Source organism: Microtus pennsylvanicus, chromosome 9 (genome assembly GCF_037038515.1).
Source record: "Microtus pennsylvanicus isolate mMicPen1 chromosome 9, mMicPen1.hap1, whole genome shotgun sequence".
NCBI classification, from domain to species: Eukaryota; Metazoa; Chordata; class Mammalia; order Rodentia; family Cricetidae; genus Microtus; species Microtus pennsylvanicus.
This window is the reverse complement of record NC_134587.1, coordinates 46034890-46140769: the sequence shown is the minus strand read 5'-3', so window position 1 is coordinate 46140769 and position 105880 is coordinate 46034890. Positions and strand designations below refer to the sequence as shown.

General features: G+C 50.6%; 2 protein-coding genes across 2 annotated transcripts; both read right to left on the bottom strand.

The window, feature by feature from the left end:
• Window positions 1–11271: 11271 nt before the first annotated feature.
• LOC142856812 (general transcription factor IIH subunit 5-like) lies at window positions 11272–11649 on the bottom strand. The gene has a single exon (XM_075984459.1). It carries the CDS (start codon window positions 11647–11649, stop codon window positions 11434–11436), a length of 216 nt encoding a protein of 71 aa, XP_075840574.1. The 3' UTR covers window positions 11272–11433.
• A 43160-nt stretch (window positions 11650–54809) lies between these two features.
• On the bottom strand, window positions 54810–103622 carry Ass1 (argininosuccinate synthase 1). The gene is made up of 16 exons (XM_075985771.1): window positions 103532–103622; window positions 98084–98149; window positions 96208–96317; window positions 94563–94631; window positions 92479–92667; window positions 87173–87229; window positions 85376–85450; window positions 82000–82070; window positions 81329–81359; window positions 76329–76419; window positions 73687–73771; window positions 73073–73137; window positions 65603–65734; window positions 60884–61040; window positions 56460–56525; window positions 54810–55096 (listed from the first exon to the last, which is right to left on the bottom strand). The coding sequence occupies exons 3-16, from the start codon at window positions 96310–96312 to the stop codon at window positions 55051–55053; spliced, it is 1239 nt and encodes a 412-aa protein (XP_075841886.1). The 5' UTR covers window positions 96313–96317; window positions 98084–98149; window positions 103532–103622; the 3' UTR covers window positions 54810–55050.
• Window positions 103623–105880: the final 2258 nt, after the last annotated feature.

Here is a 105880-nt window from a genome sequence, read left to right as displayed (position 1 = left end):
TGTGGAGTCTGAATGAGGAATGCCCCCATAGGCTCACATCTTTGAATGTCTGGTTCCCAGTTGGTGGACTATTCAGGAAGGAATAGGGGTATGGTTTTGTTGGAAGAAGTGCATCACTGGGGTGGGCTCTGAGGTTTCAAAAGCTCGTTACTGGCCTGTTCTGCCTGCAGATCTGGGTGTGAGCTCTCAGCTACTGCTTCAGCATCATGCCTGCCTGCATGCTACCGTGCTCTGCACCATGGTGATAATGGGCTAACTTTCTGAAACTATAAGCAAGCCCCCAATTAATTTTTTCTTTTATAACAGTTGCTGTGGTCATGAAGTCTCTTCACAGCAACAGAACAGTGACCAAGACCTGGAGACAGGAGGGTCTTCCTAGACAAAGTGGGGAGCATCAGTTCCAGTGAGATGTCCTATCTCAGGAAGATTAAAGGGGTGGTGGTGCACGCCTTTAATTCTGGCACTCAGGAAGGAGAGACAGGCAGATCTCCACGAATTCAAGGCCAGCCTGGTTTACAGAATAAGTTCCAGGACAGCCAAGGCAGTTACACAGAGAAACCCTGTCTTGAGAAAATAAAAATTAGGTGTACAGCAAATGAAGACATTCAACATTAACCTCTGGGTTTCACATGTGTTTCATGCACTCAGACAAACAACACACACATCCATATTTTAAGTAAATGAGCTATTTTTCTCTATCTTACTGATGACACTGAAATGTTTCATTCTTCTAGGTGTGATGGTGCACACCTCTAATCCCTGCAATCTGAAGGCAGAGGCAGGCAGATATATGAAAGTTCAGGCCAGCCTGCTCTACACAGTGTGTTCTAGGCTAGCCAGTGCCACAGAGTGAGATCCTGCAAGACGGCTCAGTGGGTAAAGACTCTTGCTGCCAGGTTTGATGACCTGCATCTGATCTTCAGTATCCACATAGCAGAATAAGAACTGACCCCTGGAAGCTGCCCTCTGCCCTCTACCCATGCACTGTGATATGTGTGTGTTCCCCTCACCCACAAATAATAATAACATGTAAATAAAGCCAGCCCAGAAGCTCATATACTAGGTTTAATTCCTGGAACCAACATGGTGGAAGTGAAAAAGTGAGCACCAACACCCGTGCATGTGAAATGTGAGCATACACACACACAGAAAGAGAGAGAGAGAGAGAGAGAGAGAGAAGAGAGAAGAGAGAGAGAGAGAGGAGAAAAGGAGAGGAGAGAGAGAAGGAGAGGAGAGAGAGAGCATTGGGGAGATGGCTCAGAGAGCTGTTGTGTAAGCATTAGGACCAGAGTTCAAAACCCTAATGCCTACATAAATGCCAGCTAGGCATGACAGCTCCCCTGTGATCTCATGGGAAACAGAATATGTGGATAGCTAAACTTGTTAAATTAGTGTGCTGCCTTGGCTTTGCTTGACAGAGGCAAATTGCTCTTCAGATTGTATAGTTTCTCCCAAGTGTGACATGCATCCTACTAGCTTTGGGCACGAGTTCTCACTGCAGGCCAAAGAGATGTTTAGGTGGGATTGGGGTGATAAACACACATGCTGAGCAAGCTTGAAGATCTGAGGCCAGTCCCAGAAAGCCATGGCAGTAAGAGAGAACTAACTCCCAAAAGTTGCCCTGAGAGCTCCTCATCCACACAGTGGCAAGTGCATTTCCCTGCTCATATATACACACGACACACAGTTTAAAAATAGGGCTTCTAGCCGGCAGTGGTGGCACACGCCTTTAATCCCAGCACTTGGGAGGCAGAGGCAGGAGGATCTCTGTGAGTTCGAGACCAGCCTGGTCTACAAGAGCTAGTTCCAGGACAGGCTCCAAAACCACAGAGAAACCCTGTCTCAAAAAACCAAAAAAAAAAAAAAAATAGGGCTTCTAGCCAGACGGTGATGGCACATGCCTTTAATCCCAGCACTCATGAGGCAGAGGCAGGCAGATCTCTGTGAGTTCGAGGCCAGCCTGGTCTACAAGAGCTAGCTCCAGGACAGGCTCCAAAGTTACAGAGAAACCCTGTCTTGAAAAACAAAAACAAAAACAAACAAACAAACAAAAAACAAATAGGGCAACTCTTTATCTTTGTGGCATTTGGTATTATACTCTTTTTTAACTTCTTATTTTTAATGTTTTTTATATTTATTTTATTCTGTATGTATGAATGTTTTGCTTGCATATTTGTGTGTGCACCATGTGTGTGCCTGGAGAGGTCAGAGGCAAGTATTGGATTCTCTGGAACTGAAGTTGAGGATGTTTGTGAGCCACCATGTGGTTGCTGAGAACCGAACCCAGATCCTCTGCAGAAGTAGTGAGGGCTTCTAATAGATGAGCCATCTCTCCAACCCCTTCCCAGCTCCGTCTTTAAGAGACGAGTCTCTCATCTTGGAGACAGTTTCTAATGGATACTCATGTCTCTGATCTTAACTGTGTCCCCAACCAAGGCTCCTGGCAGGTATGTAGAGTGCTTTTGGGAAGCTCCAGGACCGGTGACCAGGGTTCACATTGGTCAGGTCATCTGACCATGCTGCAGAACGTGGAACATGTGATTACTGCCCTGTGTATTGCCAGGTTCAAGTTCCGTGGTCACCGTGGTATCTCAAAGCAGAGGGGATTCACCTAGTTTAGTGCAGATGGTGTTGAGAACATGGTGCCTGGGAAGCAGCTCATCCCTGGTGGCCGTGGGGGCAAATCTATCCCTAGCTGAGGTCTCCTCCACAGATAGCAAGTCCGGCAGTCCTGTGCCGAGTCTGTGCTTTACCTATCGTGGTTCACTAATAACTTTCATCTCCAGCCTGCTAAATGGAAAACAGACAGAGTCTCCTGTAGCCAAGGCTGGCTTTAAACTCTCTGTGTAGCCATGGGTAACCCTGAACGTCTGGCCCTCTTGCCTTTGCCTCCCCAGTGTTAAGATCACAGGTGGTAATTACAATTCTGGACATCTAACCTGGGCATTGTGTGTGCTAGACATGAACTTAACCGATTGAGCTATGTCCCCAGCTCTAATACTTGTTATTATCAGAATTTAATGTTTTTAACGTAATGAAAATATGCTTAAAATTGAGTTTTATGTTGTGTATAGTATGTATAACATATAATTTGTTGTTTTAATAATTTTTTTCACTCACAGTTCAGGGACACTAAGAACATTCATGTTGCTGGGCAGTGGTGGCACATGCCTTTAATCTCAGCACTCAGGAGGCAGAGGCAGGAGGATCTCTATGAGTTCCAGGCCAGCCTGGTCTAAGGAGTTCCAGGACATCCAGGGCTACATGAAGAAATCCTGTCTTAAAACTCCCCACCCCCAAAAAGAACATTCAAGGTGTTGTCAGCCACCACCTCCACCTACCTCTAGAATTCTGCATCTCAGAAAACAGACACTGTATCTAGCAATAACTAGCTGCCTACTCTTCACCCAGAGCCACCACTCTCCTGCTTACCTTATGAATTTCACTACTTTGGGCCATCAGACAAAGTCAAGGTCATAATTGCTAGTACCCAGGTTATTTCATGTAGCATATTGCTTTCAAGGCTTGCTCATGTAACAGCAACGTGTGGTATAGGCTGGAATTCTCTTCCTTTTTAATTTAGTGTGTGTGTGTGTGTGTGTGTGTGTGTGTGTGTGTGTGTGTTTGTACTTGAGTGTTAAGGTTCGAGGAAAACTTGAGGGAGTTCTCTCCTTCTACCACATGAATCCAAGGTCATTAGGCTTGGGGACAAGTGCCTTTACCTACTGAGCCATCTTTCTGGCCTGCCTCTCTCTCTCTCTCTCTCTCTCTCTCTCTCTCTCTCTCTCTCTCTCTCTCTCTCTCTCTCTCTCTGTGTGTGTGTGTGTGTGTGTGTGTGTGGTGTGTATGGTGTTGTGGATTGAAACCAGGACCTTGCACATGCCAGGCAACCACTCAACCAACCACTGAGCGACATCCCTCATCCTTGTTTTGTTTGTTTGTTTGTTTTTGAGACAGAGTCTCGTTACGTAGCCTTGCCTGTCCTAAAACTCAAAACTCTGCCTGCTTCTGCCTCCCGATTGCTAGGATTAAAGGTGACTCCTGAGACAGTAGAGATGGCTCAGTGGTTAAAGCATTTGTTGCTCTTGCAGAGGACCCAGGCTAGATTCCGAGCACCAACTTGAAAAACTGTAGTTCTAAGGGGTCTCACGCTCTCTTCTGACCTCCGAAGGCATCAAGCACACACATGGTACACATACATAGATGCACACAAAGCAATCCATATACAAAATAATGCCCCCTTTTTTGAATTTCTAAGGTGAAAGGAGACTGCCATCAAACTAGCCCTTGTTTTTTCAAGACCTGGTATGACTATGTAGCTCAGACTGTCCTGAACTCACTATCTCCATGCCCCCACGGAGTGCTGGAATTACAGATACATACAAATATGACCAGCAAATTTATTTATTTCCTTTTGTAAATTTGTGTATGTGTGTGGTGCTTGTGTGTGTATACATTTGTAGGTGTGTGTGAACCGATGTATGCATGTGCATGTGGAGGTTCTAAGAAGACTTCAAGTGTCATTTTATGGCTTTGAGAGAGGGTTTTTGAGAGAGGGTTTTTTGAGACAGGGTTTCTCTGTGTAGTCCTGGCTGTCCTGGAACTTGCTCTGTAACCAGGCTGGTCTCGAACTTACAGAGATCTGCCTGCCTCTTCGGTGTGGCATTAAAGGTGTGCACCACCAGCAGCAACACCCCTTCTCCATTTTCTTAACTGAGGCAGAGTCGCTAGCTGAACTGGGCGATTCCTGCTAGTCTAGTTACCGGTTTTCCCAGGAACCCCCTGTGTACCTTCTGAATACAGAGACAAGTGGGCCGCCAAGCCTGCCGGGTCTTTACCTGGATACCGGGCATAAAGGCTTTTCCAAACTTAGGTCTCAGGTTTTCCTAGCAAGGACTTTACTTACAGAACCATCTCCCCAGCCCCTTTATTTATTTACTTTTGGTTAAGACTGAATAGTAATCCATCTATAGGCATTTAACATCTGTTTCCATTCATTGGCTGGTGGGCACTTGGATGGCTTCAGTTTGGGCTGCTGTGGATGTCACTACAATGAACACAGATTGCAGAATATGCTGGAGGCATTTTTTTTTATAGAACTGGATTTTGATTCATGCTCTCTCGCAGATGTACTAATCTCCAGAAAGATGATCCATGCTTATAATCCCACCACTGGGAAAGCTGAAGCAGGAGGATTGCTGTGAGTTCCAGGTCATCCTGGGGCCATAGTGTGAGACCCTATTCAAGAAACCCCGTATGCACTAGCTCTTTCTTTCTGCCCCAGCCAGGGCTCCTGGTGCATGCATCTGCATTCTTTTCCGACTCCACACTGACTTACTGACCCACTCCCTAATGGGACCCCACAGAGGCTACACTTAGCTGGGAACTGAAAAGTTTCTGTACCTCTCTGCTGCTGCAACAATCCAAACCAGACCAAATCAGAATTAGAAAAAGCCCAGGTTTAATAGATACAATGCTCCCAGATGATTTTCCAACCCCCAAGAGAGGAGATGGGAAAGGAAGGCCAGAAAACTACGCATCTGTTTTCTGGGGGCAATTTAAGTACCCTGTGGGAGTGGTCTTGAGCATCTCTGGGGGGGTGTCATCATTTGGTGGGCTTACTAAGATGCAGCAGGGTTTGGAGAGAGATGGGGCAGGAGGCTTAGGGTAGAGTTTCCACCAGAACATTCCAGACTCTGGGTATATGGATGCCAGGGGCTAGGGTGGAGCTTCCACCTGAACATTCCAGATTGTGGGTATATGGATGCCAGGGGCTGGGGTGGAGCTTCCACCTGAACATTCCAGACTCTGGGTATATGGATGCCAGGGGCTGGGGTAGAGCTTCCACCAGAACAGAAACGGCATCACTACTTTGCTCAGCAAACATCAGAGAGGCTTCTTGCAATAGATGGGAACTAACACAGAGACCAACGACTGGAAAATGTGCAGAGAGTGGGGGACTTTAGAGCACTCAGCACTAAATGGAGAGTCTTCGTCAAAGCACTCCCCCCAAAGCTTGGGGACCTATGTGGGAGAGGACAGAAAGACGGAAGAGTTGAAGGTGGAGAATGACCACAAGGAAACAGTCATCTAGACACAGCAGGACTGATGCACACGTGACTCAAGAGACTGTGGCAGCACACACAAGCCCTACACAGGCTCAAACCAGACAGAAGCCCAGCACTGGGAGAGGGAAGCGGACACAAAGTCCCACCTTTAACGAAGAAGCTGTGCAATTAATAACTGCTAGGAAAGTGGAAATCAGTTTTCTCCGAGTGTCAGTGGGTGTATCAGCCACACCCCAGGGCAGGCTCCACGCCCAGGAGTACCTGGCCAACACAAAACAGACTCAATGTGTGTGTGTGTGTCTCGTTTGCGTAGCTCTGGCTGTCCTGGAACTCAATCTGTAGACCAGGCTGGCCTCGAACTCACAGAGACCTGCCTGCCTCTGCCTCCTGAGTGCTGGAATTAAAGGCATGAGTCACCACCACCCTGTAGATTCAATGTTTTTTGTTTGTTTTGTTTTATTATTTTGGTTGCCATTGTTATGTTTTTTTTGTCTTGTTTTTGTTCCTTTTTTTCTTTTGTGGTTATGTAGTTGGACTTTCTTGTTGGACTTTCTCGGGACTGCCTGTCCCCAAATGATGACACTGAGACTTTTTTTTAAAATATCTTTGTGTAAACAATTATCCCACAACATAATTTGTTCTGTTTTGTTTGAGAGAGAAAGAATGTGATGCTCGGTGTGTGGGGGGGGGCACCCAGCACACACATTAGAGCCAGGCATGATGATGAAATGGCATGTCTGCCACCCCAGTGCTGAGGAGGTGGAGATGGGAGAATGCCAAATATAGCAAAAAATCCTACATTAAAAGACAAGGTGGGCCAGGCAGTGGTGGCACACGCCTTTAATACCAGCACTCAGCAGGTGGAGAGGCAGGTGGATCTCTGTGAGTTCGGGGCCCACCTGGTCTACAGAGAGAGTTCCAGCACAACTAGGGCAGCACAGTGAAACTCTGTCTCAAAGAAACAAACAAAACTCCAGAAAAACAACCAAAGGAAAGAAAGCAGGAGAAGGAAGACAGAGGGGTGGGGAGGAAGGCCTTAATTCAGCCAGGAGAGGCTCTGGTCCTTTCCTCCTCCTCCCTGCGGTTGCAGAGTTAGGATTTTCTTTGGAAGCTTTGCATTTTTCCTGCTTCATGGCACCCTTGTTCTGGTAAAGCATTCATTGTTCTTCTCCCTGATAGCAGGGCCGGGAGCAAGCCAAACACAACAGTCAGCTTGAGACCAGAAAACGGTGTTCCCAGGAGGCCCTGACCAGGCAGACCTAGAACCCCTGTGACCAGCCTCACTCACTGCAGATAGACTCACAGTATTGCACACACAGTGGGCCAGGGAGACGGCTCAGTGAGGAAGAGCACTTACCACGTGAAGCTGATGCCCTGGCTTCAATAAAACACAGTGGAAGGAGAGAACCGACTGCCAGACACTGTCCTCCGACCTCCGCACACACTGTGGCATGAGTATGCCTGCGTTCACACTCGTGTGTGCCACTATTTGGGCTTTGAGTCGTGTCTCACTTCCTATCTCTGCTGGCCTGGAACTCACCGTGTAGCTCAACCTCTGGCCCCAGGCCCTCCCCACAAGTGTGAACACTGTAGATGTGTGCCATGGTACCCCAAGTGTGAACACTGTAGATGTGTGCCATGGTACCCCAAGTGTGAACACTGTAGATGTGTGCCATGGTACCCCAAGTGTGAACACTGTAGATGTGTGCCAGGGTACCCCCCAAGTGTGAACACTGTAGATGTGTGCCACGGTATCCCAAGTGTGAACACTGTAGATGTGTGCCAGGGTACCCCCCAAGTGTGAACACTGTAGATGTGTGCCACGGTATTCCAAGTGTGAACACTGTAGATGTGTGCCTCAGTACCCCCAAGTGTGAACACTGTAGATATGTGCCACGGTACCCCCCAAGTGTGAACACTGTAGATGTGTGCCAGGGTACCCCCCAAGTGTGAACACTGTAGATGTGTGCCACGGTACCACAAGTGTGAACACTGTAGATGTGTGCCACGGTACCCCAAGTGTGAACACTGTAGATATGTGCCACGGTACCCCAAGTGTGAACACTGTAGATGTGTGCCACGGTACCCCTGACTGCCATTTATTCATCTTCTGCACAAATCAGTGGCTCAGGTGCCCCAAGGAGTAGACCCCCTGAGGTCTAGGTTTATGCTGACCTGGTGGCTCCTAACATATTGCCTGGCTGCAGGATATAATCATAGGTGACCTTTGTCATGCCTGGGTTGTTGTAACACGAGCCTTTCTGGTTTTTCTTGTTCATCACTTTTTACGAAGGACTCAGGGCTCAAAGCCTAGGCTCAGAAGGTTTCCTGAGCCATCTTCCAAAGTCTAAAGGAAAAATAGCCAGGCTGGATAGGTGGAGGAGAAGCACCACTTCCTCTTTCAGACCCTGAGGCTTGGGGGTGTTCAGACCCAGCGACTATGGCTTGTTTGCAAAGACAGAGTAAATAAGGACTAGGAAAGAAAGGATGAACCTCCAGATGTCAAGAGTCCCAGCAGACCAATAAGAAGTTAGTTAGCTGCAAGTACTCAATCTCTGAAAAACAAAAAGATTTGCTTTTACTTTGTGTGCACGAGTATGTGCATGCATGTATGTGGACCATGTGCACGCTTGGTGTTCAGGCAGGTCAGAAGAGGACAGTGTGGGTGCTGGGAACTGGGGGCTGCAGGTCTCTGCAAGAGCATCAGCTGCTCTTAGCCAGAGCTATCTCTCCAACCCCCCACAACCCCACCTTTTCTTTTCTAGTCCAGGTCTCATGTAGCCTAGCTTTGCCTTGAACACCATACGTAGCCAAGGATGACCTCAAGTTCCTCATCCTCCTGCCTCAATTTATCAAGTGTTCCCATTACAGGTGTGTAATGTGTGCTAGGCACAAGGGATGTTTTGTTTTGGCATGTATCTGCCAATCACTTGGTCCAGAGGACTGTCCCCCTCCTTCTTTTGACTCTGACAAGTATCAAACAAAAGATTTTTTTTAAAGCCAGAAGTAGTGGCTGGCACACGCCTTTAATCTCAGCACTTGGGAGACAGAGGCAAGTGGATCTCTCAGTTTGAGGCCATCTTGGTCTGTAGAACAAGTTCCAGGACAGTCAGGGATACACAGAGGTTCTGTTGACTTTTGTTTTGTTGAGAAAGGAACTTGCTATAAGCCCTGCCTTGTCTACCTGCTACATAGACCAGGCTGGCCTGGAGCTTGTGTTGACCCTCATGCCTTTGCCTCCTGAGGTCTGGGGTTATAGACTTGCATTGTTGTGTCTGGGAAAGGCTGTGCTACTGAGAAAACAGCAGTCTGTAGAATATTTGCTGTTCGATCCCTTTACATGCAACAAGCCAAGGGTGCACGCACCAACCTCAGGGGTCATTTCACAGTGTAGCTGGGTGGGCATTAAAATGAGTAGGAAACCCCACAACCAGTTCAGCAAAATGATAGCAGAGGAGCTGGCAAGATGGTTCAGTGGGTAAAGGCACTTGCCTCCAAGCCTGACAACCTGAGCTTGCCCTGGAGTTCACACCATGGAAGGAAGAATAGAACCCAGCAAGTTGTCTTCTAATCTCCCTATACAAGCTTAGAGTGTGCAGGGTGGCAGAAACATGAGGGAGAGACTGCCTCTAAAGGCAAAAAGAACTGACTCCAAAAAGCTGTCCTCTGATCTCCACTTGTGTGCCTGAAATAAAATAAAATAAACCAGGCTCTAGAGTGTATTGAAGATATCAAATTGAGAAAAGAATGTGACCCTGTTACCTGACCTCCTAAGGAGAAGGACACTGGCCATCTGGTGTTGCCATGACATTCTAGTTGGCTTTCCTGGTACTATGACAACACACTCGAACCAAAAAACAAAATGGATAGAAAAGGGTTTGAATTACACTTCTGGGCCACAATCCATCATTGAGGGATGTCAGGGCGGGAACTGAAGCAAATGCTGGGGAAGATTGTAGCATGAATAATAGAAAACCAGAGAGAGATAGAGGTTCAATCTGAAGATCAGACAAGCAAAGCAGTCAAACCACTGGAGAGCTCCTACCTCTACGGAATCTTCAGACTGAAAGAGGGTGAGTTCCTGTCTCATCCTGCTTTATATTCCTCTCTAGTGCTGGGATTAAAGTTGTGCACCACCACCACTTGGCCTCTATGGCTAACTAGCATGGCTGCTGATGTTAAAGGTGTGTGCCACCACTGCCTGGCCTCTGTGGCTGACTGGTGCAGCTGTTTTGCATTCTGGTCTTCAAGCAACCTTAATTTATTAAAATACAAATGAAACACCACTACATTTCCCCCTTTTTGTCTAAAACAAAAAAGAAGGCTATAACTAATATAAGAAAACTATATACAATAAGTATAATAACTGTATACAATATATAGAGGCAATAAATACGTCAACAATGTCTAGTCCATTTGCATTTGACAAGTTCAGAGAAAATACTCCATATCTCTTCTATCTTGGTGAGTCCAAAGTTTTGTACCTAATTTGCTTTCTGTCACAACTTGCATTATCATCCAAAACTATCTTTTGACATCTCTCAATCTTTTTTTTGTTTTGTTTTGTTTTTCAAGACAGGGTTTCTCTGTAATTTTGGAGCCTGTCCTGTCCTCTTGTAGACCAGGCTGGCCTTGAACTCACAGAGATCCACCTGCCTCTGCCTGCTGAGTGCTGAGATTAAAGGTGTGCACCACCACTGCCCAGCTTGAACCCATGTTATTAAAACATCTTAAATATTATATTACGTATATCTCTGAAGTGTTTGAAAATGACCTGGCTACTTAAAATATATCTTTGTTTAACCTTGAAGGCGTACTTAATGTGACTACAAGTTCTGTTATAATGGGTGATTAACTACTAACCTGCATTTCTTTATTATCCTAAGCAGTTGGTAATAATAATTTTCAAGGACTAGAAATTTGCATTACATTGTTTTTATTGATGTATTTAATTGGTATTTAAAAAGGTAGGGAAATCATTTATGATTATATCTGCTTACATTTGCTTGTCTGTGTGGGAAGGGGGCACATGCAGAGGTCAGGTGACAACCATAGAGGTCTTCCCTTCCATGGGATCAAATTCAGGCTGTCAGGCTTGGTGGCAAGGGCCTTTACAAACAACCAGCATGATTATGATTATTTTAATAAAGAATAATAAAAGCCAAATTGCAGCCAATTGTTAGTTCTTCTTTAAGATTTTTTTAAGGTCCAACAAATTCAGTTAGGGGCTTTTGTCTGAATAAATGATGCTGCAGCCTTTCCCACAAAATGCTCATAAAAAGTCTAAGTGTTGTATGAGACACAGAACAGGCCTCTTTTCCATGTCTGTGGTTTGTAGTTTCTGAGCGCTCAACATCTAGCATTTTCACTTCTGGGGAAGAGAAAAGGCATCCTGGTCCATCAGCTCCCCTACTCGTTCCTGGAGGGCATTAACCAGCTCCGCAATGACAAAGACATGTATGTCATCAATGTCTTGAATGATGAACTTCTTCCCCAAGGCATTGGACTCATCCGAGTACAGCAAGAACTGCTTCATGGCGGGATCGCATTTTATGAGCACTCCTTTCAAGACCTTGACCATCTTTTTCCAGGCAGACGGTGCAGATGACCTCAAGGATATGCTCCAAGCGGCTCAGAGCCTGCAGCCTTCCTCTGCCCAAAGGTACAGGAACCTTTATGGCGTCGCTCCTACTGTGCCTGCACTGTGCATGCCCGCATCATCGCGTCTGCCTCATTATATTGCTAAATGAGTTGTATAGGTACAATACCTTGAATAAGAGAAGAAATGTACGTACAGTATGTTCTAACAAAATTAATCTCAAATTTGTATCAATATACAAAATTTGTATGCAGTATACAAAAGTCCAATCTAATATAAAACATGCAGCTGCTTTTTAAAAGTAGACTAAATAAATAAACTTTTATCTTATTATATCTATGTTTATATCTATAGCCTCTATTTTTCTTTTCAGAGTAGATTCAATAATCTACCCTTTTATCCTATCATGGCTATATTTCCCTTTTTTTCTTTTCAAAACAAGAACCTTGAATCTAATTTCCTTTGTTTAACTTTTTTCCTTATCATTACCAATCCCCCTAAACAATGACAAATATCCATAGCCCATTGAAGGACCAAAACCCACCTCTTGGGAATGTGGGTGTTGTGTTCTTAAATTTACTGTCTGCTATCTGGGGCAACAGCATCTTTAGGGGATCTTATAAAAAAATTGGGACAATTGCCAGGTCTGAAGAGAGGTAGCTGTATCATTTGTTGTCCAGTCTCTGTGTAATGGGAAAGTGCAGGGTTTGTCTCAGGTTCTGGTAGAGTAGCCTGTTAGGCTGGATCATCTCAGCTAGCCACCTTGAAATTGTTCTGAGCATTTTGTAGTCCAAAACCAGTCTTTAGATGGTGTTTTCAGCTTAGTGGTGTTATCGTAGTCCTGGAGCAATCGTCATTGTGGAGTTCCATCCTCCTTTTGGAAACTTCAAAGGTTACTGTTAGACCTGTACATGGTTCAATGCAGAAAACTGATAGAAATGCAGAAAACTCAAACCCAAAATCATGTACAGGAAGGTAAGATTAACCCTTTTTCTAGAATTAGTTAGTACTCAGTATGACTATTAATATCATGACAAAAAGCTTAAACATATATATTAATCTTATAAAATTTATAGATTAAGAAAAGCTGTTAAAGAGTTAATTTAAAACCAAAGGATGATGATATTAGTGGCATTAAAATGGTCCTTAAATATTTGTTTTTCTTCTGTCCCATATCAGGTGGCTCTTCTGACATGGGAGAGAGATTTTGGATTTCACTTTAATAAGTAAGTTTGGGTTTAGAGAAGGAGAGAGCCACACTCCAACTCCAAAGTCAGCTTTAATTTTAAATTGGACTGGGACTACAAAAAGATCATTTATATTATATGTTTGTAGAGAACAGCATAAACAAACATTTGGGAAGATTTACCTGTTGGAAATGTGATATACCAAATAGGTCAATTTATTCTCTTTCTTTTCTTTTTTTTCTTTTTCTCTTTCTTTTTTTTTTTAATTTTTTAAGACAAGGTTTCTCTGTAGCTTTGGAGCCTGTCCTGGCCTCTTGTAGACCAGGCTGGCCTCAAACTCACCACTCAAATCCACCTACCTCTGCCTCCCAAATGCTGGGATTAAAGGCATGCACCACCACCGCCCCAATTTACTCTTTTCTTGAGACTTTTTTTCTGAATGATTTGTCCTTTTTCTTCAGATGTCTCACTTGTCCAGTGGTCTTCAGATTCCTTAGCTGGATACCTTTATTCTCCTGAAAAGACAGAAGCAAAACCCTTCCCCAACATTAATTTTGGGGAGACTCTCTTTTGGCAAGTTATAGCTGATCAAATGAAAAACATTTGTTAGTTTTGTATGTTAGTTAAGATTAAATGGCCATGCTGTTTGATGAATTATCATCTCTTCTAATTAAGAAATGTGTCTTGTTCAATAGATCTTTATCAATTTTTTTATGGTATCCATAGCTTTTCTTCTCCTGTGGAAACAAAAGCAAAACCCCTTCCCCAGTGTAATACATGTTCTGGTTTACATTCTGAGGTCAGTACATCCTTAAAGTATATTGGTTGATTTAATTCTGTAGATTTTTTTCTACTATCCAATATCTCTTCACAGCCATTGTTCCTTTCTCATTAGTATTTACAAAATTCAAAGTTAATAAAGCATTATGCCATCTATTTCTGGGGATACTTACCATCCCTTTCTGTATATTTACCATATCCTTTAGAGTTCAATGTGATCTTTTTATAACATCCAGCCCTGTAGGATTGTGTGGTACACCTATAATATGCTCTATATTACAATAAGTTAAAAAAAACTGTTTTATTTTCTTAGAAACACACTGGAGCACTGTCCGTCTTTATTTGTATAGGTGTAACTGTGATTGGCATAACTTCTAGCAAATGTGTGATTACCAAATCATCTTTGTCCAAACTCAAAGCAGTTGCCCATTGAAAACTTGAATAGGTATCAGTGGTGTGGTGTACACATTTTAGTTTTCCAAATTCTACAAAATGGAACACATACATCTGTCAGATTTCATTCCTTTGAGTACCCTTTGGGTTCCTTCCTACAGGTAGTGGTATTTGGTTGTATAAAGAACAAGTAGAACATCTCCTTATAATTTCCTTGCCTAATAATTGACAAAGTCTCGATTTTCCTTTTAGAATTAACTCAGAGACCTTTTTCACATGAGTTTTTAACCTTTTACTCTGTTTATGTGGTAAAAAGACCCAGTCTAAGATAATATCTTTCCTCTGCATTAAAATTCCTGTAGGGGAATGTTTGGAGAGTAATATGACCAGAATGCAGTTAAGATTCAGTCCCACATGATCCACATGTGCCTTCTGTAATTGCTCTTCAGTCAAAGCCAGTTCTCTCTCATCTTGAGCTGATAATTCCCTGGGACTATTTAAGTCATTATCACCATTAAGGTTTTGTTTAAATTAATCAGGCCATCAGGACCAATCCCAATAGTGGGTGGTAGATGAGAAATGTCTCTTAAAAATCTTTAGAAGTCATTAAGAGACTGCAATCGATATCTCCTAATTTGCTCCCCTTGGGGTCTAATTTTTTGTATACTTTTTTTTATAACCTAAATAATTAATAGAATTTCCTCTCTGCATTTTTTTCAGAAGCAATTTGTAATCCCCAACAAGGCAAAATTTTCTTTACTTCCTCAAACATTCTTTCTAAAGTATCTACATTTGAATCAGAAAGTAAAATGTCATCCATGAAATAGTAAACTATAGATTTAGGAAATTGTTTACATATCATTTCCAATGACTGACTTACAAAATATTGACACAGGGTGGAGCTATTTAACATTTGCTGTTGGAGAATCTTCCATTGATATCTCTTAGGCTGAGAGTTATTATAAACAGGCACAATGGAAACAATTTTTTCTCTGTCTTTTTCTTGTAAAGGCATAGTGAAGAAACAGTCTTTGTCAGGTGGTGTTGTATGCCTTTAATCCCAGCATTTAGGAGGCAGAGGCAGGTGGATCTCTTTGAGTTTGAGGCCAGTCTGGTCTACAAGAGCTAGTTCTAGGACAGGCTCCAAAGCTACAGAGAAACCCTGTCTCAAAAAACCAAAAAAGAAAAAAAAAGAAAGAAACAGTCTTTTAAATCAATAACTGTAAGAGGTCATCTTTTTAGGCAATAGAGAAGGCAAAGAAATTCCAGACTCTAGAGAGCCCATTGGATGAACCACCTTATAACAGCTCTTAGATCTGTTTCCATTCTCCATTTCCCAGATTTCTTTTTAACATCAAATATAGGGAAATTCCAAGGGCTGGTTGATTCTTCAATATGCTGAGCATCTAGTTGCTCCTGTACCAGCTGTTCTAGAGCCTGCAGGTTCTCTATTGTTAAAGACCATTGCTCAACCCATACAGGTTTGTCTGTCAACTATTTATTCTTTTCTTTTTTGTTTTTTTTTAAGACAGGGTTTCTCTGTGTAGCTTTGGAGCCTGTCCTGGCACTAGCTGTAATAGACCAGGCTCAAACTCACAGAGATCTGCCTGTTTCTGCCACCCGAGTGCTGGGATTAAAGGCATGCACCACCACCAGCCAGCGTTGTCAACTATTTTAAAAATAGCAACTGTTGTGCCCTGTTCTTGTACAACATGAATATTCCCTGACTGTTCTTCATAATATCTTGCAATATTTTTCCCAGAAAAAAATGTTAATTTGTGGTTTGTTTCTAAGATTGGGGGAATGTTAATCTGAGTATTCCATTGCTGTAACAAATCACATCCTTATAGATTCATTGCTATATTAGCCATCTATGGCTTTACTTTTCTCTGTTCTTCTGGTCCCATACACTTGACCCATCTTGTGTTCTGCTTCACCTAAGATAAAATTCCAATCCTTAAAAACTGAACATTTAAATTCTGAAGAGGTCAATTTAGATGCCAAGATTCTGATGAAATTATTGTTACATCCACACCCGTGTCTACCAGACCTAGAATGACAATGTAATTAATTCGTATTTTTAATTTTGGTCTTTGAGCTGGGCGGTGGTGGCGCACGCCTTTAATCCAGCACTCTGGAGGCAGAGGTAGGTGGATCTCTGTGAATTCAAGACCAGCCTGGTCTACAAGAGCTAGTTCCAGGACAGGCTCCAAAGCTACAGATGACTGGGCTAGCCTTGAACTCATAGAGATCCCCCTGCCTCTGCCTCCTGAGTGATGGGATTAAAGACGTGTGCCACCACCGCCCAGCAGAACCAGCCTAAATGACTTAGTGAGACTCCCTCTCAAAACAAAGTTTAAAAAAAGAAATTTGGGTTGGGGTTATATTTCAATGGTAGAGTATTATCTAGTGTATGTGAAGTGCAGGGTTCAATGCCCAACACTGGGAAATGTGTATAAACTGAAGTTTCCAGAAAAAAGGCCACCTGTGGTAAAGATTTGGCAAGGCTGATTAGAATGTCATGATTATGGAGAGTTGGAATATTGCAGGTCCAACGTCACATTTTTTGGGGGCTCTCTATAGACCCTTAGTAGTGATCCATTGGCCACCCCTATGCATGACCCAACATGGCTCTGATTATGGTTGTAAACACTTTTAGAATGTCCTAAAATCCCACTCTCACCACCAGCCCCAAAGCTGCGAATGCGCCTGAATCCTGCACCAGGGACTGGCCCGCTTTGCCGTAACCCACCTACTACTGGTGTCTTTGCTGACATCCTGGTTGTTGTAATAGGAGTGGCGGGCTGCGTCCTGCCACCCAGCTAGCTTTACCCGAAATAATTACATGGAAACTGTATTCTTTTAAACACTGTGTAGCCCATTAGCTCTAGCCTCTTATTGGCTAGCTCTTACATATTGATCTAACCCATTTCTAATAATCTGCGTAGCCCAACGAGGTGGTTTACCAGGGGAGATCTTAACCTGCGTCCATCTGGAGTGGGAGAGTCATGGCGACTCACTGACTGGGCTTTTTTCTCCCAACATTCTGTTCTGTCTACTCTGCCCACCTAAGGGTTGGCCTATCAAATGGGCCAAGGCAGTTTTTTTATTAAATGAAAGTAACTCCTCCATCACCTGGTTGCTTATATTTGACTATCTCTTATTCTCTTCTGTGAGAGCTGTGTTTTTTTTTTGAGGAGGTGGTGGTGTGGGTGCCTTGCACAGAAGCCCTGGGAAGAGGATCATTTATGCCAGCACCTGACTGGGGAGAAAAGGAAGGCTTGGGAGACATTTGGGAATTTACATGGTTAGCGAGTGGCTAAGAGTCCCTCAAGACTCCCTCAGAAAGACATATGAGGTCCTCTGGAGGACATAGCTCCATGGCAGAGCACTTGTCCCGAATGCATAAGGTCCTGGGTTCAATTCCCAATATTGGCAAAAAATAATAAAGGAAGCCGCATGAGAAAAGCATCTGGGTACCATGTGATGGAAAACAGAGGATCCAGGAAGACAGCGAACTGTTGTTACAGCATCCTCTGAGTTAGACACATTCAGAACACGTCCACAAATTCCCATGAAGAAGTGGGTCTCTTCCTTTCAGTCTGGATGGCTTGTGACTGCTTCTGCCCATACAGCAGGGAGGATGTGACATTTGTCCAACATGAGGACATAAGGACTTCCAGGGAGCCTTCCACAGCCCTTGTCCTTGGTGGGTGGCCAGGCCACATAAAGACGTCACAGAGGAATTTTAGTGAGCTACCTAGCTGAAATGACCCTTAGCCCCATCTCTGCTCAGTACAGGACATGCCATTCTAGAAGCCTCCATGTGACTCCTGTCCCTAGGTACTGGAGTTGTCCTGACCTTTGGCATATTGCCAGGTGGAGATGTAGACACCAAGGGTTAGACAAGCCTTTCCCTGTGGACTCCATTGGAATTTCTTTACCAAAATAATTTTTATTTAATAAATGGGCAGTGGTGGCATACATATTTAACTCCAGCTCTTGGGAGGCAGAAGTAAAAATTTGGTTTTTTTTTCAAGACAGGGTTTCTCTGTGTAGCCCTGGCTGTCCTGGAACTCACTTTGTAGACCAGGTTGGCCTCGAACTCACTGAGATTCACCTTCCTCTGCCTCCAGAGTGCTGGGATTAAAGGTGTGCGCCACCACCTTCTGGCCTCATGTCTAACTTTTTAAAAAATATTTTTATAGCCAGGCAGTGGTGGAGCACACCTTTAATCCCAGCACTTGGTAGGCAGAGGCAGGAGGATCTCTGTGAGTTTGAGGCTAGCCTGATCTACAAGAGCTAGTTCCAGGACAGGGTCCAAAGCTACAGAGAAATCCTGTCTCAAAAAATCAAAAAAACATTTATTTTTATATGTGTATGTCTATGTTCCTGTCTGTATGTACACCCATGTATACAGTGACTATGGAATTCAGAAGAGGGCATCAGATCTCCTGGAACTGAAGTTACAGGAGGTTGTGAGCCACCATATGGGCGCTGGGAATCGAACCCACATCCCTGGAAGAGCAGCCAGTGCTCTTCACCTCTGAGCCAGCTCTCCAGCCTCATACATGAAATTCAAAAACTTTAAAAAATTTGATTCAGAAATAAATGGGTGAGATTACTTATCTTCCTATGAAGAATGCTGTTTTGTGGATGAAATCGTACGATGTTTGGCGAGTGGTGTTGTTTGAATTTAGGGATGAGGACTTACTCAGCTAAACTCGAGGCCATCAAACCTTCCGGCCCTGAGCACTGTTGGCTGTGAACACCCTTCACCATGCTGCCTTTGACAATGCTGCTGTTAGGGAAAAATAAGCATTAGCTCTACCTGATGTGTAGAACGCTCTTTTTGACTCTCAGCCCCCTTAGACACTCATCCACATCCATCAGCCCCAGTCATCCAGCATCCCTTAAACATCTTTACCTTGATGTATTCTGTGTATGAGCGTGTGTGTGCACATGCATGTGTGTGTAAGTGTGTGTGCATGTGTGCGTGCATGCATGCGTGTGTGTGTGTGTATTTAAGAGAGAGAGACTGGACAACTCGCAGGAGCTGGTTCTCTCCTTCTACCTCATGTGGACCCAGATTGAACTCAGGTTATCAATCTTTGTGGCAAGATCTGACTCGGGTATTTATTTCCTTCCTGACTATTCTAGAGATCTCCTGCGGAGGGGCAACCTACAGCATGTCTGTCTGTGTATCTATACACATACACACATATACAACACTCACACCGTACACACCACATTCATACATCCTCCCACACCACACACACACCATATATACATACACACAGACATACATACACACCCCACATACACACCATACGTACACTATATACACCCCCCACACATATACACACCACACACACACCATATATACATGCACACACACATACACACCCCACATAGACACCATACATACACTATATATACACCACACATACACCATGTAAACACACACAGAGACATACAGACACATACACACTTCCCCCTCTCACACATACACATCTCACACCTACCCATACCCACAAACACACCACAACCCCCCCGACAGAACCTTGAAGCCTCTGGCCTCCACCAACACGCATACACCCTCCGTGCCCCCCATAATCTTACTATGTAGCCTAGGGTAGCCAACCTGTGGTTCTCCTGTCTCAGCCTCTCAATGCTGGGATTTCAGGGGTGAGTCCTGACACCCAACTCTATGCTTGACCTTTCTTGTTTCACTTGCCAACAAGTGTTCATGATCCAGCTGTTATTAGAACACCCCTTCTTTTGTAGCAGTTATCATGTGTATTTTATGCGTATGAGAGGGTTCTGGAAGGAATGCCTGTGTACCATGTGCATGCAGGGCTCACAGAGGCCAGACGAGGGCATCAGACACCCCCAGCCCTCAGGAACTGGAGTTGCAGGCAGTTGTGAGCCACCATGTGGGTGCTGGCAACCCAATCTGGATCTTTGGGCAGAGAAGCCAGTGTTCTCAATCACAGAGCCATCTCTCCATCCCCGTCCTTCCCCATTTAGGGCTGAGTAACCCATTGTCATCTAGGAGCGGTTGTTATATTCCTGCAATCCCAGCAGTCAGGAGGCTGAGGCACAGGGATCATCATAGGTTCCAGGACAGCCTGGGCTATACAATGAGAGACTATCTAAAAACACAAAACAGTTCAACACGGCATTGATTGCCAGGGATTTATCTATGCTAGCTGCTTCCACATTTGGTTGCTGAGAACTATGCTGTGTGCACATGGGTGTGTGAGCTTACAGAAGCTGACTTTGGAAGTCATTGTTATGGAGAGGACAAGCTACAACTTCCTCCAACTGCCCCCACGGGCCTCCTTTTCCCTTTCTTCCTTCTTTTCTCTCTTCTTCCCTTCTCTCCTTCCTTCCTCTTTAAAAAATGTATGTGTTTGCCTGCATGTATGTATGTATGCACATCACATGTGTGCAGTGCCCACTGAGGCCAGAAGAGGGCATCAGAGTCCTTGGAACTGGACTTACAGATGGCTGTGAGTCACGTGGGTGCTGGGAACTGAACCAGGTCCTCTGTAAGAGCAGCCAGTGCTCTTACCCATGAAGCCATCTCTCTAGCTCCTCTCTCTTGTTTTGAGACAGGGTCTTGTGTAGGACAGGCTGGTCTGGAGCTCTCAGTCCTTCTCTTGCCTCAGCTTCTTGTGTGCTGAGATTGCAAACGTGGGCTACCAGACCTGGCTGTCACTGGCTTCTTGTTGTGGGAAGTAGCTTTGGAGTAGCTCTGATTGGTAAAAATCTTATCACATCCTCTATAGATAAAGAAGTAAAGCTCAGAGAAGCTGAGCAGTGTACCTGAAGTCACACAGCTTGGGAATGGAGCAGTTAAGATTTGATCCCAGGACTGCTTCACAAAGCTCTGGGGTCCAGCCAGCCCAAGCCCCCTTTCCAGGGACACAGTTCGCAACTGCAGCCCTCATTGCGGCTCGCTTGGTCAGGGACTGGCCTGTCAGTGACCACAGCCATCCAGGAGACTTCAGTTCCTCAGTGTTGTGTGGCTGACTGGGAGAGACCAAGGACTACTTCATTCTCTGCGAATGAACAGCAGAGATGGGATTTGCAATGTTGGGCTTTGGCTACCAGCGTTGGGTGGAGCAGGGCCGCAGCGAGTGGTCACACCAAATATAACATATTATTTAGGAGTGATTGGAGGCAGACAGGCTGAAACATTGTGCAGGGCAAGGGCTCGCGCAATCTGCCCAAGTGCGGTGAAATCACTTTCCCCAGCTCGGCTGCGGATTCACATTTAGGGCAATTTCCCTCACGGTAGCTCGCCTCTGAGACTAGACTTGGCTTGTGCGTTGGCTGTTTCCCAGATGAACCAATTGCGGATGCAGAGCAGAGCTCAGCGTTCCGTGGGGGACCGGCTTCCTCTGCCTCTGTGCTGGCCACTGCAATGTTTTCCCAAAAGTGGCTCTGGGGCATTGGGGACTCATGAGAAAGGTGGGTCCAGCACCCATTGTGTAAGCAGGACACAGGCTCAGAGAGGTTCCGTGTGTACTCAGAGTCAGGGAGCACAGAGGTGTCAGGAAGGTATGGCTGTCCAGGGGGTGCAGGGCTGTGTGTCACTGAGGATCTGCAGAGGTCTACAGGAAGGAGGTAGTGGGGTGATGCAGAGGGTCCCTGTGGCAAGTGTCTCACGTCCTTTTGCATTATGACTGGAGGCCAGACTAGGTCTGCCACTGTAGAAGGAAGAAGGCCCCAGAGGCTGAGTGTCCCCAACAGAAGACTGACAAGAAACTCAGCTCCCAGAGTCTGGGGACTGGGATGGGAACTCTGAACAAAGGCAGACGCAGCTGTGCAGGGCTCCACCTGTGATTTTTCTTTCTTCTTTATGTATGTGTGTGTGTGCATGTGTACATGTGCATGCATGTACATGGAAGCCAGAGGACAACCTTAGATATAATTCTTCAGGTCCCAGCCATCCTTTTTTTGGGGGGGTGGGGTGGAGAGACAGTATTTCCTGTTGGCCTGAAACTAAATAAGTAGGCTAGATCAGGCTGGCCAGCAGGACTCAAGGATCCCCGTTTTCATCTCCCAGTGTTGAAATTTGCCACCATGCCCAGTTTAAAAATTTTGGGTGTTTGTGTGTGTTGTATCCTGGCACTCTCTGTAGACTAGGCTGGCCTCAAACTCAGAGATTCACCTGCCTCTGTCTCCTGAGTGCTGGGATTAAAGAGATGCACCACCCCACCTCTGTAATTTGTTTTTTTAATGTGGGTTCTAGGGATCAAATTAAGATTTGTAAGCCTGAAAGACAAGCTTTTAACCAGCTTAGCTCTCTTCCCACTTTCCAACCAGACACTTCTTGAGCAACCAGTGGGCGCGAGGTGTGAGGATAAATATTGCTGGACCACTGACAGGATTGAGAATCACCCAGAAGGCAAGCCTCTGGGTACGTCCCTGAGAGATTACGCAGATTAGGTCAACCAGCCTCTGAAGACCCACCCTAGCTGCAGTCTTCGGTCTCAGACCACGCACAAAGAGAAAGGTTAACCAAACACCAGTACTCATTTCTCTGCTTCCTGACTGTGGGTTCAGTGTGAGCAGCCACCATGACTTCCTTACCACGGTGGATGGTGTCTGAAAACAGGAACCAGAATGAACCTTGCCTTCTCCAGGTTGCTTTCGGCAGGTATCTTTGTTGCAGTCATAAGGCAAAGCGGGGCTCTGAAGCGGGGCTGCTGCTGTGTAAATCTGACAGTGTAGTTTGAAGGTTTTCGAAGCTGATCGGCAGATAAAATATGAAAGACTGGGGCACGAGCATGCTGCCAGCAGGGCTCCTGGACCGTCCTGTTGGAAGTTTGGAAGAGAGGAACGCTGAGAGCAATGTGTACAGGGATGTGCCCACACAGGGGACTTCAGAGCCTCCAAGGGGAAGGAAGACTATCGCAAGCAATGATGGCAAAGAGCCTGGCTGCATTCTACCCACGTCCTCCGAACCTGAGTGAGGCTGAATTGAAAAGCAATGGACTAATTTGTTTAGTAGAGGAAAACTCAAGATGAGCATGCATTTAGGCCAAGGACGGCTACTGTTCACTGCGTTTTGTCAGGATAAGGCAAAAATCAGCAAAAAGTTGAAGAGAAAGATGTTTTGAATTGTGCAGTTTGAGCCTGGTGGTGGTAGCCATGTGGTGGCACACGCCTTTAATCCCAGCATTTGGGGGGCAGAGGAAGGCGGATATTTGTGAGTGTGAGGCCAGTCTGGTCTACAGAGTGAGTTCCAGGACAGCTAGGGCTACACAGAGAAACCCTGTCTTGAAAAAGACAAAATAAAAGTCAGGGGTGGGGCTGCTATTCCAGGGGACCAAAGTTTGATTCCCAGCACCTGCATGGCGGCTCACAACTGTCTGTAATTCCAGTCCAGGGAACCTGACTCCTTCACACAGACATACATGCAGGCAAAACATCAATGTGCTGAAAAATTAATAAACATTTTTAAATGTGCAGTTTGGCAGAGAATGAGTAGTTGGTGCTGAAAGAAACTGAGTTTTATTTTTATTTTTTTTGAGACAGGGTCTTACTCTGTGGCTCTGTCTGTCCTGGAACTCACTATGTAGACCAGGCTGGCCTCAAACTCATAGAGATCCACTTGTCTCTGCTTCCTGAGTGCAGGGATTAAAGACATGCTCCACCACACCTGGTGAGGCAGTAGTTTGTTTTTAAATAGACTTTTATGTGGTCTTGTGAAAGAAAATGGGCGGCACTGCTAGCAGCTGTGGCCTTGTGGGAAGAAGTGTGTCACCGTGGGGATGGGCTTTGTGGTCTCATATGCTCAAGCTACATCCGCCCAGTGTCACAGACTCCTGCTGCTTGCAGATCAAGATGTAGAATTCTCAGCTCCCTCTCCAGCACATCTGCCTACACACTGACATGTGTCATGATGATAATGGACTAAAGCTCTGAAACTTTAAGCCAGCACCAATTAAATGCTTTCCTTTATAAGAATCACTGTGGCAGGGCAGTAGTGGTGCACACCTTTAATCCCAGCACTCAGGAGGCAGGGACAAATTGATCTCTGTGTTTGAAACCAACCTGGTCTATGTAGTGAGTTCCAATACAGGCTCCAAGAGTTGCTCTTCACAACAACAGAAACCCTAACTAAGACACTTTTAATTTTTAAAATCTTATTTATTCTTGTTCTCTGTACGTTGGTGTTTTACCTGTGTGCTTGTCTATGTGAGGGTGTTGGATCCCCTGGAGCTGGGGTTACAGACAGTTGTGAGCTGCCATGTGGGTGCTGGGAATTGAACTCGGGATCTATAATGATAAAAGTAAAATTGCTGCAGATCCCTGGCAGGCGCAGCAGGCAGTGGACCATGAGACCATGCCACAGGTCCCCAAAGTGCAGGCAGGCAGTGGGCAGGGGGTCCCTAGAGCAGCCAGTCCCAGGCAGGGATGGTGCACGAGACCACTGAAGGTCTCCAAAGGTGGCTGGTCCCGGGCAGAGAGCCACTCGGCGGGCAAGAGACAGACGAATAGGCATGCCATGCAGAGTGAGGTTGGATATTTATTTAGTGGGTTATAGAGGGGAAGGGGAGAAGAGCAGAGAGGCAAAGAGAGAGAGAGAGAGAGAAAAGACAGAAAGGGAAGGGGAGAAGTGGGGAGAGGCAGGAGCTGCCTCTTGGAGAGGGAGATGGAAAAGGAAGGGACTCCGGCTGGAACCTGAAGATCGGCTTGCCTCTGCAGAGGGGGGGAGTGGGCATGGCTCAGCCATCTCTCCAGCTAGAGACAGTAGATTTTTTTGTTGTTTGTTTTGTTTTTTTATAAACAGGGCTTCTCTGTGTAGCTCTAGATGTCCTGGAATTCACTCTGTAGACCAGTATGGCCTCAAACTCACAGAGATTTGCTTGCCTCTGCCTCCTGAGTGCTGGATTAAAGGCATGTGCCACCACCACTGGGCTGAACTTTAAAAAAATTTTAAAGTAGTTTTTAAAAGCAGTTTGTGTGTTATTAAAGGGAAAATCTCACACAATATCTGGAGTCTGTCATGTCCTGGAGATGAAGCTCTTGAAAAGGATGTCCTCATATTCCTTGCCTCAGCAACCCATCAGGCAGCACGAACCTTGACCTCCAGATGGAACAACACATCTACAAAAGGCATAGTGATGGGTGTGACGTCATAAGTCTGAAGAGGACTTGTGAGTGTCATCTTCTCTGGGAACATTGGCCAGATCTATGTGTTTTTTGTTTGTTTGTTTGTTTTTGTTTATCAAGACAGGGTTTCCTTATGTAGACCTGGCTGTCCTGGAATTTGTTTTGTAGACCAGTCTGCCCTCAAACTCACAGAGATCTGCCTGCCTCTGCCTCATGAGTGTTGGGATTATAGGTGTGTGGCTCCATGTCTAGCCCAGACCTCTGTCTTTAATTGTCTCCAATTTAGGAGGCAGTCACTGGCTAGATCTTAGCTGCACCCAAATAAAATAAAGCTTTGGCTTAAAGATTGTGGTAGTGGTCTTATTCTTCTTGCCTGGTGGAATTAACAGTCTTTCTATAGGCTTAACAGCATTGTCTCTAGCTGACCCTGGCTCTTCTCTTAGACTTTTTCATCAGGTATCTTGTCGGAGTGAAGAAAAGCTAACGAACACACAGAGTACAGCACACCCGCTGTTCAGCCCACAGTCTGTGGGAGAAATCATCCAGGTGAGGGATCTATCTGGAGTCTAGGGACTGAGGGGGTGGGGCAGGAAGTTTTAGGAGGCAAACCTAGATTTGGTGACACCACTTCCTCTTTGCATCCTATTGGTCAAAACAAATTACATGACCACACATGTAGGGCTATCTGGGAAATGTAGTTCTTTGGTGTTTGGGAGTACAAGAAGAATGTTGACTAAGATCCAGGGTTGGCACTGATGGGGAACGTTAGCCTTCCAGTGTCTCAGGTGAGGAACAGGTGTGACGCAATCAAGTTGAGAGCAGGGAAAGCTGGGGCTCAGGCCCTGTGCCTCTCAGGAAGCTGAGTGTCACGTTGGTCATGGAGGGGCAGAAACAGAATGGAGAGTGAACATTCCGGGTTCGGTTCCTGAGTCGGCCTCTTTCTAGTAGTGTGACTTAGGGCAGATCAGGTGATCGCTCTGGGCCTCAGTTTCCCTTCTGTCAAATAGGGACAGTCAGTGTCTGTCACCTAGAACAGTATTAGAGTCTTGAGTTAATTCATGTAGAACAGTAGGGTAGGAGGCCAGCAGATGGCGGGGAGTCACCCCCTAGATGATGTCATGCAGGAAGCTGGGAGGACCCCAGAAAGGGCGGCTCTGAGAGTCCAGTTCTCCAGTTTGCCACACTGGAACATCACGTGCAGATTCCATGAAGATAGCTCACGGACTGACTTTTCTAAGCTCTTCCCTTCCCCCTCCATGGACATTTAGAAAGGAAGACAGGACAATCCAGACAACCAAGCCACTCCCCGAGAACTAGGCTGGGCTCTGGAAGAAGAGGGGACCCAGCCCTGGCTCGTCCATGAGAGTTTTTGTTTAGTGATGGCATTCTCCTGTAACCCCTGTCCCAGTGCGATCTCATTAGCACCTAAAACCCCATCTCACAGCACTTTCCTCAGGCAGGGGCATGCCTGACTTCTCCAGCCAGACCTGAGCAGTTATTCTGTATGCTAGAGTGCTCCAAGAGGGTAGTTACCAGGGGCATGACAGGGAGAAGGGAGGAGTCAGGGGAAACGTGTGCGTGTGTGTGTGTGTGTGTGTGTGTGTGTGTGTGTGTGTGTGTGCGCGCGCTGAATAGTTTTAGGCTAACTTGACACTAGTTAGAATTGTGTTGGAAGAAGGAACCTCCACTGTGAAAATGCCTCCAACAAGTTGACCTGTGAGCAAGCCTGTGGTACATTTTCTTGATTGATGTAGGAGGGCCCAGCTCACTGTGGGCAGTGCTATCCCTGGGCAGGTGGTCCTGGGTGCTATAAGAAACCAGGCTGAGCAAGCCATAAGGAACAGGCCAGTATGCAGCGTTCATCTATGACCTCTGCATCCATCCCTGCCTTGAGTTCCTGCCGTGATGTTCCGTGATGATGAACTACAAGCTATAAGATGAAATAAACCCTTTCCTCCCCTGGTTGCTTTTGGTCACAGTGTTTTACTGCAGCAGAGACACCAAGTAAGACAGTGTATTATGTGTGTGCAGGCTCGTGCCATGGCCTGTGGAGCTCACAGGAATCGGTTCTCTCCTTCCACTGCGCGGAGATCCTCAGGGATAACCTGGAGTCATCAGGCTTGGTGGCAGACACTTTCAGCCCCTGAGTTGCTTCACCGCCATCACCCATTTCCTGCTCAGACACAGCAGCAGAGACAGGTACTGAGCTAATTTAACTTGGCTCTTACTCATTGGTGTCAGTTCTGGGGATTAAATCTAGAACCTCGGGCATGCAGCGCGTTAGGTGAGCACTCCAGCACTGACATCACCCCCAAATCAATTGGTTTTGTTTTTTTCGAGGCAGGATTTCTCTGTGTAACAATCCTGGCTGTCCTGGAACCTGCTCTGTAGACCAGACTGGTCTCGAACTTACAGATTTGCCTGTTTCTGCCTCCCAAGTGCTGGGATTAAAGGTGTGCACCACCACCACCCAGCTCCAACTCATTTTTAAAATATTTTTATTTTGAGACAGGTCTGATTGAATTGCCCAGGCAGTTCTTAAACTTGTGATTTTTCTGCCTCAACCTCCCTCGTAGCTGGGATTACAGGTCTGTGTCACTGGTCCCACGCAGGTAATTTACAAAGAACGGTTTAGCAATGACGAAGTGGCTCAGCTGGTAAAGTGCTTGCCTAACACAGGCAGATCCCTAGGCTCTATCCTGACACCACAGAAGACCAGATGTGGTGGTGAACGTCTGTAATCCCAACACTTCGGAGGCAGAGACAGGGTTCATAGTTCAGTTTTGGAAATTGGAAGCTAACTTGGAATTTGGGGATCAAGTTTCTATGACTGTATTTCAGGGAAACCCTGTCTAGAAAAACAAAAACAAACAAGAAAGACAAGGTTTTGGGGAGCTAAAGATGGAAAGGATACCAGATGGGAAAGGTGACTGCAGAGTAAGGAAGGGTAGCTTGTCCCCTCTGGCCCTCTTCCCACATGGACCAGGTTTCTGAGGAGCCTCAGACTCCATGTTTGGTCTAACTGTGAATTTTTCCCTGTAGGTGGTCAGTGGAGGGGGATGGTGGGGAACGGAGACTGGGGATGGTGTTGAAGGGGAAGGCACATGCTGTGGGAGAAGAGGGGAGACACATAAGGACCTGGTCCCCCCCCCCCCAGCCTTCTGCAGAAGCCAAGACGGTCCTTAAACACTCCCACCAATAGATTGATGATGTAAATTTGGTTTCGAAATAATAGCAGTAATGAGAAATAAAAAGAGGGAGTGGGTGCGAGCGGGAAGGGAAGGGAAGGGGTTCAGCCAGGTCCCTTCTCAGTAGACTGAGGAGGGACGCGCAGGGGGAAATTGAAATTAGTTGTGACAGCTGAAATCCTCCACAGAGGACATTTGACAGGGTACTTAAAAAAATAATAAGAAAAGGGAAAGTGGTTTGGGTCGCGCAGAGAAGGGGGGGCGACGGGGGATTTCAAGTGACACAAGACGCATAATTCAAGCTTCTTAGCCTGCAAGCTCTTCTTACCTAAGGGGCCCGCTGCCTTTATTTTTATCCAAATGGCTCAATTACCGCAAAGCCCCACAGAGAAAATTACGGATGTTTGCCTCTATTTTTCTTCTCTTGTCTCGACAACTGTAGATATTTTGTTTTCCTTCTTTCTCTCTCGCCCTCACTCGATCTCCTTTTTTTTTTTTTGATGGGGGTGGGGTGAAGACAGAAAGGGGTGTTCAGATGGATTGAGGGGCTTGAGGCCTTGGAATTGTTCCTCAAAACTCACATCACGCAGACCCACATGGACAGCGCAAACACACACAGATACACACAGGCTTACACAGTCATACATGAACATACATAGACACAAACATACGCAAACACATAGACATATAGAAACACAAACAAGTATACAGACACACATGAACACCCACAGAGTTACACAGTCATATATGGACACACATACACACACAGAGACACAACAAACACAGAGATACAGAGACACACATGGATATAGACAGACATACAGACACATGGACATAAAAACATGTAGACACAGACACACAGAGACACACATAAACACACATAGATAAAGATACACATACACACACACACAAACCCCAGGTACACACACAGACACACATAGATAAAGATACACATACACACACACACAAACCCCAGGTACACACAGACACACAGATAAAGATACACATACACACACACACACACACACACACACACACACACACACACACACACCCCAGGCCTTGGACCATGATTGTCCTTCTTGGGGGGTGTCCATTTTGACATTTGTGCGTCCAATCTTTCAGATATGTCCCTGTGGACTCTCTCTTCTCCTGGGACGCTCCTCTCCTGGCTTTTTGCAGAGCAGATCCCAGTACTCCATGAGCCTTCATTTGCCCGGTGGGCACCCCTCCCAGTGGCTCTCCCCTGAGCTCAGCTATTTCCAAACCCTGCAATAGACGCAGGGAGGCTCAGAGGTACCCATTTTCCAACCTTTTTCTCCTGTCTCCGTTTGTCATTTTCGGAATTGGCGCTCCAGGGAGCCAGGGCTGGCGGTGGCTGTTCTCAGCGCTTGCCCATCCTGCCAGGCATGTAGTGCGCTGCACAGTCAGTGGCAAGCTCCATAAAATGTGTGTGTGTGTGTGTGTGTGTGTGTGTGTGTGTGTGACTCTGTGGAGTGGCCTGTGCATCAGCCTGGGACCTGTTGGTGGGTCCTGTGGGAGAACACCTCTATTTCCTCCCCAGGACATCTATCTGCTTCCCTCGGTTGCTTTTCCTGCCTGTCTTTGTCCATTCGGGTAATTTCAAAGTCCTGAGAGCCCTATAGGAAGGGCACTGCCATCCGTGCAGATATTGGCTCAGTCCAGCTAGGACCTGGAGGCCACAGCAAGGCACATACTTGGTGATGGGAATGGTCACAGAAACATATTGTATCCACTATGGCTGCCAGTGAGTCCATGGGCCTTTGACACTTGCTGCTTGCTCGTGCTGTGACGTCTGTCACCCCCACTAGCCTATAGATCCCCCACCCCGCCTCGCTGCAGGATCCACAGCACACCATAAGCAGAGGACATCGAGCAAAAGGCCCTTGGTCAGTCCCTCTGAGGAGATCACTACATTTGCCTGTACAGTCTGTGTGCACATGTGTGTTTGGGTATGGTTAGAGGCCAAAGGTCAATGTCAAGAGTTTCCTATTGCTTTCCACCATATTTTTTGGAGACCAAATGTCTCACCAAATCCAGAACTTAACAATTTTTGGCTCATTAGCTAGCTACTAAGCTCTGGGGAGTCTCCAGTCTCTGCTTTCCTGTACTTCCCAGTGCAGATGTTACAGGCACAGGCTGCCGTGCCCAGCTTTTCCCTTTTCCACTTCACTCTTATTTATTTATTTAATTATTATACAATATTCTGTCTGCATGTATGCCTGAAGGCCAGAAGAGGGCACCAGACCTCATTACAGATGGTTGTGAGCCACCATGTGGTTGCTGGGAATTGAACTCAGGACCTTTGGAAGAGCAGCCAGTGCTCTTAACCTCTGAGCCATCTCTCCAGCCCTCCACTTCACTCTTTCTACAGGCCGAGCTATCTCCTCAACTCCATAGATGTCTTCCAGTCCCCCCACCATGCCTGTGTCTTTGGGCACCTTTCTTTCCTTTTTTTTTTTTTTTTTTTTTTTTTTGGTTTTTTGAGACAGGGTTTCTCTGTGGCTTTGGAGCCTGTCCTGGAACTAGCTCTGTAGACCAGGCTGGCCTAGAACTCACAGAGATCCGCCTGCCTCTGCCTCCCGAGTGCTGGGATTAAAGGCGTGCACCACCACAGCGCGGCTTTTTGGGCACCTTTCTGCATGGAGCTGTAAATTAACCCGTGTGCATCTGGTAGGGCACGTGGCATTATAGTTGATCCCAGAGGCTTCAGAGTCGACATCTGTGGGTGTTAATTCACGGCTCAGAGCTCTTTCAGTGGATGGGCAGCTGACTGAGCCTGGGCCTCAGTGTCCTCATCAACTAATGTGAGAACAAGGGAGACATGCTGGGATGAATGCATGTAAATTGCTAGCCCTTTGTGCTGATCAGACTAGTGCTTTCTATCATCCCTTAACCTTTAGCAGTCATGGGGACCCCACCTGCCCACTATCCACTCAGCAAGCACTTTTGTACTTCAGGGACACGTCTTTGCATCTCAGTAGAAGACACTGGGCTCACCTCCATCCAACAGTTGGTGAACCTGCATCCAGAGGAGTGGAACACTTGCTCACATTATTTAGTCATGGATAGATCTAGAGCTAGAACTCTTGGATCCCAGCTCATCAGCAATGCTTCTCTGAAAAGGTGTGTGTGTTTCTGTGGCGTGTGCACTGATGTGTAGTGTGTGTGCACATTCCTGTGGTATGTGCGTCTATGTGTAGTCTTTATGTGCACATTCATGTGTGTTTCTGTGAAACGTGCATCGATGTGTAGCGTGTGTGTGCACATTCATGTGTGTGTTTCTGTAGCACATGCATACATCGATGTGTAGCGTGTGTGCACATTCATGTGTGTGTTTCTGTGAACGTGCCCCGATGTGTAGTGTGTATGTGCACATTCATGTGTGTGTTTCTGTGAACGTGCCCCGATGTGTAGTGTGTATGTGCACATTCATGTGTGTGTTTCTGTGGAATGTGCACCGATGTGTAGTGTGTATGTGCACATTCATGTGTGTGTTTCTGTGATACATGCATCAATGTGTAGTGTGTATGTGCACATTCTTGTGTGTGTTTCTGTGATACATGCATCAATGTGTAGTGTGTATGTGCACATTCTTGTGTGTGTTTCTGTGATACATGCATCAATGTGTAGTGTGTATGTGCACATTCATGTGTGTGCTTCTGTGGAACGTGCCCCAATGTGTAGTGTGTTTGTGCACATTCGTGTGTGTGTTTCTGTGAAACGTGCCCCGATGTGTAGTGTGTTTGTACACATTCGTGTGGAGGCCAGAGGTTGACACCAGTGTCTCCTTACTCTTCATCATATTTTTTGAGGCAAGGTCTCTCATTGAGCCTGCTATTCATTGCTTTGGCTGGGCTGGCTAGCCAGAGAGCTCCAGGATCCACTTTTCTCTGTCTCCTCAGGGTTGGGAGTAGACAGATGTCACACTGTGTCTGGACTTTTACCTGGATTCTGGGGATCTGGAATCAAGTTCTCATGTTTGGAAAAAAAGTACTCTCCTAACTGAGCCACCTTCCCAGACTCTACAGAGAGATTTAGCTTTTCTTTTTTATTTTGCTTTTCAAGACAGGGTTCCTCTGTGTAGATCTAGCTGTTCTGGAACTCTCTCTGTAGACTAGGCTGGCCTGGAACTCACAGAGATCCACGTGCCTCTGCCTCACAAGTCCTGAGATTACAGGTGTTAGGCTGGAGAGATTTTTCCAAACTCATGTTGGGCTAGGCTTTTTGCTCTTTTGCATGACCCTCCAGTGGGTCCCCAAATTCCTGATCTTGGCCCCAGGGTCTTATAAAGGATACCCTTCACCTCATCTTCTAATTTTTCTCCTGCTTCTCTTGAGCCCCTTTATCCTGGTTGGCTGCCTCCCTCCAGCCACATGGAGCTGAGTGGTGGAGCCAGCAAAACACATGGGGTCCCTGGGTTCAATCTTTAGTACCATGGCTAAAAAGATTTTAAAAGGTGGGGGAGTGACTGCTTGCAGTAGAGGGACTCACCTGTGGATACCATTGCGGGGCAGAGAGTTAGAGTGGAGGTGAAGGGGGCCTCAGTGTGGAACCCCAGTCCTGTGGAGACCAGAGGCGTGTGGTCCATCTGAGCATCACTCTCTGCAGACCCTAGCTTCCCAACACAGCTGGGCCAGGAGCATGGGAAGCAGGACTGATGGCCTGGGCCCCTGAGCAGTCCTTGGGCTGGCAGCGCAGCCCCACCCTTTCCCTTAGAAACATCTCCAGGCTTGGGGATGGGAATGTAGTTCCGCTGGTGGAGTGATTGCTGGGCAACATTGCCATCAGTTCAGCCTGTGGGACCACTGTGATATCCTACCATGTGGGAAGTACACACAGAAGGATCAGGACTTTAAAGTCATCTTTGGCTGCATATTCAAGTTCAAGGTCCATCTTAGATAAATGAGACCCTGTCTCAAAAACTAAAAGGGGGCAGGCAAGATGTTCAGCAGGTAAAGGTATCTGCTGCCAAGCCTGACAACCTGAGTTTGAGCTTCAGGACCTACATGATGGAAAGAAAACTGATCTTGGGCTGGAGAGTTGGCTCAGTGGTTAAGAACACCACCTGCTCATCTAAAGGTCCTGAGTTCAATTCCCAGCAACCACATGGTGGCTCACAACCATCTGTAATGAGGTCTGGTGCCCTCTTCTGGCCTGCAGGCATACAAGCAAACAGAATAATGTATACCTAATAAATAAATAAATAAATAAATAAATATTTTTTTAAAAAAGATCTCCACACGTTGTCCTCTGATCATATGCACACCATGGCACGTCTGTGCACATAAACAAACAAACAAACAAACAGAAATGCCTCTACTTCTCAAAGGCAGGTGACACTCACAGTCATTTCCCATTCCCTAAAGAATGAAGGCAGGATGCCTCAGGCATGAGAAGAGAGGGACCTTGTGTAGGTACCAGGGGTGGCTGTTGTGGTCACGATAGCTTTGTTGATATTTGACAAGGCTCTGTTTTAGCCCTCCAGGGGCTAGAGTCCACCTTGACCAGAACAAACTGATGTTAAGATTGTGTCTGGGACTGAGGACGCTGGCCTAGGCTGTGTTGAAGGTCAAGGAGAATTCATGGATGAGGAAACAGGAAGCTCTGCGCAGCACCTTCCAGCACGTCGCAGATAGAGCTGGAACTGAGCTGCTAGAGTCTGGAGCTTAGGCCTAGAACATGGAAGGCCTGAGGCAGGATCGGCTGAACACACTGTCCCCAGAACTCAGAGCAGGGAGCTTAGCCAAAGCTTTAGAAGAAAGGAGCCTTGCCACTCCTCTCCTGGCTCTGGGCTTCCCCAGGCTGCAGGGGCGATTTCAGACATGCTTGCTTCAAAACCCTCAAATGAGCTCGCAGGAACACAGACAGAACCACCAACGAGGAACAGTTTCTACCCCATGGAGGCCCGCACAGCACCTGGCCCAAGGCCACCCTTCACTTTGTCCTCCCTTGAGTTGCCCTGTTGTCTATGGGGAGACCGAAGCTCAAATCCAAGTGCCTGATCAGGTATACAAGGCTCACCATGTTGCAGCCAGCTGGCACCCACATGTCCCATGTGTTCCCCCCACTCAGAGCAGCCTGGAGAGCCCCACCCCGGGTGATTCACAGCTGGGGCCCCACTCACAGGTTGCTTGATCCTTTGCTGGCACTTTCTGCCTCTGCACTGGACTAATCCTTAGACATCCCTTGATAAGCAGTCAACATTGTCTCCTCCAGGGAACCTTCCCCGGCCACTGCAATAATGCCACTGTCCTCTCCCAGACAGGAGAGATATGTGTCCAGGTGGCTGGATCTCTGTCTTGGCCCGAAGTAAAAATTTAATAACATTTGTCAGGATGAAAAGAGTCATCTGGGTTTGGTGGCACACGCTTCCAATCCCAGCACTAGGAAGGCAGCACTTGAGGGTTGCTGCAAGTTTGAGGCCAATCACTGTAGCGAGCTTGAGGCCAAGCAGAGCTACACAGTGTCTCCATACGTAAATAACAAAGTAAAAGCAAGGCTAGTGTGTTTTAATTGTTAACTTGACACAACCTAGAATCACCTGGGAAGAGTCCTGATAAGGGATTTTCAACACTGGGTTATCTCGGGGGCATGTCTGGGAGGTTAATTGACACAGAAAGACACAGACCACTGAGGTGGCATCATTCCCTAGGCAGGTGGTCCAGGACAGCATAGGAGGGGAGAAAGCTAGCTGAGAGCAAGCAAGCAGGGAGCATGAGGTGCATTCGTTTCTCTCTGCTCTTGGCTGTGGGAGTCACATGACCTCCTTCATCAGCCTGTCTTGACGTCCCCCTCAGTGACAGTGATCTGGACCTGTGAGCCAAATCAGTCCTTTTCTCCCACGTGTTTCTTTTCCATGGAGTATCTGTCTCAGTACCAGAAATGAAACCTGAGCCCCAGGGATGAACTCTGTTGCTAGAGCACCTGCCTCTCAAGCTTGGAGCCCCGTGCTCCACTCCAGCACCTAATTGACCGGAAGTGGTGGCAAATGCCTGCAATCCCAGCACTTGGTAGAAGCAGGATGATCAAAACTTCAAGGTTATCTTTTTTTTTTTTTTTGGCTTTTTCGAGACAGGGTTTCTCTGTGGTTTTGGAGCCTGTCCTGGAACTAGCTCTTGTAGACCAAGCTGGTCTCGAACTCACAAAGATCCGCCTGCCTCTGCCTCCCGAGTGCTTCAAGGTTATCTTTACAAGTCTCTGGCTAGCCTGGGTTACGTGAGACTCTGTCTCCCAGAGAAGGAGATTGGCAGTCGGGTGGCAGGTAGAAGCATCCACCCTGGTCTCCTCAGAGGGGGACCTCTTTATCCCAACTCTCTGTAAAGGGCTTTGGTTGCTTAGCAGGATCTCATCATTTTCTTCTTTGTACTGTCTCTCTGGTTTTCATAATGAGAATGTGCTGCTCTGAAAATCAGAAGGAGCAATTAAGTTATTTTCATTTGCGAGATTGTTTTTGAGACAAGCTTTCTCTGTGTAAGTGTCTTGGCTGTCCTGGAACTCACTCTGTAGATCAGGTTGGTTTCAAACTCAGAAATTCATCTGCCTCCACTTCCTGAGATTAAAGACATGTACTACCACTACCTGGACCATTTGCAAGATTTAAAAATTATTTGTGTGTGTGTGTGTGTGTGTTTTTTCGAGACAGGGTTTCTTTGTAGTTTTGGAGCCTGTCCTGGAACTAGCTCTTGTAGACCAGGCTGGCCTCGAACTCTCAGAGATCCGCCTGCCTCTGCCTCCCGAGTGCTGGAATTAAAGGCGTGTGTCATCACCGCCCGACTGATTTAAAAATTCTTGGAGAGCGGTGGTGGCGCACGCCTTTAATCCCAGCACTTGGGAGGCAGAGGCAGGCGGATCTTTGTGAGTTCAAGACCAGCCTGGACTTCAAGAACTAGTTCCAGGACAGGCTCCAAAACCACAGAAAAACCCTGTCTCGAAAAACCAAAAAAAAAAAAAAATTCTTGGAGAGATCGTTCAGCACTTAAGAGCACTGGCTGTTCTCCTATAGGACCTGGGTTCAATTCCCAGCACCCACATAAACTTATAGCCGTCTGTAACTCCAGTTCCAAGGGACCTTACATTCTCATACAGACATGCATACAAGCAAAATATCAGTGCACATCAAATACAAATAAATAAATCATTTAAAAAATTAGATATGCAGAGGACAGATGAGTTTGAAGAGCATCAGAAGTGAGAGCAAGGGGAAGGTCCTTACGCCAGGGGCAGAGGAAGGATGCCACTTAGATGAGCTACACAGCTTTTAGATCACACTCAGGAGGCGAAGGAGAAGATCTGGAGTTTAAGGTTTTCCTCAGCAACACTGTATTTGAGGCCAGTCTGCGCTACTGAAACCCTGTCTCAAAATAAAAAACAGGTGTGAGGAAGAAGTCAGGGGAGGGTGAGCAAAGGGGAAAAGGTCTGGCTTCCCTGATGCCTCTTCATTCTGGCACCCGGCACCGTGCTGAAGCTTCGCATGGCCTGCTCGGAAGGCAACGACCTTGTCTTTCCTGTGCCTATGAGACTTTAAAACCTAACCTCTGTGTGTGTGTCTTTCTGTGTGTGTGTTGTGTGTATGTGTGTATGTTGTTGAGTGTATGTCTTTTTGGGTGTGGTATGCATGTTTGTGTGTGTATTTCTCTCTCAGTGTGGTGTGTGTATTGTGTGTGTCTTTCTGTGTGTGGTGTGTGTATGTGTGAATGTGTGTCTTTCTGTGTGTGGTGTGCATGTGGTGTGTGTATGTGTGTTTGTGTGTGTGAGTATTCGTGTCTTTCTCTCTGTGTGTGATGTGTGTATGAATGTGAGTATGTATGTGTCTTTCTGGGTGTGATATGTGTATGTGTGAGTGTGTGTGTGTCTCTCTGTGTGTGGTATGCATGTGGTATGTGTATGTGTGTTTGTGTGTGAGTGTGTGTTGTTTTTCTCTCTGTGTGTGGTGTGTGTATGTAGGTGTGTGTGTGTTTCTTTGTGTGGTGTGTGTTTGTGTGTGTGCGTGTCTTTCTGTGTGTGATGGTATGTGTTTGTGTGTTTCTCTGTGTGTTGTTTGTGTCTTTTTGTGTGTGGTGTGTGTATGTGTGTGAGTGTGTATATGCTGTTTGTGTGTTATGTGTGTCTTTCTGTGTGTGGTGTGTATATGTGTGTGTGAGTGAGTGTGTATCTTTCTGTGTCTAGTGTGTATGTTTTCGTGTGTGTGTGTTTCTTTCTCTGTATGGTGTGTTTATGTGTGTGTTTTTCTGTATGGGGTGTGTGTATGTGTGTTTGTGTATGGAGACCAGAAGCTAATGTCAGATGTCTTTCTCAATTTTTCTCCTCTCTATATTAAAGCAGGATCTTTCTCTTAAATTCAGAGATCATCAGTTTGGCTACTCTAGTTAGCACAAGGTGCCCCTGTTTTATGTAGCCTGAGTGCTGGGGTTCTGGGTTAGGCTGTCACAGCCTGCTGGACGCTAATGTGTGTGCACTGGGGATCCAAATTCGGGCGGTCATGTTTAGCAGGCTCTTTATCACCGAGCCGTCTCCCTGGCAGCCACTCGGGCTTTTCTCGCCCATGTCTAATGTCTGGAAGTGAGAAGTGGCAGGAGTGGGTAACTCAGACTCCTGAACCCACAAGTGTCATCATTTGACTGCCCCGATGGAAGGGCAGCTTGTCCTCCGAGGCAGCGGCTGGTGGCAGAGCCATCCCCAAGTGCAGTCGCAGGGGTGAGAACTTGCCTTCCTGAAGACTGCAGTCTGTCAGCTGCGAGCCACCACCAGGGCTTCTCTAATGGAGTCCTGAGACAGTACGCAGCAGTGACAGTTGAGCCCAGAGATAGCAGGGTGCGTCGGGCTCCAGTGTGACAGAAGGGACAAGACACCTCAAACCTGTAATCCTCTGATTTCTTTGCGACTGTAGCATTTAACTCCTGCTTCTCCGAGCTGAGTTATGCCAGTGGGGCCCCTGTCCACTTAAGGGAGGGAACAGTCACCCAGCTGAGCCATTGAAGCCTGAGATTATCTGCTCCTGCTTTAAAAAGAAAACAACAAATCCTGCATTTTATTATTTATTTAGTATGCACATAGGTGTGTGAGCATTTGTGTCACGGGTTTGCATCAGTGGTGCATGTGTGAAGGTCAGAGGGCAACCTGCTGTGTTGGTCCTGGGGCCTGAACTAAGCCATCATGCTTGCTGGCAAACGCCACTGAGCCATCTCTCCAGGCCCCTGCTTCTGCTTTCAATACCAACCCCACCTCACTTCTTTCCCTGGAGACCAAGAGGGATAGTTTCAACAACAACAATGATGGTTGACATAGGGTCTTCTGTAGCCCAGGCTAGCTTTAAACTCAAGATGACCTTCAAATCTTGAAACATTTGCTGGCACCTCTCTATATGCCAGGACCCCTAGTGTTCCCTACCAGGTCTCGCCAGGAAGAATCTTGTTGGTCTTTTTATGGCTCCTTGTTGCCCTCAGGATAAAGCCAAGGTCATAACTTCAGCCTGCACGAGCCTTCTGGTGGTGTCTTCAGTAGGTGTCCAGTCCTCCTGTGTGGGTTTGTCACACTGACCTCCTCTTGCAGTCCTCTAGCCTGCCTGACCTCAGGACCTTTGCATCTGTAGATTTTATCCATTGGCCCCAGATTCTGCCCATACCCTGGGCTGCCCAGGTTCTTATCCTTCAGCTTAACCCACGCTAGTCTGCAAGATGGAGTCAAAGTGACCTGCTTTAGACCCCAGCAACCCTTCTACTCTTCAGACATGTAATTCCCAAAGCAGGGAAGACCCATGTCCAGTGTTCAGATACCTACAGACCCCAGGTATTCTCACGATACCCTTCAGGTAGGCGCAGATACTGACTGACAGACATCATTTCAGAGATGAGGAAGCCAGAAGTGAGGCTGCGGTTCAAGTTCCAAGGGCAGTTTGGGGTAGAACCAGGATTTGAACCAGGTCTGTCCAAACCTCATGGTATTCACTACCAGATAGCCTCTGAGAGATGGAAGAGACCCTGGCAGCCTCATGAGGCAGAGGGGGAAACTGAGGCAGCTGGGCATGGGGCAGTGGCTCCCCAAGGTGCTTTAGGCCTGTTCTTATCCCTGCGTCCCTCCTGTGGGCACAGCTGCTTCTCCCTGTGAAGGTTTCTTGGTGGTACGGAGGCCCGCATGGGAGGCCATGCCTCAGCTGGAAAAGCGCCTTCCCGGCGTGGGCTGTGGCTCAGGGCTGATTCCGCGGCCTCCTCCCAACCCACTCTGCCCTCAGCCCCAGGCAGATGCTGAGCACAATTAGCCAACAAGTGGCTGTTTTGTGGAGTTACTGCTGATGTGTTTGGAGTGGCTCTCTGAGTGGGAAATGGGGGCAGGAGAGGCCAGTGGACAAAGCAGGGTGAGTGCATTAGGCCTTGCTGCTCTGGTCATGGCTGACATCACTGTTCTAAGTAAGTTCTGTTAGGCCCCGGAGGAGGATAAAGACACAAGAGGGAGAGAGTGCAGGCTGCCAGAGCTGGCTTACACTCACACACACACATACACACACACACACACCATCCTGTCTAGAGTGGAGACTTAATGGCCAGAGACACTGGAGCAAACTGTCCGACAGATGGGGCCCGCCCTGCTTCAACGGGAGGCTCGAGCTTCAGCTGAGGTCTTCAGGTGAAATAGAATGTCTGAATTAGCCAACTATTGTGTGCTGAGAGGGTAATGCGTCTGCTTCCTCCTAATGGCTGCCCAGTTACCAGAGAATGAAACCACTTCGATGTTGCAGACATCCAAGGACAAAAGTCACCCAGAGAAATGGCAGAGGGGGCCCTCAACCCTGGGCTTGGACAAAGAGCCCCATCTCCTCATCCCTTCACTCCCGGGGCTCCTGCTGTAGGTTTGGCAGAAAGAGTGATGGGGAAGGTAGCTGGCAGCGGACGTGTGTACCAGAGGAGGGAGACAGCAGCAGAGAGGCTGCAATATGAGGCGGATGCTCACAACAGGAGGGAAGCTGTGCCACAGGCCCAGATCAGTCCAGCCTCCCTTTCTGTACCCCACTTCTCCCTAGGCTTCTGTTTCTGCTTCTTTAAAAAGAGATTTAGTTCCTGGGTGTGGTGGCATACACCCGTAATTCCAGCACACAGGAGGCAGAGGCAGAAGGATTGCCATAGTTTGGAGGTCAGCCTGGGTCACGTAGGGAGCTCCACGCCACCCCATCTCAAAGAAAAGCCATGGCTGAGTGTGTAGCCCACACCTTTAATCCCAGCACTTGGGAGGCCAAGGCAGGATGATCTCTGTGAGATTGATGCCAGCCTGGTCTACATAGTGAGCTCCAGGCTAGAACGGCTACATAGAGAGACCCTTCCTCAAAAACAAACAAACACATGTGCAGGTGCCCACAAAGGCCAGAAAAGGCTGTGGAACCCCCTGGAGTCGGAGTTATAGGCAGTTATGAGCCAGCTAACATGGGTGCATGGAACCAAACTTGGGTCCTCTGTTGCATGAATAATAAAAACCCAGAGACAGATATGACTCACAAAGACAGGATAGATGACAGAGTATTTTCTTTAATTTTGCCAAATACAAATAGACGAAATATTGTAACTCCAGTTCTTGCTTGACACCTCCTCTTTTGGTTTTTTTTTTGTTTTGTTTTTTGTTTTTTGTTTTTTTTTTTTTTTTGGTTTTTCGAGACAGGGTTTCTCTGTGGATTTGGAGCCTGTCCTGGAACTAGCTCTTGTAGACCAGGCTGGTCTCAAACTCACAGAGATCCACCTGCCTCTGCCTCCCGAGTGCTGGGATTAAAGGTGTGCGCCACCAGCACCCGGCACCTCCTCTTTTATTATAGTAATTTTACTACTATAAGCTAACCCTTTCTTTTAAATTAAACAGGAAATAAAAGAAGGATCTCTGTGAGTTCAAGGCCACCCTGGGCTACACAAGATCAACACAGAAACAAATCCAGGTGGTGGTGGCCTTCTCCCAGTACTAGGGGAGTCACACCTTTAATCCCAGCACCAGAGGGAATAGAAAATGGAAGGAGAGAGAGCCTCTGACTGCTTAGTCCGCTTAGTCTGCGGTCTCCCAGCCTTGGTAGAGTAGGACTTCTCTAGTGGCTTGGCTGCTTTGCTTTTCTAGTTTTTGGGTTGAACTCCAATATCTGTCTCTGGGTTTTTATTATTCATGCAACAGTTCTCTGCAAGAGCAGCAAGCTCTCTTAATCACCGAGTCTTTGCTCCAGCCCTCAAGGTTCTTCTCTGCCAAGAACTCTACAGCAGAAGACTTTTGCCCCTAGGAAAAGATCTGTCTTGGTTTCTCCACAATAGGCCAGGGTTGGTAGAACACACATTTAAGCCAGTACCCAGGAGGCTGAAACAGGTTTATGAGACTTACAAGATCCTGTCCACCCCCGACCCCTCCCTACACACACACACACACACACACACACACACACACACACACACACACACACACACGTGAGCATTCCTTTCTGTAGGAGGTTCCGTTCACTGGTACTTCTCAGACTGACCGCCCAGGATCCCCTTGAAACACAGACTGTGGTCAACGGGCCTAGAAGCAAAGGCCCTGTGTTCTGACTCTTTGTGAAACTCCTGGTGACCCTGATCCTCCATGAATCTTCCTCAGTACCTAGAAACCAGCAAGGCACACTGCTCTTCCTGAAGGCCAGGCCTGGGAGCAGGATCATGAAAGGTTTATTAGGGCCAAGTAAGGGGTTCAGGGAAGACTGGGTCTTGGGGTTTTTCATTCCGGTTAACCTCCCTTCTAAAGTAAAGGTGACTGGTCCATTTGGTAAGAGGGAAGGTGAAGATGGATTTCTCTTTGGGCTGCCAGCTCACAAATAAGGACATGGGAACTTATTGTTAACTATGAAAGCTTGGCCTCAGCTTAGGTTTTCCCCCACCAGCTCTTGCAATTTAATTAGCTCATAGTTCTTAGTCTATGTTTTGCCTTGTGGCTCAGTTACCTCTGATCTATACTGTATGTCCAACTTCTTTAGAGTCTCATTGGCATCTCTCTGCCTCTCTTCTTCCCAGAGTTCTCTCTGTCCCCGAAATCCCCCCTAAACCTTTCCTGCCTAGTTATTGGCCTTTCAGCTCTTTATTAAACCAATCACGGCACCATATCCTCACATAGTGTACACCATCCCACAGCAGGAGGGTCTGAGCTTTGAGTGCCCCTGAGCCAGGGTGCTGCCGTGAGGGTCTGGTTTCTGCAGAATGTAGTATCCTAGGCAGGGATCTTGCTCTGATGGCACAGCGGCTGGTGACGCCAAAATGACTCCCCAAGACTGCAATTGCACCTCAGACGTTATGGAGCCCCGCAAGGCTTATCACCCTTCCCTTCACCCTTGAAAGCAGATGCATGAAGCAAGAGGAGAAACCAGGGACTCCCGGAACTGTCTCTGGGATCTGAGCAGTCCATCAGCTTCAGTTTCCCCTTCTGAACCCCATTTTCTTCCGGGTAGCAGTGGGCAAGCCTCAGGGCATCCGAGGCTGCTTGTACATGTAGCTCCCAGCTTATGGCTATGGGGATTTCTGGTGGGGGAGGGAGGCCCCACTGCTGTCCCACCCGGCCCACATGGGGCTGTTTGCATGGTACCATCGATCCGGCTAAGTCCAGGGAGATGTGTTACATCTCTGGGGTCAGGGGTCGTGAAACCCAGCTGGTAAACTGCCTGGGGGCTGTGTTTGAGAGCTGCGCCCCATGTTTGGGCTCCTTGAGGCTGGGGAAAACTTGCTGAAGTTTGATATGGCTCTGGGGGCTGCTGGGAGGCAAAAGGCTCTTGCCCAGGGAGGGACAAATAGATTGATGGGAAACTGCCATGACCTCCTGACCTTCGAGATGGCTTCAAACGGCATGGTTAACGTGGCCTAGTAAACCTCAGATGGCTCCCCCTCCCCTGGTACACTGGCGACAGTAAGGACAGACAAGGGAAGCCAGGCAAGATCTTCTCTATCCTGGCCCTTTCCTGGGGTGAGACAAAGTAATGCGGGAACAATTCTCCTCTTTTCTGGTATCCGCTGTCCACCTAGGACCTGTGTGGCCCTTGGAGTGAGGTACATCAGGAGGTAGGTGACCCTAGTTCCAGCCCAGCTCTGCCTTTGCCTAGCCCATTCTCTAAGCCTTGCTTTCTCCACGCATACCACAACCAGCATTCCCTAGCATGCCCTAGGCACACCTGACGGCCCCAAAGATGAGTTAGAAGCAGCAGCGCATCCTGCCACGATAAACGGACACTTTGAATTCTCCCCTTTCTCTTCTTACTGTGTTACGGAAATGTGGGCAAGTGTGAAGCCCTGGGTTCCCATCCCCAGCACTGCCTTAGAAATTGCTGTGGTGATGCCTGCCTGTGATCGCAGCACAGGGGAGGTGGAGGCAGGAAGATCAGAAGGTCAAGGTCAGGCCCTGTGGTGAGCCGGTTTGGCAGGTAAACCTGTTTGTCTTGTAAGCCTAAGGGCCTGAGTCTGACCCTCAGAACCCAGGGTGAGAGGAGAGAACCCACTCCCTAGCATCATCCTCTGGCCTGCATATGCATACACCTCTGCCCTCTCACACACAATAGTATAAATAAAACGAAAAACTGTAAAGCCGTTCCAGGGCATCCTGAGCTACGTGATCAGTTCAAGGTCAGCCCAGCAAATTCTGTTGATATAAAATTTACCACCATAACCAAAAGAAACATTTGTTTTTGAGAAAGGGTCTCATGTATCTAGTCTGGCTTCAAACGCTATTTCCAGCTGAGACTGGCTGACTTTGAACTCCTGACCCTCCTGCCACATCCTCCCAAGGGCTGGGACTACAGATACATTTTAAAACAATTGTGTATTCTGTGTGTGGGTGTTTTACCTGCAGGTATGTCTGCACACTGCAGGCAGAGGTCAGAAGGAGGCATCAGAGCCCCTGGAGCTGAAGTTATAGAGGTTGTGAGTGGCCATGTGGGTGCTGGGCCCTCTGGAAGAGCAGCTAGTGTTCTTAACCACTTCCTTACTCTCCTAACCCTACCATATGGACATAGGCGTGGAACAGATGTGGGGTTTCTGAGCATATGAGCCTCTGGTGGACAAGGAGACCTGGCTGAGTCAGAAGGCCCAGAGATTATGGCCTAGGCTTGGCCATCAGACATCCTGGGCTGAGTCCTGGTTTTGCCTCTTAGCTGAGAGGCATCAGGTAGGTTGTTTAACCTCTGTACCGCCATTACTATACCTGTGCATGAGACCAGTACTTTCGGCCCCAGAGGGTCCACACAGACTTCAGATAATCCAACAGGGCCATCATTGTGGCCATTGTCCACATTCACGGGGTTAAGCAGGGTGACCAGGAGACCCAACTTCCCACGACCCCAGGAAGAGGTGACTGTGGTGTCATGAACCTTTGGGACATTTCTTCTTGCTTTTCTTTCTCTCTGCTTTCTTTAGAGCATCCCTTCCATTGACAACGTGAGCCCTCTTCCACAAACAGCCCCATCTGATGCTCTCTCCCAGGACAGAAAACCGCTCGGGAGATCCCATTACAGGAATCCCGGCCATACCTGCTCGCTGCTCCCACGGGACAGAGGCTATACAAAGGGGCATGTCACTGACCACTGCGATCAAGTGACCAGATTGTGGGGGTGGGCTGCAGGGCACCTGTGTAGTTCTCTTGTCTTCCTCCGGAGGGGCCTTGGACTGCCCCCACCCCCGAGGGTACGGCTTTGTCCCAGCTCTTCTCTGTCTGCTGCCCCCGACGTCGGGGCCTTGCCTGCTGCCTGTCCTGTGGGCCAGTCCCAGCCATGGGCTTCCCAGCGGATCGGGCCTGAGACACACATAAAGCCTCTTTTCAGAGTCCTCTGCAGGCTGCCCCAGGGGAGGGGGGGCTGAGGAGGAGCACTGGGGTCCTCAGAACTACCAGACAAAGCTGCCTTGTTGGGAGGGCCTGGAGTAGCAGGGACCCCATTCCCTGGGTGACCTTTCCCTTAGGGGCTCACCAGGGTGCATGGGGCCAGCTGCTTCAGGAGCAAGGCCATTAGCCTCTCTGAGCCCCCCTGATCCCCGGGCACACGAGGGCAGAGGGGGCTGGGCTCAGGGCCTGGGATCCTGAGTGGCAGGACTCCTGGGCTCCCGAGAGTGTCTTTAGGGGATGACTTTCCTCAGACACCAAAGATTTCCTCAGCTTCTTTCACTGTGGAGTAGACCTAGAGTCTTGCCTTCCGGGCTGTGGTCTCTCTCCTATGCCATTGTTCAGGTTAGTTCCTGGAGTTCCCAGCCTCTGTACATGCTGATCACCACCGCCCCCCGCCCTTTTTAGACAGGGCCTCACTCTGTAGCCCTGGCTGGCCTGGAACTTGATATGTAGACAACACAGCCAGTGGAAGGAACAGCCGGCCCTGGGGCCCCTCAGGAGCTATATTCCAGAACTTCCCAGGCCTCAGACTCTCTTGTCCGCAGCTATAGCATGCCACCCTCGGTAAAGGGGACCCCACGCCCCAACTCTGATCCTTTCCCACTGTCTCAGCTCATGCAGAGCGGCATCTCAGAATGTCTGTGAGTAGGGTCTGGCAGGATGGCAGAGCGCGGCCAGACAGAGTGAAAAATAAACAAAATGTGTTTGAGACCCTCAGTGGTGACAGGGACATAAACAAACAGCTCACCAGGGAAGGGCTGCTGGCCGGACCCCAGGAATTTCTCCAGCTCAGGCAGGGGTGGAGCCGGAGGCCTCACAGTCACGGTTTTCTTACTTCTTACCTAAGTGGCCTGTGCGTCCCTGGGAGCCCCTGCGTGGGCGCAGAGGGGCACTGATGTCCCAATTACTCACAGTTCATGCTCGATCTCTTTCCAGGATCTGGGTGCAAGGGAGAAGACACGTGTATGGAGCGCTGACCAAGAGAAGATTCCAGCATCGCGTGTCAGTAGTTCTCGTACGTCAGGTTCACGTGTTCACCCCATTGAAAGCTTTGGGGTACACTTTCCTACTCGGCAAGCCTGTAGAGTCAGCACTGTATTGGGTCCGTTTTACAGATGGGAAGAGTGAGTTTGGGCCAGCAAGAACTCAATTGCTCCAGTCCTGTCTGGAATCTAACCAGGAATTCCTCACTAGCTGTTCCACGGCTTGTCTGTGGCTCCTCAGAGAACCCTCAGAGGCTTTGATCCCAGAAGACTGGTGAACAGGCTCACTGGCTGGGGTGGGGGTGTAGGCAGGGGTACAGGTATAGGCAGGGGTGAGGGTGTAGGCAGGGCAGGGGTGTAGGCAGGGGCGGGGGTGTAGGCAGGGGCAGGGGTGTAGGCAGGGACAGGGGTGTAGGCAGAGGTGAGGGGTGTAGGCAGGGATGAGGGGTGTAGGCAGGGGTGTGGGTGTGGGCTGGGGTGTAGGCAGGGCAGGGGGTGTAGGCAGGGGCAGGGGTGTAGGCAGGGGCGGGGTGTAGGCAGGGGTGTGGGTGTGGGCTGGGGTGTAGGCAGGGCAGGGGGTGTAGGCAGAGATGAGGGGTGTAGGCAGAGATGAGGGGTATAGGCAGGGGTGGAAGAAGCTACCTCTATGGAGCCTGCTGCCCTCTAGATTCTAGTTCCACCTGCAGGTTGTGAGCCTGCCTCTGTCCTTGGAACCACTGTGGATCACCGGCTTCTGGCTCGCCAGTCCTGTGGCCCTGGAGTTACTCATAATTGATGGCATGACCTCACTGATCTCTATAGGTCTCCTTCTGCGATGACTTGGGAACCCCAGGATCTGCAAAAAGTCTGTTCTACCTGTTTCAGGGCAAACTGAGTCCTAGTCCTTTGTTTCATATTTGGATAAACAGAGGCCCAGAACGGTTAAGGGTCCTGCCTGGGGTCATATAGTGTCTTTGGGTTTCTATTGCTGGGATGAAACACCAGGACCAAAAAGCAATCTGGGGAGGAAAGGGTTTATTATTTCAGCATCGCTGTCTGTCACTGAAGGGAGTCAGGACAGGAGCTCAAACAGGGCAGGATCGCAGAGGCAGGAGCTGATGCAGAGGCCATGGAGGGGTGCTGCTTACTGGCTTGCTTCCCGTGGCTTGCTCAGCCTGCTTTCTTATAGAAGCCAAGACCTGCAGCCCAGGGATGGCCCCATGCACCATGGGATGGGCCCTCCCCCATTGATCACTAAATGAGGAAATGCCCTACAGCTGGAGCTCAAGGAGGCCTTTCCTCAGCTGAGGCTCCTTCCTCTGATGACTCTAGCTTGTGTCAGGTTGACACACAAAAGTACATACAGAAAAAAAAAAGTACATGCAGTAAGCCTGTGGCAGCTTGCTTCAACAGCTTCTGTCTGACATCACACTGCAGCAGCAGGTGTCTGAGCTTCACAGCCAAAGGCTGAGGTCCTCCAGGCTCCGAGGAGAAGTCATAAAGCCAATGGAATAAGGTGCTATGTGCTGGCGGGGCTGCGGTGTTGCAGACCCAGGGCCAGCTGCTCAGTTTGCACCTGTGCCGTGGATCCATTACAGCAAGTGACTACATGGCTGTTGTCGCTGGGCACGAGGAGGATGGGCCAGCCTTCCCCAACTTCCCCCAGTCCCCACATGCAGAAGGGTCAGGCAGGTGACCAGAGTGGTGATACCGGCTGAGCGAGACATTAGCAAGCGATTAGGGACTGTGGCCAATGTTGACGAGGATGTTTGAACCCTGTTCACTTTTTGTTCAAGAAATACCAAGTCACTACAAGTTCCTGGGTCATACTTAAGAGTCAGGTTTGACCTAGGGTGGAGATGTCTTTAGAGCCCTGTTCTAGATGGGAATCTGGAGAGTGGAGCGCTCTCTCTCTCTCTCTCTCTCTCTCTCTCTCTCTCTCTCTCTTGTCTGTCTCTCTCTCTCTCTCTCTCCCCTTTTTTGAGACAGGGTCTCTTTATGTAGTCCTGGCTGTTCTGGATCTCGTTCTGTAGACCAGGCTGGATTGAAACTCACAAAGATCTGCCTGCCTCTGCCTCCTGAATGTTGGGACTAAAAGTGTGAGCCTTTTGATCCTGCTGAGTGCCGGGCTCTAGGAAGAAGCCAGCCTCAGTTTCCCTGACCGTGCTTGGAAGGGTGAGTCAGAATCATCTCTGAGACTTTGTATCTGGAGGCCTGGGTGGATGCCAGCAGGCACTGTGGCTTTAAAAGTGCTGGGACCACCCCAGTAACAGCAGCGAGGCACTGAGCCGAGCCTGCTGGTGCGTAGGCCACCTGCAGAGCCCTCCACAGCTGGGAAGATTAGTCTCTTCCACTAGACAACACCCATTACCCTGTTCCAATAGCCATCACTTCCGCTAGGAGAGCTGCAGATGAGATATCGATTGCACTGACCCCAGGCGAGCCCTTTCCCCAGCCTGAGAGGCCTGCAGATCAGCTCTGGGCCTGGCCACTCCAGCATCAAGGCCCTGGGGCCTGCTGCCCTTGGCTGTGCGGAGCTTTAGGACCTGGGTGGAGCTTTCCGGCCATGCAGGTGGGCTGGCCTGGGCTGGCCAGGGCTGGCCAGGCTCTGTGATGTTTTCTACTGGCTGTCCTTTCTTCTCCCTCCCTCTCCCTGTTTTTCTCTTTCCGCCCTTCTTCTAACTCTCTCTCCTTTCTTCCTCCTTTTTTCCTTCCTTCCTTCCTTCCTTCCTTTCTTTCTTTCTTTCTTTCTTTCTTTCTTTCTTTCTTTCTTTCCTTCTTCTTTTCAACCGCTCCCTCCCTGTCTCTTACCCTTCCTCCTTTCTCTTTTTCACTCCCTACCAACCTCTGTCCCTTCCTCCCTCTTTCTCTCTGTTCTACCCCCCTTTTTTCTTTTCCACTTCCTCATTTCTCTCTCTGTCTCTCTCCCCTTCCTTCCCTCCCTCCCTCCCTCCCTCCCTCCCTCCCTCCCTCCCTCCCTCCCTCCCTCTTTCCCTCTCCTCTCTTCCTCTGCCTTCCTTTTCTGACTGGCTTCAAACCCTGCATCCGCCTTTGCAGCGCTGAGCCACAGATGTGCACAGATGTGCACCAGCACTCCTGATTGTGCAGCGCCCAGATGGACCCCAGGACTCTGCACCTGCTAGGCAAATGCTGTACCAAAGAGCCACAGCTCAGCACTCTCATTTCAGGAGGGGGTGAGGGTGGGCTCTTGGTGAGGTAGGACAGGACAGGGAGGCCATGGTCTGTGGGGAGGCAGAACAGCCTGGTGCCACTACTTGGGGGGGGGGCTTGTCCTTTAGGGTGTCCCCCCTCCGAGGCCTGTCTAGCCTGTTGGTGGCTCCTGATTTTATGGCTTCCATTCAGCATCCAGGCACTGACCCTCACAGCCCCCCCCCAGGACAGGATGCTCTGGGAGCCTGTCTTTGGCACTAGCAGGCTCATGAGGACAAGACTTTCTGTCTCTCCTTGCTTGCCTGCCCCACCACAGCACAAGGCTGGACACTTGGTCCACATGTGAGTCACACATAAGTTCCCTCTCTAGTACAATCGAGGCGAACCGAGGTGGGCAGTCTGCTTCCTTCTTTTCTTTGTTTGCCGAGCCTGTGCATTCATTGGCTGAGCCATGTAGCCTCTGTCTGGTGAGCAAGAGGCCCCACTGTGGGGATGCTGGGCTCTGTCCACTGTGGGGATGCTGGGCTCTGTCCACTGTGGGGATGCTGGGCTCTGTCCACTGTCCCACCTGCCTGGTGTGCCCTCTGCATTTCTGAAAGGAGGGAAGTTTTCCTTTCCTTCTCTTTCTTTAATCAGTTGGTTTCAAAAATAGTCCATGACACCCAGGAGCCCATGGAGACACTGGAGAGGTCCTGGGTGTGGATTCCACCAGCCATCCCACGTCCTATGTATGCTGCTGTACATGTGCACGTGTGTATATTATACATGTGTATGTATGTCTATGCTTGTGTGCACATACATTTACATGTGTGTTATGTATATGGAAGTGTGTGCTTGTGTACATGTTTGCACATACGTATTAGGTACATACAAGTGAGTACATGCTGGACCTGAACAAAAACTAAGCCTGTTTTCTGGCTGACAGGGATATTTGGTGATTCCCAGAAGTAGTAGGGGCTGGAGGAGGAGTCTGACTGTTGGCTTGGACACAGGTGCCCAGACTCCTCTTCTCTCTGTGTGACTCCTCCTTTCCCCGTGTGACTCCTCCTCTCCCTTTGTGACTCCTCCTCTCCCTGTGTGACTCTTCTCCTTACTGTGTGACTCCTCTTCTCCCTGTGTGACTCCTCCCCTTCCTGTGTGACTCCTTTTCTCCCTGTGTGACTCCTCCCCTTCCTGTGTGACTCCTTCTCTCCCTGTGTGACTCCTCCCCTTCCTGTGTGACTCCTCCTCTCCCCGTGTGACTCCTCCTCTCCCTGTGTGACTCCTTCCCTTCCTGTGTGACTCTTCCTCTCCCTGTGTGACCCCTCTTCTTCCTGTGTGACTCCTACTCTCCCTGTGTGACTGGTCTTCTTATTCCCTTGTGACCTTCAGCCAATGCTTTATCCTTCAGAATTTTAATTCTTTTAATTCTTTTGGGGGAAAAATTAAGTTGGAATAGTTGGCGCACACCTTTAATCCCAGCACTCAGGAAGCAGAGGCAGGCAGATCTCAGTGAGTTTGAGGTCAACCTGGTCTATAAAATACATTTCAGGACAGCTAGGACTATTACACAGAGAAACCCTGTCTCGCAAAACCAAAACCAAACCAAACCAAAAAACAAAAACAGAAAAATCCCTCAATCGAGACCAGCCTGGTCTACAGAGCTAGTTCCAGGACAGGCTCCAAAGCCACAGAGAAACCCTGTCTCGAAAAACCAAAAAATAAAAAAAAAAAATAAAAGAAAAATCCCTCAAACCAACCAACCAACCAAACAGAAACCCACAATTAAAACAAGCAAAGCCAGGGTTGGTAGTGCTTGGTTTAAATTCCAGCAATCATGAAGCAGAGGCAGAGGAATCCCTGAGAGTCTAAGGCCAGTCAGGCAGCTACAGTGAGACCCTGTCTCAGAAACAAATTAATTAAATTATGTACAGGAGGGATGGCTCAGTGGTTAAAAGCAAGCATTGCTCTTAAAGAGGACCCAAGTTTAGTTCCTAGCATTCTTGTCTAGTGGGTCACAACTGCCTGTAGCTCCAGGTGACCTGGCACTTCTGAATTCAAGCCCCTGCAGTCTTGTGCACACACACACGCACGTGTGCACCCACCCACATACACACATACAATTTAAAATAAGAAGGTAAATCTTTAAAAGTAAAATGTAATTAGAAGCACCAAAGGTAACAGAATATATGTGAGAAAATTATATGGTATTGCTGGGCATTGGTGGCATATGCCTTTAATCCAAACTCTCAGGTAGAAGGGGCAGGTAAATCTCTGAGTTTGAGGCTGAGTTCCAGGAGAGCCAGAACTGTTATACAGAGAAACCCTATCTTGGAAAAAAAAAGAGAAAGGAAGGAAGGAAGGAAGGAAGGAAGGAAGGAAGGAAGGAAGGAAAGAAGAAAAGAAAAAAGACACATTTGTGTAGCATTAAAGGGAGTTTAGATGAAGTATACCATGCTCATGGATTGGGAACTCACAAACATGGAACTACTCTCAAATTGACCATATTTTTTAATGCAATGTCAAACAAAATACTAGTAGAGTTTTTGAAGAAATTGGCATAACATTTTTAATGTTTATATGGAAAAGCTAAGGCTTTGGAATAATAAAAAAAATCTTGATAAATAATGTTGGAGGTGTATGCTACTTAACTTCATTATTAACATAAAACTACAATAACCTAGTCAGAGTGTTTTTGTCAAAGGCTGCAGTATAAATCAGTGAAGAGGGGCTGGAGAGATGGCTCAGAGGTTAAGAGCATTGCCTACTCTTCCAAAAGTCCTGAGTTCAATTCCCAGAAACCACATAGTGGCTCACAACCATCTAAATCAGTGAAGAAAAATAGAGATTGTAAAAATGGACCTGTGGCCAGAGTATTGATTAATGTGTTTTGTTTGTTTGTTTGTAGCCTGACTGTCCTGGAGCTCTGTAGACCAGGCTGACCTCAAACTCAGTTATCCACCTGCCTCTGCCTCCCAAGTGCTGGGATTAAAGGTGCCGGTGCCGCCAGTTTTTTGACAAGGAAACAGAGGTGATATTTAGTAGCTTTAGTTTCTTTGTTTCGGGTAAGGTTTCATATGTGATGCAGGCTGGCCTTGTACTGTAAAGTCTAGGCTTGGTCTTGAATTTGAGAGTGTACTACATCTGCCTCCTCAGTGCTAGGATTACGGATTCTTACAACCATGTCTAGTTTGAAAGGACAGATTTTATTTTCTTTTTTAAAAAAATAATTTATTTAATTTTACTTCATGTGAGTTGGTGTGAAGGTGTCAGATTCCCAGGGACTGGAGTTACAGACAGTTGTGAGCTGCCATGTGGGTGCTGGGAATTGAACCTGGATCCTCTGAAAGAGGAGCTAGTGCTCTTAACCTCTGAGCCATCTCTCCAGCCCCAGATTTTATTTCCAATTGATTAATTAGCTTGTTTTTTATATGTGTGTGCCTACTTGTCTGTATATGCACTGTGTGTGTGTGTGTGTGTGTGTGTGTGTGTGTGTGTGCATTTTCTCGTGGGTGGGGCTGTGTATGTGGCTTAGCAGTAGAGTTTAGATGTAAGAGATCCTGAGTTCAATGCCCAGAAACCCTAGACATGTGGGTTTTTTCCTTTGTTTTGTTTTTGTTTGTTTTTCAAGACAGGATTTCTCTGTAGCTTTGAAGCCTGTCTTGGAACTCACTCTGTAGATCAGGCTGGCCTTGAACTCACAGAGATCCGCCTGCCTCTGCCTCCTGAGTTCTGGGATTAAAGGCATGTGCCACCACCACAACCCAATTTATCTTTTAACTAAATAACTACAGAAAACATTATAAAAACAGAACAAAAGTGAATGAAAAAGGAATGGGAAATATAGGCAGCGTTGGAACTGGGTGATGGTAAGCTAGTGTCTAAATATACAAAATGCAGGGGTGAGCCAGGCTCTGGTCTACGACTGAGTTTTCTGTTGCCTCCCCTAGCTCGCGATTTTACGTGACAATGCAGTGAGATCACGTTGAGTGGCTTGCCTGTCTCCTGCAATCGAACATCTGGATTGCAGGCATGCACCGCCACACCTACCTGGTAGCCATGTGCGCACGCGCGCGTGCGTGTGTGCGTGTGCGTGTGTGTGTAGTGATGTGTCATGGGGCTGGGATCATTCATTATTAACATGGGCATTTACAGTCAAGGAAGTTTGAAAGGAACCCCAGTGGACAAAGGCAGCAGTGTGGAGATTCCCAGGGTCCAGAACCAGGCTGGGCTCAGAGCAGCTGATGTTGGGTCTTTCCAGTGAAGATGCTTTGGGGGCTGATGACATGGCTCAGGGCCTGCTGCCACGCCTGGCAGGTTGAGTTGGATTGACTCCTGCAAGCTGCCTTCTGGCTTCCACACGCACACTGCAACATGAGTGCATTCCTCATAATAAATAAAGGTAAACCTTTAAACCCCCTCACCCAAGATGAGGGGACACCGGGTGACTAACAGCCTGGAGCCGGAGGTTTCAGTTTACTTAGGTGGACCAGCAAGCCAGTGGCTCCTCTCGGATACTGGGATGGCAGGCAGCTTCCAGGCTTTTTATATAGGCTCTGGGGATTTGAACTCAGAACCTCGCTTCCATGCATGCCAAACCATAACCCCAGGTCCCCTCTCCCTGCTTTGTCTGGCACCCAGGATACCTAGGGTCTTGTCTTCACTTCTGACCAGGTGCACAGGCTAACTAACTCCTGGGGCTAAGATTCAGTTCAGGTGTCTGGCCATGCAGCCTGGGCACCTCAAAGAGCATTTAAATTCTGCATCTTCGGGCTGGAGAGATGGCTCAGAGGTTAAGAGCACTGACTGCTCTTTCAGAGGTCCTGAGTTCAATTCCCAGCAACCACATGGTGGCTCACAGCCATCTGTAATGAGATCTAGTGCCCTCTTCTGGCATGCAAACATACATGGAAGGAATGTTGTATACATAATAAATAAATAAATCTTTAAAAAAATTCTGCATCTTCCTCTCTTTCTAGGCTTCTCTAAAGCCACTCAGCTGTGCTGGGGACATTTGATATGGCGTCGTCATCACTATATACAAGACTTTCAAGTGCAAGGGCTGGCAACATGCTCTCAAATATAGCTAAAGAGTGGTTGAACCTGCAGCGGCCTGGAGACTGTCCACCCCAGGAGTGTGGAGAGATGCCCCAGTGGTTAAGTGCTTAAAAGTGCTTGCTGCTCTCTCAAAGAACCAAGCTTGGTTCTTAGCACCCATGTCTGATGGCTCACAATGTCCTGTAACTCCAGCACAAGGAGATTCAATGCTTCAGAGATCTGCGGGCACTTACCTGCACTCATGTGCACCCCCACCCTCAGTGTGTGCATGTGTGTGCATGCATATGTGTATGTACATACACACAAACATATAGGTATATACGTATGTATGCATATGTGTGTATGTGTAACATAAAACATTGTTTAAAGGAAGACACAGAGGTCGGGATAGGCGTGAGCACACATGCACACGAGACAAAGACTAATGTGGCTTCTTTTAATTGCCATTTTACGCTCTCTGCAGCTGCCCCCACCCTCCCCTTCCCTGGGATGACCATTTTGTAGGCTATGGGGTACTAGGGAACAAAGCCTGGGGTGGGGGGGCACACAGCAGCCCCAGTCAGGTGGTGGGAGAACAAGCCACAGTTACGAATTTATCACAACAATTAGCACTGAAGCCCGGGAGAGCTGCAGAGTGGGAGGCCAGCTCCTCTTTGTCAGGGTCTATTTGCCGGTGACCTTGCTCTGAAGGCGATGGTATTCCTTCAGCCTGTAAACCAGATGGAAAACAAAGAAAAATGTAATTTCACAATAACAACATGTGCTCCCTTCAATTAATTCAGGCGGGATGGGGGCGGTGGGGGCAGCTGTTTGTTAAGATGTGTGTGAAGTTGTCTTTTTCTTCGGTCCCCTCTCCTGCCCTAGCCTCCCCTGGCTCCTCCAATCAGGATAATGTAATTAATTTATCAGAGGGGGGAAACATTGTTTGTCATTGTTGAAGATAAAGCATTTAACAGGCAATAGGAGAAATGAAGAGGCCATTATGTTCTGGCCTTTTCAAAAGGTTTATGGGGTTATAAACTATAGGCAGCAGGAGGCAGAAGGTGGAGGGGCCTGGGAAGTCTGCTGCAGAGGTCTCTGCAGACCTGGGGTGGCTTCCGGGAACCAAGGCATGCTGCTAGTCAGGAGAGGCCATCTCTGTCTTCCCGACACAACCCCATGCGTCAGGAGCTGGCAATGGAAAACCCAGAGTTGGTCTTCCTCACTCAGCACCACTGACTCTGTGTGACTCTCGTCGAGTTACTTAACTATTCTGGGCCCGGGTCTGAGGAACTTTCAAAATCTCTGCACAAATTAAAATAAACTAGGAGCTGGCAAGATGGCTCAGTGAGTAAAGGTGCTTGCTGCCAAGTTTCAAGTTCTGAGTTTGAAACCTCGGGCCTGCACAGTGGAAGGCGAGAACTGGCCTTCCAAAGTGGTCTCTGACTTCCATATACAAAAAGCATACACATAAATAAAATAAAAAATTTAAAAAGAACTAAAATAAACTATGAAAGAGCCCAGGAACAGCTGTCACGATGACCTCGCTTTGAGCACAGCAGCCCTGGGGGGGGGGCAAGCTGCTGAGCCCTGCTGTGTACCAGCATCTGTAGCTGTGAGCTCGATTCCCATAGGCTCCTGTGAGAACGTCATCACACCCGTGGGGCAGGGGTACCCTCCCGGAGCTTGGGGTAGGATCTGAGACCCGGGTCCAAGTAACTTCAGGTTTTGCATATGACCTCCAGGCCTCAGTGACTTGTTGCCTTGACCTCCAGCTGGGGACAGTGATGTAAAGATTCTTTTGCCTTTCCGGCCATTACCCTATACGGTCTGTCCAGTCTAGGAGCTCACAGTGTCCTTGTGACTGGAGGCATTAGGGCAATTGTTAGAGGCCAGGATAGAATCCAGGGAGTCAAATGTCCACTCCCTCAGATTCTGTTGCCTATCAGGCCTGCTGAGAATGGGAACTTTTTGGGTGGAGGAGCTACAGGTGGATGGACAGGGACATGGTGCGTGAGGGGTCAGCAAAACATCAGACCCCGCTGCCCATAGCCGGAGACTTCTGATGATCGGCATGGCCCAGAGTCTCTCACCTGAGCGAGTTGATGTTGATGAAGCCAGTAGCATCAATGGGCTCATAATCGCCCTGCACATTCATGCTGTGAAGAAAGAGCAGAGCTTAGTGATGCCCGGCCACTCCCCGCTGCCCAGCCCCTCTCTGTTCAGCATATTCTGGGAGCTCTGCACTGGGTCAGGTGCCATGCCAGCAGCTGATGGCCAAGTAGCGCCCAGAAGCCTCTACCCTGAGTGCAAAGAGGCACCAGGTTGAGTCCCAGCTCGGCTAACTCTGGGTCTGTGAATTCCTCCTGCCATTTGTAAACTGAGGTCCTCCACAGAGCCTGAAATGGCCTACAGCATCCAATGTTTACAGACTGGAGCAGATGATGGGCTTCCTGGGAGGCATTTACAGCACGGAGTCCCATAGAGTTACCTTCACCCTGGTTTGTCAAACCATGCAGACCTTACAGAACCATCCTGACCCAGATACCCATGGTCTGACAGTATCTGTCATCTGCTGTTGAGCTCAGTAAAGCTGTCCTCCCCTCTGCAGCTCCACCCCTAGCAGCATCCTCCCTGGCAGCCATCCAGGACTGGCAACTATGCCTGCCAGCCAACTCAGAGAGCCCAGGGAAGCATGCCGGTTCCCGGCGATGAATGTGCACCTTGGGAATGTGAATACCAGTGACTCTCATCATTGTCAAGGGCTCACATGAAGTCATGGAGCTAGAACATGGCAAGCACTTGCTATGACTGACATCCCATCCATCCATCCATCCATCCATCCATCCATCCATCCATCCATCACTCATTCAGACATTTTTTAAGTACTCTTGGGCCAGCTGGGCCAGGGCAAGTGGTGGTGGTGCATGTCTTTAAATCCCAGCACTCAAGAGACAGAGACAGGCATATTTCTGTGAGTTTAAGGCTGACCTGGTCTACAGAGCAAGTACCAGGACAGCCAGGGCTACATAGGAAATCCCTGTCTCGAAAAACAAACAACCAAAACAAAACAACAACAAAAGAGCATCACAGGCTACAGGCACAAATACCACTGTCACCCAGCACCTGGATAAGTTCGGCTTTCGGGGCCCCGCAGTCTCAGTTACCCCTGACTTCCATGTTTTTCTTAATCTCGCCCTTGTCTTTAGTCTGGCACAGCACTGGCCTCACAGCAAAGCAATCTCAAGGTTCTTGAGGACAAGGAGATGGCCTATCCCCTCAGGAGTCCTTTTCAAAGAGGTAAGACTGGGAAGCAGGTGAGAAGTACCTGCCACCACGGGACCAAAGTCACGCCTCTCGTGAGAAGTACCTGCCACCACGTGACTGAGGTCATGCCTCTGGTTCTCTGGAACACCCCCACTCCTGTTTCTGGTGGCCCTGGTTTTGCACATTCAATGGAAGTGTTATACCGCTGAGCTACACCTCCAACTCAACTCTGGATCTCTTCTAAGGACAAATGAAGAAAGGTGGCCTCACCTATAACCCCAGCACCAGGGATGAGAGGTGAAAGCTAGCCTAGGCTACATAGCAAAACCCTGTCTCTTCACCTTCGTCTCCCCCTAAAAACCAAAAGGAGTCTCTGTCCATGTCCCATGGGAGCCTTGAGTTTTAACCTTGATGTTTTTCAGGTCCTGAAGTCACTCCATGCTCTGCCCTCCATGACCTTTCTCCTGTTTTTCCCTTTCTTCTCCAGAGTTCCCTTTGAGGTTTGGGTCCTGATGACATCAGGAGCTACCCAGTGACCAGTGTGCTCCCTCAGGAGGAGAGGATGTCAGGCGAGCACAGGAACGGCTGGTCTAGACTAGGGTACCAATTTGTGCAATTATAGTCAACAAGCCTTGCTTGCCTGGGTGTATTTGCAGCGCTGGGAACACACAAGCTAGCATCACTTGCTCTCCACCTCCTGTCAAGCGGGCTCTGGAAACCCAGCCTCACCTCTGTCCAAAGTCCTTGCCTTTAGTTACTGTCCTGGGAGCAGGCTGGCCACGAAGCCCTTCCCTCATCCGGGCCATAGGGCCTTTTCCCCTTCACCTCCACATCTCCCAAGTCACAACAAACTCTCTATATCATAGACCATAGGAGGTAGAGGCTGAAGGACAGGAGTTCAAGGTCATCCTCTTATACTGAATCTGCAGAAAGCCTGGGCTACGTGAGACCTCCTCACAAAAACAAACAAACAGAAACAACAAAACCCTCCCCGCGTCCAAGACAAGCTGGACAAACAGCTTGAGGAGCCCCGCAGAGAGGGCCCCATCAAGGACAGACCTGCCCCGTGAGGCTGCCCAGAGTCCCAAGCCGTGCTTGTTTGGGAACGGAAAGCCTCTTTTTTGAATAGTGCTTTGGTGTGTATGAGGGGGGGTGGGGGGGGTGGAAACAGAGTTTACAATGATTTTTTTTACCGCCTCTGACGGTCTACAGAAAAACCTCTGTGCTTTTATTTTTGCTCATTCGAGTGGCTCTGACCTGCTCTGTAATTACATTACTTTCTACCTACTGCGCCCGGCATTTCCAGCTCTGCTACCTCTCGCAGCTTCCTCGCTGGTCCCTGTGACGCTGTCACTCAAGGGCTTTCAAGTCAGCGATGTAGAAATCAAAAAGAAAAGGGAAATGGTCGGAGACGCAGTGAGAATAACTGCTTCTGCTTTTCTCTTTTTTCCCCCCTTTCCCTTTTTACTTTATTCATTTAATCTCCCTGAGTGAGACTGTAAGGTTTAATGAAGGGTTGGGCAGGTTATTAGAGGCTGTTCATTTGGAGGGGGAGGGGAGAAAGAGCCAGAGAGAGAAAGAGAGAAGATAATTTGACATTTACCCCGACTGATCTAAACTGATTCGGTTATATTTATGGCTTATAAAGTGTTTAGAGAGATTGAAGTGGGGGGGAAGAAACTCAATATGGCAGAGAGAGGGGAAGGAGAAAAATAATATTGACTGCCAAACAAAACTCGTACTTAATTCCAAGTGGTCCCCGGGAGGGCAGGGCAGGCCTTGCCTGAGCCAGCTGGGGCTGGGGTCCTCCTCAGGTCGTTCTGCCTGGCTCTGTGGGCTTGTCCCCATCCACAGCCTGGCCAAGTGATGCCCAGGGGACATGGCTGGGCTTCCCAGGGCAGGCTACCCTCAGTCACAAGAAAACCTTGTGTCTCCCTTGTCTCCCAAGTCAAAACAAACTCTAGGCATTGATGTGGAGAAGTTTAGATTGAATCAGCTTAGCTAGCTCACTATCTGCCATAGGTTTCCCTAATGTCCATCACCCTCGACTTGGTCCTCCCAGAAGGAAGCTCCTTGAGGCTCCCTCTGAGTTCCCTATTTACCTTCCTCGGCTTTATGTGGCCCCTTCTGTCCATAGAGAACAACAGGCTTGAGGCCCTCCAGTGTCACTCTATTCTGTACTCATTGCCCCAAAGCAGACAAGATGGGTTCTCCTGGGCTATCTCAGATAAGATGCACACTTAAGGTACTTGTCACTTACCTCTTACCTCCCGCAGTACTTACTCCCCTGTACAGCTGGGGTGTGGGTCAGTGGCTGAGCACTGCCTGGTGAGTGCCTTGGGTTCTATTGGCACCATTGAGGGAAAATGTGCGCCCCCCCCCATGCCTTGTCATCTCTAGGGTGTTCCTGCACGTCCCCCTCCACTTCCAGTACAACTCTTAAAGGTGGGTTGACTTAGTCTGCTTTTCTGAGATCACCAACCCAGTCGAGCCTGCCAGCATTTCTCACTGGCACCCTTGTGACCACCCCTTGCCAGTGTCCGCCCTCGCCAGTGAGAACCCACTCCTCAGAGCAGACACAAGGACCAGAAGATCTGATCCTGTCCTCCTTATCTAGCTCAATCTCTTAACCTGGCTTCTTAGTTTCCTCTCTCCCAGGTGTCCTTGCATGTCTGGATTTTCCCAAGCTCTTCCCAGGCTCAGAATCAGAGGTGCTGCCCCCTGGAGTCTACCAAACTCTTGTATCCTATCAAGGAAGTTACTCCACAGCCTAACTTTTATACCCAGTGAGACTATCTTGCTTCTTTTCCAACTCTGCAATTTTTCCTAATTCCATATTTCAGCCTGCCTGGCTTCCTTTCCTTTGTTGTCTCATTTTTTGAGACAGTCTCCTGTGGCTCAGGATGAATTTCATACGCATCAGAAATCACTGAACTGCTGATCCTCCTGCTTCTACCTCCTGAGTGCTAGGATGATGTCACCACCACACCCAGCTTGTGCGGTGCTGGGGCTGGAACCCTGGGCTTCATGTAAGCAGGCACTCTACCAACCGAGCCACATCCCTAGCCCATGGCTGTCATTTGAATGACACTTTCCTCCCCAAATGGCCTATTGTGGGGTCCATGATGTTACAGATATCTGTCCATCATAACCATTCCCCTGGTCCCCCACAGAGAGCTTGACATGAAATCAACAAGAATGTGCTGGGAAAGCTGCCCACAGATGACAGGCTGCGGCACCGAGAACCTACCTCACCAGCTCTTCATTGTACAGTGAGAGTGGAGACTCCCGGCCAAGGATGTACACCTGGCCCTTGAAGACGGACACCTGCACCTTCCCTTCCACCCGCTCCTGGGACTTGGCGATGCAGTGGCGGACAAATTCACACTCAGGGCTGTGCCAGAAACCTGTGGGGAGGAAACCACGAAGGTGTTGGGGAGGGTCCCACTGGGCCTCAGGCTGGGGCACAGGAAGGAAGGGGGTAGAGGAGGAGAAGGCCCGGCTTTACCCTGTATGGTCTGGGGCTCAGGTCCGCCTTACTCACTTGTGAGCGCTGGCATGTATCACTGTTAATGCATTGAGGAACCCACAGTTGTGCCCCATCCCATAATCATGCAAGGAATACATGGGTCAAGAAGTGACCTCCTTGTCCCCCAAAGGCAATCACTGCATAAGGGTCAGGAGGAAGAATACCCCTGCCTCATGCAGGCGTGCACAGGAGTCACAGAAAGACCTGGCCCTGACCCATGGGCGCTCCATTTCAGTGATGACGATAGGAATCCTCCGATAGGGCTCAGAGGCACATGCCATGGTGCTAACAAGTGAGGGTATCTAGGACTGTCACCCTGGTTTTTGGTCAGACAGGCCATGGGCTCCATGGTCTTCAGCTGTCTCCCTTCTTACAAAGTGGGAATACCACAGCCCGTGCACCCAACAAGCACGGGGTATGCGGTGCTCCTTTGAGTGGTGCCCTGGGCAGACCCTTGAACTGTTCTCTCTGCCCCGTGAATATTACCAGATGTATATCAAGTCAGCTCACAGACAACCTTACAGCCCGGGACAAGAACTCAGAGAGCCTGTATTTCCACAGAAGGAGAGGAAGAGTTTGTTCAAGCTGACAGAGGCTGTAAGTGGGGCCTGGATTGGGCTAGAGGGTACGGACTGTCTCCTGTGATGACAGGCGCTTTCCTCTCTATGACTAGAGCACTGGCCGTCCGCACACGGTGTTGAAGGCTATAGGGGACTAGGGAACAAAGAACACGTCCTCCCCCTAGAGCCCACTGTCCTTGGACAGCTGCTCCTTTGGGTGAGAGCAGGGAGCCTGGGACAGAGGGAAAGCAGGTGGCTGGAGTCAGGATTGGGGGAAGGGCAGGCTAGGCACAAGGTTTTTTTTGAAAGAACCAGGAAGGTGAGTCCACCTAGGCAGCTGTGGGGGCCAGATGGCCTGCGATCTCCTGCCCTGATAAGATGGTAGGTCAGCAGGGCCCAGCTACAGTTAGAGGCCTAGAGGGGACAGCACGGGGAAGAGGGAGGCTCAGTCTGGTGTGTGTGTGTATGAGAGACAGAGACAGAGAAAGAGAGAGAGACAGAGAGACAGAGAGAGAGAGAGACAGAGAGAGAGAAAGAAGGAGAGAGAGAAAGACAAGAGAGAAGGAGAGAGGGAGAGAGAAAGACCGAGAGGAGAGAGAGAGGGAGAGAGAGAGAGAGCGCACATGCCAGACAGGGAGATAGCCTCCACCATGTTAGTTCACAGGTCACTTCTACCCTAACACAGGATAGACCTCCTGAGGACTGTTTTCCCTAGTACATAGCAAGATATGATTACTTAACTGCTCTTCAGGAATGTGTGGATCCAATGAGAACTTAACTCTGCTGTTTAAACACTGTGTGACCTCTGGCAACCCCTCACTGTCACTGTCTTCTTTGGAAGACAGGCCCAGAGAAGGAAAGGACTTGTCCAAAGTCACACAGCAGGATCATGGCAGATTCCAGGTCTGATGGAATACTTCTAAACAAGGGACTTTAAAGACACGCCATTGGATTCTTTGGGCAGGGATATGCCCCCATCTCTGCATCCTGCCTAGAGTCTGCTTTTCTCAGTTGGGATAATTAGCCCATTATCCTCCCAGGCTGGGAGGCTGGGAGATGGAGCTGGAGATAGTGTAGGAGCCTCTGCTATGGCCCCTGCTGTTTCTTGGGATCTGTGTCTGTAGCCCATAGAGGTCTTTGACTCAAGCTTCTTTTCCCAGTGGACCCAGACTGAAATGGGCCAGTGAGTCTGGTCCCACAGTGCAAAGGAGATCCTGCATGTCCAGGCCTGTGAGGGTCTTGGGGCTGAGCTGCAGAGGGCGTCCCTCTCCTAGGCCCGGGATACAGGCCCCATTTCTGATGGGGACAAATGTCAGTTAAAGTTGTACATTATATCTTCATGTTGACGATAGGTGAGGTGGCCCCATGTCTACTGGGTGAGCTACAGCTGCCAAGTAAGTTCCACCAGGCCCCTTTGGGGTCCTGAAGGCTGACCTGGAAGAAGAGAGTATCCCAGAACCCCATGTAGTCAGTAGGGAACTCTGGAAATGGAGAAGGCAGAGGGAGATAGCTACGTGGACCGAGACTCACAAAGACAGGGGGACAGTGGTTCTGGAATCCTGTGAACCCAGGAGCAGGACTTCCTATGTCTGTCCAACTCCCCATTTGTGCCTTGAGGCCACATAAAACAAACTGCTACAGCAAAGAGGCGGGCTGTGAACCAGGGGTAATCAGTGGGCGGTGATTAGCACACCTTCGGTCTGGCACCTTTGAAATTTACAGGAGGGGAAACTGAGGTCCAGGGGCTAAGACCATTCAGCCAACTAAAGGCAAAGCCTCCCAGCTCCCACACTGGAAACCACACCAAGGCCTTAGTGATGTAGCACTTGCTGGCACTGTCCCTGATGCATGGTGCATCCACGCCCTTGGCCCATGGAGTCACCATTTCTACTCTTCAGATAGGGAAGCTGAGGAGCAGAGAGGGTGAGGGACAGCATCCAGCTAAGCTGGGTCTACAGCATGTCTCCTTCCAGCAAGGGACCAATCAAACAGCACTTTGGACCGCCAGAGGGCTGGCTTTGACCTCTGTGGACACCTGGACATTACAGGACTCAGGCAGAGTTAATATCAGCAGTAATGACCTGGTCTAAGCCTTGCTCCTCTCGCTACTCCAACGTTTTGTTTCCTTTGAAAGCTCCTAATCGCTCAGCCTCATTTTGGGATTTACAGGGCTCATTGCTGGCTGACAGAGCAGGGACTTAGCCCAGGCACAGAGCCTGCAGTCAGGACTTCCTGTGTCTCACAGCACCCCCGAACCATTCCTTGCAGCTAGCAGCTTCCCAGGTCCCGTGGGAGTGACCCTGGCTTTTGAAGCCAGCCAGTCTCAGGCTCGACCACTGTAAATTATCAGCCATTAAAACTTTGATTAAGTATCTTCATCTGCCTGGGCCTCAGTTCCCCACTTCTGTGCTGCCAAAGTCAGGTAAGACTCATCAGGTGCCCAGCGCCAGCAGGACAGTGACAGATGCTGACACCGTGGGGCCCGGAAGCCCTCTCTCTCTCTGTCCTCTGCCTGACTTGGCCCTCAGGGATGCCTCCTGGGCTCTCAGGCCAGGTGCTCTCTGCCCTCCCTCACACCCTGCCACGTCTTAATGTCAATCCCACTTTGTAACCAAAATCCACCTCTCAGCACTGAGATCCTGCGGAGCCCGTAGGAAACAATGATATTTAAACACCTGTCTGTACCTGGAGAGGGGGAGATTGGGCTTCAAAGCTGCGAGAACAATGGCAGCAAGAAGGAAAGCCAGCCAATCGAGCCAGCGTGCTCTCCTGAGACCCTGGGATGAATTCCAGCAGGTCCGGGAGGATGGGGACGGGGACAGGCGTGACCAGAGGGCTCGGCCAGGTGCCCGTGATCGACATACTCTATCCAGACACCCAGACTTCCGGTCCTCAGAGCTGCCAAGGTTGGCAGTCTGATGGGATCCCCCAAACTTACAGACAAGATCAGGAAATGTCTCCTAAAAATGAGTGTGGGTGTGCGTGCACGCGAGCCTGGATTGCAGGTGTGCAATAGCTCACTCAGCTCTGTTTTGTCCTTTGTAAAGACAGAGTCTCACTGTGTAGCCCAGGCTTGCCTCAAACTCACAGATTAGGAGTGCTGGGATGACAGGCTGTGTCATCACACCCAGGACCAGTGTCACCGTTACAGTTGTGTGCACCTCCAGGTCTCTGCCACTACAGCTCAAACAGCTGTCACAGACCACAGGGACATGAAGGCTGTGTCCCTTGGAACTATTTATGGATTTAAATTTCATAATTTCCATATGTCATGAAAGGTTTTTTCCCCTTTTCAACCTTTTAAAAGTTTAAAAGAAAAAGCTTAAAATGACTCTTAGCTCACAAGTTGCAGAAAACTGGGTGACAGCGGGGGCTGGCATGGACTCCGGCTTAAGACCCTTGGTTGTCACTATGAAGACTGTATGTGCCGTCTAGAGTCTGGGTCCTGGAGCGGGCACTGCTCGTCTGGAAGATGTGGCCACACATGCTGGGTACACATGTCCCCTCTGTTGTCCCCCACTGAAGGTCAGTAGGGAGCATCTCCTATGGACAGACTAGCAGGGTCCCCCTCCCCCTCCCCCCTCCTTGCTTGCCCCCTTATCTGTAAAATGAGCTGTGGACAACCTGGGAGACTTGTGGGAACAATGCAGGTTGTCCATACATCTTGCCAATACCCGGTACCTGTTGGATTCAGGCTGGCTACCACTGGTAATGACACAGAGTCCTCTGACACTGGGTACGGAAGAGCACTGAAAAGGCCAATCCCACTGGCCCTTCTGCTTCCTCACCCTGGACCTAACCCTTCCGCTTGTACTTCTGAGTTCTGAAGGAGATGGGGCCTGAGGGGGGGGGGCTTTGGGGACAGCTGAGTTGTACATACCCGTGTACACGAGCTCTGCGAATTTGAGGCCCAGGCCCTGCTTGATTTTGCGTACTTCCCGATCCATGGTGAAGGCCTCTATGTCTAAATGAGCGTGGTACAGGATGGTCCCTGCTGGGGTCTCGTAGATACCTAGCCATTTTTCCAGGCAGGGGGAAAAAGAGAAAAAAAGAAAGAAACACATGAAACCCAAACTGTCAGCAAATGACAAAAAAAAAAAAAAGAAAGAAAAAATAATGACTTGTCTGACAGGAGAGAAGCCGGTCGGACCCATTCACTCCCAGCTTGCTGCAAAATGCGTCTGTCATTATGTTCATGCTGGGGCCACGACAGTCCACTCTGCGGCTTGTGGAGAAAATGTCTAGATGCCCCCTTTGAAGAGGCCCTCAGACGCGGGAAAATGACAGGGTTTCTGAGCAGCGCACCCCCTCCCCAATGCATGCCCACCGGCCTGCAGTTGAAAACCTGTAATTAAACCAACTACGGTGGAGCCCAGGGCCCCAAATATCCCTTCCTTCCTTCCACCAGGGAGTCTGGGGAGGGGGAGACCGCTGCGTGCACACACACATGAACATGTAAGCACACACACATGTCTCTCCAGAGATCGCTGGGGTTGCTTAGGGCTTGAACAGCGGCTCCACTGTACAGATGGGGAAGCCGAGCCCCTGAAAATGGACTTGACAGAGAGGGAATGGAATCCAGGCCCCTGGATCCCTGATCTGTGCGACACAGAGGTGCCAAGAGGCAGGACTCTACCTGTTCTGGAGTCAGGCCCTGCTCTGGTATGGCCTTGGACAGAACCTGTGTCCACTGCCCTGATGGAGGAGAAACAGGAGCAGTACCATCCCCTTGAACCTTTTCCTCTCAACACATGATGCTGAAGAGAGCTTTTCAGCTGTCCTGGCAGCTTGCTACCATCTTTCCACACTGATATACACATGTACGCCAGCACCGTTCATTCACAAACCCAGCCACAGTGCCATGCTAGCCAATCCCCTTGCTCTACAAAGCACCGACAGAAGCTGAGGACGGAGGAGCACAAATTCAAGGCTAGCCTGGGCGCCATGATGAAACCCTATCTCAGAGACAACAAGCAGGCAGGTTCTGACTGGGGGTGGGGCTCCATAGGACAGGGTTTGCCTAAGAGGCCCTAGGCCCTTGTCTTGGGATCCACCCCAGCACCATACAAATTGGTGTAAAAGAACAACGCTGTAATCCAAGTACTTGGAAGGTGGAGACAAGCAGGGTCAGAAGTTCAAAGTCGCCCTCAGCTACAGAGCAAATTCAAGGCCAGCCTGGGCTACAGAAGATCCCATCTCAAGACTAATGAAGTCCACCAAATGAAATAAACCTGTTCTATAAAGCCAAATCCTACATTCCTCCATTTCCAGACGTGCAAATAGCAGGTGGCTGCTGGGTGCATAGGGAAATGAGGGGCAAGTATTTAAAGGGGATAGCATTCCAGTCCGAGCAAGGGAAAAAGCCCCCTGAGAGGAAGGTAGCGATGCATGCGATGTCACCAGGCTACGCACCTAAAGGATGTTTGAGCTGGGTGTGGTAGCACCTTTAATCCCAGCACCGAGGAGGCAGAGGCAGGTGGATCTCTGAGTTTCAAGTCAGCCAAGGCTATATAGAGAGACCTGTCTCTAAAAGAAGTTATGTTGTCTTTATTTTTATGATAGTTTAAAAATGCTTAACACACATAACACACACACCCATATCCCTCTTTCTTGTGAGGCTGCCATTCTAGACAATGTCCTCCACCTTCCTGAATCTCCCTGTGACCTTGCTCCCACCACACCCTGGACGTCCTCACTTTTGTGCAGGAGACCCCTGGGCCTCCTCATTCCCATAGCAATGTCCAGGGAGGCAGAAAGGCAGCTGGAGGCAGTGACAGGCAGGAGGACCAAAAAAAGCCACTGCTGACAGCCTGAGGGCAGGGAACCCAAGACCTCAGCCAGGAGGAGCAGGTCCTGGTGGGACATGCCTGTAATTCCAGCACCAGGGAGGTAGAGGCAGGTGGTGGAGGCTGTTAGTTCGAGACCTGCCTGGGCCTCAGAGCACAAGGGTGTCTAAAAACAGCGACTAGTGACCCATAACAGAGAAAACCAAAAACAAAGTGGTAGGACGCTTGCCCGGCACACACCCTGGGTTCAGTCCTCAGTACCACAACCCCCTCCCCAACAACTCCGGGAACTTTCTGAGCTGGATGTGTGGTTCCACATCTGTAATCCCAGCACTCGGGAGGCTCGGAGGTAGAGGCCAGAGGATCAGGAGTTCAAGGCCAGCTTGGTTACCTGAGATTCTGCCTCAAAAAATAAACCCAGACCAAATAAGACCCAACATCACAATTCTCAGCACAGAGGTTGAAGTCACTCCTTGGGGCAGGATGGCTCCACCTACCAGTGTCTTTGGATGGTCCCAAGTCACCAGGAAAGGCCCAGTGACCCAGCAGGCTGTTCAAAAAGGCAGATAGTTGCAGGAAGTACCTGCCTCCAAAATGGCAGCGATAAAATAAGGTTCAAGGCAGGTTCTGTCACCCTAGGAAGACCAACAATGTGACAAAGCGACTTTGCACTGCCTGTGGGTCACCTCTGGACACAGAGCAGGTGCTAACACTAAGGCAGCAGGGGCCTTGTCAGGATCCATTTTGTTATAGCTTGGAGACACCTGTCCTTACACTGGCTATAGGTAGTGGCGGTGGCAGCATCCCAGGTCTGAGGCCACCATGTTCTCAAGTTCTGGGGACCCAAATGCCTTCTTTGCAAGTCTCTCCTTTCCAAGCCACTGGAGACACACCCAAGCTGTCTGTCCAGAGCTGGAGTTGGAACCAGAAATCTCAGCCAATTGACATTGCATCTGGATGGACTGTGTGGCCTTGGTTCCACTCAACACCCCCTCTGAGCCCTGACAGGAAAACAGGAAGTTGCTAAGTAACTGCGTCTTACAGGCTAACCTTAGACATGCCCCGAGAGCAAGCATCGAGATTCACAACCAGTCCTGGAGAGAACCACTGAGGTGTCTCCACAGCATCACCCTCAACAGTCCAGGAGGAGGAGAACGCAGGCAGAGTCTAGGATTCTGGAAAGAGCCACCAGGGGCCCAAGGTACGACAGGTACTGCCCATGACAGGTGTCCCTGAGAAAATGAGACCAGCGGCACCAGCAGCAAAGAGCGGGCAGAAAGGCGGGCAGAACCCGGCTTCCTTAGAGCTCTCCGCACCAGCCTCATGGCTGTCAGCCGGCAGCTGGAAGGTCACAGGCGTACAGCAAAGTCCCAGCCAAGAGACGTGAGCACAAATAATATTCCCAATCCCATTCCAGGTGGTCTCAAAGTTAATTATGACTAATCAAAAGGCTTGGTTTTAGTTCTCTTGTGTGTGTGTGTGTGTGTATTTTAAAGCTATCCACTCTCTTGGCAGGGGCAGGAGGTACAGATGATTTCTGTATTTCTTCTGAAAAAAAAAAAAAAAACCGGTGACAGAAACTTGATTCTAAAAGACTATGGATTTGGGGGCTTTTGACAGTCGGCATACAAACCACCGTGCAAAGAGGAGGAAATGACAGCTGAGCTGCACGGCTGTGGAATAGACAACAGATATCTTCAGAGTGACACGCACCGCGGCTCCAAGTGTCTATTTTCATCTCCCCGTGTTTACGGGAAAGACAGAGGTGTCAGCAGCCCTCTGTGGAGCAGCTTCAATCACACCCTAATTGCTGCTAGGAAAGGTGGGGGGGCTGGGGAGGCCAAGGAGCAGGGGTGCTGGGAAGCGGAGAGTGGACCAAGAGGAAAAGGTGGGGACCACACAGCCGCAGCAGCTCAAATTCTTATCAGTTCAAGACTGAGGCTTGGCTTGGGCTGAGAACTGTGCTAGAAATGAATAGCCTCTACCAAACACGTAGGAGTCAGGCTAGGGGCTAGGGTACTTGAACCCAAGGCTCTGGCACCCAGGGAAGGGACTGGGAGGTGGACAGGGATCGACTGGAGCCCCAGGTCTCCTTTCTTAGGTACTAGGGACAAGACTGGAGATGGTTGCCATGGTGACGAGAAGCAAGTCAGGGTGGGAGTCTAAGCTATTTTCTAGGCTCTTGAGCCCAGGTGGCCCATCCTGTGGATCAGACTGGGTCTCTGAGACTAGCCATCCCTGAGCTGCTGGGCCGAGTCTCCTGCTTCACAAGTCTGCCCTTGCTGTCCGTCTGTCATACTCCATGTGAGCACAACTTCTGGGAGGGCCGGACAGGACAGATGGGCGGCAGGGGGTGCTGGACAGACAGGCAGGAAGGCTGGATCAGAGGGCAAGCGAGTTGTTACTCCCTTGGAAATGAAGTTCAGGGGGCAAGTGGGAGAGAGAATGGAAAGATAAAGGAAAGAAGGAAGCTTGAGAGAGAAGAAGCTGACCAGGTCCGGTGGGCGGAGGTGGGGGTCCAGCAGCGAGGGGAGAAAAGGCCAGCATGGGGAGACGGGGGGGGGGGGCGGGGGGAGCAGCCATGAAGGGAAGGCCAGGCCAGGTGGGACAAGGCAGAAGGGGAGAGAGGGCTTGAGAGCCAGGCTAGAGAGGTGAGGTAAAGGACACATAGAGGCAGGCAGGGGGGACAGACACAGCCAGGAGGCTCCTTCCTGGGCTCCCTCCTGCCTGCCTCTTCCTTCTCCTCCCCACTGATTTAATTTACTTCACTTAATTAGCCCCCCTCCAGAGTTAAAAAGATAATGTGATAAGGAGGAGGGAATATGCAAAAACAGCGAAGCCACTCCATGAGGCTCTCCCAGCCCGCAGCCCCTGACCCCACAGTTCCCCACAAGGCCTTCCAGCCAGGCCACCCAGACCCAGGGTGCTATGCTGCCCAATTCCCTATGCTCCTGCCCCCTAAGAAAAAAGAATCAGGCTCTTAATGAATGTCAATTACCAGCTTTGTAAAATCAATACAAATGACATTTCCCCCCACATACATGGAGATCCGGAACACCCCAGCTCTGCCCTCGGCATAATCAATGATTAACAGTCTCGCTGTCACTGTACACCTAATAAACTCCTCAAGGGGAGTCCATAGGACCCTCATTAATTGTCTGTTTTTGCTTTCACAGAGAAATGTTTGGCGTGCAGAAATAAAAACAGGGATACCCTAAAATTACCAAGCATAAAAACTGGCAAGCGAGGACTCCTGGGGAGCTCTCCTAGCCTGGCCCCTTCCTTCTGAAGATCGGTGTTTCCTTGCCAGAAAGCGACTTGCCTAAGGTCATGTAGCAATCTCCCTCTTGGAGACTGTAAAATCCTGAGCTTTTAGAGACACCCACAGTATCTAGGCTTTTCTGTGGGTGACAAGGAGCCAATCCGGCTGGGACACACTTGATTTCATGCTGTGGCTCTTCTAGGGGGTCTCTATCAGGAGGGTGGCCTACCGTCAGGACACAGCACCCAAACCCATCTCACACGTGAAGAAGTCAAGGCTCAGGAGGTTCCGTTGATTCTCGATGGAGACAAAGTCAGGCCCAGGACTCGGGCTGGGTGCCAAAGCCTTGGCCTTCAACGTTAGGTCTTCAGAGAGCCCGCCACCACCAGGCCAGCTGTCTCCTCCAGCCCCTGCCTCCTCTATCCTCTCTGTCCATCTCAGTTTCAACCAGGTGGGAGATAGTCCACCGCCATCGTCTCCAGCTTCTCCACCCTGACTGCTGCAGGCCAGGCCTTTATCACCACCTCCTCCCTCCCAGTTTTGTTTCTCTGACCGGCAGGACATTTCAGTTGGGTCTGGCCAACCCTTATCTTCCTGGGAAAGGACATCAGTAACTAGCTTGTTAGATTGGCAGCACCTTCCCACCCCCAGTAGCACTGAGCTGCATTTGGATCAACCGGACATTGCTGCAACCAATTAATGGTATCCTCCAAGGGCCCAGGAAGGGTCTGATGGGTATCTGACATACCTGAGTTGCACTGGATCCCAGAGGGTGTAAGGCTGCTTTTGTGCTCCCCCAGAATCCCCTGGGGACTGAAGCCACTGATGAACCACCTCCACAGAAGCTGTGCATACTATCGTGGGTAGATTCGAACCTGGATCTGTCCATCTCCACACCCTAGGCTCTTAGACCTCTTCCCCAGGCCTCCTGCCCCTCTGAATCCTGCCTGTAACTTAGAGTAAGCCCTTTGCCCCGTCAGGGTCTTGGTTTCCCCACCTGTGAAACTAGGTGCTAGTTTCTCCCAAGGCCCCGCGTGGAGCTGCCTTGGAGGAATTCCTTTGTGTGGCTCTCAAGGGCAGGTGGAGACAAAGGGGCATTTAATCAGATGCTAAATAGGTTAGAGACAAAGGTAGACAGGGAACGAAGAGAGACACTCATTAGGGCATTGTTCTTTACAAGGCCTCGGGAGAGCGGCAGTGGTGCTGTTCTTAAGATGATCAATCTGGGAAGGGACAACTCTAGCTCTGCCCAACTGGCAGAGGCAGATACGTTAGGGGAAACTGAGGCCCAGAGATTACCAGCCCAAGCTCACCAGGGCAGGTCTCTGGATCTTCATCTCCCCTAACAGCTGAGAGCCCATCAGCTCTCTTGGGACTTAGATTCTCAATTTGAAAAGTCCTCAGGACCAGGGCTGGGACTGAACCTTGGCCTCATTTTATTTGGCCATTTTCTTCTACAATCAATGTGGAAGCAAAGTGATCTGAAGTCCCTAGCAGTATGTCACTGGTATTTAAATATTCAGGTGGCAGTTCAGGGGCCCTAACTACCAAAATAAGAAGAAGCCCCTAAAAACACTGCAGCATTGGTCACACACACACACACACACACACACACACACACACACACACACACGACTGGCAGGGACCAGGGATGGCACATGACTGATGATAAGGAATCATGAAAACACCAAGGCACCAACCCCCCATCAACCTGGGATCAACTAATTCTCCATCCCCCAGCCAAGAAGAGGATCTGATGGCCCCATGGTGGCAGCCGACACCAGCCAAAGTGGCAGTCATACCACAGAAAAGTAGGGTCTATCTGTCCCTGGCAAAAAGGCCTTGGAGACATGCCAGAACCGGCCTGGCCTGTTCAGGGTTCCTGTGTGTAACTCACAGCGCCCTCCCTGGCAAGAGTCCCACTCTACTGCCCGCCTGGTGCTAGAGAAATGCCTTAATGACCACGAAATTGGCCCTGCATGGTCCGCCTCTTAACCTGGCTGGCCCGCCTGCGACACAAGACAGCCTGACCTCTAGGCCGACCTCTCTCCTAGACCCCTCCCTCCTCTAGAGGCAGTCTTGCTCACAGCACCTGGGAAGTGTGTGTGTGTGTGTGTGTGTGTGTGTGTGTGTGTGTTGGGGGGGGGGTGCAGCAAAGGCCACAGTCCTCACTTCATGGGGTAGAGAGAAAGAAGGGTAAGCCCCATGGTGGTGTCGGGAGAATGGTGACATCCAAATGGTAGGATGGGGCCTGCTTTGGGGGGTGCCAGAGTAGGCCCCAGCAGGTGCCTCACACACTTACCCCGGGATTTCATTCCAATGAAGCGGTTCTCCACGATGTCAATGCGACCCACTCCGTGCTTGCCCCTGGGAAGAACAGGTCACTTGGATTCAGGTGCAGCCACCTACTGAGCAGGTGGCTTTGGCTTGCCTACAGAGCAGCTTATGGGCATACTGGCTCCATCTCAGGTTCTAAGGCTCAACTTAGAGAGCACCTGAGTTGGGAAGACAGGCCCCAGGGGACGCTGGGTAAACTAAGGCCCCGTCTGGGTCACGCAGAGTGACACCTGTTTCACCTGTTACCTCTGAACTGGGATTTGCTTGGCCCCCGGCCTCATTAAGACTCATCTTTCTTTGTGTCCGGATGCCTGGCTCAACCAAAGGCCTGCAGCCCCAGCTAGACCGATCATAGGAGGTAGTGGTAGCCTTGGGGCCTTTATCATCACGGGTTGTGGGTTAATAGACACCAGGACGCGCCTGTCAAACCAACATGGGCTGAGAGACTCTGTCTACAGGGCCCGGACAGTCAGATCTCCAGGTCATGAACCTCTGCTGTGACCACTAGTCACCCCGATACAAGCCAGCGCTTGCCGGCGGTGGCAGTCCTGGGAGACCGGGCAGTCTATGGACACTCACGCAACTTCATTCAGGTACATGAAGAGCTCCAAGGAAGTGCGGTGGGTAGTGCCATCTTTGACGTTTGTCACCTTCACAGGGACCCCTGGGGCAGACAGAGAGAGAGCAGTGGGCCTCCAGGCTGGGGCTCAACAGAGCAGCCTGTGCCCACCACCCCACCCTCTCCCTCCACCCACATCGCCTTAAATGGATGTGACAGATATGGAGTCCCAATGACTCCTTCAAAGCCCTGTGCTGGGGGGAGAGAAGGGGCCAGAAAGCCCCCCAGAATGAAAGGGAAAAATGCAATAAAAACGCTCGCCCCCTCCCTCCCATTCTCTCTGCCCCTTTAGCATTTAGGGGCTGTGAAATTGGAACCAGGCCCTGAACTAATTGAATTTCACGCTTCGTCATTGTCTTACCAGTGAGCACCTTCTGTCCCCACCAGCTACCCAGGGGCCGCCTGGCCGAGGTGCAGCCAGACCCTTCGAGTACGCACAGGCGTGTGTGCATGCGCGTGCATACACACATGCATCTAAGCAGTGCTCTGCCATGCTTGCCAGGCGGACAGGGACCTCTCGGTCCCAGCCTTGTACCCCAGACCCTCAGAAAGCCACCTGATGGATGATCTGGGGGTGGTGCTCACTCCAGCAGACACCCATGAATTCTGAAATGTGTTGTCTGAGGTGGCAGCAGGGAGACAGCCGAGGCTCAGCCAGGGAAGGGCCATGTCGAGGGGGGTGGTGGGGAGGGGGCAGTGGGTGGGTTTGGGGTTGACTTTGAATAGAGAGGGGGCACTTTCTCGAGCGGTGTGAAATGGGTAATAAATGTATTAGGGGGCTAACAAGAGAGCCGTAACAGTGACAAAGAAAAGCCGTTCAAAGTTGGCGGCTAATCCCCCACCCATCTGCCTGGCTCATTACCATGTAGCGAGCCATCGGGTGCCAATCAGGGCTCAATAGCGGCTTTGGAGTCTTTATTAGCCAGGCGCCGTTTGGAGGGGCTCTGCTCAGGGCGCTGACAGCCTCACCATTCTTAACCCCCATTTCCAGGGGTTTTATAACTTGGTTGTAAATTGCTATTAAATGTAAGTCTGCCCAATAATGAACCTTAAGCCCCCTCGCCACCCCCTACCCCTCGCCTCCCTCTTTCTCTCCATCCCTGGTCCTATTATCACCCAACGCTGGGGCCTTGGATGGGGCCTGCCTGGGGAGGAGAGGTTGACATTGTTGGTGCTGCCGCCGGAGAAAGCCTCTTAGCTTTTAAAATAGTTAATAATTAGATTAAAACTTCAAATAAATTAACTAGAGAGTGAATGAGGACTAGGCAAGGGAGGGCGCCTCCCTCTTTTTCTCAGATAGCCCTCTCTTCTCCAACTCCGCCTGGGGCTGCCCTGCTCCTCCAGGATGGGCTGTTGGAGGCTTGTGCCTGGGACTCCCCACACCTCCTGCTTACCTCCCGCCCTCTGCTCTCCCAGCTCCCAGGGGCTGACAGGCCCTGTGAGAGAATCCTGCAGTGTGGCCTGGCACATCCTACCATCTGCTCAAAGTAAAGCTCCAGGGAGGCCCATTCCCAACAGAAGGCTTGAGGGGACTCAATGCTGCCCCCGTGTTTAGGGTCCCAACCAAGGCCTCTTTGGTCCCTGGGTAGTGTGAGATTCAAGTTGACACAGTTGAAGAGGAACAAAGAAGGTAGCCATAGGCAGGTGAGGCTGCTCCTTGGGAGAGGCTGAAGGGGGCAGCTGACCCGTTCCGGTACCATACCCTCACTCCATCCATACCTTATTCTGGGAACCTCTAAACAGCCTTTCCCTGGCTTTCACCTCATCCCCAGAGAGATAAGTTCCACAAGGTTATAGCAGCCAGGGACACACAGAGCCTCTACCATCCCCCATCACCCTGTCCTCCAATTCTGAGGTCCCTTGGAGAGAGTCTGAGCCATCAGAGACTGTCTCTTGCTTATGTTTCAGCCTGGGAGCCACTTGGTGGATGTGTAACCTCCTGCCTCCCTAGCTTCTTCTGCTAGGTACCGTCTCCTTCAGGAAGCCTCCTAAAAGAGTCCCCTTCTTGTATCCCTGTACCCTCTCAGTTGGGCTCCGTTTCAATCACTACACGAGTCCATGCCTCATTCCTTCCTCTAGGGCAAGAGAGGGGAACCAGAGGGGCAGTAGCTTTGAGTCCAGGGACTGGAGACCCCAGATGACCCAGATGGGCCCAGCTTTCTGAGTGGAGTCTCAATGGAGTCCCTGAGGCCAACTATGTGGCAGACTAACCACTACTAAGTACTTCCTGGTGGCAGCACCTGGCTGGATGCCCTCCCTACAGAACTCCTTGCATGCTAGCAAAATAGCAGGTACTCCCACCCCCATTTTATAGATGGGGAAAACTGAGGCTCAAGGACATAGAGAGTGAATCTCCCAAAGCCAGCTACTTTGGGACAGAAAGTTCTCCAACAAGATCTGATGTTAGTGCACTGGAGTACAGCCTGGGAAACTCTCCTCCTAAGCTTGGAAGCTCATATGGTTGGGAGCCTTTAAAGGCCCTGCCTGTGCTCTCGCTTCCAGGAATGCAAGGAGTTAGAGGGCCTGCATCCCAGGCAGGGAGGGGAAAGGAGTGGGGCTCCTTCAGTCCACTCACCCTTATTCTGCATGAATGGGCACGTACCTTTTTTAAATTCTATCTCAAGGACATCTGGGCTGTTGGGTGCCTTGGCAGGGTCCTGAGTCTTTGTGTAGAGACCTGGAGGTGCTTGATTCTAAAAAGAGACAGAGGTAGGAAGTTGAGGCATCGCGAGCCACACCAAGCGCACACACCTGCTTGCCACCTCCTGCAGGTACCTGTACCAACTTGTCCCTGTCCAGGACCACTGGTCCCTGGCACTCCCCGACCAGTTCAGTGGGTCCCGGGGACTACCAGCTCCCAGCCAGCCCCGCCTGCCAGGGGCCTGAGAAACAAAGGGCTCAAGAAATCAGACAATTTTTCCCCTCAACTTGATCTCATCTTTTTCTTTGACGCCCCCACAGCTGGAGGCAGAATAGCAGGAGAGAAGCAAGTCAGGCAGGAAAGAGTGGGACTTCACAGGACTGCGGTGCACAGGCTTCCTGGGAGCCGCACACACGCGCGTCACTGCCTGGAATTGGGGTTTATTCTGCACTGACCGCAAAGCTAATGACTGCGCGTGACCCCAGCAGGTGCTCTAGCGGGCCAAGCCGTCCCTGGGGTCCCTGAGGTTAATACTCACGGGGAGAAAAGAAGAACAAAGCAAAACCATTTGAAAACACATCAACCTTTATGTATATTTTTTCTTGGGTGCGTTAGAAAATGGGCCTCTCTTCCTTGGGAGGAGGCGGAGGGGCTGCTTGCTACCCAGGACTTTCTCGAAATTTCCTCTCGCCTCTAGAGGCTCCAGTTCCCCCACCACCCCAGTCTGAAGCCTGGATACTTGCCACCACGGGGCTGGGAGCCTGTGGGCCTGGCTGCTCAAGTTCGTCCCGGGGGCATCCTGTGCTCAGCTGTTCTGTCCACCTGCTGACATCTGGGAACCACAGCAGTCAGCCTTTCCTTTCAAACCTCGAGCGCATTCACACACCACTGCTCACTTTGGAGCTCCAAGCAGCCTTGCCTGGCAGGAACAAATGCTGCCCCATCAGCAGGGGCAGACATGGAGGCTGCAGGGGGACACTGTCCACTGCTGGGTTTTGCATGAACCATGCTCCACACTACCACAAACAGCCCAGGCCACCTAGCACACGGGAGGGGAAATCACAAGGCCCCCAACAACTATGGGAAACTTTACTTTGTGCCATTGTACAGGCAGGGTCTCAAGTAACCCAGGTTGGCCTTGAACCCCTGGATCTTCCTGCCCCCCTAACTCCTAAGTGCTGGGATTACCATCATATTCAACTTTGGGAGACTTGTGGAAAATACCCCTAAGGCAGATGTCAGGCTGTGGTACCCTCAGAAGTGATTCTTCAAACTCTAGTTTCTATCTGGGGAAGGGATCTGTGCTCTTGACTGTGTTAAAGTTTAAATGCAACACAGGAAATGTCAAGCAAGGGCTGGTGTGGATGGAAACTCACTCTGCAGGTGGGACATCAGCTTGGAGATGGACACTGTGCCTTCTCCAAGGGAGACCACAGAAAGGCACCCTGGGATAGCTATCTATGCTTACCCATAAGCTCTCTGCTGGAGTGACTAGCAACCTTATTTTCCCAGGGTCCCCCTAGATTTAACACCAAGTGTCATCTGTCAAGAATCCTTGGTGCCACACAGTGGTAAGGTTTATCTTTCCCACTCAACTACAGAGCTCCAAGGAACCCTGGACTGGCAGCCACACCCCCTTAAAGTGTTATTTGTGTAGTGGACACAGGGTGGCCTTAAAGGCAGACCGAGGGAGGTGTGAAGGGTCTGTAAGACACACACACACACACACACACACACACACACACACACACACACACACAGGCTGCAAGAGGCCTCCAGGAACCAGAGGGAAAAGTAAGGCCCGAAGAAGTAGCTGGTCCAAACCACACCTTAGTACTCTTTCAGCATCTCATGCTGCTTCCCAGCTGCTATGGCAACCTGGGCTGCGAAACAGTTTGATGCCTACGGTTGAGTGTCAACGCCATTCATCCTGGAGCAGACTTCAGAGAAATGCCATGTTCCCAGACCCGCTCAGTGCATAGAAAAGCCTGAAGCTCAGCTCAGAGGTAGAGCGGACTGAGGGTGGACTTCAGGGTGACCAGCACAGCAATCACTTCCCACACGTCCAGAGCTCCAAGGCCCTAAACCGCTCCTCCCGCCTCTGTCTATAGTGACTGCAACCACTTCAGTTTTGAACCTGTCCTTTCCCTGGTCACATAGCCTAACGGTAGAGGAAGGATGCCTCGGGAGACAAGAGACAGGAAGGTGCTAGGGACAGGACAAGTTCATACACTCTACAGCAGGAGTCAGGGTGGGGTAGGCAGCTGACAGCCCCATTCCATCAAATAACTAAATAGAAATAAACTGGTGTTTGCTTTGCATTCTGAGCTCAGGGGGTGCCTGGCTTCTTTTTAACTCTCCCTCCTAAAAGCCCAGTTCAAATGACAAATAGTTCATTGCTGAGTATCTGGTGCCATTTATCCACCCCAGCAGGAGGGCTCACTTCCAATGTCATCTGGGTTGGGTGGGGGGAAGAGAGGAGAGGGAGGGAGGGAAGGAGGGAGGGAGGGACAGGGGGAGAGAGAGAGAGAGAGAGAGAGAGAGAGAGAGAGAGAGAGAGAGAGAGAGAGAGAGGAGAGACGGGAGTTGGGGTGGGGATTGAAAGAAAGCACGAAACAGGCCTGCGAAGGAAGGATTGCAGCAAATGGCCCATGAACTAACCCATGATGTAGAGGCATGATGGATGTGGGGGTGGCTTATTCACCCATCAGATATGGCGGCCGGCGGCTGAATGAACTCTTTCACTGTGGGCCGTATGAAGTTAAAGCAAGTAAATTTCTATCTTTCTTCGTATTAGCTGCCTCATTGCCCTTCAATCAGCCCTGGCGGAGGCAGAAAATGGCTCAGCCATCTGCCTCAGACCCTCCCTTCCGCAGACCTCGGGTCTTTTTTGGGGAGGGGGAGGGGCCCTGGAAGCTCTCAGTGCTCCTCTCTGAGGGTGGGGGAGGGCTGTGGGGGGGGGTGCTGCATGGAGCAGGGGGACACAGAAGCAAAAGCATCTGGGTGCCATAGGATTGGGGAAAGCCTCCATGGCCAAAACCTAGAGAGAGGACAATGTAGGTCTCCTGGCCAGAGTGGAGGGAGTGGCTGGGACTCTCAGCAGCCAAGCTGTTGCCTCTCCTCAGCCCAGCCTGGCCCATTTCTACTGCTTGGTGAGGGGAGCACGGTTAGAGACTGTGCAGCGGTGAGCAGCAGGGATTTGGGGTTCTGCTGCAGGTAGAGACTGCAACAGTGAGCAGCAGGGATTTGGGGTTCTGCTGCAGGGCACTTGTCTCTGGGACCTGGCAGTCACAATACCTTTGACTGGGGCATGTTAGCTCTGGGACCCAGATCCGTCCTTAGTGACATGGTAATCGCACTAAATCTCAGGTTCCAGGCTGCTTCCCCCGTTCTGAAGTGACCAGTTTGGGAGTTCTGCTTCTCTAGTGAGGATAGGGCCCAGGCTGCTGAGAAGAGGCTGGGAGTTTCCCCAGGTTCCTGGCCTCACAGGAGCTAGCCTGGAAGGACCTAGAAGGCTTGCTCAGGGCTTCAGTTCCAGGCCCCCCTTGGTGTGACTGACTGGCTAATGAGCTGTGGTTGGCCTGAGTGTCATGGGGTCAGCAGAGCATGAACTGGAAAAACCTGTGGCCAGCAGGCAGCAGCCCCATGGGCCGTCAGTCCCCAGGGTGGGGTGGGGGCACCAGGCACCAGCTTTCTCTCATGACAAGTGAGGGCTCAGCCATGCTGTTGCCTCTGCCACAGCCTCAGACCCAGCCCAGCCTGGTCTTACTGCTTGTAAGGGAGGCTCGGAGCAGACCTCAGACTCTTAGTCTTAACAGTAGTCTGAAGAGAAGGCAAGACCCTCATCCCCCTACCCCAGACCTTGTTCCAAGTCATGCTAAGCACTTTCTATTGCTACCTTGTGCAAGAGAAACTGGAGGCTCAGACAGAATGGGTGCCTGTGGGAAGGTACGGGGAGAACGAGGCCACTGAGGGTCCCAGCTCCAAGTCTTGCTCGGCTGAGTTGTTTCTCTGGGCCTCGGTTTCCCCGTCGGTAAAATGAGACTGCTCACAGTCAGAATCCAAGGAAATCAAAGCAGGAAAATGCCAGAAGCAGGTCAGGGGTCATACATTTTAGGATGGCCACCATGGCCTGGTTCTGCTAGGTTAGGAATGGAGTCAGTAGAGCGCAGACCTGGGCAAGGGGGTACCCTGGGGCCTTGGTATGGAGATCCTGATTCAAACCACCCAGTCGATTCTCCTCCAGCCTTCAGACGCCCCCAGGCCCAGCTGCCAAATTCTCTAATGTCTTCCAAGCAGACTACCCCCACCACCACCAAAGCAGCCACCCAGGGTGTGGGGCTGGGCCAGTAATGGAGTCATTCCCTTGGGGACAAAGAGATTTTTCTCTCCCTATGATAGGCTTTGCTCTGCCCGCTCCCCATTTCCCACAGTGGGCAGGAGGAGACAAGAAGCCCCTGGGGAGAGAAACCTGACATCTGAAATGGGTCTGCGGGCTCACCCTGGCCAACCCAAGAGACTAAGCCAGGATGGGGGTGAACACAGGCCCAGACAAATGGCTCATTGGGTTCGAGCCCTCGCGCCCCAATCCAGGCAGTGGACCAGCACCTACCCAGCTGGTTGGGACAGGCCGCACCCTCCCTCACGTGCCTCATCTGCTCAATCGCTTCCCTATTGTCTTTCAATCGCCCATCCTTTCTGCTCCTTCCAGTATTCATCTCTACAGCAGTTAGAACACCAGGGAAGTGGGGTGTGTGGGGTGGCAGGGGCAGGGGGGAGCAGGAGTCAGAGCCCAGCATGCAGACGGCAGGCAGAGTGGCCCATGGGGAGAGTTTGGGAGATTGCAATGTAGAACTAACTACCCTGGCCCCTGGTGAAATTTCAATTAGGCCTCACGCACATCAGATAGCGTGAGCACCGGGGACCACCACGGGCAGCTGGCTCCCAGGCAAAGGGCTTACCTTGGGGTTCTCCAGGATTCCAGCCTCGTAGCTGTAAGGGAGAGGTGAATTGAGTATACATAGTAGTGTCGTGTAAACCTCTACTGTCCTGTGGATCGCCCACAGGTCCAGTCTGCCTCTTCTCTCTGCTGAAGCCTATGCTGCCAACCCCACCCAGAATACTCCGAACCACCCCAGTTAGCTAAGGAAGCTGCAGGCTGCAAGGAAGAACCGGGGTTTCCCCACTCAGTCTTATGGGTGCAGCCGTGGGATGCCACACATGGGGACCTCTGCCTTCAACACTCATTCCAGTCTGGCCCTCTTCACCCTTGAGGTGTTAACTCGAGAGACCAATTCCTCCGAGAAGTTGTTCCCAATACCCCAGGCATGCCAGATCAATATGCAGGACTTGCCTGCACAGAGTGAAGAGAACATGGCAAAGTCAGGCCGGGAACAAAGGGGCTGTACTTTCTCACACCAACTTAATTTGTATTTTATGTGTATGACTGTTTGCCTGCATGTATGTATGCAGTGCCCATGGGTACCAGAAGAGGGCGCTGGATCCCCCGGAGTTACAGATGGTTGTGAGCCACCATGCGGATGCTGGGAACCAAACCCAGGTCCTCTGCAAGAGCAGTCAGCGTTCTTAACCACCGGGCCGTCATGTCAGTGCCAGAAGAGGCTGCACTTACCTGATGTGCATTAGGTTCTCATCCATACTCCAGGGGCTCTTGGGTGTGACAGGGATGGGAATTCCATGTTGCTACAGTAGAAGACAAAATGGTCAGGGGGAGGCTCCTGGGAGGGTACATGAAAGTCATGCTCCACTGCCTGGGATCCCTCAAGGTGCCAGTTAGCCCCAAATAATGTCCCTCTCCCCTTCCCAGGCTACCCAGGGAGGGAGGGAGGTTCTTAAACACTAGAGTGCCCTCATTACTCAGAATGGAGGCTGACCTTGGAGTTTCTTCCAGAAGATATCGTGAGCCCACAGTCCCAGGACCCACAGAGGCACTTAGGGGCAGGAAGTGGCTAAGCATTTCTTGGCACCTGCTACTGATACCCACCATATCCTAAGAGCTGGGGGCTGTAGCAGCCCAAGTATCTATCATGCAGCCTCAAGTGGACCACAGAGGCATCCATCCTGAGTTTGTAATGTTTCATGTGAACCCGATGAAAGGAGGAACACCAATAGGAGCCTCCATTGCAAGGTATCTCCCAAGAGCCATCCCTCCAAGCCATGCAACCACTCTGCAGACCCTCAAAGTAGAGCCAGGTAGCTTCCATCTCCATCTCTTGTGGCTTGATGCTATTTGATTTCCAAATGGTCCTCACCATTGCTGAAGGATAGATGCCCAAACCCCAGGCCAGACAGTGGCTGGTCATCCTTCATGGGCTCAGTTTCCAGGGGAAAGGGTAGGTGACTGTCCTAGTCACCTCTGTGCAGACACTCGACTGTAACCACACATGAGTTCTGAGCTTCAGCTCAGAAATTGCTACACCCTTTCAACTCTGGGGGGCATGGAGCTTGGGATAGATGGCCAGGTCAATGGCCCCTCAAGCTTATGAGGCCAGACAGCGCCTCTGAGGTCCCTCTACACCTCAACCCTGGGGTCACAGTGGGAACCTTAACTTCCACTGGCACCATTTAGGGAGTCTCTCAGGGGATAGGTTTGCCCATCCAGTTCACAGGCTGGTGCCTAAGATTCTAGAACCCTCCACCAAGTGTGGGCTAGTGAGAGTTCATTGTAGTCCTGAGCTTCAAAGTGATGCTAAAAGAAAAGAGAGGAAGTCCCTTTGGTGTTCCTTTAGCTAAACTTAAAAAAACATTAAACTAAGCCACAACTGCCCTTGAGATGTTTGTCCTTTGTTTAAACAGCATAGGCAACCAGAAAACTTCATTTCCCCACTGCTCGACACAGATCCAATCTCCACATTTGCTCTATGCTCTCTCCATGTGGAGCTGACAGGTTGGGGACCAGAACTTTGCAAGATGGTGCTGGTGACATATGAGGGCACATTGCTGGGCAGCCAAGAGAAGTGGCTGGCCAGGTTCCCTGGAGCCTTTGTTTCTAGGGGCGATGCGGGACCCTCACCTCTTTCTCAATTGGTCTCGATCACAGAGAAAGGGGAGGAGTGTAGGAAGGGGCAGCAAGGAGGAGCGGGGCAGGTGGCTGCCCTAGGCAGAGCCACAGATGCTGACCAGAGCAGAATCCAGCTCAGCGAGTTCGTCTCTTCACTCTTCTCTGTCCTCACTCACCCCAGCCCTAAGGACTCCCAGGTTAACTAATGACAAAAACAACCTTGGCAAGGGGCAGGTGGGGGTACAGGGGGCAGGCGGGGAGCAGGCAGGGGGCAGGCGGCAGTGGTGGCGGGGTCTTGGGGCAGGTGCTGCTCCAGTGTCCACCTCAAACTCTGGTTTAGAATTAGTTACCTTTAGTAGCAATTTTTTGAGTTATGAGAGGATCGAACCCAGGGATTCATCATGTAAAATGGGCATCTACTCCAGCCCCCTTCTTCTGCACTAATTTACCCAGGCTGACCCTGAACTCGCGATCCTTCCTCAGCTTTCTCATCTCTGGGATTGTACGCCCGCACCATGAGGGCACTATTATTTCTGATCAGTTGTGATAATGACAACCATAGGTGGTTCTGAGCCTTGAGCAGTGGTCTGGGGAGAGGCAGAAGCTTCCCCGTGCCTCCACAGCACCCTTTGACCCTGGCTACTCAAGGGCTTTGAAAGCAGAGATTTTCAAAGCCCCATTGATTTTCTTTCCCCTCATCTGTCTCAAATCCTGCCTGGCTGTGAATCTCACACGAGGCCGCCCGGCCGCTCGATGCTTTTGGTCACTTCCTGGGTGCTGTCTCCTCTCCTAGCTGAATACGCTAAAGTTTTTCCATAGCCCCATCCTGAACCTAGCACCCAGGAAGAAGGTGGGGAGACACCTTCTTCCTGGACAAACTTCCTGCTCTGAAGGTTATTCAAGGTGGAAGCTAAGTGTCTTCTCCCCAGAATCCAGAAAAAAAGGGGTCACAAATTCAGCTGTGCTGGGAAAAACCAGGGCTGTGGACCAGTGGAGTACAGAGGAGGAGGGTACAAGCAGCCGCGGGTCGGCCTGGCCCTTGCTTCTAACCGGACTAGGGGAGGGAGCGAGGCCAAGAACAGGGCTTGTAATTCATTATCCCTAAAGACGGGGCCTGCTTCATATTCTTCTTCATCAAGGAGACAAGGGGGGAGGAAAAAAGACGCCTCGCCAACCTCCACTCCCTTAATAGCCCCACTATTTGACGATTTGTTTGGCAACATATGGGTTTGCTCTTGTAAACTCCACTCTTAATAATAAAACAACAGATGGTGGAGGACGCCTTTCCTCCCAGCGCTCAGGGGCCTAATGGGATGCTGGCGGCTGGGGCAGGGCTGCCTTCCCTGCAGTCCCGTGTTCCCCGCAGCGTCCCCTACCACGCGGCACCTTGGCTGAAGCGAGCTCACACAGCCAGCCCCGGCGACTGCTATTTAAAAACCTGAGCAATTTTCTGGTGTGTGCACCGACTTGCTTTTCCCCCTGTCTGATTGATTGAGGCTGTTTGTCAAGTGCTGCCATCGAGTCGCTAAAAAGAAAGGTGCCCTGGGGAGCAGCTAAGGATCACGATGCAAAACTTCTAATATGTTTTATTGCAACTTGTATTTCAAAAAAAGGCTGGCGCCAAGAAAGGCTTTGTCTGACAGTGGCCTGGGAGTGTCTTCCCTGATCCAGGGAAAGCACTGGGGACATCAGTGGCCAGGTAATTGAGGTGCAGAACAGCTCCCCTGCTCCCCCTTCCTGGCAGTCCCCTGGGAACCCACGCCTACATGCTGCAGAAGGGGCATGCAGGATTCTTAGGGCAGGCAACTCAATGCCTCCCAGCTCAGTGAACTGGGTCACCTCACAGAAGCCCACCCAGGAAATGGACCACACACCTATGAGGCTGACTTGGGGGACAAATGCTATGGGAGGGGGCTCCATCTTGTCTCATGCCACCAAGGTGGTCTCAGCCCCAATAGCCCGAGGCTCAGCTGAAGCTCAGACCTACCTTGGCATACTCCATCAAATCATTTCTGCCCTTGAACCGGTTGTAAAACTCAGGCATCCTCCAGGGGGCGATGACCTGGAGGCAGGACAAAGGGGACAGAGGGTCAGGACCTGGGTAAGGAGTCTCCCACTGTGTCCCTCAGAAGACTCCCTGGGGAGTGAGCAGGGAGACTAAGGAAGGAACACTGGGTGCTGGAGAGACCTGTGTTCTGTGACCAAACGGCTGTGCATCCCTCTGGGCCTAGTTTCTCCAGCTGAGACCTGAGTGTCTGAGAGCTTCAAGGTTCAGTGAGTCTAGGGTAGGAGGGAGACAGCACAAATGTAATTTGCCCCCCCCCCCATAATGCTGCAGTGGGGGCGTTATGGAAGAGTCCCAGCTATACATATTCCACATGGGCCCTGCTGGCCTTCAGGGTCAGGGACTGGTCCCCAAGAAGTAGAACTCAGCACATCACCCAGTACAATGTCGCTGGTTGGTGGACACGGTGGGGTGTGGTGGTACCAGTGTACGCTCCTCAATGCCCAGCCCTAGACACAGCACCCCTTAATCAGGCTCAGAACTGAGAAACTTCATGATTGGCCAGGCTCCCAGAGACCGACCAGTTTGGGCCCCTGCCCCATCCCACCATAGCCCCTGGGCTTTGTCTCTTTAAAGAAAGATCCAGAAACTAGTCACCCCATCCCCCACAGTGGCCATGGGAACCAGAGGCAGAGGTTGAAGGATGGGCCCTGGCGCCAGAGGCCCTGCAGCGCAGCTACTGTGCTGGGCACCTTTGGAGGCCTGGCCTGCAGAGGTCAGATGTATCAGAACTCATTACCGCTCACTTCCAGGCCAGCTCCGTCCCCAGGCTGGGGACAGCTGGCAGTCTAGGCAAGGGACAGAGAAAGACATGCTGCAGAGAGGAAGAAGCCCAGGGGGAAGGAGAAGGATTAGGTCTCCTGGGGTTACCAAGGAGCTCAGATTGAGGTTGTGTAATGCAGAATGCAGCCACCGGTTGACAAGACCGCGCCTGGAGGGCTGGGCCCGTGAAAAGGACATGAAAACCTCTATAACAGTTTGGGAAATGCTGAGTCCATGTTGGATAACTTTTTGGATACATGGAGTTCAATGAAATATTAAATTATGTTACCCGATTCTCTCTCTCTTTCTCTCTCAAGACAGGATCTTACTACATGGCCTTGGCTAGCCTGGAATTCACTATGTAGACCAGGTTGGGCTTTAATTCATAGTGAACTGCCTTCCTCTGCCTCCTGAGTGCTAGGCCTGGATTTTAATTTTTTAAAGATGAAGCAGCTAGAGGATGCGGCCCGCATCATATTAATGCCCAGCAAATACTGCAGGGATGACTGAGTGAAGGGATGGAGGGGTAAGTAGACAGAGGCCCAGGTCAGTCAGGCTGAGGGACAAGGGTGACCGAAGGGAACAGTCTGGTCCATGCACATGTATACACCCCCCAGGTGACATGCCAAAGGTCCCTGGGGAAGGCTCTGAGACACGGAGGGGGTCCGCCACAAATATCCAGAAAGGGGTCAGAATGTAGCAGGAAGAGGCTATTCTGACCTATGACCAGAGATATCAATGCCCCTCCCCCCATACCCTGACTGCACCTCCAGGAAGAGAGAATGGCTAGGAAGATAGCAACCTTCCCAGAGACTGCCACCTCCTGTCTACTGCTGTCCTTTACAGGACCCGGGGGCATCATGGAGTGACACAGAGATAGTAACAGCACAAGGACTCCACCCTTGTCACCTCCTGGACCTCACTGTCTACTCCCTAGCGTGAAGAGCAACATCTTACCTTAATCTGGGGTGCCAAGGAGTAGCAAGTAAGCTCAAAGCGGACCTGGTCGTTCCCCTGGAACAGAGAGCAAGGGATTATGAGTGCCACAGGATGGCATCTGGGGATGGATGACAAAATGGCAGAGGGCTCCCTTCTCACATAGTGCCAGCCCGTGACATTGCTATCCCGTTTTAAGGCCAGAGACCAAAGAAGCAGATGCTGCTCCATGCGAGGGGCCACCACTGGACCCCACGGCTTTCCCACGGCATGCACAAGATGAAAGGCTTGGGTAAGCATGTGTACAGCTAGCTGAAGGGTATAGCACACAGCTGTACCGTGTGTGCACGGCTGAAGGGTGACCGCACACTGAACAGCACACAGCTGTACCATGCTCAAGCTGAGGGCAGAGCATGGGCACACGGAGACATCTGTGAGTATGTGCACTGTTGAGAACATGGTGGAGGCCTGGAGGAATACGCGTGCGTGCGTGTGTGTGTGCGTGTGAGTGTGCGTGTGTGTGTGTGCGTGTGCATGGATATAGTCTAGAGGGTCCTGTAGGAGCGTGCTGCTCCTTAGGGGCTGGAGACCTGGATCCCAGAGACTCCAAGCAGGAAAACACAGGCCCCCAAGGGGCCCAGCTTCACAGTTTGATCTTTCACACTCACGAAGTGGTGATTCCTGTCACTCCCCAAGCCTCAGTTTCCCCAGTTCCTAGCGGTTTGGGTGGGGAATAGAACTAAATGACCCGGGAAGGCCTTCTGCTTTCAGCCTCTTTCTGCACAGACAGGGAGACTGAGGCCCAGAAGGGGCACAGTACTGTAAAGCGAACAGATGCGTGTCCTCCTGAGGCATAGACAGACCCCCCAACCCCGGGCCCACACGCCTCAAAGCCTGTAGACAGTCATCCTGACCACTCCGTGAGTCAGGAGGAAGAGGGGTAGAGCAGGCGCAGGCTACCGGGGATGCTGTCTCTGTGTTGTCTGCTCTGCCACTCACAGAGAGGGAGGCTCAGGCACTGAGAAATAATAGAGGCCCCTTTCGCCTACTGTGAAAACTGCACGGGCGCAGCCAGGCAGCAGTGGGAATAACATGTTATTTTCCGGAGTCTTGTCAGGTGGTGCGGAAAGCCTGGTTCCAGCCCCTCCCCACAGAAAAGAGCGGCTGCTGATCCTCTTGGACACCGGGCCTCACAGCCAGCCCCTCCGTCTCCATTCGGTCCCACACGGGCACCTACTACTTCTGTCACAGGGACAGTTCCAGGGGCCAGAGGGCCTTTTAGCAGTGCTTGAGAGATGGACAACACGAAGGCCAGAGATGCGGAACCAATGCTTAGGGTCACAAAAGCGACACATCCATCCTGAGACTGCTCAGTTGGGCAGGTGCAGTGAGTGAGACCATGGGTTCCGAACAAGCCACTCCATGGGGTGGGGGGGATGTGGGGACACTGAGGCAAGGTGAGGCAGCACCCTTAGGAAGCCAGAACGCTCTAGCACAACGATGCCTCATCTTAGATTTGCACCGTGCATGGCCAAGTGCTACCTAGCCTGGCCACTCTTCCCCTGTGGCTTCATGTTTCACCAACACAAAAGGCAGCCTGTGCCTCCCGAGCCAGGCCCGGCTAGGCTGGTGTCTGCTGACCCAGACATGGCAGGGGGATGGATACCCATCTGTTCAGAAGTCGAGAGCCTTGGAAAAGCTGGACAAACAGGCTTTCTTGATTCAAAATCTGTCCTAGGCAAGAGTCTAGGGCCTTGCATTTTCTTTACTGACCCTCGGGCTCCTGGTGCTGGGGCAGCTCCTAGTAGCGTCCCTAAGTGGGAGATGGAGGCAGGGGACAGAGTCATATCACACACATGTCGTCCACATACTGGTGCGTGTGCACATGCGTGTACCATGGTGAGCGCCCATGGGAATGGAAGGGCAAGGAAGGGGGAGTGCCTCCCATCTGCCCTGGGTAGCCTTGCAGATGGTGCCATTTACAAAACTACCCCTGCACCCCCAGAGTCTTAGGCTCATATTTCCTGGCTTTTCTTTGAAATCTAGGGGCTCGAGCTCTGTGGATGGGTGGGGGTTCACTTTTACAGCAACCAAGGATAAGAAACAATGCCGTTCTGAATGACACTTTTTGGACACCTTGACCCCGGGCCTTTGCACAGACCACGCCTACAGCCAGGGCTGCACTTCATTCAATGTCTCTGGCTAACTCCTGCCCTTCTAGGCTATCTGAACACATCCTGCCAGTGTTCCTGCTGGCTTCGTGTCTCAGTCCCACAGCGCCTCCATCTGGCTGTACAGAGCTACTGCCTAGGAAGCACAGTGAGAGTGCTGGGGCTGGAGAGATGGCTCAGCACTCGCTGCTCTGGCAGAAGGCATGGGTTAGGTTGCCAGGACATACTTGGTGGCTCACAACCATACGTAATGTAACCCCAGTTCCAAGGGATCCAATGCCTTATTCTGACCCCTGTGGGTTAATTCACCTGTGCGGTGCATAACACAAACACATAAGTAAAAAATTAAACTATTGTACCAACTCTTAGTGACAGGTGCTAAGGCAGAAGAATGGCAAGTTCAAGACCAGCCTGGGATATATAGAGAGACTACTAAAAACAACAAGGAGCCTGGCTCCTCAGAGATTCACTCTTGAGGTTACCCAGGGACCTCACTGGTCTGGGGTACTGGTAGCCTGCTCACATCTTGGCCATGGACCCCTACATCTTTAGCGGGACTCTGCCAATATCCTGTTGGGACCTGCCTCAGCCGGCCTTCGGCATGTCCTGTCCTCATGCCCAGTGTGGCTCTGCCTCTTGATCACCCTGCCCGCCATTCTCCAGGGACAACCACTTCCTGAGATGTGCAGTCACCGGTGTGTTCCAGAGAGGCCGATACTGCAACTCAGTGCTAAGCCCCAGCTGATCCCAGGACCTCTCCACTCTCCAGCTCTTGGAAGTTGTCTGCGAGGGCCATGTGCTGGGGAAGGAGGTGGGGTGCTGCACACATGTGGCGAACACCCAGACCAGGGAGAGCAGAGACAGAGCCGCTCTGGCTCCCCAGCGTCTCACTGGCCTTCTGGCTGCTGGTATCAGGGACCCTGAGATGCTTCAAACTGGACCATCTTCCCTGTGAACAGTGGAGACGCCCCCAAGCCCAATCAAAGCAGCTGTAAGGGCCCATGTGGAAAGATCTAGAGCCCTGCTGGTGAAGCCCTGAAAAACCTCTGCAGTGAACTCAAGCCCTGTCTGCACCCTGTGCCCATAGTATCCTCAAACCTAAGCCTCTGGTGCCCTCTGGTGGACATGTGCACAGCATGTGGTCAATCTCAAGAAAGAACCAGAAGGAGATGCTGTCTCTTGCTCTACTGGCCTGAATGCTGCCCAGTTGATTCCCCATAGAATGGACCTTCAGAGCCCTGATCTCCGCTCCAGCCTGCAAGCCTCCCAAGATGGGGGGGGTTCACTGCCTTCTCATTTCATCTGGAAAGGTTCAGTGGCTCAGGGGGGCTTTATCCTGCACTGAGACCTTTGCCGGTCCTCACTCATCTCTCTAAATGGCCTAGGAGCTGGGTGCTATCTTCACACTCATCTGTAGATGGTGAAGCAGAGACCCGCAGGGGAAAGTGAACAACGTGGAGACCATGGTGCTCAATCTGAGCCAAGTGTGCAGCTCTGAGCCCTGGGTCTGACTTCCCAAAGTGGCTCTTAGGGAAGATGGTACTTACGGACCACCCAGATAGCCCGTAGCACCCACCTCTCCTCATGTGGTGCCCTAAAATCCAGCTAAGCAGACTGGGTACCAGTGAAAAGTGGGACCCTCTTGGGTGTGAAGACTGCTGGCCAGTCTGCTCCCCTTCATGGCTCCTACCCATTCTCCAGTATCCTCTGGCGGGCTCAGACCCTGCTGCCTCTCCCATAGCTTCTCTGTGTCCCCAGTCGGGACATTTGTTATCACAGTCTCTGGTCTCAGGGACACTCTGCTCCTTGGTGCTCATAGCCAGAGTACAGATGTCATGAAGACAGGAAGCGGTCTTCCTCCTGACCCTTGACCCAAGGCTCTTGACTCCTGACCTTCAGCAGCCACGGGTTTCCTAAGGACAGCCAATATAGCCTTGAAGGATTCAACTGCGTCTGCCACCCAGCAGGTACCCACCCTTGGCATGTCACACACAGCTAGCTCATCAGGATCCAAGACAACAAAGGAGCAGCCAAGCTTTCACACCAGTGCTACCCTGGTGGTTGGTGTTTCCAGGGCCACCACCAGGTCTGCTTTAGCTGCATGTCTCCTGTACCCCCAACATCACAGCCCCATGTCAGCAAGGTGGCAAGCCTCGTGGGTTACGGAGCAGACAGGTTTGACAGCTGTGCCCTGTCCTAGACTACTGTCACGGCGTACACTGAGAGTCTGCGTCTTTTTGTTTGTTTTTTGTTTTTCAAGACAGAGTTTCTCTGTGTAGCCCTGGCTGTCTTAGAACTAGCTCTGTAGACCAGGCTGGCCTCGAACTCACAGAGATCCTCCTGCCTCTGCCTCCCGAGTGCTAGAATTAAAGACGTGCACCACCTCACCCAGAGAGAGCTCATCAATACTGTTGAGTGCGGCCATCTGGGGATAGAAGCTGGGAATTGCCCCCGGGGGTCCTCTTTAGTCTGTGTTATACATGCAGGCAAAAGCGTCCCTCAAAGCCAGGTGCCATAGCCAGGTGTTGATGCACATCCCTTTAACCCCAGCACTGGGGAGGAGGCAGAGGCAGGTAGAGAAACAGAGAAACCCTGTCTGGAATAACAAGAACAAACAAACAAAACAGCCAGGTGCCAGGTCTAAATCCCCAGATGTGACCTTGTTTGGTCTTCACAGAGGAGCTGGGTTTTGATGAGGCTATTAGGGTGTCCAGGAAGACCAGCCCCCCATAGAAAGGAGACAAACAATCTCACAATGATGGGAACACAACTGAGGCCTCTATGAGGCAAGGACTGAATGCCTGGGTTCTGGGGTTGGGGGTGGTCTCGAACATAGTCTCTTCTCTGGGCCTTAGGAAGGAGCAGGTCCTTACACTGTGTCATTGAAGTTCTGGCCTTCAGAGCCCACCCTGCTCTCCAGTTCTTTCTAGCCCTTTCTGTGACATCCCATGGTGACATATGCTGTGACTTTATCTGGGGCTGTGTCAGGCCTACCGAGGGTGACAAGGCTCCCCTGGGAAGCTGAGCACACAGACCAAAGGGATGACCACTGCTGCTCAGGCAGCTCAGCCCTTCACCCTGGCCACCTCTGAAATCCTCAGTGACCTAACTTCCCTTCCTCCTTCCAGCCACCAGACCCATCATCTCTAGCCTTACCTTTCCCGTGGCACCGTGAGACACATACTTGGCCCCTTCGCGCTGGGCGATTTCCACCTGTTTGCGGGCTATGCAAGGCCTGGCCAGAGAGGTACCCAGGAGATAACGGTCTTCATAGAGCGCACTGGACTGGACAGCAGGCCAGATGAACTCCTCCACAAACTCCTTGCTCACATCTTCAATGAACACCTAAAGGGAGGGCAGTTGTGAGAGGGAGCCTAGCAAGAACTGGGGCCCAACAGGAACACAGAGCCCTGGAAGTCCATATAAGATCAGAGCAGGCTACAGACTTCCTTTCTGCCCTGTAGTAGTAGACACCACTAATCAGTTTCAGCCAACCATACTATCAGTCTCCTTTCTGCACTCATGGCAGACATTACTAATCAATCCCAATATACCATCCAGCATCCTTCTCAACAGAACAGAACTCTGTTATTCCTTAGGACCTGGAACAGAAGTTATCAACCAGGTGAGCTTCTCTAGAAGGAACCTGGCAATCCCTGGAGATATTGTCAGTTGTCACAATTGCTGGAATAGGTGAGGGAACAGAGCTTGGAACAGCTAGTAAATGCAGCCAGGGATCTGCTACATTCCAAATGTCCAGGCCAAGTAGCCGTGTGTGAACTACTGAGACCCTAGCTCTGAGGAATGAAGACCTTCTAGGAAGACCAGTGAAAACAATTGTATTGGGAACTGGAGAGAAGGCTCAGCTGCTAAGAGGACCCTCTGATCTTGTAGGACCTGAGTTTGATTCCCAGCACCCACATAGGATTCAACACCTTCTTCTGATGTCTGCAGGCATCAGGTACACACGTGGTACAGACATACATGCACCCATACACATGGTAAAATTTAAAATATATAACACATTACATCATGTACTGAAGTGCTAGTTGCTGTTTTTGTTAAGGTAGCTTTCATGCTGGCAACACAAAAGTAACACCCAAATGTTTCAAGCAAGCCAACTCCATAGAGGAACACAGAGGGTGCTGAGACCAGAGGAACTGAGGGCACCACACACCAGTCCCTGTGCAGAAACTGAGGGGTGAGGGCACCACACACCAGTCCCTGTGCAGAAACTGGCTGACGTCCTCAGTGCTTTTCCTTCTGCCTAGGTAAGGATAAGGCAGCCCCACCCTCCTGTCTCCTCCCCTCCCCTCCTCTGGGCAGCCCTAAATAGAGTCTCACTCCAGGCTTTGGCCACAGGGTGCCTTGAGTTTGTGAGACTCGATTCCTGAGTGCTCTTTCTGACCTGTAGAGTCCTGCAGGGACAAGCAACTGAAAAAGTATCCTACAGAGCAATCAGTTCTGACCAGGCAGTGGACTGGGATGTCTCCTATCCAATCCCCAAGCAAAAGGGTTCAAGTGGCAAGGTTACTCCACTAGGAGCAGTTTGTGGGTGGCACTCAGTGGGGCCACCCAACATAGGCATATCTGTCAAAGGTTAGAGATGCAGCCAACACTGAGTCCAGCTGGGGTTTCCTGGGGATGGAAAAGGATGGAAGGATAAGCAGATGGACAGACAGTGGGATGGGCAGGTAGATGATGGAGGAGTGGATGGAAGAGAGATAAAAGAGGGGTGGACAAAACAAAGGACAAATGGGGAGTTGGATGGATGGATGACCGAGCAGATGGACTAATAGATGGACAGGTTAGTAGGTAAGTAGGTGCATGGATGCATAAGTGGATAGGTAGGTTAGTGGGTAGGTAGGTGCATGGATGGATAAGTGGATAGGTAGGTTAGTGGGTAGGTAGGTGCATGGATGGATGCATAAGTGGATAGGTAGGTTAGTGGGTAAGTAGGTGCATGGATGGATAAGTGGATAGGTAGGTTAGTGGGTAAGTAGGTGCATGGATGCATAAGTGGATAGGTAGGTTAGTGGGTAGGTAGGTGCATGGATGCATAAGTGGATAGGAAGATGGACAGATGATGGGGGTGTTCGTATATCTGAAAGCAGCACATTTGATCTCACCCCCCTGGAAGCAAGAGGGCAAACTGGAGGGATGGGTGTGGGAGACAGAAGTTCTGCTGCCCCTCCCCACGCAGCTCCACTCCAGCCCCGAGCTCGGCGTCTTACAGGTACCTTTTTGGCCCCAAGCTTCAGGGCCTTCTTCCTGGCTTCCTCAAAGTCTTCCTTCTGGCCGATGTTGGCCTGTGGAGCAGAAACAGAGGCCAGTAAGCCGAGGGACGGAGAGGGTGCGAGAGGATCACGAAGGCCCTGGGTGAACCCGGGCAGCCACCACGGAAGCGGTGCCTCATGATGAGGAGGTGGTAGAAGGAAGAATGGGGCCTGCAGGGGGACTTGGAGGCTGGGGCTCCCCAGAAGCTCACACTTGGCCCCATGTGGCTGGGTGTGCACGTCACTGGTTCCCCTGGGCTGAGAGGGTAGCAAAGCTGCTCCTGGCACCCGAGTCGTTGGGACACAGAGATGTGTCGTAATCATCCACAAAGCTGAGGCTTCCTCTGAGGCCTGCCCTGCACCATCACCCTGGCCATAGGCAGGGACCAGCTTATCTGAGTGTCCTAGTGGGCTGCAGGCCGCAGGTCAGAGGCGTTCAGCTTGCACACATAAAGTTCTGCCCGTGGACTTGAGCTCACTGTTTGTCCCCACCGGAACCCACAGATGGGTTCTGCTCTCCTAAGGCCCGGCTGTAGGTTCCCGTCTGAGATTACCCAGTTTTCAATCTACCAGATGTCAACTCTGGGGTCTGTAGAGCTAGGACCACCCTGCCTGACACACACACACCTGCCACTCACCAGGTGGCTTGGAGCAATGGGCTCCCCCCCCACACACACACTATAATCCCAGTCCTGTGTAGCTTGTCAGTTGACCATACAGAGACTGCCAACAAATTCCAAATTCTTCAGAGGATCTTTCAGCTCATTTCCCTGGGAGGATTTCCCCCACCTCACCCCCCACCCAGGAATGGTGGGAACTATTATGCCACACCCCACCCCCACCTGCGTGACAGACCCGTGTTCCTAAGGTGAACCCACAGAGAATGCCTGGAAGGCCTGACTCCAGCCAATGGGAGGAGCCTTGGCCTCTACTACCCGTGTGTGAGCCTGACACAGCTGGGTTATGATTTTGCTTGCTGTGGAGAGGCCAGGAATGAAGCCAAGGAAAGACAGCTCTGGACAGCGCCTTGATCTAGCAGTGCTGGAGCTTCCCTACTCCTGGACATCAATCACTATGACAGGCAAGAATTGCTTTTCGATTTTTGCTCTGTTTTGCCTTCAGCTGCTCTAGGCTGGAGCTGAAGGGTTTCTAACCCAGAGTCTTGATGAGCATAGCTGTGGAGTGGATTCCTAGGCTGCTGAGGATCCTGAGGGCAGCCGGCTCAATTAGTGATGTCTGTGCTAGGTCCTGGGTGCGGAAGTAGCACCAAGCACAACCTTTCTCTGATGATCCATTTGCCGCCCTAGAACTAAAGACCACTTAGAGGGAGAGGAGAGGCCAGGACTGTGTGCCACTTCGAAGCACAGAGATAGCAGAGGCATAGCTAAAGGCACACCCCTGTTCCCACCATCCTGTCCCCTTCTCTGGTTCTGAGGGGCATCATAAGGCCAAAGAAATGGAGGCAGCTCAGCAAGTGAGAGGCCGTTTCCCCTTCTGGCTCAGGACAGTTGTAGAGAGAGAAAAGCAAGACTTGGTGGAGGGACGTGGTGACCCGTGGGCAGCAGGGACAGAGAGCGACAGATGGCAGGCATGCCGGGCACCTCCTTACCAGGTAAGCGATGACATCATAGCCTTGTTCCTTCAGCCACACAAGGATGCAGGAGGTGTCCAGGCCGCCACTGTAGGCCAGAACCACGGAGCCCTTGCTGGACATCTCGTCTGAGGGAGTGTGAAGGAATGGTGAGTGTAACAGGCCAACCCTGCAAGTTCCTCCTGGCTCGGGGCCCACTGGGGAGAGGGGGCGGGAGGAGGCCTTGGGCAGCTTTATCCCTGGGACAATAAAGCACTGGGAACAGAATGTCCACCTCCCTGCATCCACCCCTCCTGGGAGACCCTGACCTGACTGTTCTGAACACATTCCACATGGGATCCAAGAATGCTCATGGCAGGGGTCGGGGCCAGTGATAAGGAGGTCAGTCTGGGAGCCAGTCCCCACCAGCTAGACAGAGGCTGAGGGCTGGACCAAAGCCAGCAAGAGGGATGTGTGTAGCGGAGGCTGGGAAGGGGCCTGAGCCGGAGCCGCAGGTAGCAGACATGCCCCCTTAGAACTGTTCCTTGCCAAGCAAGATGCGTCAGATAGGGCCCTGGGCATCCCGAGCCTTCACAAGGACCCCAGAAGTAGGTGGACGGTGCACAGGGAGGTCAGCGGTCAAGGTCACAGAACAAACAGTTCAAGGGCAAAGAGAAAGCCTGGCTTTGGAACTTGTTTTTTTGCCCGGTAAGTGATGTTGCCTCCCGCCTTTGGGCGAAAAAGTCACAGGATCGGCCACCTGGTCCTGGGCACCTCTCCCTCCTTCCCTCACTGGAATTCAAAGTAGCTTGACACCCTGTTTTCAAGGGATCTTGAGAGACCCCCAGTATCTGTCAATTCAAACCCACAGGGACGCAGGAGTGTTTTGTGTGCAGACAGAGAAAGGGGTACGGAGACAGGCTAAGCAGAACACCTCTCCGTAGTCTGGGGTTCTTTCCCAGAAGCCCTACCACAATACAGCCCTTTCTTCAACTAACAGAGTCTTCCAGAAAGTACTACGGTTGTCTCTTGGCCATTGCAGCTGTTTCTTCTGTCTAGACGGCTCCCTGAGTGCCCTCGGGCATGCCATGCACGTGGACCACCATGCTAAAGAGGAAACTCAGAGTCTGAAACTCGGTGATTATAATGTCAGTGGGCAGTAGGGCCAGATGTGGACCCAGAACTCTGTGTCTCACAGTTCCACGAGGGCAGTGGTTCTCAACCAGGGGTCGCAGAGCAGACATGTACATTATGATTCAGAACAGTAGCAAAACTACAGTGATGAGGTAGCGAGGAAAATAATTTTATGGTCGGGGGTCAGCACAACACGAGGAACTGTGTTATTAAGGGCTGCAGCATTAGGACGTGGAGAACCCCTGCCTTAGGGCAGAGGCACCTACGGTCCTTGTTAGATGTCGCTGGGAAGGGTGATGGACAGCCCTCCACAAGCCTCAGGAATTCAGCAGGGTCACCTGGTTGCCACCACTACCATGGAGACTGTTGAGCGCTGTCCCTTGGGTTCCAGTGGCTTTCCCAGGCCACCCAGTGCCATGCTGCACGTGGACTTTGGAGCTTGAGCCAAGACCATGCAGTTCCTCACACGTCTGCCAGGCCCACTCTCTAGTCAGCCCCAACGGGTCTCTTGAAGGCCCTGATGCCCTTTGGACTTAAGGAGGCAAACACCTCAGGAACAAGGTGGTTGGTGCAAGGGCCAATTCTCCCTGCTTCCTGCAGTCTCCAGCAGGCAGCAACTGTCTGCCTATGCCCAGCCAGCTGCCCTGGACCTTGGCATTCAGTGACTCAGTAGGCCCTGACCTTGGGACCAGAAGATGGTGCCCATGGCAACTGCAGCTAGGCAACTAACTGGCCATAGAGGATGAAGGGAAGGAGGGAGAAGGATCAAGGTGGAAAATACCTGTGATTGCAAGTACAGGTTCCTGGATGGAGTCCGCAGTCTGTCTCCCTGGTCCGGTGAACCACTCTGTAGAAGCAAATGTGATGTTGAGATCCTGAATCTGGCTTCTGTGGCCACTTGATGCTATGAGTGGCCTGAGACAGAGACATGGTGTCAAGGAAGACATCTAGAGTCATGTGTCCGCTAAGCAGGCACTCTACCCCTTAGCTGCACGGATCTAAATCATCCAGTTTGTTAAGTTTTGTATGCATCAACCTGGAAGCCTCTGCCATAATCCAGACGACAAACATGAGCTAAAGAAGTAACTTAGTGGCAAAATGCCCACCGCAGAAGCCTGAGACCTGAGTTCAGATCCCTGGCAACCATTTTAAAAGCCGGTATAGTGGTGTGCACTATAACCCCAGAGGCAGAGACAGGAAGATTCCTGGAACTCACTGGTCAGTCAGTCTAGTCAAATCTGTAAGGTCTGGATTCAGTGGGAGACCGAAGCAAGGTGGGGAGGGGGCATAGTGAGGACAACGGATTTTATACATGTGTAAAAAACGGCTCCACAGTTAAGAGCACTGGGGAGGACCTGGATTCGATTCCCAGCACCCACACAGAGGCTCACACCTATCTGTTAACTCTAGTTCCGGAGGATTTGGCACCCTCTTCTGGCCTCTGAGAGCACTGCTCACATGTGGGACTATACAGGCAGTCAAAACACCACACCCATAAGATGCTGACACCCTCTCTGGGGGTGTCAGAGGGAAGAGCTAGGCAAAAGGTGGCAAGGGAGCAGGGTACCACGGGGAATGGATGCTGCCTGAGATTCATTCAGTTCTTAATGGTGACTTCCCCCTTCCCTTCCTAGGACACCTGGCGCCAAGAAGGGTGAAAAGGGAGTAGTCTCCATAGAGACAGACCAAACATCCCTACTGCCCGCTCTCAGTGGCCCCATGGAATGCTCCCTCCCAACAGGGCACTGGATTCTGATCTGCTTCTGTCACGATGTCTCTGCTCTCTCTGCTCGGAGCAGAGATCATCTCCCAGTGCCTATGGCAGGCATTTAGCACTTCAGAGCAGATATACTCTTTGGCGGTCAGCTCCTTGTTGGGGGGTGGGGAGGAGGAACAAGGATGCCCTGAAATGTGGGCTTCTATGCCTACCTCCATCTGCCAGGCTGTGGTTGTGGGAGCCTACGTTGGGGCTGTATAGTGTGAAGGGTGTGCCCAGCAAGGACTGTGTGCCTTGAAGCTCACATGCGGGCTTGCAGTGTGTGTGCTGCATTTGTGTGTGTATCTTTGTGCATCTGAGGTTGGGTACCTGAGAAATTGTCTCCGTGCACTTGAGGGGTACGGACCCGAGTGTGTGTGTGTGTGTGTGTGTGTACACAAGTGTGTACACTCATGCACACATGCCTAGAAACTAGTCAGGACCTTGGTTACTGCAGTCTCAAAAGCTAAATGAAGCTATAGCCTTGATTTGGAGACAGGAAGAGGCAGAGGGGAAGAGTACTCTGGATGTGGGCTGGAGTTGTTTTAGCACCCCAACCATGGCCACTCATCTGTCAGGCAGGGGTGAGAACATCTTATCCCTCACACTGGATTCAAGGGTTCAAGGGCATGCTGGAGATGGGGCCTCCCAAACACCCCACACCACTTCTGAAGCTAATAACCTCAGCTTGCCCCTGACTCTCTGGGGGCTCAGGACATGGAGCTTCCTTCCCAGGGAAGGCATGTGGCCGGGGCTGGCTGAACTGAGAAAAAGTGCAGAACCCACATTCCCAACTCCCAAGCTCTCAAGGCCAGGGCAGGCAGCCTTTGCCATGATAGACACAGGCCAGAGGACAAATGACCACACATCAAGTTGGCTGCCAGCTTGTGTAAGTTGGCAAGGTAGGGGACACTCTCTGTGTCCTCAGCCAAAGCCAAGTGGCCAGTGCCCAGGAAACACATATCAGGCCAGCCAGGCTGTTCCTCAACACCTAGGAAGCTTGTATGGCTTTAAAACAACAGTGTTTGAGTGACAAGAGCATGGGTCACATGATGCTGTTTTCAGGCATAGGCTGCCACCGCCACCTATTCAGACGGCGACCAAGATGGGATGAGCCCAGCTCACAGGCTTGTGGCTTCAAGCCCAGACTGCCCTCCACTCCCTGGCTCCTAGGACATTTTTCTCTTCACTTCCTGTCCTGACAACTTGTCACCAGACAACAGCTACCTGGGCTGTTCTTCCACCCCCTCTCCAACTGATGACATCCTTATTCAGTTCAAATTGGTTTGTTATTACTTTCCTTATAAAACCCTAACTATACCTGGCTCAGCTTCCCTCTCCTGCTTTATGTCTGATAAAGCTAGCCTGCAATCCCAATACCGAACAGCAGGAGGCGCACCAACCTCCTATGGCAGTTGTTCTCAACCTGGGTGGGGGTTGTCACCCATTTTGTGTGTGGGGGGACTGAATGAGCCTTTCACAGAGGTCACATCATAACAGTAGCAAAATTACAGTTACGAAATAGCAAGGAAATAATTTTTTTTTTTGGTTTTTCGAGACAGGGTTTCTCTGTGGTTTTGGAGCCTGTCCTGGAACTAGCTCTTGTAGACCAGGCTGGTCTCGAACTCACAGAGATCCACCTGCCTCTGCCTCCCAAGTGCTGGGATTAAAGGCGTGCGCCACCACCGCCCGGCGCAAGGAAATAATTTTGTAGTTGGGGGTCACCACAGCATGAGAAGCATATTAAAGGGTTGCAGCATTAGGAAGGGTGAGAACACTGTGTTATGGCATCCAAACCCTTGTCTAGTGTAACTGTCCTGGCGGGCGTGAGGACACTAGTGCCCCTTCCTTTGACTCTGAGACTACTGAAAGGATGGAATTTCCCAGGAAATTCTGGAGGAATGGAAAAGCTGAAGCACCCGTGAGAGCCAGAGAAGAACCTTTCTCCCAAGAGGCCAGGCACAGTGATGCACACCTTTAATCTCAGCACTTGGAAGGCAGGGGCAAGGGGATCTCTGTGGGCTTGAGGTCAGCCTGGTTCCAGAACAGCCAGGGCCACACAGTGAGACTTTGTCTCAAAAATAAATAAAGAATGGAGATACAATGTCATTCAGTTCTGACTAGAGCTTGGGTGGTGATGGCCCGGCCACACCTTGAACAGGATTGCTCAGTATGCAATGCCTCTTGCCCTGTTTAAACCCCAGCCTGGGCCGGGCAATGGTGGCGCACGCCTTTAATCCCAGCACTTGGGAGGCAGAGGCAGGCGGATCTCTGTGAGTTCAAGACCAGCCTGGTCTACAAGAGCTAGTTCCAGGACAGGCTCCAAAGCTACAGAGAAACCCTGTTTCGAAAAACCAAAAAAAAAAAAAAAAAAAAAGTTAAACCCCAGCCTGTGTCAGATGGACTTGGGGGTGGTCCCTGGACCTCTTTGTTTCTCTTCCAGTGCCTACATTGAGCAGCTCTCTAGGGTCTACCTTTTACTATCTTTGGTTTTGTTTTTCAAGAGACAGGGTTTCTCTGTGTAGCCCAAGCTGTCCTGGAACTCACTCTGTAGACCAGGCTGGCCTTGATCTCTGCTCTCAGGTCCTGGGACTAAAGGCGCGCCCACCACGCCTGACTCGCCTTTTACTATTAGCTGTCTCTTTAGCCTACGGGGAAAGTTGGCAGAGTTCAGCTTTTCAGGGGCAGCTCTGAGGCTAACAGCTCCCGGTACTGGAAGAGCACATCATCCCACTCATTAGTGCCACCAACAAAGAGTCCCTGGGCGCCTGGCCTTTCCTCAGGTCTAGGGAGGAACCAGCCTCAAAGGAGGCAGGGAGCCTGGTCCTGGGAAACCCACTCTGCCCAAAGCCTTCAGAAAAAATCAGTGCCTCAGATCTAGAGTTCAGCAAGGCATCACTTTCTACATGGGTGCCCACAAGCAAGCCACTCTCACTCCAGGAGCTGAGTGTTCACAGTGGACGAAGGCATTTGGTTGGCTTAGGGGCCATGAGAAAACGCTGGTGCAGCAGGTGGGCTGGATTGACTCTGGGGGAGTGCTTGGCTTCCACAGCCCAGAGCACGCAGGCATTTGGGGTGGGGGAGGGGCATGTATACCCCAGGGCTAGACTGGGGGCTTCCTGTGCTTGGTCCCAGCATAGAGGTTGGGGAGGTGGGTGGTGGACAGAAGTCACCCTCCATTTTTGGAGTCCACTGACACAGGACAGAGCCAGAAGCCCTTGGGAAGCCCTTGGGGTCATTCGCAAAGCTACTCAGCCTTTGTTGGAATGTGATGGAAGACCCTAGCGAGAACATGGCGGGCAGCGGGAGGGGGGGGGATGTTAAAAAGGAACTATTCCAGTCTCTGCCCAGCCCAGTTCTTGGCTCCCTCCACTGTCTCCCCCCCTTCTGAAGGTCTGGTCCCAGGGAGCAGGGGAAAATGTCTTTTCAGGTCTGCATCCCAGATCCAGTGAGCAACTGAGCAGACCCAGGCCACATAGCTCTCTGCAGTTTACTCGACTCTAGGATGGCACAAGAACAAGGCTGGCAGCTCCGGAGACCCGCGGGTGACGTCAGACATCACCTGCCAGGCCACCGGCCAGGTGGAGGAGATGCAAGGGAAGGGATCAAAAGGAAGGATTTTCCTGATCTATCCCTGGGGAGAGGGCAGGTCTGCTCCTGCCACTGAGCTTGCAGACAGTCTGACATTCCCATTTTACAGAGGGGAATACTGAGACTGCAGTTGGCTCTCCTGGAGATTTCCCTCCGTAGCAGAGTGATCCTGCCTCCCTGGAGGGGGCCCAAGGCGGTAACAACCCAGAAACAGACGTTTCCTGTGGAGGGGCTCCTCCCAAAGAACCAGCCAGCCAGCCAGCCAGCAGGAAACCTGGCTAGGAGAAGCCCCACCCAAACTGAGCTTCGCACTGCACCCCACCAGAAAGGGACACAAGTCACAGCCTAGAACAAGGCCGGTAGGCAGGGTCCGCACGTCCACTTGAGCAGGGCACCCTCAGACTCAGGAGAAAGCCACACGCTCAAGCCCCTAAGGGAAAGGAGGGACTGAACCTCTTGCCTCACTTTGAGAAACAGGCCTGGGGATAAACAGAGAGTCCGATCCAGGGAGAGTGACTCGGAGCCCCCAATCCTCCGGACTCTCCTTGGTGCCTACTCTTCCCCAACCCTCTGGACTCTCCTTGGGTCTCTACTTGGTGCCTTCGCAGCACATAGGATCCAAGAAGGAAAATCAGACGGGACCTCGATACTCCCCCTGCTTCTCAGATCCTACGACTTGTGCCCTCCGCTGGGTTCCTTAGGCAGCAGAAACATGTGCGTCACAGGAGCCCGAGCATCAGCCTCAATCTTTCCACCGACTGCGCGGTCACTCGGGGGCCTCCCTGTGCCCACCCCTTGCAGCTGCTCTCTCGCTCGCGCTCTCTCTCTCTGGAATTCCTGGGACGGGTCCTAGGATAACGAGGGAGGCCCGAAACTTCTTACCAGTAAATCCAGGCAGCAGTGGCAGACGGCGGAGGAGCAGGGCTGGGACAGGCGCGCATCCCGGGTTATAAGCACAGGGCCTCGGGGGCAGGAACCTGGGACACGTGGGAACGGCCGCGCGACAGGCCCCGCCCACGGGCCCGGCCCCCGCCAGCAGCCTCTCAGAGCTTGCGGCCACCTGCCGGTGGGCGTGGCTCGCCGTTCTCGGCCTGCTGGCCCCTCCCACTTTCCTCGGCGCCAGCACAGCCTCCCGGGGGCGCACGGGCGTGGGCGCTTGCAGCTTCGGTCCCCAGATCCCGGCCGGCTAGTGGCGCCTCGGAGGGCGGTAGAGGCTGGGACCCGCGTGACTAGCAGGCTGATAGCAGCCGTCTTGGAAAAAAAAAAAGCCTCAAAAGCGCTTTAAGTGAAGTTGCTTAGGTTCGGAGGCTGTGTACCCGATTCATGTAATGGCAAGCGTCTGCCCTCGGAGCCCCTCGCTTTCCCTAGCCCCCAGACCAGAGCCAAGGGTCCACCGGAGAAAACCCAAAGGAGTTGGCCGAGGAAGACAGGTATTGCCTGCTTCAGGTCCCGACTGTCTCCCCTCAGCCTGGCACCTGACCAGATTGCCCTGAGCTCGCAGTAAATTGGTGAATCAAAGCTCATCTGTCTGCTGACCCGTCAGAAGACGGGGAAGGTAGAGGTTCTCAGAGGTGAAGCTGCTGGCTTGTAAAATGAAAGTGGGGGGTTGTGTGACCCATGTGAGCCAGAAGTCTGGCCGGAGGTTTTCCAGTTTGACCTGAGCCATGCAGCACGCTGAACAGCTCCTGCCCCAGAGAACCCCAACACCCAGGATCATGGCCAAGGTCACTACCCCACAGGTAGGCCTAGTTTCCAACCCTCAGCCCGCCCCACACCCATGCCTTGCCCAGCTTATTGCATCAGCCTTGGACTCTGGGTGCCCCTGGGACTCATCCCAACCCTTTACTCTGTCTCCCGTGGGGGCTTCTGGGAGGGAGAAGGTGGCAGACACATTTATAAACACCACCCTAGGTATAGGGCCCTCTTGAGCTCCTGGCCCTGGCATCCAACCCAAATATGGTCGTTGATAGTTACAGACCTCAGTGAGCCAGGTGGGACTAGATGCCCAGGGCAGCTTGAGGAACCTAAGACACCCTATGGCAGCTGACCTGGGGACACTCACTGGACCAGCTCTGGGCTTTGCACACTAACGGAGAACACATCAGCAGCTTCTGAGCTTCTTTGAGGCCATTCTTCCCCACTTGCCGACTGTTTCTTCTCTGTAGAAGTGGCCCAGGGCTGGGCATATGTGTATATTAGTCTTCTGTTTCCATCCTCACCGCTACACTTTATAGTGAATATATAATTCTGCCCTCATTCTACAGTTAGGAGCTGCAGCACAGAGTGGGGGTGCATCTTTCCTGTATGTCAAGAGCATAGCAGAATCAGAAGCCAGTGGCCGAAGCTCTGGCCCCAACCCTTCCCTCTAACTTAGGTTTGAGCTGAACTGAGGGAGGGAGGGAGGGACTGTGTGTGATCCCAGGATCACAGGCAACCGGGACCTTTACTCCCTGCTACAGAAATGACCCCAGCCCAGGGGACAGACACATGTGCCCTGGGAATATGAGGAGGCAGAGGTCAAATGCAGGGGTCTAGCTGGCTCCTGGACAAGCCGTGTTCTCTTCATTCCCCCCACCTTCGAGGTGGACACTCAGTCCAGCCCATCTCCGTTCTACTGTAAACCAGCTCTGGAATTTGGAAATGAGTCACCATGACTTTGATCTTCACCTTTCCCCTTCCCACACCAAGGTCAGGGCTCCTTCAGGATCTAGGCGAGTGAGAAAGGAAAGAAAGGAAGGGAGGGAGGAGGAAGGAAGGAGGAAGGAAGGAGGGAAAGAAGGAAGGAAGGGAAGGAGGAAGGAAGGAAGAGAGAGAGGAGGAAAGAAAAGGAAGACAGACAGAAGGGTCTCACTATGTATCCCTGACTGACCTAGAACTTGCTTGTAGACTAGGCTGGCCTTGAACTCATGGAGGTTTACCAGCTTCTGCCTCCTTCACGCTCTACCCCTTGTTTTCTCAGACCACTGGACTTTCCTTGCTCCAGTCTCTAAGCTCATTTCCCTGCTTGACTACATAGTCGCCCAGCCCTTCTTCTGTCCAGCAGCCAGAGGCGTCCTGAAAACACAGACCAGAACAGGGCCACACACACTCTTCTTAAAGCTCCTTGATGGGCCAGCAAGAGGGCTCAACAGGTAAAGGCGCTGAATTTGACCCAAGAAATCCATACAGTGAAAGGAGAGAACCACTCGATTCCTTTAAGTTGTTCTTTAACATCCATGCGTGCGCCAGGGC

Bases quoted from the DNA above. Each gene is read 5' to 3' on its own strand.
- Ass1 (XM_075985771.1), bottom strand. From the start codon at position 96,312: ATGTCCAGCAAGGGCTCCGTGGTTCTGGCCTACAGTGGCGGCCTGGAC. The intron at 85,451-87,172 runs GTAAGATGTTGC...TCCTGCCTCCAG, and splicing joins CCTTGGCACCCCAGATTAAG to GTCATCGCCCCCTGGAGGAT. The intron at 82,071-85,375 runs GTAGGTCTGAGC...CTTCTACTGTAG, and splicing joins ATTTGATGGAGTATGCCAAG to CAACATGGAATTCCCATCCC.
- LOC142856812 (XM_075984459.1), bottom strand. From the start codon at position 11,649: ATGGTCAAGGTCTTGAAAGGAGTGCTCATAAAATGCGATCCCGCCATG.